We start from the raw sequence: 141,260 nt of genomic DNA on the forward strand, positions 1-141,260 counted from the left end.
AACAGCTACAGTATCTGTTGTGTAACCAAGGAAACATTTCGGATGATGAATGAATGCTGGTGATGGCAAAATGTAAGTTTAATCTATCTTTAATGTTTTCTTTCAATCTCAGTGACATATTGCCCCATGCTAAGCTAATGTAGAGCCATCTTTAAATTGTGTTGGACCTGTCACTTGACAACAAGAAAATAAATTATTAGAAAGAGGTTCATCGACTGGGAGAGAGGCAACCAGACAGGACAGAAAAGAAGGAGACACAACCTCGGACTGAAGTGAGTTTGTTTTCCTGGCTTGGTGATATGATTGCACTAAAGCCTTCTTTGGTCTCAGCTCCGTCTTTGTTCCTCTGGGTGATTAAGACAAATAAACCACAGGATCAAACTAAGACAGGCGCTGGAAGACAGAGCAGAGGAAGACAGGAGAGATTTGGGCATATTAAGCGCAGCCCAGCTCAGTAGGTGAAAACAAATTGAATACCAGTGCACTAGACTGTGGAAAATAATCAGCCACCCCACATCACATCATCACATAATTTCACACTTACCGAACACAATACGAACACCAAAATTTACAGTAAATTATTTTTCTATCCTTTCATTTATCTGTTGAAACAATCTGGACTGTAGAGAAACAGGATCTTCCAATGAAGAATTTAGCTGGATATGAACCAGAGTAAATATACATGTGACAGATGATTAAGTAAGAGGCACTAGATGGACACAGAGCAGTCCTTGTTTGACCTCACAGGAGATGCACATAACTCTCAACAGGTGTCTCTGTGGGGCTTCATCTATTTGTCTTCATGTCAAACAGTGGAAGGTTGGCGCAGCAGCAGAGCTGGTTACTGCTTCGAGTTTTGGCACAATATTCATAAAATAATAGATTCAGATCAAGGGAATTGAGGTTAAAATATGACAGAAGAAAATGAAATGTGAAAATTCCTCCAACCTGGCCCAAAAACAGCCAAGTGTCCCTCTCAACAAGAAAAGAGTCCTTTGTTTGAGGACATTTCAGAATAGGAACTGAAAGGGGAATATATAAGGTCGTTGAAATGATTTGGAAAAAAAAGGGGAGCACATGGGAGACTCAGATTTATTACAAGCTGTCGCTAATCTATGTAGTTTTCAACAAGTAATAATGACATTTTATTCATATTACATGAGTTAATTGTTGGGATCTGGTTGAGATCATAAATGACGTCAGACAGGGAAAGAAACATAAGGAGACTGATCATACAGGTTGGAAACAAGCCAACAGTTTAGCCAGATTATGTAAAAAACTTAATTTATTGTAATAACAAAAGTGAGAGCACCAAAAATTAAAAGTATTAATTCCTCATGTAACAGGAAAACAGCCACAGTAAGTCTGGCAGATAAAAATTGAACCAGGAACTGTGATAAATGTCTACAACAGACAAACTGGGTATTTTCTCTTCTACATAAGTTTGACTGACAGTCTGACTTGTTTGTGATGAAGCTGCCGAGCCCCCGATCTTAGAAATTAACTTTGTAAGTATCCATCAATCACTTTATTTGTCCCTGAGGGGTAATTGTGCAGCGGTGACCCAGGTCAAAACACAAAGCACATCAACACATCATATATAGAGAAAGTAAAACAGAGTAACAAACTATGAACACACATAATGTAAAAATAAAGTTTATGGGCTTTTCTTTAAATTAAATAATACCATATATAAGGTGCTCCACTGAAAACTTTTATATTGCCAAGTGCTTTGTGACAAATGTATAATTGAACAATTTAAACAGCCCAGAAAAAACTGTAAGTGGGTATCGTCCTCATAGAAATAGATCATAATGATGATCATAATGTGTTGTTCATTTCAAATTCAGCAACATCTGCATTCTTACTTGAGAAAAAAAACAGCCTACACACAACATCATATTCACAACAGATGCTGATTTACACATCCAACAGTTAGGGCTCAATATTATCATTTGTTATTATAAAAAATATTCATTGCAGCTGCTTTAGGAAATGAGGTCGGGAGTGGGTATGCGATATGAGCTCATGTTACCTTTCCCTCGCAGAGTCCAGTTGAGAATTTGCAGATGGTATGAGGGTATTTTATATCTGTTAGTTTTAGCTAATGGGACTCTAAAGAGGAAACCAGAAGACAAGATCTGACACTGTGGATGAAGGGGATGGATTATATTTTTCTTTAACGTCTGTTTAGAGAGTTTGTTGTTACCAGTGATTTACCAACTTATTTCAGTACATTTTGAGAGAAACAGATAGAAAGACAATGGATAGAAATCTAGCGATCATATAAACTGAACGGACGCCACAAACACCAGGCTACTGTTTGCTGGTTGCTGCATGTGCATATACCATTAAGTATTAGCTTAGCAGGTAGGAGGAAAAAAGTGGGATTTGTTTACAACCAGTTCTGGATGTGATGAAGCCAATCAGTGCAGACACTGCTGCACATCGTCTTAAGTTAAAACACTTAGTGTCCTCAGGACCTGCATGTGAAGTGGCTCTCAAGGACAGCCAATTATGAGCCAGTTAAGCAAAAACGTTGCTTGAAGCAGCATTCGTGGTGCAGAGGGACATCCCCCCTCTGCCAGGGACGTTCATGAGCCAGTGGTCTGTGGTTGTTTACTATGTTTTCAATCTCATTTAATGACAAAAGCACTCCGATCTCTTTCACACAGACTAACACAGGGAGTGGATTTTCTGCTCTGCAGGGGAGGATTACAAACAATAGAGGCTGGGGAAAGACTGGCTTTAATACAAAAGAACACGACTCTTTGCATTTGGAAAATATTTAACATGCAATCATTACTTCATGCACCCCGCTGCAGCTTCAAGAGCATCAACAAATCCTTACAGAGAATGTAATGGTCGTGTGAGATTACAGGCAATTTTGCACTCCAGGGTTAAGAGATGCTTTGCTAACTGCAAAGTGATTTCACCATCCTTCAGAGACTTTTAAAGGATTAAGGCTAAATATTCAAACTATCCAACATCATGCGGTGTAAAAACCAGAGCTGAGGGTGATGATACTTAAGTTATAATTAATTATTTGGTCAATAGAAATAAATTACACCCCAGTGATGTGGCATGTTTTAGCCCATTAACTGCAAATCACATGGAGTATGTTTTACTTTCCATTTTCCAAAGCACACCATAAGGTTATTTAAATTGATTTTCCTAACTTCAAGGAAGCAATTGGTCACAGTTTGCTATAAAAAAAAAAAAAAAACTCTTGCAGAGACTTTCAATTTGCTTGAGCTGTAATCCATCACAGAAAACATTTTCTCAGCTTTAAAGTATTTTGTTGTCCAAGCTACAGGTATGTTATCATTTAATGTGCTGTTAAATTGTCTGCAGAGTTTTTTTTATTTAAAAAATGTTTCTTGTTGGTGCTTCAGGACACTCTCAATATTCAAGTTTTGAGGGTCAGAAACTAAAAAAATCCAAGAAACAACCAAAGTTATCAAATCCCATTTACTATAAGAAAACAAGAGAGGAAACACTACTTGGATCTGGCAGCAATGTAACACAACCAAGGGCTGCTAATGCACAAGCAGACAACAACTCCTGCCACCGAAAAAAGGAAATGAATTCTCCAAAAATCCACAGCACACAAAGTCTTGGAACCAAACACATATCGACAGCACATCAAAAAAAAACACACACAGCAAGTGAATTACTTTAAATTCAAGTTTCTATTACACACATAATTCACATTCTTATTATTTAAGTTTATCATAAGCACAGGTTTCATCCACTGTCAAGAATAACTGTCAAGATGAAGAAAACAAGTGATAACCATCAGAGAGAGATTTCTGGAATAAACCCTGACCTCACCTAAACGTGTTTGACCACTCCCAGCAAAGAGCAGAAAACTGAATGAATAAACACCTGACATCATGTGCAGCATGTGGGAGATATTCTCCATGGCAGAAGTCGGTGCCAGCCCTGTAATGACCATGCTAATGCCTGATTGCGTTTAATTTGATACAAATAAGCACATTATCCAGCAATTTACCAGCAGCAATCATTACATAATAACTAACTTTATTACCAAATGGGGTATTATGAGTGGCGTGTCAGATGAAACACAAGTGTCAATGGTGAGCTGGGAATTCTTTTAATCCTCTTTCTGTGTCTCCCGGGACATCATATTCTCTTCACTGTGGAGGGGAGATGTGCTGCTGGTGTTATAAACTACGATTCCCCGAAAAACTGCTGAAAGATTCCCGACAGAAACAGACCAGCATCTAATTGGGCCTGGAAAAGAGGGACGTTCTAGCTCTTAACTCTTTTTTTTTTATTATCCATCCCTGTGTTTCCCATTAAAATAGTTTCCAGCCACTGAAAAGAGGATTTGAAACAGCCAGCCTCAGGTAGTACCTGCTGCAGTATTTGCCAGACAGTCGGACTGAACTCTAGACCTGTTTCTGGTGTTGGACTCTTTCCAGTAACTCAACCTTTAAGCTGAGACTTTTATTTATTCCTTTTTTAAAAAAAACACAGAACACACAAGTCACTCTGCATGTAATGTTTCAGAAAATGTGCGGTAATTGTCGTCAAAATCAGGAAGATAACATTGTGAATCATATGTGTATTTATATATATATCTGTTGCAGCATAATGTGGGTGTTGTTTGTTTGCTCCGTGCAAGGCTGAACCTTTGTTATCCTTGGAGCTGGATATGTGAGGACCAACTCTCAGGGTACAGTAGGTAATTTAAAGTCAAATGTGCAATAGACTTCAAACTTTGCCCGTGTTGTAGTAACCGGTCTAAGACAGATTAAGAAAGCCATATGGACAATGTGTTGTGCGTGAAATAAGACATTTGACAGAAGAAAAAATTTACACCAAAGCAGTTCCATCTGTGGGGCACATGGTTGTTATGCAGCTGGAAAAATTCTATCTGTTGAAGAATTATACGTAGAGAACCATGTTGTTTACAAAATAATGGTAAGTTAAACAAACAAAACTAACAAAACTACATTTGCAAAAAAATCACTAATAACCATCAAAAACATTTCAATAAATCAGACAATTTCAAAGGGTGATATAGTATTCCCTAATGCAATATACGTGAGGACTGCAACGTCTTTTGAGTCGATCCGACATCCACCATCCTGCAGCCATAAATAACCATTAGAACACCCAGTGTGTATTAATCTGCAACTCAAAATTGCTCCCAACAAATGTACTATTTACTGCTGTTTGAGTAACAAATTAATAAAACTATAGTTCCAAGCTGTTTCATAAAATTATTCATTATTATTTTTAATGTTGAGTCTTTTCATGGGATTTATTGACTGTAAGACAAATATAGAAAAATACCAGTCTCATCTTATACATCTCTGTCATGAAGCTAAAATATTTGCCACACTGTTTGATATGTCAAATATCTAACTGAAGCCAGCAACAAATCCCTAATCAGATTTAATCAGACTAGTCTAACTCAAGAATTTAAACTAGTGTGAGGTTAACTGGTCTGTGGTCAAAGATTTATCACCCCTTCAGACTTTCATGAAGGCTTTGTGAGGAGGATGAATGGCTTCAAACTGAATATGTAGGAGATAGGATAGAGTAATTGTTTTGCAAGTCACAAGTTTTAAGTCTGAGCTATAACCTCTAGAGTCAAGTCCAAGTCAAGACCAACAAGTACTAAGTAAAAGTCATCAGTCCTAAACAAGTTGTTATTTGGTGTGTACTGCCACATGAATCTCTCTCTCCTGTTCACACAGCATGATTGGCTGTTGATTGAGTAGATTAAAGTATATCCATTGTCAGGAAAATATTCATTTGCAACACACTTTGTCACATTTTTTTTTTTAAATATCTCGGGCTTGGGGGAAATGTAAGTCTCATCAATCACAAGTCATTGGTGTAAAAAGTCATCAAAATTGAGACACAACTCCAAGTCATTCCTCTGCTATGTAGATACCCTGATCTACAGTGGGGTCCAAAAGTCGGAGACCACAGACTTTACTGTATTTTACTCTTCTGTATCTGTATCTATCTTACCTACAGTAAAATCATGAGGCTAAATTCACTGATATGAATGTGTATTTCTGGGCTTCATTTTACTGCTTTGCTTCCAGTGCTTGATGTGTGTGAGAGAGGCCCCATCTGGACAGTGATTGCTGAGGCCATAGAAGGAGAAAAGAGCACAGACATCCAGGTCTAATTGTGAGCAGGTGACCAGGAGGCAAACGGTGGACAGATTGGAAAAACTGCCCCCACTTCCAAATGCCACAGTCACCCTGACTGGCCCTTCTCCCTCACAGGCCTTTTTAATTTTCCATAACATTCCTTAATCCACCTGGCCGACTCTGCACACAACGTACCCAGACGCATGCAGACATGCACACACGCAGATGCACATATTTCACATTTTGCTTCCACACTGCATTATATTCCCTGTAGATGGATGTGTGTGGGCAGCACTCACTGACGCGTGCTGCACGTAACCCAGAGTGTGTCAATAAACAATGGAGAAAGACCCCAAAAAAATCAGAGCATGAAGGACACAAAGAGGTCTACATTACATACACACACATAGATGCAATGTGTTACATTATGCATGACACAACATACAAGGCTGGATTGTTTATCTTCAGTCAACAGGTTGGTGTGTAAGCAACAATCTCTTGATTGCACATTAGTTAAAGCCTCGGAAGATTTGTTTGGCGAAGGACCATCTGGTTTCCATATGTCTGTCAGAAACAACTCTTACCATTGGCTAGACACCAAAAAATATCAGCATTGCTAAGCTCAGCAGTTGGCCGAGGGGCTTGTCGCTTCCTGTTGAGAACAGAGAGCTCTGATCTATTAAAAACCCAACACAAAGATGGAGTGTGGGTGATTTTTAAAAAATATGGCGACACCACACAGCTAAATCCTAGTCTAATCCTGGTCTAATAAATTGCAAACTGTAAAATGTATTAGTTTTAATATATATATTCTATTATTGAGTTTTGTTTTCTAAAAAATCAAAGGAATAGTCTGACATTTTGGGAAATATGCTTATTATCTTTCTTGTCCAGAGTTAGATGAGGAAATTGCTAGCACTCTACAAAAGCCACAGCACAAGACTGGCAACAGGGGGACACAGCTAGCCTGGTTCTGCAATAACTAAACACGTAGTGTAAGAAAACAAGGTAACAAAATCTGCCTGCCAGCCTGCTGTGATTCAATGCATTTTAATGGTAAATGGGGCCCTTTTATCCGGAGCGCCTCACAGTTTGTCTCTCATTCACCCAAACGCACACCAATGGCAGTGAGCTGTCAGGCAAAGTGTTGGCCTGAATTTGGGCACAAGGGCACTTCAATATGGAGACAGGAGGAGATAAGGATCAATCACCAACCCACCCTACCTTCTGAGCCACAGACATTTTTCATCATTTGCATAAATCTCTTAAAACATATTATAAATATAGTGTCACTTGTAAAAAAATATCCAACATTAAGATTAGTTGTGGCACAAACCTTTGATAATATGAGCATTGCTTCTGACCTTTTGAGGTCTGTCCTCCAAGTTATCGCAGAGCAATCGGGTCAGACATTTCAGCCAGCCAGTGGGAGTTGAACGTATTGAGGCATGGGCCACAGTTGATATCTACACAAGTGGAGAAAATAAGGAAGATGGAGAGGGTTAAAATGAGAATAGTAGGCAGAATAAGAAGGGAATCAGGTTATCAGGTCTGAAAAGAAAACGCTAAGTGTATCAAGAGATTCTTCACAAGGAGTATTGTAATCACAGATTATTTAAAACATCCTCTCCTGTTGAGCCCAGAATGTTATTTCTGCTTTAGATTGGTGGGTAAGCCACAGTTTCCTCCTCACAGCACCAAGTCTCTAAAACATTATCACTTTCGACCACAGATACGATGAGAGATACCTCAACAGTATGGCCAAGCAAAACAAACTGAAGTACTACTAGACAGCAGGGCTGTGTAGCCTGTAAAAAAAAGTATAGAAACAGTTGTACAAAATCTGTTGTCTGCTTGCTTCGGGATCCCTTCTTCACTCACTGAACTGCAACCCAAAATACATTAAATCATTTATCACTATGTTGGAAGGATGATTGGTATTGATCAGCTGGAAGTCTAAATGTCCTTCCTTTCTGTCTTGATGGATAACAGTTATCCTTTTGTTTTAAAGTGGAAAGACGTTGGCTCACATTAAAAGGACTCATGAAAAGAGTCTCTGGAAAATGAAAAGGATCATTTCAATGTTTTTTGTTTTTTTTTTCTGTTCTTTTTTTCCTTCTTCTTGCCGAGTAAGATGAGAAGACTGATACCACTCTCAAATCTGTGCGGTAAATATGAAGCTGGAGCCAGCAGTTGATTAGCTTAGCTTAGCATAAAGACTGGAAACAAGGGGAAACAGGTAGCCTGGCTCTGTTCAAAGGTAACAATATCTGTTTACCATCTGTCTACCATTATTACCAAAAAGTAATGGTTTTATTGGGGGTTACGTGTTGAACTATTCTTGGTTGAGTGCAGTGACTTCCAGTTGAACTAACTATTCTTTAACAATCAGAAGCTGTTTTAGGAGACAAAGATTTTGATTGTTATGATGGTAGGAATTTTGTAAGATGCACTTTTTTTGGTATTTGTATTGTCTGTCTTGTTATGCAAGGGTTTTCTGGATGTATACTGATATAGTAAAAATGCTTTATTGCTTTATGAAAAAAATCTGTCTTTTAAGAGATGGGATTCCCTTCCTTACAAGTCTAAAACAGCTCACTGTTTTATAATAGTATCAGATGTATTTAGCTTTGTGTTTGCCAGATTCACACACCATTCACTGGAATCTTTGTGAGCATTAATAAAGTAAGATAAACCACATTTGAAACAAAAAACAAAAAATAGGAGCAACAGGTGAAAACAGTCAGTCACCCAGCATTGCTGCAGTAACCAGTGCTTGTCATTTTCATATGATCTTTGACAGTGTTTTACAGACGGCCCCACAGATTTTATTGCTGTTTTGAGGCCCGGGAAAGCAGCCTGTCCCAAGAGGAAGCGAGAGGAGCATGATGTGACTGACAGAACTGAACTGCTCCTCATCTGTTACACAACATAGTCTTTCAACCTGCCACACAGCGGTTAGTCCATTTCCAATCTTTTTTTGTCCAGTAAAAAAAAAAAAATTGGTCAAAACCTAGTATGGCTGGATCACTTATGGTCAAATCCTGATTTTATAACTGCAACGTCATCTGACAAAAAACACATAAATTAAAGACAAAGACTGAGCTGTGTTCTCAGCTAGGCCTATATTTATTGATCACTCAAAAAGTAAGTTAGAAGAGACAGACTATCTTTCTTATTTTTTAGTTATTTATTCTTTTGCCGTTATCACAGTCATAGTGAGGGAGAAATGGGAAATTGGAGGGTGGCTTGGTAGAGTGCCTGTAACAAAAGCTGTAGCCCTAAGCCACCATTCGGCATCCATACACGGTCCAGTTATGTACCGTGACGCAGTTTGTTTGAAAAAAAGCCTCCAAACCTAGCGACAATGTGCTAAATTAGAAGCAATGCAGACTGTAAACACCCCACTAATAAAACCTGTTTGCTGTAGGAACTAAACTCAGTAACAAGGCACTCTGCTGACTGGTAGTGGAAATATCATCACTCAGTCAGTCAGTCAGGGACATTCAAGATTATAAGGCTGGCCCTACTGTTGCAGTCCAGCCAAAAAAAAGAAAAAATTATATCAATTTCTATCCAGAATCATACAAAACAGCCAATCAGAACATGACATGAAATGACTTGACATATGACATGAAAGTTTAGGAAAAAGACACTCACTCATACACACACAAACAAAACAAAATGATGGAGGCAAAATGAAAAAACATTGGTGTAGGTGGTAAAGAGGAAAACCTTGCAAGGCTGTATTTTGAAAATGTGGAGCAGCACAGATAGAAGACATAAGCTGATGATGTACCCCTGCTGTCTATTTTTCTCAATTTACATCATCGCACATTTCACCATATATTCATAGCACAATCTGACATTCAAACTCTTACCATAAGTCTGATACAGACTGAGACCAAAGTTTTATTAGACCCACCTTGCCCAGTTTGACAGCAAATAAATTCAAAAGATTACTGTTCTCACATAGTCTAAAGATGCTTTTAGATAGAAAATCTGTACTGTAATCCAGTAGTTCGTTGCATTAAGTGGTGAACTAAGCTGTATGGGTTGATGCAACATAGCTTTAACAGCCTGGAGCATGTAGTGCACAGCAGCTTTAATTAAACCAAAAAAGTCTAAAATTAATAATATTAATTGTGATGCTTTTTTCTGTTGTTTTAAGTCATCATACAAGTAGTTTTTCTTGATTTAGAACAGTTTGTATTTTACGCTACATCTGACTAGTGAACATCAACATCTAAGTTACATTGATGCACAGCAATGCAGTCACAAGCTGGGAAGGACTGGGAAAAATTTCTTTGAAAGTACATCCACAGAAGGTGTTAGCCCTAACACCGGCCTTTTCAAAGCAAACAAGCACCAAACTTACGTTATCCTTTCCCTGACTTCCATGTTGGTAATTGTTTGCTTTTACTGCACACAGCCAAGACTGAGTTTTCAAATAAATCCCTGTTGCCAGCTGCAGAGTTAAAGAAAACTTTAAAAAATTGACTCCATTTTCTCTGTGATGGATTATGTTGTCCAAGTGTCTGGTTTCCAACAAGTTAAATTTCATACCACCATTTTGGGTTTGGTTAAGCTCCTTGATGATGATCAGCAGTGTGATTATTCTGCTACTGTCTGCTATTCACAGACTTAAAGTAGACACTCCAGCTCCAATGTCCACATGAGCAGAAGTCCTCAGAGGGCTTTTGGTCTGCATGCTGTCTCAGACTGTTTTCTTTTTCCACACGGTGTCTTTCTCTTCCAAACGTTGCCCCTTGATGCTCCTGCCAGCGGGTCAATAGTCACACAAGACACGTGGGGTTAAAAACGTAAAAATAACTGCACCCAATCACAAACACATTTCTTTAAATAGAAAGCTGAAGTGAAATCAGAACTTGTGGGTTCTGTTCCAGATGTAAGAAAAATGTCATTTGTAAATACACTTTCTTTTGAACCAGCTTTTGAACAGAGCCTTTCTCATCAGTAACTGTTGTGGCTCACTTCATATTGTATGTCTAGTTAGGAACAGTAGCCTTTTGAGATCTAATAACACTTGTTAAATATTTTTCATTTAATAGAATTTAACAAACATAATTTCTCCAAAGCACTCTATCACTGCAGGTTAAACGTCACTGCTCGACAGAAGAGTACATGGGCAAATCAAAGGCCGAGGTTAGCTCCGACATGTCTGTGATAACAGAAGGACAGAGAGGACTGAACACTGTGGACATTTTTAGACCTCAGACATTTCAGCTTAAAAGTTGGTTACTTTTATGGATATGGATAAAATCATTACAGTGTAGTACTCATGGTGCAGTGCTGGAGATTTTTCATGGAAGCTGTAGGAATGGCATTATATTGAGTATCTCCTGGAGTGTTTGCACTTACAGGTTCACAGTGTGATGCCTTAGACTTTCTGTCTGTCATGCACATGTTGGAAAAGTTCAATAGTAAAGTTTTAAAAATAAAAAAGTAGAATATGGACAATAAAGCCCAGGAACATGTTTAATTTGGTCATAAAGACAAAACTGCTGAATGAGTATTGAGTTACTGAAGATAGTGAAATAGAGGCACGGGACATGTGACTTCAGCTCTCTATGGTTTTGGAAGACCTGTCAAGGTCAATAGTCCAACGTTTGGGTCAAAATGGTGAACAGCGGCTCATGCAGCTCTTTTCAGTCATTTTAACTTCTATTTCAGATAGTGTGACGTAAGAGCGAGTTCTCTTATTCCACACAGAAAGCCAAAGAAAATAAAGAGGGATGTTTATGACTTTGATCTCAATTTGTCCAGGATCCTGTCTTGTCCTCCCTAACACAACAGTCTTCCCTCATTAGCAGTCAGCATGGAGCAGACTGTTATGCAATCAGAATAGCAAAGCCCTCCAGATGACCACTGCTGATTATACAAAAGCAATATTGTAAAATTGTGATCCCATAAACACTGAGCACATTTATTTATAATAAGGGAGCAAGAACTCATTGCTTTTTTCCCTCTTTCCAACATTTAACACCGTATCCACTAAACGTCAGTGTGAATCACACTGAGCTCAGTGGATATTAAATTCAATTTCATTTGTGTAGTGTCAAATTCTAATATACATTATCTCAAGGCATTTTACAGTGTAAGGTTAAGACCTTATATTATTATAGAGAGAATATGTGAGCAACAATATGTGAGGTTTCCCTGCGACATCCATTCCCTGTGAGGAAATATTTGTTCCCAGCCACCCCTGCTGTTGACTCTGCTGACAGAAGGTCTGGAACCAGACAGCTGAGCTCATATTTTTCACACTCTTGATTTAGCAGTTACACATCAAGTCACGGCGTAAATGCTCCATTACACCCATAGCAAAGGATCATAACTGGAAGGAAGAAACTAATATTCATTTTGCATTTTTTATGTCAGTGGGGACAAATGCCTCATCACATCAAAGGGGAATTTTTTACACAGACTGTCCCAGCCTATTACTGCAGGCTGAGTGTTTGTACAGCACAACAACAATCACCAAAACAGAGGGAAAACCAGTGCCAAACATCTAACTGATACTTGCTGATAAATAGCCAGTGGATTGAGTTGCTGCCAAAGAACCTGGTCTGAATCTACCCCCGATTAACGAAGACAATAGGAGCTGTTTTTGACCTTAAATGTTATACTCTAAGATAAACGTGAGCTGCTATATATAGAGGCTCAGATTTTTATCTTAAAACACGTCTTCCTGCATGGAAATTTCTAATATCAATCAATATAATGAAGGAGAAATAACTTCCTAATCACATAATGCTGCTGCTTGAAGAGCAGAGTAGAAGGTCTGGTACAGCAGTGATTGCCAAACAGGTGTACAGCCTGGGATATGTGGAGATCGTGGAGTAGCTGAAATAAACTGGGGAAAAAAATACATTTTTTAAAATTTACATTACATTTACTTAATGGGCAGACACTTTTATCCAAAGCAATTTAACAAGTCGGGGACATCAAGAAAGCTTCAGTACAGAAGGAAACATTGGCATAAGTACTGAGTCAACATCTATGTGCAAGGAAATCAAGTAAAGACGTGCACCAAAGTCGCATAGTAAGTGCTAGTTGGGCATGTTAATGAGTTAAACATGTTAGGAAAAGAGTTTCTCTCAACAGAGACAAGTCTTCAAGAGATTCTTGAAGATAGAGAGGGTGCCCCTGTTCTGATAGCATTCAGTAGCTTGTTCCATCATCAGGTAACCACAGACAAGAACAGTCTGGACTTCTGTGCAGGTATGGTAGTGCCAGACAACATTCCTTGGAGGAACGTAGTGGCTGAGAAGGAGCACAAAGCTATATGATTGAGTTCAAGTTGATGCCCCTGGATCCAGAAGTTACACTAAAGGCAAGAGTTAGTGACTTGAATTTGATTCAGTTGGCCATGGGTAGCCAGTGCAGGACGATGAGTAGCGGAGTGACATGTGATGCATAAACTGTCTAAATGTAATAGATAGACAATTGAAATAAGAAGCTAAGAGTAATAGATAATTTGTTGAAACATTCAGTTTCTGCTGCTTTAAGTAGTGGTAGTAGTATTGTATGAAAAATATATGGTAATAAAATAAGCTTTTATTTTATTGTGTTAGACCCATTCCTGTTTGAAATCCATTCAGATAAACACTTTTGGAAGCTGATGGGGGGTGTCAGTGAAGGGGTAATTGAGTTTGTCTGACAGGCCTGTGAGAATATGATTTTAAAAAATTTAAGTTGGCTGTGATGCAGTATTACTCCACTAATCAGCCTTTTTTTGACCGATAGTCAAAGGATAGACCCAAAGTCTCCTAACGGGGAAAAAAAAGAACTGGGAAGCTCTTTTCATTACAATGCCATAGGACCTTAAGTGTTTCCCCTGTAGACTACTTTGGATGGTTGTGTATCAGAGCTAATGGCGTTACACTCATCACACAGACACGCACACTACTTCCCAACAGGAAAACTGCTCATCCCAGAACATCTGTGTAATATAAATCACCCCTAGAGAGGTTACCTCACAAACCACCAGGCCTCAGAGTGACAGAGAGACAAACCCTTGGCAGCGACCACCAAGCAAGAGACAGGAATTTAACTATCACAAACTGCGATACATCATCTTTAATTGCCAAAAACACTGAAATTATGCAAGTGGGATTTGGGGATGAGAAGTAAAAGTATGCTGAAAAATGGACTGCTGCAACGGCAAGTAGAAATCAACACCCCATTATGCTGAATGTATATCCAGAAGTCTGTATAACTGTGTAGATGTTAACATGTCTGGTTTGGGTGGTACTATACTAGTATGAATTAAATGGTGCACAATAGGAAGTCAAAATACTCCATTTTGTTGAGAACTGACATCCATACCCTGATTCTGGGCCAGTTATAATTACTATCTCATACAAAAAGTTTTTTTGTTTGTTTTTTTTTTCATGAAAATGCAGAATGAGACATTTATCAAGCAACTTCCTACTCACAACTTGCATGTTTTTGTCTAATAGAGTATACACGTGTATCTGCTCCGTAAATCACATGTCCTGTGTTCTCCTCTGAGAAAAAAAGGGAGAAATTAAGTTTTTATATTTTTTGGTCCATAATAGTATTCCCTCTTTGTGCAATTTTTCAGAATACCGTTATCCATGTACATAAATGAAGAACTTGTTTCCATATAGCCAGTCAAACCTTGACTAACAGCCAGACAGCAACCTGCTCCACAAGAGCCACAGGCTTTGGACAACAATCAACATTCCTTCTAAAGCCTCTTTATAATCTAACTTACAAACATGAATACAGAATTTTAATAAAAGTTAATTTTATGTGTGATATTATTACAACTGCATCAATTATTGACATGATGAGACAACACAGAAAGCTGTACACACAACATTAACTAATTATCACCTTAAAAAGACTTTACTGTGGAGAGAGTTTCCTATTTACATGTTTAGTAAATAATTTAATGGGAAATATCTGTGAAGCGGGCCTGTTCACAACAGCACTGAGAACAGCTCCATGCCATGTCTGAAAATGATGCTAATAAGAGCAGCAAGAGTGAACCAAAACACTAAAGTTGCAGGCTGGACAACCAAAACAGTGAGCTAATTAATGTGAATTCACTTATAGCAGTTTGATGAATGCTCACCCTGGTCTGGGTGTTTAATAATGGAAAGATATGGATCTGTAGCAATGACTATTGGGCCAGTAGGACTTGGACACTCCTATCAGCCAGTGAACTCCTGGTCACCCATTACATGCATTACACTGGTGGTGAGGCACGTGGGCCGAAAAGAGAGCAGTAATCCAGCCACGTGCCTTTTTCTGAGTCTTTCTCCCTCGATACGATTTGCTCTCCCCTTCCATGCTTCTTGTACTAACACACCCACAATAAACATACTGGAGACATTAATGGGTCCTCATCAGGCTCAGAAAGAAAATAGTCATAGGATCTAAAAGAAAAATGACAAGAAGAGGGACCGGTGAGAGACTGAAGGAGAAAGAGGGAGAAAGTGCTATCACGAATGATAAAGAAGATGATTGAATGATTAAATTCAGTATAAAATGATCATATCCATGTCACGTCCATGTTCTTGGACAGTTACAGGTAACTTCCTATGAAAAAAAAAACTACCATGTGGCTTTACTTGTTGCAGTAAAACATTTTATCATTTATTATAGCTGATTTACATCCAGACATAACAATTTAACATGATCTTTCATAACAAAAACCTTCCCAGGCAGCTGCTAAGAACAGTGAATAAAAGTCTTCCTTGTAAATAGGGTCACATTCAAAGATACCAGCTTGCCAGTAGCAAACCAGTGCAGTGAAACTTTTTCATGCTGCACAGGTACAGCAGATAACATAATTCCTGCACAGAATTTCACAGCCAGCTGGTGAGGGCTAGGGTTACACTTCCCGCTCACTCTGTCATTTATCTGCTCATAAATCAGCAGACTTTTATAAGACACTTAACAAGAGTCTGCACAGACACGAGGGGATGAGCTGCAGACTTATTGAGATATCAAATAACACCTCTGCAGCCTTATCATCATAATTACATGTTGTTGTTAAGACAGATGCAAGCTAAAGGGAAAGAGTTGTTCACTTACATAATCCTGTGATTTATTACCTTCATGATGAAGCAGAGTTTTTTTTTTTTTACAGTGTCTGTCCAAAAATTGGGAATCCCATGCTATCGCGCATTTAGACAATGTTTAAAACTTGGTGTGCCTCTGTCAGGCATAGCATCCATCACAACGTTATTTAATCTCCTGTCACTCATGGAGCTCCTGCAAACTGATTTCTAGACTTGAGACACGAGTGCTCGCACACATTTGACTTACAGAGTAAAGACACAACAAAGGCTAAAACTGGCTCTACAAAGTCTTTCTTCTAAATAATCCCTTCTATTCCATGATGTTTGATATATATTTTACAGCCCATTTCTAATGAAAACACAAAAGATGATTTTATTGAGCTATCATTTAAAAGCATACAAACAGATACATGGCCCTCTTGTGGTTAGACTGGATCAGACACATCCAGTACACAACAGACTTATCACATCTTCTAAACTGTGAATAGATTCGATAACAAGAGGATCTCTGAGTTTCCCTTTGTAACTTTGTGCACTTGAAAGACCTGTAGACCTGTTGGAAGACAGACCAGTTCCTCAGGGGGAAAATTCTGGTTCAGTTAAATCATCATATTCATGAAATTCATCATCAATTCCTAATGCGGATTTTAAATATAACTGATGAATGAGACGACCTGTCACCATCCTCCTTGTTCTGTTTCAACAGGCCGTAAATGTCACCTGAGTGCATGCATCTTTTATTGTTATTGAAGCGAGCAAAACACAAAGTGGATCACCTTTACTAGCTGAAAAACACACAACATTGTTTTATCACTTTACAATTAGTTCTCATAAATTTATGAGAATGGGTTCTAAATTGTTAAATTGGGTTTGAACTGATGAATTGTTTGAGACCAATTAATCATTTTAGCTCTAGAGTACAGGCTGATATAGGTGTTGGGGTCAACAGGGGCCTAACAACACATTTCTAACTATGAAGCCATGCCAACAGCACAAAATATGACTTATTATGACAGCCACAGAGTTACGTTTAACTCTCAAGAAAGAAGCAGACACAGAAGTCAGACACAACACACAAGACATGGAGCAAGAAGAAAAAGTGTATCTGACTCACTATTTGACATCATTTGACGTCCATTTTCCTCTCTTTCCTGGAGACGAAGTATCAATGTTCAGCTGCACTTGTTGCAAAAGCATAGAGCTAATGTCATCAGCACTTCTGGAAAACAAGCTAACTCCATGGTCCTTCAATTTAAATGAATTGTTGTTAAATTTCTAATATTTCTTACAAGACCACGAATGGTTTCGCAGGTTACTTCACCCTTTCTTCTCCAGCGGTGTTTTGCAGTGACACGACTGTTTGAGACTTCACTAATCTTTAATCAAAGAATGCTAACTTCTCACTTCTGTTTGTTTTGGTTAAGCTGCAATACCATGTTTGACCACACACACTGGCTAATGTTTACCAGATGTTACAAAGGGGGGCGCTGTTTCACTCATTGGAGAAAACATGTCTCAGGTGAAAACAACCTTGGTGGAAGGTAACTAAATTATACTATATTTCAGAGGGAGATATTGTATGTTATAGCCTGTATTTATCTGGTTATAGTTAGCCTATTTGTTGCTACTTTACACAAGATTTTACATACATTGTCATAAATTAAACTAAGAGAAATCAAAATTTTGATACAATTCAATAATAGTGAGGATTAAATGACAATAAAATGGTTGCTGTAATTATTATATTTATCATGTTACTGTGGTCTTTAGGTTATTTATTTATTTATTTTGTAGAGTTTGTAGGGCTGACTGTAGAAATTATTAATTAAAATTAATTTTGCTAACCTTGTTATTATGAAAAATATTAGCAATTATAATACAGAAAGAAGTCTGTGGGACCCCAAACCATATGCAGTAATGTCAGCGTTGACTAAAAACAAGGATTGAATTAGTTTTCCCTTTTTTCCAGAGTCATTTGTCAGGAATTGTGTTGTCATAAATTACACACCCAGCAGATTGGCAGCAACCTGAGCAGAGATCTGGAGCTCGAAGCAGATGCTTTTCTCACACAGGCAAACATCGACCCACCTGGTCAAGAACAACCTTTACTATTGGAACTTTTCATCTGTTCCTAACTCCTCTAATCAAATTATGCTCCAGCATGAAAACATTACATGTCAGTCTGTCAGCATGCATAATGATTTCCTCCCTCGCTTGGTGTTTTCCATTTTTCTACACTGAAGTGACACTGACTTCATACTGGTAAGTAGTCTAAACTGGGTCAGTGCAGAGCCACTTGTTGCTGCCTGCAACTCTTCATCCTACATTTACATTTAAGACAATGAGCCCTAAAGGAGACACACCCTGCTGCTCAATTACCACCATGATTTATTTTCTAATATTCAGTCAAATTAAATGACACCATTGTTGGCCACCACCACACCCACTGATCTCACCAAACCACACCAGATATAATCCAAACCTCTGGAACAATGCTTGCAGCTGGATGTAATTTTTTGCAGTACAGTAACATATTGTTCAGTATTGTTTCACCGGGCCAATGGTGTGTTTACACAATGTCATGAGCTAGCAGGCCTTAAATTACACAGGCAGATTCTTGCACATTTGTATGTGTGTGACACAGGATGATTACTGGTATATACTCTTTTAGAAACTGTCATGGCCTATAATCCATACCTTCTGAGGTTAATCTGCTCTTCAGATTATCCGGGAGCGACTACACACCTGGTTCAACAGCATAGCGGAAGGAGCCAGTGACTTGACTCTAAATGAAAGAGCAAGTCCCTCCACACTGGTTGTGTGAGCAGTGGTGAAAAAAATATTTCAACTCTTTACTTAAGTAAAAGTATCAATACCACAATATAAATTTATGCTGTTACAAATAAAACTTCTGCAGTCAGAATTTTTGTTAAGTTTTATCAGCAAATTATTCAAGTATGAAAAGTAAGAAAGAAAGGCCCCATTCAGTGTTAAAGTATTATAGGATTATTATAACAGATACAATACAATAACATGAAGGCAGTTATATGTATTACATGTATTAATGTATGTATACACGTACTGAACAGTGCAATCTATAACAAAATATATATATTACAGGCTGAAGTTTTCTGACGTAATGCAGCAGAAGTACAAAGTTGCATAAAGTGGAAATACTCAAAAAGTATCTCAGAATAGTTCTTAAGTAAATGTACATTTATATTTTACATTGAAACACTGGACAAAAGTCTGCATTTTATACAAAACATTTTATTTTTGTTCATGTTACACTTTTATTAGTGATTTACACAGCTGCACGGTATGATAACATGGTTAAAGTGGTGAAAGAGTTATCAGTATAAAAAGAATATGTTCATATATTGAAACATTTGAGACACATACGATTCACATCCTACAATGCAACCTAATAATAACTTAATAATATAGTATATTCAGTGTTATTTACATGACAGACACGACACTGGATGGGATGATTGGCTGCTTGTCCAGGTGGCAGATGGAGGGTGTGTGCAGACTCATAAAAAGCGTGAATATAAAAAGAAATTGTAGATGCAGATTGCGAAAGGCATGACACTGTCACAAGAGTCTGCTTCTCCAGTGTTTATCGCCTGTGTAGACGACATCTAAAGAACTGCAGAGGATGAGAAGCATGTAATGTAAACAAGAAGCTACAATGAGATCTACGTGTCTGTCTCTGACCTCCTGACAGAACTGATGGTCACACTGACCGACAACAAACGAAAACGTACAGATTGTAATCAGCTGCAGCTGTGAGGATCCACTCAAGGGACGAGAAGGGTGAAGCACAACAAGTCCAGGAAGGAACGTATGAAAATACCAAAGAAAACACCAGAATTAGTCTGTCAGAAGGTTTCAGATTGAGGAGCAGGATCATGGCCAAACAAGTAGTCACAGGGCAGATCATTTTTTATGAAGAATGGCTGGCAACCTTGAAGTTTTTTTTTCTCAACAGGAGACACAGCTTGAGGTTGTCTTTTCAAAGAGCACAGCTTGCTTTTCCTGGTTTTCCTATTCTTTCTCTTGCATTACATATGACATCTGAAAGCAGAGCATTTGATCAAATCCCTGGGCCGCTTGCCCCAGAGCATTTTTCCAGTGAAACGTGTTTTCACTTATTTCTGGAGCCCAGAGCTATAAAGGGTTCATGCTCTCTGTCTTTCTCACCTCACCACGTTTTTTTTTTTTTTTTCTCATGTCTGCCACGCCATAGATTTACAAACATACACTAAAGCATCAGACTGATGGAGCCCCTTGAAAGGGAAAAATAGAAAAATAGCTAGAATTCCACTTCCAGGTCAGAATGTGAAATGCTGCTTTTACATTGATCAATGATATAACACATAATCTACCATTTAGTTTGGCCACCTTAAAGGGATAGTGCAACATTTTGGGAAATACGCTTTGTGGTGAAGATTTAAATGGGAAGATCAATACCATTTTCATATCTGTACATGAAATACAAGGCTACGACCAGCAGACATTTAGCTTCGCTCTGCTCTGAGACTGGAAACAAGAGGAAGCAGTTAACCTTGCTTTGCCCACTTGTTACCACCTACTCTAATGAGCACATTACATCTTGTTTGTTTAATAGTTACCCAAAAAAAAAAGAGTTTTTGGGCCAATTGTATGAGCTTATTTTGTAATCTTTGGTCAGAGCCAAGTTAACTGTTTTGCTTTATTTCCACACTTTGTGCTATGCTAGGCTAACAGCTGCTGGCTCATATTTACAGACTGATATGAGAGTTTGATTGATCTTCTCATCTAACGCTGCCAGTAAGGAAATACTCATATTTCACGAAATGCTGTACTATTCCTTTAATGCACAATAGTACTCTAATGTACAGAGTTGATCCTTTGGTGTTGCTCTTAAATTGCAAATATAAGTCATTATAGATCACAACAGTTCAAAGAGTATTTTAACATAAGATAGCACCATTGACTAAAAAGCAGCAACTCTCTCAATGCCTCACTGAGAAAACCTAAAGTCCATTTGAGCCTTGGAGACACAAGAGAGTAGAGAAAACTGTTTAAATAATAATAGACTAACTAGCAAACATCCATATATACATATTCACAGTTTTATGTTCCTCCCTTTTAAGAATGGACAAATAGGGTATGATGAAACAAAACCATAATGCCACTAAGAAAATTACTTCACAGTATTGTTACGTGCCTGTCAACATTTCAAGTAATAGGATGCAGTCCAGTTTTCCCAAAGGGAGATGACCAGCAAAACATGTCCCCTGATGTCACAGCCAGCTCACCCAGTCAAGAGAAGGCACCGAGGAAGGAGGAAGAGCAGTCAACAGCTCTGCCCACACAGGCAGGGACAGACACAGACACAGCGAGGGCCTTTGGTTGAGAAATTAATGGTGTACTGAGTGACAGTCCTTTTAAACAGTTCAGTTCAGCCGCCGAGAACAATGGCCAAGAAGAAGAAAGTCTTGCAAGGGACCTTCACTTTTTTAACATAGAGGCATGTTTCTGTGAAATAGAAGATGTGTCAACACATGCTGAATATACACACTACACCACCTTCTACTATCATATTTATCATATTTATTTCCCTTATTATCTCTAACTTAAGTAAAAGGCCTTGATTCAGGAAACTAAATTTGTCCTTAAGACCCTGGTAATCCTTTATTTTGCCTTTATTTTAGGCACAATATGCTTTGAGCCCATGATGCAACCTTTACAGGAACAAATCAACACTTTAGGAAATGTGCTTATTCTCTTTCTTGTTGCGAGTTAGATGAGTAGACTGATAGCACACATTAATGGTTAACATGAAGCTGAAGCAGCTCTTAGCTTAGTTAGACTAAGTTAGACTTAGCTAAGTTAGACTGGAAAAAGAAGGGGAAATAGCTCGTCTGGCTCAGTCCATAATCAGCACTTCTAACACTCATTCATTAACATGTTATATTTCCTTTTTTTAAACTTTAAAAAAAGTTTCAAAAGTTAAGAAAATTATTACCATCCAGATACTAGACTAGTATTAATGCAACTTGAATAAGCATAATTTTGAGTCATGCGATACATTTTAAAACTTTCTTCCACATCTGTAGTAAACTAATAACGCATGGCTTACTGATATCTAAAACTGGTTATTCAGCGAAGGGATCATTAATCATGGTATGAACTGGTGTTTGCTTTTCTTTCCATCTAGCTTTATTGTCATATTTACACCAACCAATTAAAGGATTTTGTTGTGCCACCTCATATGTCCTTTGGTAGCTCCAGGGTTTGTATCTTACACTAGGTTTTTCTTCCTGTCCATTCCCAAAACTGTTGATATAACTTTTCCATATTATTGGTATTGGCTGAAAAGATGTTTTTGATATGCTGTTAATTAATGTCTGCTAATTTTGAACTTGACTGGGGGATTGTACTGTAACCGAAAATAAAAAACTACCAAACAGTCTACAAATAAAGAGGAAATACCTTGTTGTTCAAAGCAGAGTTTCATGTCTGTGCAGAGGAGCTCTCTCTGCGGGTGTCCAGGACACTGCAGCACATGCAGACACATATAAACACATTGGATTTCATCCTTCTAGGGAAATTATTTACTTTATTTACTGCACAAACAAGTATCCACAACTTAACTCTGGTTTTTTTGGCACAGAGTTTCTCCATCAGACAGAAAAGAGGCATTTACAGCCAGATAGGACTTAAAAACCATCACTGCCGTTTCACACAGACACACTGCTACTGCCAAACTGTTGGCAGACAAAGGAATGTCTGTGTCTCCTGATGGTTTCTGTCTCACTGTGTCAGCTTCAGGCCTGGCTGGTGAAGATTTAGTCATGATAAATCTGTCTCCCCACTGGTTTGGCATGGCTTGAACTCCTCATCTCCTCCAGTTCTGAATTAATGAACGCAACTAACGAACTGATCTTTTTTTTTTACTCTGATGTTGTCTGCCTCCTGTATCTCAAACTGGCTTCCCCTTTTTTTCCTCATATCCTGCCTGATGTGTTTATCACATCAAAGTCTAAAAGGGGGAAAATAAGACAGGCACTCACGCTTGATGCTGCCGCACAAAGTCTGCAAACTGTCTGTCCTTAGCGTAGAGCTCAATGATGCGTATCCTGTCTTGGATTTCCTGGAGAAACACATGATATCAGTCAGGAGGGAACATTACATCACAGAACAGGCTGTGGCTGAATCAAAACATGACATTACACCCAGAAAAAAAAAGATGACTTTGTATTTCAAGGATGCAAAAGCAAGTTGGTGAGAGAAACAAGTTCATAGCCACACAGTTCGCAGTTCAGATCCACTTCAGGTAAAATTTGGATGTGGGAAGGTAAAGAGTTTGTCTAGTGAGGGTCGGGGACTGTGGGCAGTAAGGTTATAAAGGTATCGTTTGGTCACCTCTAAATGTTAATTAAACTGTATTTATGGAGAGTATTTTCAGGCGACTTTTGGATTGTAAATTATTGTAATTATTTTATTACCACAGTATAAATCTATGACTGCTGGTTAACATTACAATAAAGATAATGGTGTAAAAAAACAGTAAAGCTAATATGGCTATGACATCTCCTCTACAGCAGCCCACACACCTCCTTGGTCAGTTCACTGTTCTCATAGATGTGTCGTATCTCCTCGCTGCTGAAGTCGGTGGAGGCCTCTGCGCTGGCACTGCTGTAGATTGGAGCCTCAGGATAGCGGCGGTAGTAGTGGCTATAGCCTGTGGTGGCCTCACTCTCATACATGGGATTGTACTTGGTCGCCCTCTCCAGAGATGGGAGACTCTCTGCTCGTCTGTAAAACAACACAAAGAGAAATCGGTCCCAGTGCAGAGGCAGGATGCCGAATTGACACGCTGTCCAGGGAGCCAGAAAGGAAAACTCGGCTGCAGAGAATAAGACTTTAGTGTTGAATTGTTGGGTAAAAAAATACTTTAAAGACCAGGCCTAGATCTCCCCTATTTGGAAAGTGCCTTGCGATAACCTCTGTTGTGATTTGGCGCTATATAAATAAATAAAATTTACTTGGAATTTATCTTTCTTAACCTCACATGTTTATATCTGAGTCAGACTCAAGACTGTCACAAAGCCTCTTGTGTTAGGTGTTTAAGGCTTTTTGGAGATATATCAGCACCATATCTGTTAAGTTAATTGGCTGAATTTAACACAGTGTTTCCCTGCAGGCTGCTGTGGTAACCAGGCCAGACACATACACACACACACAGAGGCATGGCTATCAGATACTCTGTGCATGTGTGTTTGCAAAAGAGAGAAAAAGTGAAGGAGGGAGCAAAAAAAAAAAAAAAAAGGACAGGAGAAAAGAAACACCCATAATTTTGGCTGTTTAACGGAGGACACAGTCCTGGGAGGTTTCAAGTTATTCTGTCCACTCAGGAAAATAACAAAACACCTTTGATGTTAAGCTGATTACGTGAATCAGCTTCAGGCACACTAAAATTAAGCATTTCTCTTCGCAGTGAAACAAAACTTAATTGCAGCTGAATTCAGACCCAAGGCAACATGTTTTTTAGATGCAACTTCAATGGATGATACTTAAAACAGAAAAAATTCTAGGTCTCTCTGTTCATAATTTTATACACATTATATTTAACATTCAGTCTGACATATTTGGTATCTCTTCGGACCTTCACCACAAGCAAAAATACCTTAGCTCTGTAGGTTTAAACAAAGCTTGGCCAATATCGCCTGTTAAAGACAGATGAAGTAGGTTCTCCAGAGTTTAAGAAGTTAAAATAAGGAACATTTTTCAAGGACACATTTTCTCTCCTTTTTGTTCACGACTGTGTCACTGACTGTAACAAGACCAAACCAACAAAGAGAATGAAAACGTATGACAAATAAACTCATTTAAATATGGCAGACATGAAAAGGCAAAAATGTACAGACTCTATCCCTTATGTTTAACTACACTCAAACTGTGCTTCTAAGATAAAACTTGTGTTCATTAAACATATCACAGTGTTAATGCTAATGCTAATATGCGTCTCTAATAATTGTTTGGGCACTGTGTTATGTTTGAGAGGTATTCCTCACCTTATGGGGTCCTCAGACTCATCCTTGTCATACTGATCCCGTAATGTCCTGGCCAGGAAAAAGATCACACCAGAAGCAACCAATAGGAAGCCAGCTACGGAGGCAATCGCTATGCCAACCACCAGTGGCTCGGACACATACTCCTCACAGTGTTCTCCTCTGTACCACCAGTTCTCTCCAACACGACACCTGGAAATTAGTCACAATTTCATGAAAGACTTCTGGCCTAGAGCCTTTTCAGTGTAACAACCAAAAACAGAACATTGAACAACACAAACAGATTTAGGCTTCTTTTAAAAACTGTTTAAACAATCAGGGAACAGCAGAGGAAGATGAATAAAATGTTACACTCATCGCTGCTCTTCTGCCTTTTAGTCTCTGAACGATTAAACAATGTAAAAATGGTTTGTGTTTTCTCTTGACATAATTAATAACATGTCTACAATTATAACATTCTGTATGTGTCATTAAATCATTCATGCCATGTTGAATAATAAAATAAAAATGTTTGTTTCCTGTCTCCATGGAGCAATGCAGTACTTTCAACCGCACAGTGAGAAGTAAACAACAATCCAGCAAAATGTGGAGCTGCCTGCATGTTTTATGATGTGGTAGTGGGTGTGAAACAAAGGCTACCACTCATCTTGGCGTACAGTCTCTTATGTGTGCGTTCATAATCACTAAGCTTATCATATGCAACAGCCTCAGTAGAGCAAGAAGACATGTTTCTGTCACTGATTTGGATTATATTGGCATATCATCTTACACGCATAAACCCATGAAAATGTCTGTTTGGACACAGAAACACATGGACACTAAAAAGTACACAATAAAATCTGTCTGTGAGTAATTCTTATAGATTTTTTTTATATATATAATTACAAGAGAGTGTGTGAAAAGAGCAAGGCTGTAACATTATACCATGCACAATGTTTCATTAAACAAAGCTCTGATGATGTTTGTGCTGGAGCTGAAAAATGGAACAATATAATCAGATCTTAGCAATTATGCCTTCATTCATGGTATTGATTTCATTTATGCACTGCACAGCAATTTAATGCCTCAGAGTGTAAATAAATTAACATAGTGAGCTGCCAAAGGTTTGAGTCAAAATGTTGACATGCTGTTTCATTTTAAATCTTGATCTAGGCCAAAAATATAAATATAAATATAAATGAGGATGGTTAATTGTTTTTTGTAGCCAACTAAAGGTGTAAAACAAAATCTTTATTCCATTTAGTTGTTTATGATTATAATCCCTTAAGATAGAACACATATTTACAGCACAAGTATGTGGGGCTAAATTTAAAACAGACATTTTGAAGAAGCAAAGCAACTTCAAAACTAGAAGCTAAGACTCTGGCCTCCTTTGTGCACTGCAGTAACGTTTGAAAATCTGTTTAGAGTTATGTGACGGAATGCTGGGCCTTGCAAACCTGCAAACACAGACACACTTTCCTGCACACACGCAGATCACTTCCCATAATCCCCACCCACCTGCAGATGGCTCCCTGGCCGGGGATGATGTCACACTTGCCGTCATTGAGGCAGAAGTCGGTCTGCAGCTCACAGATGCTCTGACAGGGCAGGCCGTCCACGCTGAAGTAGCCAGCGTTACAGACACACTCTGCCTCCCCCGACCACTTGTTCACCTTACACTCTGCATACTCATTGCATGCCTGGAACTTACAGGGGTCAGCCTGGTCACCTGGATGTTAAAGAAACAGTTGCATGTTTACTTAAAACTAATGATTACAGGTTTGCTTTATGCTCATCTGGTGATCAGCATTTGAAAGGGATGAGTAAATTCCTTCACCTCCTTCACCTCTAAATTCCTTCACCTCTCCTCTACCTCTCAAAAGATTCAGAATGATCCATATGCTCCAAATTTAAAAAGAAAAGGTAACACAGACTTAAAGAAATAGTTGAACATTTTGTGAAAGACACTTATTTACCTTCTTGCCCAGAGTTAAATGAGAGGCTATATACCACTTATGTCTGCAACGTTAATACAGAGGTAGTTTAGCTTAACGAAAAGAGATCCAGCATTGTGCATTGGCTGTGACGCAGACAGATTATGACAGCTCAGCCATGATTGTAAACACAAGCATTATTCACTGGTGTCATGAATGGCCGATTACACGCTGACTCGTGCTCTCACACACAGAAGCCTGGAGTTAGATACTATATGATGAATTGAGGAAAAATGCACATCCTGCGTCTATAACTGAGCCATCTCATAAAAATGAAAGGAGAATAATACAAACTGTAAAAAAAAAAAAAAAGGGCTGGACACAGTAATCAGTCATTAAAAGTATATTTAATGAAATGTGTCAACTTGGCTGTGTTCCAGGGAAGCACTGATTATCTGACCCAAGCTGATGTGACCGTGACATTCAAGTGTCACGACAGGGATTCAACATAGTTTCCCCAGACACTTTCACACTCAAACCTGTTTTCCAGAGTGAGTTACTGTAGTTAATCTACCAAGTAATGTTCTGAAATTACACCCATTAAAAGCAATAGTTTGACATAATGTAAAATATTGTCTTTGCTTTCTTGCAGACAATTAATTGAGAAGATTGATACCACTCTCATGCTAAATATGAAGCTACAAGCATCTACAGGCATAATTTGTGGGGGGGGGAGAAGGGGGGGGTAATGTGCAGGACGATTCTACTTGGCTGGTCAGTGACTTTCTGTCTGCAGCTTTATACTGAACATGCAAATATGAGAATGGTATCAATCTTTTCTACATCTTGAGAATAAAGTGTATAATAGCATTTCCCAAGACACTTCATTTGAAGAATCTAGAGCCTAAACCAGATGATGCTGTCACAACTGTCTTTATCCCAGCAGATATCAGTGAGCACCTACCTGACTCAACATCCAAAGAGTACTTATCAATGGCCAGGTTCATTGTCTGGTAGGCTGTGTTACAGAAATCTTCCAGGATCAGATAGACAGTGGTGGTGACACCTCGAGCCACAGGTCTCCCGAATTTCATCCGGCTGTTGACCACAATGCTCCCGTTCCTGAAGTTCAGGATCTCCAGGTTCTCAAAGTGACTCAGGTTGGACTGCAGGTAGGGTACAAGCTGGGAAGAGATTTCAAAAAGTATGAATTGATTTTACAAAGCAGTGATACAAGAGTGAGAACCATGACGGCCATGAGTAAATGTGAGAGGTTTACCAGCTCTAGAAAGCGTTGCTCCAAAGCCTTGTACTCTGGAGAGCTCTTGTTAAAGAGATCCTCTGAGAAGATCATGTTGGTCACCCTCAGGCTGAAGAAGACCATCAGTGCTCGCCCAGGGTTTGCAGGCATGGCGATACTGGCCTGGTCTGTGCCGTGTGCTACACCAAACGGGAATCCAGTGCTGCCCTCCTCTGTGTGGTTAATCAAACCAAAGCCATAGTGAACCACATCATAGTCCTGGTCTCCAATGGTGGCATCATCCAAGCCTTCGTTAGAGGTCTGGATCTGGGGGATAAAGAAGTAGACCCATTTTGATACCTCTAACTTTGTCCTATAGAGCTGCTTTAATTACTCAAATTCAAAGTGAAATTAAAATTCATTTTTGCTAATAAATCAGCATATATGTCCTTGGTGTTTGTTTTGTTTTTCTAAAAATTGAATAAGTATGATAATAACACTGAATAAGTCAATCTATTGAATACAGTATGTTTCCTAATTGTATCTTCATCAGGTCGTAAAGTTCAATACAAACCACCATAAAATTCAATAAAGAGCCCCTTTATTCAGTGAGCGGGTGTTCTTGGCCTTTGGCTGACACATCGGAAAACATGCTGGGATGTGCATACACTACCATGAGGCACTGATAAATGACCAGAAAGCAGAAATAGTTTCCCTACATTAGTACTTTCCACACTGCATACGTTTTTGGCAACACTATTGGTAAAAGTAATTTGTTTGGTGCAATATCTGGAATACCTAGCAAGCACTAAAAATAGTTAGTTACAACTCTTTAGTATGGACAGACAATTAGTTCACCAGCAGGGACATGATGTTGTCAGCCGTTACTAAGCTTCATCTGTGTTTTGCGCACTTTGTAAATTCATCTGTGACTATGATTCAAATCATGGGGTAACATACAGAGGTCAGAACAACTTTATAGCAAGGCCAGTTTGGTCCTTTGCTATCACCACATCTGGACCAATGAAAGAAAGATAAACCCCCTTCCTGTGTATAATGCAGGTACAACACTGGTGTACAGGAGCTGCCAATCATCTGTGCAATCATTAGCTAGCTAGGCTAATGAGCTTTCAATTTATGAGTGAAAAGCTTAAATCACAGTAACTAAGGAAACATCAACTTCTTGAAAAAGGTGGAAAAACATCTTGTGTTAAGGATTGGTTATGACGCATTACTGTCAGTTGCACAGCACGGGAGCAACACTGGCTCTCAAATGTGAGTCAGCCGATGCCAAGGCCTGAATCCAGAAGGCCTTGGCAACAGTTGACCTGAAGCTTAGATGCTGCTCTAACAGATTTGTCCAAAAAGGGTTTTTATCTGTTTGAAAAGTGGAAAACAACAGCTGCAGTGTCATTATAGTTTATATCCTTGCACAAAAAGTGAGGAGAACTTGTTACCCTAAATTCGCATATGTAAAGTGAACTAATTTAATTGGATCTATTTATATATTTACTCATAGTCTTACTCTATAGGTGATATACTTGTTTTGTTTTTTTTGTTTAGTTTTTTCTTGTTGACTTGGTTGTGTGTATATGTGATTTAAAACCTAGAGTTGTGTATTCAGAGGCATCTGCAACATTTAATCCTCCCTCCATTATTTTGCTTTACCTCCACCAGTGAAGGGATGATAATGTCAGGTTGCCCATTAGAGGCAGAGACAACATCAGAGATACGCGTGAAAGGCAACTCCCTCTCTGGAGACAGGGAGGTTGGTTGGGCAGGGCTCACAGAATCTGTCACTTGTGGCACTAGTTCATCCTTGTTCACCAGTAAGATCTCATCCTCAGTGAGATCTTCCGTTGAGATCTTAGGAGCTTCCATTTCCTCTGTCTCCACAACCGGAGCTCCAGGTGTTTCTGGGTCTTCCTTCACCTCTTGCCCCTCACTCTCTGTTAATTCCTTCACACCACCATCTTCAAATACGGATTCCTCACCATTGTCCGATGGTTCAGGACTGGCGAACACCACATTTCTGGCTGCATCTTCGGGGTTTACCTCCACATCTGCAGGTGGAACATCTGTGAGGTTTGAATCTTCAGCTGTCCCCTCGAATGAGTCCTCACCGACAGGAAGCAGACCTATTTCTGCCACCTCTGGCTCTGATGCTTCACTCACTACATCAGGAGGTGGAACTAGGGCAGGTAGGCCTTCTTCTTCTGTGGTCTCGGTTGCAATTGTGGAGATCTCCAGCTCCTCTTGAATCTCTGCCTCATTCACAACAACTTCAGCAGGACGCTCTTCCTCCAGAGTCACCTCATCTGCAGCAGTAGGCTCCTCTCCCACTTCCTTTGTGTCTGCTTCAGATGTAGCATCTGCATCTACAGCAACATCTTCCGTAATCAGTCCATCTTCTGAAGCAGTCTCCTCAAGAGGCATGTCCCTTTCTTCTTCTGTGGCTGTAGCTGGCTGCAGCAGGTCCTCCAGGTCACCTGTGCCTAAGCCAGAGGCCTCGATCTCCACTGGTGGTTCAGGCAGTAAGATATCCTCTGGCAGCTCAGGGAAGGGAAGTTCAGCTGGGAGCTCCTCTGGTGGGGGGTTCACTACAGCAGGAGTCTGCACAGTATCCTCCAGCAACAGACCCTCCTCCTCAATGCCTGAAAAAACAAAGTTGAGAACTCAGTGTGCCTGCTGGTCTGCCTTTTCAGACAGTGGCTACCCTTTTCCAGAGTCCACAGATCTATCTGGCAGACCGGACAAAACATTTAATCAAGATCAACAAAATAAGCATTGTTAGATAGAGAAAATTATCCATATCCTCTAACAAGATGTTTAAAGTTTTTATATTGTTTTGTTGTGCACGCTCTTATGTAGTCATCTCTGAAATCCTCGTGTAAAGCACAAGAGTGTTAGAAAAAAGAGAAAATAGATGGAAAAAGGCAGATGTGAAAAAGAAAAAGCAGAGGAGGATAATTTGCGTCAGTGATTGTATGCTTATGTTTAGGATTAACGCTCACTGTCAGCTTCAGGTGCGCTGGTGGTCAGGGCAGGAGCAGGAGACACAACAACACTCTCCTCCAGGACAATGATGTCATTTTCTGTTGTCGTCACTGCGTTGGTTTCGGAGGGCTCAGGCAGGACATCATCTTCAGTGTCCTCATCCAGGATCACGACCTCTGGTGGCTCCTCGAAAGTACTGACCTGTATCACAAACAGGCTTTATTATCTGAACTGTTCAGCACTGTCTCACTGGAGAGTGCCATGCTGTCAGGATCTATGGTTGGCCCACTGTTTTATATTCACAGGTCAGGCCAGTAAGAGCTTCTGCAGCTACTCAGTGGTCGAATTTTTCTATTTAGAGGCCACACTGCTGACATATATTTAAATTAAAACAATCACAAAATAGAGACTGAAAATTTCAAACCGAGAAACAAATTAACTGTGAGATGGAATATGATATGACAAACAAACGCAGTAACAAAATGTAAAATTTAAAGAAAGAATTAATCTTACATTTTTTACTATTTAAAATTTCATAATTTAAAGAATGACTTAATAACAGGCTAAAAGGTTGTTTCATTGCACACTCTTGTTGAAAGTTTTGCTCAGTTTAAAATGTTGTATCTTTGAGCTCTGCTTCTCTCTTGCACCTGTAATTGGTGATGTCATAGTGCAATGACCACAATCTACAGTACACTTCTACATCACTGGACCAAGGTGAAAGACTGAGCAGACACTCATGTACATATTTTAATCTTCCTTTCTGCTCAAACAGAACTGTAACATTCCTCAAACTAATACTTGAAACCATCATGTTTTCTAGGTTGTTTTTCACAGTTTGAGGTTTAACTGGCCCTTTGTTGATACCACTGGCTGTGCATTTTTCTTCTGCAAGAGTGGAATGACAGAAAGAAGAATTAGCACCTCCAGCATGATGAACTAATTCCTAATAGTAGGATAGGAAGCGTATTAGCGATTTCTTTTGATTTTCTCAAAACATTTGGATGGAAACCTAGCTAGAACTGACAAAAAGAGAGAAAAGCAGCATTACTTTGGAACTTCAATCACAAACAGAGGTTAAGAGAGTCAAGTAAGAAAAATATGGAGCCTCAGATGTCTGGAAGATGATCTGTCTGTTCTTCAGCTTTACTTCATTTTTATATCTGAAGACTACAGTTTTATTTACAACATGTAAACTACTCCAGTAATATTAAAACAAGATCACTACTGTTTATCACAGATCTTTTGACAACAGTCATGTGGAAAATCCAACGGTGGAACTACTCCAACTGCTAAACAGCCAAGCAAAATTACTGACATGCCAGAAATCTATCAGATCATTGATCGTTCGGGCTATTAATCAGGCATCATGACCTCCTGAAAGTGCACATCAAATGACAACTAACCTGACAGAAATTCCTGATTTTAAAAGTAGTCGGAGCTGACCAACTCATTTCTAAAGTCAGACCGAATCTGCACAGCATCTACCTGGCTCAAGGAAAAAGCATTTTTGTAAGTCCAGTTTACTTGTTGTTGAGCTGTTTAATTTTTACAATGCCTTTGGTTTAACTTTTGTTTATGGAATCATTTTATAATTTGTCATTGAATTTGTTGTTTAATATGGTTTTTCCAGTTTCACAGTTGCTTTAAGTACAACTCTTAAGGCAAGACGTGTGTTTAGCTCACCTCTCCTATAATCACTTTTTAAATGTATGAATGTATTGACTGAACTGCAAAGTCTATAAAAGTCTTGTTTTGGTGGCCTACTGCAGGCTCCATACTTCTTCTATCAACTCAAAGAAAAATGTAAAAAACAGCATCTGAATCTAAACTGTTCAGGATCCAAACCAGGGCAGCAAAGTGCTTTGGTGGCACAGTAGCTCTCTGCTCTGGCCTGTGACTCAATTACTGAAGAGGAGTTTGCCAAATTCTCCCAGTTTATATAATGAGTCAAATTAATCACTCTGTGAGCTGAGCAATAAAGTGAAGCAGTAGACACATATAGTGCAACACAAACTCTGACAATCATCGAAGAGCACACTCGACCACAAGACAACACAAATAAAGACAGACTTCAGATAGTATTACTTGTCTGAATGAACTCATATGTACAGTCTCTCTTCTTGGCTTGCTGTGGTGTGGTGCGCTGTAGCCTTTGCCCCAGAATAGCAGTGGATTATTATAGCAAGAGCCAAACTAATCCTCAAAGCTTCGCTTCATCCTAGCTAGTGAGCTCATCCTCTACCTGCACTGGTGTGGTCTGGATAACATCACAAGCCAGTTACAGGTTATCGCAACATCAGTCATACCACAACTGTCAGCTTCCTTAAACAAAAGTGATTTATCAACTTTGTGGAGCTCAAAGCAGCCGGATAGCCTGGAGAGAGATTGTTGTTGTGATAGTTGTGGAGGTAACTTGTCACTCACCGTGACTCCGTCTGTAGACTCGGGGATCTGAGACACTGCGAAACCAGAGGAACAAATATTAATACAAACTGACACACAAAAGGCAAATGTGCCAAATAGCCTTAATAATCCTGCCTGCCAGAGTCTATAAAATCCTTTTAAGTGTAACTGTTTCAGCAGTGACAGCCTTCTTCCTGACAGTGTTACCTTCAGGGGTAAACATCTACAAATCAGTGCTAAAACCTGGAGTGAATATCATCCACTGTGAGCCACGGCCATTACTGCAAGCAAGCAAAAACAAAGCCAGGCTGTGGCTTTATGTTCCCCCGGCCACACATGTCAGCCATATGAGAGTGTTTAGCCTTCATTTCACATGTCACAGCCTATAACAAATGTGAGCATTAGGTGGCATCAATCTCAGTGGGAGCTCACTAGCACAGTAAACTAATGACACACATTTTCTCAAAAACATGAGGAGGGAGCGATCTCACAGGAGGAGGAGATGGTATAGACATTATCACATCCTTCACTTTCTTCATACCTCTGGACAACAGCCCCAACCAAGAGTAGGAGGTAGCTAACCTACTTCTGACTGTCTAAATCTAACAGACGTAGCTGTTTGGATCTCCCTAAAGTGTGTGTGTGTGTGTGTGTGTGTATGTGTGTGTGTGTGTGCAGCTGAATGTGTGTGTGTTTGTATCTATACTATCAAAGTCTGTTTACAGGTATAGGGAGCACTAGTGCATATTTGAAAGAGGCATTTGGATTGTCTCTTTGGTTCCACCATTACCTCCATGACAAATGAATGTACACAGTACTTGTTGCTCGCCTAGGATAACACACCCAAATCTCCAACAGAGAGAGCAAAGTTGCATTGTGGGTAAAGCAGGTGACAAGTTTTGACAAGGAAGAAGAGCACATGGAATTAAACAAAGAGGATATCTCTGATTCTGCCACATCGATTTTAATTCTTCTTTAAATCTGTTGTGAGTACAACAAAGTTAAATTGGTGGAGTCCTCTTTAAAGAGTTGATTGTAAGATCCACTGGGTGTGAGCCAAAAAGGATTAAAGTGAAGCCTAGAAACCTGAGGGCTCAGATTACAAATGTCATTTTTGCTGAGTTGTACTTCACAGACCAATGGCAAGATTTAACTGTAGCACAGAGTAAACACACAGATCCTATAACTGATGACTCTGTGATTTTGTTCATTAAAAATGGCCCACTTTTGAGCTGAAACTTGTTATGAATATGTGTCTCTCCTCTTTAACAGAAAAAGCAGACAAATAAGAAACAGATGAGACTATTAAAACCTTGGAATGTTTTCTCAAGTGCTGTACCATACAGCGTAATATCAGTGCTGGGTCTACTGTGTCTCCATTTGATATGACATGTGGAAGTTTGCCCTGCAATGCATGCACTAACTCTGCCAGTGCATTCCCAGTAACTTTGCTGCTACGCCAATTACATAAATAGCTATAAATCATATAAAGGAGGCATGTGTGTGTTCTGTTACAGAGCAGGGACAGCTCAGCAGTCGTGAACTGGCCAGAATCTTACCACTCTCCAGCTCACTGCGATGCAGGGCTTCAGTGACAAAGTTTTTGATCTCGCTGATGGTGTACACCACTGTGGGGCGCTCCTTGATCTCACGGTATGAATTCTCCACCCGGTTCGACTGCAAGGTCAAGTAGTCCAGTTGTTCATTGCTCACCCCTTCTAAATCCACCACCACTGTGACAGCATAGTCCACTACCACACCATCCAGCCTGAAAACACAAATATGTAGTCGTTACTTCAAATCCCCAACTGAAAAAGGCAATATTTCAATATTATCATATACTGATTGTTGTTAGAATTGTAGTGGTGATAATAATAATTGTAGAAAATTCTGTTGTCCAATTCAAACAAACTGTAATTGTAGCTCTCAAGCAAAATTAGGAATAGTCACTCAAAAGAACAATGTTGTGGAATTTCCCAGTGGCAAAAAGGGAAGACTTCTAGTCTTGTTTTGGAAAAGAAAAATAAGCTTGAGAAATTTTCTGGCACTCCTATAATTTCCTGGAGAACAGTGGTTTCACTTAATCCATAAAGGGGGGTTGACATTTTAGAAGGAACTTGATCACTTATTAACCTGAGTGAACTTTCTCTGCTCTGTCTTATGTTCTTTTATTATCATAATAAGGAATGATTTCATTGGCAAATTGTTTTATTGTTGTGCTTGAGCCTTAATAACTATTCCCCCTTAAAAAATAGCAATATTAATATGTTTAAAAATGTAAGTGTAACATCAAATTTGATTATTTTATATGTTATTTTGCATACATTTGACATTAGAAAAAAAAACTTACTGTAGTGTCATGTGTGCAAACACATATACATATACATACATATAAGTAGACTGCTGAATATATTTACATCTTTCACACAGCTTCTAAATGGACCTTCCAGTGAGATTTTGTCCTGAAACTGTTTCCAAGGTCAAAAATGAACTTTTAATCTTAATTCTTATACTTAATGGTAGTTTTTATTTCAGCCATATTCCCCAGCCCTGATTTCTCTATTCAAAACCCTTATCCACCATGATTACACTTTTCCACTAGAGCACTAAAGGAGTTGAGTGATTTGTTCAAGAACACCTTCCCAGTAGTTGTTGAGTGAGAGAGGAGGGTTTCCTATTCATTTTTATAATCCAAAATCGGTGAGGAAATTTTCCAATCAATACACTAGTGGAAAGTTTAAACAGTACCTGAACATTATTTCATCCCCCTCCTCCTGTGTTTATACGTATTTTCACAATAAGAAAGTGGAAAACAAATGTCCCCTGGATGAGACTCTTCTAAGAGGATGAAAATCACTTAGGCATTAGTGTGATTTAACGTCAAACTTGTTAAAAGAGTTGTAGAGCGCTCACAGATGACTGATGACTGGAGTGATTTACTCCTGCTTGGAAAGCAGAAGTTCGACTATGTAGGTCAAAAACTGCAGAGTCAGCAGAATGATCAATATCATCATAATAAACACAGAAATCTCACAAGAGATTCCAGGCTGTGGAAAAAAATATCTATCAGGCTTTATTTGACTACTGGGAGCCCTCCACTCTGACCTAGTTTGTGGGGTTTCTGGCAAACAGCTGAGCACGTGCCGGCCCACAGTCAGCCCCATTAAGATTCTTTCCCCACTTTAGTTTCACACATACACAGAGGCAGATAAAACTCTACTCCAGTTGTGCCCTATAAATATATTTCTCAGTATATATATATATATATATATGTGGGCCGGCACGGGCCGGCGCGTGCTCAGCTGTTTATATACTTATATATATACATATATATATATATATACATATACATATATATATATATATACATATATATATATATATATATATATATATATGTTTGCACAATTATGGCTATGTGTAGTATACAAAGTATGTGTACCAACAAAATTTAAAAAGAACAGGACTTTTGTGTTTGAATTTCATTGAACTTCCCTTATTGTGTGCAACTAAATAAATTTACTATCATACTCAAGTAGATTATTAAGTTAATTGTACTTGACTATTTCCATTTTCTGTTATTTAATAGTTTAATTGCAGTGCATTTCAGAGGTAAATATTTACTGTACCTTTTATTCCTCTGTTTACACTTCTACCAATAACTTTAACACCATACTAATACTGGATGGAGCCTTGCTTTGCTCTCAAAACAACAATTCTTTTGTGGCATGGATTTAACAAGATGTTGAAAACATTTCTTTGAGATCCTCATCAATGTTTACATGATTGCATCAAATAATTTCTGCAGATTTGTCAGCTGCACATTCATGCTGTGAATCTCCTGTTCTGCGGCCTCCCACAGGTTCTATTGGATTCAAATCTGGCAACTGGGGAGGCCACTGAAGTTCACTGAACTCATTGTCATGAGATGCCTTTTGCTTTGTAACATGGTGCACTATCATGCTGGAAGTAGCAATTAGAAGATGGTAAACTGTGGCCATGCACATGGTCAACAATACTCAGATACTCACATAGGCTATGACAATCAAACCATGTTTGTCCAAAGTGGCACAAGAAAACACCAGTACACCACTGCAACCAGTCAGGGCTGTTGACACAAGGCAGGTTGGGTCAATGGATTCACTCTGTTGACACCAAATTCTGAGCCCCACCATCTGCTGCCTCAGCAGAAATCCACATTCATCAGACCGGGCTATGACATGTTTTTCCAGTCTGCAACTGTCCGGTTTTGGTGTCTGTACCCACTGCAGCCTCAGATGTCTGTGCTTGGGGGACAGGAATGAAACCTGATGTGGTCTTCTGCTGTTATAGCCCGTCCACCTCAAGGCTCAACATGTTGTCTGAGTCTGAGATCTTTTTCTGCTCACCACAGTTGAAAAGAGTGGTTATCTGAGTAACCACAGCCTTTCTGCCAGCTCCAACCAGTCTGGCCAGTCTCCTCTGACCTCTGTCATCAACAAGGTGCTTCCCTCAACAGAGCTGCCGCCCACTGGATGTTTTTTGATTTTCTTTTTTGTTTTCACACCACTCTCAGTAAATTTTAGAGCCTGTCTGAAATAAAGAATCAAACCACTGAGATCACATTTTTTCCTCATTCTGATGTTTAATGTGAACATTAACTGGAGCTCCTGACTTGAATCTGCAGGATTCAAGGCCTTGTGCTGCTGCCAAATCATTGGCTGATTGGAGAACCACAGCAATAAGCAGGTCCGTGGGTGTTCCTAATAAAGTACACCACCAGTGTAGATCACAGCTGCAGAAACAAGTTGCTTTGCAGATTAAGGTTGAGGTAAGCATATCCAAAATAACCAAAATGTTAAATTATTTCTTTAACTAAAAATTGAAATGCAAGACTTATACACATGACTTTGCCTCTTTTCACCTGGCACACACTATACCTTTCTCTCTAACACTTCTTCTCTCCATCCTTCCACCAGGGGCTGATTGGTGAGGTCATAAAGCCAGATAATCGTTTCTATAGAAGAGCACCTGCTCACTTGGTTGGACCTATCCTGATCCCACTTAACAGGTGAGTGACCGCATTAAGACCATTAACACAGGCAACTAGTGGCACACCTTGACACGTGCCCAGGCTCACAGGTAAACACAGTATGAGATGAAGGTGACGCCACACGCACTTACACTGCTCCAGCTAAAGAATGGTTGATAGGGATCTGTGGGCTTAAATATAAAACAGGATAGGGAGAACTACTCAAGGTCAAACTACCACAGTCTGTACTGATGACTCACCCTTGGGTGTCCTTCTGGGGCCTGCATAAAACAAGGAGAAGCTGTTAAACTCCAGCAGAAAGCTGGAATGGTGTTAATGCTACAAATTTTTTTTTTTTTTTTTTTCCATAATGCAAGGTCAGCTGTTTGGTCCAAAACCAAGATTTAAAAGACCACAGCAGAGAGACTGACCTGAAGTCCAGCACAGCCACACTCTTAAATCCAGGAAGCCCTTCCAGAGCATCCTCTATCTGCAAAGACAAACATGATCAGGCATCATAAACAAGCCTCAGCTAGAGGTTGTTTCTCATTTAGACAGAGTAACAATCAATGTGCTTGGCAAAATGAATCAGATTTACTGTTCCAAAAGGGCTGATTTTGTAAGAAATAGTTAAAGGTTTTTGCTGTGGTCTGAATCATTATCCTCAAGAGGCAGACTACTGCACCATGGTCAGCTCGCAAGAAACTCTTTTTATTGGCCTGCAAGGCCTTTCTCCTACGCTCTTAGATAAAACAATACATATGCTGTTCTGCAGACGCACTGACCCAGTTTATTTAATCAATCAGAGAAGGAGGAAGCAAAATGGTCTCCAGGGCCTTTTGTCTCCAATCCCTCCTTCTCTACACCCAATAACTAACTCTGAGTCTTCAGTCCCTGTCCTCTCCTCCACATAGCCTTTAATGCCTTAAAGGCTCACAAGCTTGTGTGCATGCAATGTGTGGGTGGGTATATGTGAAGGGATGGAGATCTTATGTGTATAGCAGATCTCTGCAAAAAACAAGTCAGCGATTAAGGAGAAATTACTTTGTTATTTAGAAGATGTAAAAAAAAGTACCAAAGGAAATGTGCTGAACTTTCCTAATACCTGTAAAACTACTGAAGTTGCGTCCAAAGGTGAGTACCTGTGCAAATGTATCCGTGTGCAAAAATGTATCTATTCCCAATACACATCATATAGCTGTATTTTCAGCACATAGTTATTTCACCAAAACCAAATGTGTACCATAAAATCTGTGTTTTTTGAACCCCTGCCCAAGAGTTTGGGTTTAACTACTGCTGCAGTTAAAGTGTGTGTTATTAAAACTAACAAGGCATCCATCATAGACTATAAACCAGGAGATATAGCAGGTCCAGGCCAGATCCAAGATACAGTAGCACTAAAGGGAGTCATAAAGAGCAACAGACTGAAGGAGACTGAGCCAGAGACGAACCTTTTCAGCAAGCTGTCGACTGAGTATTTGGAAGTGGGGGCTGGCTGGATCCTCCAGGTCATCGCTGTACATTTCTCCTGTCAGGAGGATGCTGAGCTCCACCACCTGCTCCAGTACAGCGGGTGTGGGAGGCTGCACGGCAATGTCATTGTCCAGCTGTGTCATAAGATACATTTATGTTGTAATTTGGGTGCATATGGATACAGTAAAAAATAGCCAATTTGCAAACATTCAAAGTGTATGGGTACGTTTGTGTGCACTCACTGTACTCTCCTCCACCTCCGGGTTGATGGTGGCTGCTTCCTCCCCCTCCTCTCCTTGAGCTATGTCTTCTGGTTGAGTTCATGTGCAAAAGTTATTTCAAGTGGATGTGAGCCACCAAACACATAAAGATACAACACAGAAAGCTTGCAACCAGGACTACTACAGAACATTAAACCATACATTAGATAACGGTCTGACACAAAAAATAATTCTTGATTCTTGTGCACAGGTAGAGACATCATGTGATTTTGCTACAGCAGACAGTGTCCCTCAGCAGTGTTGTCAGGAGTCTCACTGACCTGGCTGAGGAGCTTCAGCAGCTTCCGATGTGCTTGGTGTTGGAGTGCTGTGAAACAGTAAAAAACTGAGGTCACATTACTTCATTATAAAAAAGGATACGCAGCACACAGGCTTTAGAGGGTGAAACACTGTTGGTAGAGATATGAGTATTTAGATTTAAAGGATAAGACTAGGGTTATATTTTAACAAATATTGTCTGAGCCAAATAGGCTATGCCCCTCTATCACGTTTAATGTGTTGACCTAAAATTATTACAACACATTAAATAGCCTTACGACAGTACTGCTTGACATATTACATCATTACAATTTCCATTGCCAAAAAACATCTCTAAAACTATTTATAATACATTATAATGTAGTTGTATGCAAGCAGAAAGGAATTGTAAGTGTTAATTAATGTGCAGTATTTGTCAACAACTGTGATAATATAAAATATGTTTTCATGGGAGAAATTTTAATTGTTGACAAAAACTGTGTTTTACGATACTTGCATTTCTTTTACAACTACATTATAAAATGTTATAAACCATTTTAAAAATGTTTATATAGTGTTCATATATGCTACATGGCGGCGTCAAAGTAACATGTGCCTGGAATGGGTAACCACAGTGCAATAGCATGGCTCATTTGTTTGTTTTTAATAGTTTTTGTAGGGCAACAACATTAAGTAATGAGCTCTCTCAGGGTGTGCCTTCACAGACAAAATTCATTTATTAGTTTTGGTCTTTTAATGGGATGTGTTGAAAATAATAAAAAAAAAAATACAAATAATGACTGTGTTATCCTTTAAACATAAGGAGAGAAAGTAAATACATGACACTAGAGCTTGAATATTAGTAACCAAGTCTGAAACACACAAATAAAACGGGGGGGGGGGGGGGGGGGGGGGGTTCCAACACAAGCATATGAACATGAGATGTGTGGTAGCTGATGAGTGGGAATATGAACAGGTAAGGTTGAAGAGCACTGACAACCTTACCTGCACATATGCTGCCAGGGCCTGGTGGGCTCACTACAGATAGTGGGAAGAATGACACATTTACAAAACACTGACTTTTACAATCAGACCAGAAATGTATGATTGAATGAGTTTGTTAGTACTTGGGAGGGTTTATTTTACCTTTTCAAACCTGGCAGTGACATTCTCTGAAAATAAAAAAAACAATGTTAGTAACAGAATCAGCCACCTAAAGAGAAGTTTATCATGTTTTTGTGTTGCTTACATAACCACTTTTATTAAATCATTAGTCATCCACTTACCTTTTTAACCAGAGCCTGGTGCTCCTCTGACTGGCTGAAGTAGCTGCCAATATCTTGTGCTGTGACTGTGCCCTCCTGGCACTGGCTCATCCAGCTTTGGTACTCTTCTTGCTCTGGGAGGCGGTCCCAGAAGATCTTGAAAGCCTCCCATATGGTCTCCTGGCACACTGGTCAGACCAGGGAAAGACAACATCCATTTAAAACAGAACAGAGTTACAGAACACATTAAGATAAATTTTTTCCAAATCATTTTTCTTGAGGTGACACCCTAAAAGAGCCCTTTTTAGCCTAGAAGGGCTATTCTAGGCTGAAAAGACCACTCATTAGAAGGGCGAGAGTATCATCTTTTAAATCATTCAAACAATAGTAGACCTCTTGCAAAACTATATGTTACCAATTGTTACTCCAATCTCCTCCTCCAGTCAACACTGTCTGTGAGCCCTGAGACACTGGTGGTCACCTCCAAATCCAAATCCATCTTACATAACAAACTTCAACTTTCCACTATCACAGTCTAATTTATTTAGACGGATTCTTGGCACCAACAAATTTATCTAGCTGCCCATGAGTTCATTGACAATAATCTCATCGATCCAAGCCCACAGTGTTTGTTAAGCAATTAGGGGTCAAAATATGTCCTCTCTGACCACCTGTGCTGCACTGCAGCCCTCTGTTTATCTGTTTCTTTAGGTGTCAATTCACCCAAATCACAAAAAAAGTATTTTCTCACTTGCCCACTCGCAGTGGTGGAGCAACAAGACAATGTTTTACTTACGTTAAAGTAACGTAAATGCATTCTGCATTTATAATTGTATGTAAGTTGTTGTTTTTTTTCTATTTTTGACACATTTTACTGCTCTATTTGGTCAAGTTGGAAAACATTTGAACTAGTTTAGTTACAGTTTAGGGATTTATTCTCTAACAACTTACCTTATGATTAAGTTGATATGAAACTGGTAAATGTGGAATATATAGTAAAAAGTGCAAAATTTCTCTTTTAGTGAAATTTAGTGAAGTACAATTATAAACTAATATTTGATGGTAATACCCAAGTGCACATACCTTAACTTTGTATTTCAGTATAATATTTGAGTAAAGGCACAATACACAAGTATCTAGCCATGCAGACAGTCTTGGAGTTTAAAATATCCACCTCTGAGGTTTCTGTATATTAGACCTGAAGGAAATTTAGCCTGTGAAGTTAGAAATATTTAAGCTAAATATTTAAAACTCAACAGTAGTGTGTCTTCAACTGGAAATAGTGTTACTCTGGATTTTCCAGAGTCAACTGTTTCCATCAGAGCTAATTCTACCAAAGAAATAGTCCCAGTGAAATAATGTTGCCGTTGAACAAAAAGTCTGATAATTGTCTCAAGTGATGTCACTTGAGGCAGTGTCAGTTGGGTCTGAGGACTACAAGTCTGAAAAATATCTGAGGGTGCAACATTAGAAAGAAGTGAGCTTCAGGCCTTTGTAACTCACTCCTCATCTCTGCTTGAGACTAGACCCTCAAAGCTATATTAGCTGCTACTAGCATAGCATCTCCAACCAGATGGCAAATGGTTGAGTAGCAATGTGGGTAATGTAGACACCAGGCTTTTACACAATAGCTCTAGCTCTGCTTAAGTGATTTTGATTTTTTTTTTTTTTAACCTATCCATCACGAGCACCTCTACCCTAAATTGATGAAGTCCTCTTTCTCAAAACCTGTACACATAAAAACCCCAACTATCTGCAGGACAAGATACGTCGTGGGTAAGTGAGAAAATGTCTCAGTTTGTACTTCCTTGAACTGACCCTGTAATGAGATACATCCACCTGATGTAGACCACAGTCTGTTTTGACTGCAAATCTCATAAGGCCTAATTGCTACCGATGTCCACACAGATGTCGACTGACATCCCCCTGCTTGACTCTGGTGGATCTCTTGCTGAAAATGCAGCAAAGGTTAACAACCATTGGGGACAATTCATTCTTTGCACACTGAAGACATGCAGTGGAAGGGGGGATGAGGACGGTGTCACACAATCAAGCATTTTGCTGTTGACATCACCTCCTGTTAGTGTCTTCAAACCTTCAAATCCATCCTGGCAATAACAGTGTGAGTATTTGTCTACAGTGTAAAGTGATTTACTCCCAATAATGTTCAGTCTCACCTCTGAGATGAAAGTAGCTTAGATGGTTTGCAACAACCTGCTGAGCAGTCTCTTGTGCACACAGTTTGACACCACTTGGGAAAAGGATGTTCCTTTTCTTTCGAGAGAGAGCATCGTGAGATGCCTTCACATTAGATACCCGAACGATGTGTGGAAACACCACAGGCTCCTGACTATAAGGTAGACTTAAGTGTCCCATAGAGGAACCTTCCAGTGTTGCACCTAGGATACCACAAAAAGACAACACATTTAGGACTTAAATTTGACTCTGTTTTGGGTAAGCAGTGGACAAGAGGCTTACAAGTTCATTATTAAAACATACCTGTCCTTATGTCCAAAAATATAGCAAGAAAACTAAATGCAACAGGATAAAAAACACAATTCCAAGATACGATGCTCATGTTAAATCCGTGGTTGAGTTTAAATCCGTGGACTCGGAAAAGGATCAAGTAGATGTGTACTTCCTCTCAAGTCATGAAACAGCAGTGTGAACAGCTTCTTACAAGTTTGCATAGTTCAGAATTCCACAGACGCAGAAAAATAACAGAACCCCGTCCAGAAATTATTTGTCGATACAGTCACATGCCGGTTTCCTGCTTTCCCCCTGCAGCTGAAGAGAGGTGTGTCACATGGTGCTGAGAGGACAGCTCCTGGCTCAGGTAGATAGGCAGATGGCTCTTGGAGAGAGGGGGGATTTCTTTTTTTTTAATGCTTTCTAATCCTGTTTACTCTAAGCCTTTTAGATGGGCTCGCCAAGAAGTTACTGGAGCAACACTGAGAAGGGAGGGCGCTTAGTGTGGAAGAAACGTGGACAGAGAGGAGGGAACAAAGGCTACACAATCAACAGCAAGTAAAGAGACGCAGTGACACATGCAGAGATTATGACAGTTTCGTTCAGTTTTGATTCTTGTGGGGGATTAAACTGGGAAGTAATGCAAGAAATCTGAACTTTTAATGCCAGTGCAAAGGCTTGATCCCTGGCCATTCAGTTTAAGGACAGTCTGCCGCTCAATCAGACAAATGGCATAACTCACAACCAGCCTGCAGAGATCATAATGACTCATGCGCGTGGTACTCCAAATACAAAAAATTATTTCATCAATCTGAATACCATAGAATCATACAAATGAAAAAAAAAATTATCTTGCAAATACGTTCAAGAACTGCTTCACCTCACAGAACTTTGTCTGACCTGGTAAGTTTTAAAGAAATCCCACACACAGACTCTTACCACCCGAAAATATAGTGATTAAATATAGTTGGTTTCGTAGCTGAGGTGCTGAGCTAAGGTGTGGCAAAGGAAATACTCTCAGTATGCATATATTGACAGCAGTGAGAGTCAACAGGGCTTAGTCTTGGGTCGACCTTTAACCCCAAACTCTTCCGATGGGGTTTATCCTGTTTTTAAAAGGGAAATCTGTCTCTTCTTCTTATCCTTAAATAGCTGTATTACGTATGTGAAAAGACAGAGAAGAATGGAGCAAGTAATGAGGGCTAATAAACTTATAGGGAAATTTTGTTACTCAAAATATGACTTAAATCTGTCTAAATCTCATGTGTCTCCAAATATCTGCAAATTAGCACAAAGTACACAGCACAGTTGAGGCTGCAGGGAATGGCAAGTGAAATTTCATCTGATATGCTCAGCTTGAAAGTCAAGGAATCACCAAAGTCATTAAGATTCAGCCTCTCAGGAACATAAACAACTAAAAAACAACTAAATGTCATCCCCCCAACAGTTGTTGAGATATTTTGCTCTAACTGCAAGTTTCAACCTCCTGGTGGCACTAGAAGAAAAATCAAGGGATGGCCAAAGTCAATAGGACACGTCGTCCGAGAGGCCTGGATGTCTGCATGCAATTTTACGCAGAAGTCTCTGGTGGTATTGTACGCAATTTGAAGTCAACTGAAACGTGACAAGAGGAATCAACTAATCTTCACAAGCTAAGAAGTTTCAGAACCACTGCTTTAATTGTAATCAATGTGTTGTATTTTATAAGTTTATCATGTTCTTTATTTCAGATTTTTTTCTAAATCTGAAAACTAAGTAACTTCAAGTGTTAGATGAAGTAGAAAGCATAACTTTAAATGTAGACATATAAGGCAAAATGGAAATACTTCAGCAAAGTAAAATACCTTAAAAATTCACTTAAGTAAGTCAAGTACTGTACTTGTGTAAATGTACTTTCCATCACTCCTTACGCTGCTATGGATATAAAATATTGCAAGCATTTTGTGGTGCAGATGAAGTTTTTTTTATCTTAGTCTCTCTGCCCCATTATCTGAAATACTTGTTTTAAATGTGTCTTGATTAAACTTTGCACCTCTGCAAAGGTAGCAGTGGTAAGTTTAACAGTCATGTCTACTGTGCAGCAGCTCGCTGAACAATGGTTTAATTCTTATTTAACTCCAATGAGAACTTGATCCTGTAACCTGAGATCAGGTCACACCTTGCAGGGGAGCCAAGTATGGGTAAATGGCAGTGGCCTTACTCAGTCAAATCACTTACTGCATGTGTGCATTCCAAGAAGAGAGAAGTCAGTGAATATCATGCCAAGATCGTGTGCAGACAGTGGACAGGACTGACCATCCATAAAGTTTTGCTGATGTATATGCTGCATACACCAAATGGCTGCAGCTCACTGCCATACAGAATGGGAGGGGGATTACCCAGAGTCAGACTGTGAAGGGATCTTACAGTCTGAGACAATAAATACACCTAAGCTGACCATGTAACCCTCTGGACAGATTATATTGGCAAGCATAGTAATGTACGGGCAATTCCAAATAAAGCCTTATGGCCAAAGAACAAAATTGGCTCCTCTGGTCAAAAAGAGAACTATGACAAATTATGAAAGGTAACCAAAGAAATGGGTTTGCAGAGCAGGAGCCAAAGAAAACTTCTAATACCTAAAAAGGAATCAATCAACTGATTTACAATGCAGACATCCATGCTCTGGCTTTATTACCAATCACTAATTGTCATCCTGTTGTGAAAACCAAGAGAGAGAACAGGTCAAGAGTCACGGCTACAGCCAAACATCGCCCAGTGGGCATTTATCATACCACACTTCATCCAGAACATACTGGTCTTGTTCAATGCAACTATCTATCTTAGTGGTTTCAGATGGAAACCCAGGAACAAACAACACCAACATAACAAGAAGTTTGGTCTAAGTTTTAATACACCTTTGAAACCAAAGACAGTTTGGAATCAGCTCCTGTACATTCATCCATCATGTCTTAAAGAAAAAAACAAAAAAACATGGCATCGAGGACGTCATAAAGGAAAAAAAGACTGTCGGCCATTGGGACTATTATCTCAGTAGTGATGGACTGCAACATTTCTTAGGGTCATTACAGGCCTTAATTAAGTAGGTTTTACATTTAACAGCATACTATTACATGCCAATGTATGTGCACCCCTCAACTTTTTTCCAAATTGCAATCGTATTAAAAGATTCAAAATACTTATAAGCTGTATGTAAGAAATCAGTGTTGATGGAGCTAAATTAAAGTATTTTGCATGAAACACAACAAACAGCCTTCTATGATTTTGACAGCTTGATGGGCATCCACTTCTCCCACATTTTGTACCAAAATGTTTCTTCTTAGTCTACAGTATATACTGTAGCTGTTAAATTATTAGTTTACATGATAGCAGCAAATAACCTTCAAAGGATTCACTTGTCAATTTAAGTCAAATAGAGGAGATACAAAGACAAAGGACTCTAGTCACGTCAGTTTCGAAAACATTTCCAAACACTTTAGTAGAGCACTCTATATTTGTTGATTCACCAATTAGTCCATCAACAGAAAAATACCCAGCAACTATTTTAATGTTTGACTCATGGTTTAAGTCATTTTTCTGGCAAAAGATCCATCTTGTCATTTGTGAGGATTATCTTCTTTTCTTTGATTAGTGTGATGGCACTTCAGTATATTTGGGCCGGCTGACAAACAAAATGGGCGATATAGCAACATCACCTTGGGCTTCGGGAAAGTGTGACTGGTGCCACCTGTATCTCCAAGTGATTTTACAGTACAGAGCAGGACAGACAGTGCCACAGATGCACAGAAGGATCTTTAATATTGTCATGTCTCATGTCTGGCACATGGAGGCTAACAGGCCTGTAAATGAGGCATTGAGTGACTGAAGGAGTTACTCTCTTGCTCCATGTATCCACAGGGGGAAGTTGATGCCATAGCTTTTTCATCTTGGGATGGATTCAGGTTCCTGAGGCTTCAGTGGGATAACATTTTAAAATGAAATTCTGCAAGGAAACTAAAATGTACTTGTACAAACTGAATGTTAAACATTCACACAATATATTGTTTGACTTGTAATTCTACATAGAAAATTAAATACAAATAATTCATTTTATAAAATATGTTGCAGCATAAAAACAATCAGTAAAATGTCTTGGGGTGTTCAAACATTAACATGTCTAGAAATAATGGACTCAATACCAAAAGTATTTCTGGTTGAATAGACAGCTACTAGTTTAGTTTGAATTAAGTGATGCCTTCGTTTTCACTCCCAAAGACAGTCAAAGTTTTCCATGTTTTGTTCAAGTCAATGCATAAAACAACAAAATCTAGAAGAAATATTTTCAGATCACACTGAAATGTCCTTCGCTCAGTATGAGCAGTGATTTATTACAGCTACAGGAATGTGACACACTGAGCAGTAGAGCTGCTCCTTTGTCTATCTGTTATTGTCCCGATCCTGCTGCCGGTAAAGGTTAAGTATCAGGTCTCTGATTTCGTCACGTTTCCTCCGCACCTTCTGCCGTGGGAACCATCGTTGCAGGTTTAGAGGGAGGTCAAAGTGTACCACAGGGTCCTGAGAGCAGAGGGACAAGCAGAAGAAGTTTCTCGCTGTGAGCATGCCTTAAAGTACCTTTGAATGTTGAGCTAAGTTGAAATATAAAGCTGTTGCTGGTCCAATATTGCAGTGCCCAATTTTAAAACATGTCAGAAGTTCTTTACCTTCAAAAAACTCTCTACATACTGCAGTAGATACAGGCCACAGTCACTGCTGTTGTCCTGAAGGGGAACTTGGCAATGTGAGCTTTTCATCTGATCAGGACCAAATTCCCTTGTTGAGCCACGGCGGACCTCCCATTCTGACTGCAAGTACCTGAGAGACAAATATGTCATCTTAAAAACATTAATAAACACACAAATACAGCTCAGGCAGAGGCACTACAGTTTTATACTTACTCCCGCAAAAGTTTGAAGACTCGCTCATGAAGAGAAAGTTTGAGGGAATCCATTATGAGAATACACGGCCTGCAGAGAGAAGCAGCACATCTGTCATTCAATGCTTAAGCCCAGCTTATGATATTATTGTGAATGAATTTTCCACATGTACAGGTAAGTGTGGATACAACTGCAAACCAAATACATCAAAAGATGCTGCTGTAACATGTGTATAATACTTCAGACCTCCAAAAAAACAGCCATATAATCTTTCTCTCAGCAGCTGCAGATTACCTCAGTCTGATCCAATCCATTATATAAACTGATAATTCACTGCATCTGTGCACAACAGTAGGTCTGAACAGGCCTTTGGACCGTGCTGACTGTTTTTGTAGTCTCTGCCCACATTGCACTGACAATAACTATGGAAACATAATCTGAGGGGCATCATGGGAAAACAGAAACGGTTCTATCAGATCATCACTGTTGCAACAGAGTAACACACACAATCCCAACACGCTCACCTCTTGCAAACAGCCTTTTTCTTGAAGGTCTTCTCTGTGCAGTTCTGCAAACAAAGAAATAATTAGACTGAGCAGGTTTGGAGGAACAAATAAAGACAAAATGGTTAAAAATGCATCAGTAAGATATAAGAAGAAAATACTGTATTTCATAGTGAGCACAAAACAGTTTTATTTCTTACCACTCGACCAGGTGGTGGGTCTTTAGTGGATTCTTCTTGAGCCTTTTCTAAAACATAAAAACAACCACAACCTTCAGTTTTCCCATCTCTGCTACAATCACAATGTAAATCAAAGAAGTGCTTAAAATATGCACAAAATGTGGAAGAAAGTGATCTGTTTACACAAAAGACTGCTTCTGACAAAGAAGGCATACATCATTTAGCCAAACCAACCTGTCTCTGTGTCCACGTTGTCACTGTGGCTTAATGTAGATGGTGTGTTTATGTTATTATCAGGGCTTTTAGATACTTGAGCCTCATCTTGATCCTGTGACTCATCTGTCCCACCATGGCTTTTTGCTGTCTTTGAGTCTGGGCCAGTCCAGGCCTCAAATTTTGGCTCCTCCATCCCAGGAAAGCATATAACAACTAAATACCAATGAGCCCTAAACAGACAAGGGAGCAATGTGATTTGTAATGTGACAGCCAAAAAATGTCCATACAATACGCTTATTCATATATTTAACTCACTCCTGATTGACAGGCACAAACAGGAAGTCCTTTTTGAAGATGTCCACATGCCGTGTCCATGTCTTCACTCGCTGGTGCCGCCTCTGCCTCTGACAGCTGGGAACACACAAAAATAAAGACAGGGACACATGTTTATAGAGTTTCACATGTTCTTACACACATGCACACAAATACATGTAGACACTTGAGAGCAGAACCAGGAAGAATGTTATGTTGCTCCTTTGTATACAGGATGTGGACCTCTAAATGTGTTAAACTTGCCCTTCGAGTGTTGTGCATCTGTTACGCTACAAGAGCACAGGGCATGCTAACAGGATGCACTAAACAATAGTAAAGCAATTTATGCATCATTATCCTTCCAAAATATTAAGTTAAAGGCAAAATGAAGGTGATACCATGAAACCACAGAACTGTATTTCTTAATTTATTGTGATAAATATGTTGATTATACTCTATATTATTTTTACAGTAAATTAAGAAATATATATATATAATTTACCTCTTTTAATTTACCTCCCTACTCATATCTATGTAGTATTATGACACCAGAGGAAATAAGCAGTGTTGAGTCAGGTCAAGGTGAGTACACGGGTTTGTTATGCTGCACGGTCTCAGCTACAGTAAGCCCCAAGGGGAAAACATCTGTCAGTGTGTCTCTACCTGCACTGCTTAAAGCTAAACTTACTGTCATACAGTACTCTAGTGAGTTTATAATCTCTTTAAGGATGTAATGCTTCCATTTAGGTCTTTGGCCATTAGTTAAGGTGATATATAAAAGCCAAGTGATATATAAAAGTGCAAGGCTGTTAACTAGAGGCAGTACAGACCAGTGCAAACTCGGTGCATACCAAACTTTTCCAGTACTACTTACAAGTCACTGGTGCTGCCTTCACTAGCATTGTCCCTCCGCGTCAGCTGCTTGTAGAAGAAGCTGCTGAAGATGTGGGAGCACTCGGCCACAGCAGTAGACACATTCTGGAGAAGGTATCTGTTTCAACAAATCATGTCAAAAGTGGATTTCTTCTCGACAAACTCATGAGGGACCAACATAAATTTGAAGACTTTTGTTTAAAAATTTGTGACTTACTTGAGGTAAAAATCGATGATAACATCATTGAGGAACTGCCCACTGTCAAGGCACTGCAGGTCCTCCATTGTAACAGTTATTCCTCCTTTCAGTGGAGGTGGAGGAAACTGGATCAACCTGAATAGAGGAAAGAATGGGGAATGAGCCATATTACAATGAACGTTGATGACAGATCATACTGGTACCAAAAGCATGACAAATTAAGCAGTGGCTGTTGTGCACAGATAAGGCATTGATCTGATCATCTATAGTGGTAGGTAGACTATAATACCCACAATATTTTTACAGATCTGATCAGTTAGATCAGTATTGGGGCATACAGACTACAGATGTATGAATTTCAGCATTTCCCTGTAATCCCTGATCTCCTCTCATTTTATATAAAAATAATCCCAATGAGTTCCACACAGTGACATTTAAAGTTTTAAAATTGGGAAGGAGCACTGGTAACAGATCAGCATTCTGTCTCAGCAAATACCTTAAGCTGAGGTATCAGAATCCAGAGAGAAAGCCTTGGATCATTGAATCCCTTATTTCTATTATGTTCTTATTCTTAAAAGTGAAATCTAGTGGCAGCAAAGATCCTCATTTGGGAGCCAGATGCCAATCACAACTGGACCAGGCTGCATGAGAAGCTGCATATGAAATCATGTAGGTTACTTGCCTGTGGGCCAGACCCTGATGTTTATATTTAGTCCAGCCTGAGTCTGGTTTACACAGGGACACAGAGTAGGATCCTCTGGTTCTACGATGGCACAGTGTGTATACAGGGGTGGGTTCCTCCTTTTTCTTCTGTGGAAGGAAATTTATATTACAACAGCAAAATACACATTGTAATTAGCACATTTTTACTTTTTTTGGAACCTGAATTACTCAGACTAAACTAGTCATAACCAGGAAACTGCATCCTCTGATGCATGATATATATTGCTTCATTTTCAGGGGTCAAAAGCCAGAAAGATTGGTAACCAATTACCTCAGAGGGCTGTTCGACCTCTTGCTCTTTTTGATCCTCCTCTGGTTTATTTTGCGTCCCTGTGTCTTGCTCTGGTGCTGTCTCCAGCTCCAGGACTGTCTCTCTATGTGGCTCAACCTCCAGCTGGTTGGGTGGTGTGTTGTTTTCGTCTATGTCAGAATCTGAACCATTCTGCTCTGGGCTGAGTTCAGGTTCAGTGCTCTCCTGGCCCAGCAGAGACAGCAGGTCTGAGTCCAGTCCAGTTCTTCTAATCAGCTCCAAGCTATCATCCAGAGAAAGAACAGGAGTGTGGATGTCTTCCCAAAAACTGAATCTGTCCTCACTATGGGTTACAACAGATTGTTCATTTGTCAGACTGTTGAGACAGTCAATGTCCAGGAGGGAGCGCAATAAAGCACCCTCCATTCCCTCTAGAGGATCTTTGAGAGTCAGCAGGATGAAGGGGCTGGCCTTGCCTATTGAAATAAAAACATCACAACACCGATATCATGCATCATGCAGATTTAAACTGAGAATAATGTGACATATCAAGCAATAATGAATCAGAAATATGAAGCAAAAGGTGCATCTGTCAATTATTAACATACTGTGTTTCATGAAAACACAGGAAATGATATTTAGAGTAAAGGGGACATAAATAACACATCTCCAAAAAACATTTAGAGATGAGTTTGAGTCACTGCCTCCAAGTACTGAACACTGTTACACTGAGAGCATTACAGGAATCTCACCAGGCTTCGTGGTTCCATCTTTTTTGACACACAGTTTGCAGAGGTCCCGCTGCACAGCGGCTGCAGCAGTTTCTGACATACACAACAGAAGTACAGCAACAGGGAAAGGATCCTCATCACACTTAAAGTGAAGTTCACGCATCTCCATTTCCTGCTGCTCCCAAACACTGTACCTCCTCAGCTCTTTGCGCTCCAAGGCTAACATCACCTCCACCTGTCTGCTGGTGTCTGGGGACGAGGAGGAGGTCAGGTTAGCTTAGCATCCTGCAGTGTTGGCATCAAGTGATGATAGTGTTGGTATCAACACTGTTGCTTCTTTATCTTTAGCACACAATAAAACAATACCTCACACACACATACACATACACATACACATACACATACACACACACACACACACACACACACACACACACACACACACACACACACACACACACACACACACACACACACACACACACAAACAAACAAACAAACACACACAAACTCAAGATCAAATCTCTCAGTTTCCTGAAGGGGAGATTTCACAGGGTCAGAGGTGAAAGAGCACTAGGGCCTTGAGGGTCTAATCCAAGAACACACACAGACACTTTACTATCTGAAATAGATCACTAAGCTGGGGGAAGATGGTGTGCAGACAGCATGGCCAAAATAAGATGAGATGGGTCTTTGGTCAGTGTTTATACAATCCAGACCAAAGGTCACAGGCAGGCCACAGCCTCTCTACAAACATTGTGATTCTACTTCAGTGTTTTGAAACTATTCACAGTTTTACCTTCCAGTGGGATGATGATTTCACGGTCTGCCATCTGTGAAAGGAGGGGAGAAAATTAGTTGCACATGTCCTGGAGTGATCATATGAATACTAATGTGATCAGCAAAATGCATTTTTGTGGCTCAGTTAGGTTACCATGATGTCTCCACTCGCTTTCCCCCAGTAACCTCCACAGTACATGGTGGAGAAGGCTAAGGCCATGCAGTAGTCTACACTGGGGGTGGGAGAAAGTGTCACTGAACCAGGATGCACTTCTTCAACTATATGCAGCAGCTGCAACACACAAGCATACAGTTTGTGGAAAATGGTGCAAACATGATATGATAATAGTTAGACAGACACAGTAACAGTACAATAACACCCATACCACAATGAGACCTAGCAGTAAGGTCGAGAAATATGGTGAAAACAAATATTGATAACAACAGTAACTGGGTTATTTTTCCAATTTCAGTATAGAGCCAATATAGGATTTGCAAATTCCTTACTTTGGCACCATCAAGTGGCAGTACCAGGAATGACACCATGGTTGACACCACTGAACGCTGCTACTTCAGTGCACAAATATCTTGTTTTCAAATCACCTCAGAATAATGCCTCAACCTGCTGAGTAACATCTCGTTACAATGTCAAAACTTCATTTTAGCAAGAACACTTTTTCCTTGTTAAGCAGTAAGCAGTAAAACATGGGTTCATCATTAGTAAGAGGACTCTTGTGTAGCACTTCAACAATTCAGAGAATCCTCTCAACAAAAGAGAAAACTTAAGTGACATTCATGATTATTTTTCCAAGTGGCAGTTTGTTGTCTCATCTTCTCTCCATCTGCCAAACCTTTAGACATCAGTGTAGTTTCTGAGACCCTGTTGTGTTCATGACTACAGATTATGTCTCACAATCGAAGCACCTTGTTTTAATGAGCAACTGCTACATTTTGACAACAAAGCTTGCAGTTATAAGTCATGAGTAGATAACTGCAGTGAGTCTTGATGGTTTTTATCATCATCTTAACTTGTACATGTGCACAAATATGACCAAATAAGAAAACTTGTGGGATTCATTCACAAATCCCATTTCAGAAAAGTCTTGATTTATAACCATTTTTACACAGGTGAAAATTTCACTATGGTATCAGTATGGGCCTCCTCAGGTTTTACAAATTATATGGAGGCTTTTTTATTTGTCCAGTAAAAATGTTGCCCCACACACGTGTTATCCTCTTTGTCTGGTCATGTTTGGTCTATGGAAGCCCTGAAAGACAAATGAAAAACCTTTTTTCCCAGTCATTTTTCTAAGTGATTCTTCTTCTTCTCTTTTTTTTTTTTTTTATTAGTGGGTAGAAAAAAAAGAGGCAAAAGAAAAAAAAAGTTTTTTTTTTCATTTGCCTGATATTTGCTCTGTCAGTTAAACTATAATGAAACTTAAAGCTCCTGTTAACTCAAGGTCCTGCATTCAGAGGCCTCTGAGCTCTTCCCTCTACAAAACACTTGTATTTTCATATACAGCTGTGTTTTAAAACTTAGAGTGTGAGCTGGGACTGAAATTTGAGGGCTCTACAATAGAATTACCAGAGAATACATCTTCTGGAGTTTGTTCCTTCTCTTGTCTCGTGTCTGTTCTAATCTCAGTGGGTCAGGCACAAACAGTTACACGAGCAAAGTATTCTCTCAATTGTTTCAGTCAATTAGCGGGTGGTAAGCAGGACCCCCTGGAGTGAAGTAAAACCTTAGGCCCCTGCATGATGTCTCTAAAACACCCCTTGTGATGTCATGCTAATCTGGGCATTAACTCAGCTCGGTTTAGAAACCTGTACAAGGTTGTTTCATATGTGTAATGTAAAAAGACACAGAGTCTGTGACCCTTTGAACTAGATTCTTTAGCATTACAACCTCAACATAAAAATCAAAACCTGCATTCTTGAGATTATTTCTTGAAATGCGTTTATGTAACACGGGGACACATTCTGCCAACCTGCAGTTTTTGTATGTCAGAAGTTTCTTGCTGCTTGACCACAGCCTTCGGTGTTGCGCCCTGTATTACTGTGTCTTCTTTTCTATGGACTGCTGGGCTGGGGCACTGAGAAATGTCACCACTCTCATCATCACTGGACAGCACAACTGAAACACAAGCAAGAAGATGAACACGAGTGTGAAGTTTACTTGGAAATAAGGCTTAGAGACGAGCACAGTCCCAAGCACGTTCGTGGCCTTATTTGACACTGCGTGAAGGAGGTGTAATGGGCTTTGTAACAGAGCAAGGGTAGTAGTAATCCTACACATGCGGATGGTTTAGAAAGGAATCACAGCAGCTAATAAGATACAAAAGAGAAAAAAAGATTACAAAAGATGTTAGTTCCTGTCAAAAAGATGCTCACTCAAATGACAAAGGAAAATATTTACACATGGCTTAATTTGTTCACTTTTGTAATTGTCATATAACACAGAAAAGAGAGTATTGTTTTGACAAAAGATGCGTTCACCATTAGCTTAAGGAACATTTGATTCTTGATGACATCAAAGTCATTTACTTTGGTAACCAAGCAACATTCATCCACTGTGAGGATCACGAGAAGCAGATGACCTCATAAATAGCCATTAAGTTAAGATTTTTTTGTCAAACTGCAGTTTCGAAGGTCAAGAATTACTAGTTCACCCCTTTCTGAGCACAGTGTTACAGAAAACCCCCCCCCTCACCATTGCTCAGGCTGTAACTACCCCAAAAGTGGTAACTGCCAAATGTCACCCACAGCAATCACTCACATACAGAAAATTTCAAAGTTGTGCATTTGCTGCCACGTTTGCTTACACAGCCAGTATTGCTTAATAATTAGAGCCCAACCAATGCAATGTCCAATATTAATTAATCGTACACTTATCGGCACTACAACTGTATGTAAGCACTAAGCAAATAAGATATGTTTTATGCATAGGTACAGTGTCACCATTACATATTTTGTCCCCCTGAGAAGTTTAGTTTTGATGTTTAATGTTCAGATCTTGGTCACAATTTTAACCAAATGAATTTATCAGAAATGATTGATGCACATTTATGTACAAAAATGACAAATATACTGTTGTCAGATTTCTTTTACTCTCAACCACTGAAATGAGTATCAACCTAAAACCTCCATTACCATTCAGGCTCTACTGCCAACAGAGTATAGAGTCTCAAAACTTTGTGTTTGAATAGACTGGCTGTGAGTCCTGATATTCTTAGCTGGAGGAATATGTGATAATGTAGTAGATAATTTTATTACACCTGTTCTTCTTAAGTGTTCTCTAAAGCCACATTCACAAACAGTGGCCAGAAGCTGAGTACTTAGCATTTAAATCAGATGCTTTCTTGGGTTTTGTTTATATACCGATACCCGAATCAAACAAAGAGAACACAAAATGATATTAAGCTACCTAAGCCACTGTTTCCTCACAGACGGATTCAAATTCAGAAGCTGATCTAGCATCACTATTCCTGTGTTGGTGTACTCACTTGGCTCAGAGGGGCCGCTAGTTTTAGTTGTATTGTCCTGGCTTGACAGAATTCCTCTGGAGTTGCTGATTAAGTCTCCACCCTCCATATTAGGATTGATGATTGGGACCAGAACTGCTCTTCTATCATCTCCTCCCACAGTGAACTTTACAATGCTACGGTCCAGGCTCTCCAAATCTCCGTCCTCTCCAGTTTCTTTCTGACAAACAGGTGCAGGGACCGGTCCTCCATCTCTTCCATCTTCGCCCGTGAGGCGAAGCACACTCTCACGGTGCCGTTTTGGACTGTGCGGTCCATTGCACTGGGTCCCTGAATCCTTTCTTTTCCTTCTCTGTTGAGACACCACAGAATACAGTGTGCCATTTTTGTTGTGTATTCACCAGACAAGTCATTAGGAGACAGCACAGAATACAATGCCATGATCTCTGTTCTAGTACAAGAGAGATGGGATGAGATTTTAAAGAAATATTTAAAAGGATCCCTTTTTAATGAATGCACATACATGATATTTACTGGCTTCTCATGTTGGCAAAAAACAGTGGCATTTTGGCTTGAAAGTATTGTTTTGACAAATAGGACGAAATAAAAATATTTAAGCAAAGTTGCATTGTTGTCAACTGCAGTTTTGATGGAAATATTTTTGTTGGTTTTTTTTCTGTTCTTTATCCCAAACTTTTATCCCTAAATTTTAATTTCAGATTAATATTACTGTCATGACTACTGTGTAAAAATTAATCAAGGACTTTTTCAGAACATGAGGCTGACATGAAAGTTTACCAGCACGTTCACATAACAAGGTGCAAGCCTGGGGTTTTGTCTCCTGCCTTCTGTGGGAATGGATCAGGTTTGGTTAAAGTTGGTTATCCTTAGTAAGTTTAGTCGTTCAGTAAGGTTAGTAAGTAAGTTTAGTAAGTAAGTAAGTGACTCTGACCCTGTAAAGTACCCACCAAAGTGTGTTGCTGGTCTTTTTCTGGATCAGTCCACCTGTCCTTGATGCTCACTGGGGAGAACTCATCACAACTTCCTGTATCTTCAGCAGGTTTCCAACTCACTGACAACCCACAATCTATATAAGACAGAAACAATGATCAACCTATCATGCTGAAATAAACATAAATGTGTCCTTCTAGGACAGATGGCACTCATTTCAGACTTGTACAGTGTTGTGAGTTTTATGGAAATGTTACTTGGCAGTAACATTTCGATAAATGACAGTGACAGTAATCTGCCTACTAAAACAGAAAATACCCTTAGTCGTAGTCACAAGTATCCTCACGTGTCCTAGAAGGACAGAAAATGAAAAACTATACATGTTTGGGAATAGCAGGGTAAATTCTGTTGTGTTTTGTGCAGTATTTCTTCATCAGTCTGAAAGGAAGGCCAGGATTGTCAATAAACCTCTCATACTGGGAGAACCCCATATCAAAGAACATCTGAGAGGAAACCCTTCAGCAAGGTCAGGGGAGAGTGGACAAGAGGGAGGGGTGATGCTTCCCAGGGAGTAAGACAAATGATTGATTCAAGGTCAAGGTCCTGTACAGACCTGTTTTTCACATCCATCTCAGGTGATCTGATCACAAGTGGACAGTTCTAAGTACAGGTGTTAACACACCCAAGACAAGACACACTGAGGATGCATTTCAGATCCGATCACTCAAACCGCATTCCGAGGTGGTCTGGACCACACACGGCCACATTCCTTTAGCAGTGTGAACGCAAATGTGTCTTGGGTCACATTGAAGGGCCGCCTACTCAGCTGACATCCTTTAGTTAGTCCCATCACCGTTTCATAATAAACTGAAAAGATTGCACTATTTCAAATGGATAAAGCCTTTTTTCATTGTAAGAGCTGTGAATAGAGCACTGATTTCACTCCACTCACTCACTCACTCTCTCTGGCATACCTGTTTATTTGCATATAAAGTGGGGAAATGAGATCCAATCACAATCGCAGCCAGGTGTGACCTGACGTGCTTAAAGCTGACCACTTGTGATTGGATCGCTGAAGATGCATGTTAATGCCAGGTCTGAACAGGCCCTAAAACCAACACCATCAGAATAACTCAGTGAAGCACAACAGAGGTGGCGATTAGTATTACGTCAGCAACCATGTATCTGAATTCTTCATGTGTTTACCCACCTACAACTTCAGCAAATTTGCAGTCCGTTCCATTGTCCTTGCCTATTATCACCTCCTCGATATCTCTGCTTTCGTCTTTGTCCTCTTCATCATCAACATTTTGTAACCTTCTTCTAGGTCTTGACCTGAGGACATGAGAGAAATAACACCAAGTTCTGATTATGTTTCACAAATTATTCTCATTTTTTGCAAACCCACCAATTGGCAACCCACCGTGACGTCACCCATTGGTTTGCGAATTGCCGTTTTGAAGCCTCAAGTTTGCAATTTGGCTGCCACCATCTTGATTTTTTGAAACCAGAAGAAACCATATTTGGAGAAGAAGGTGGAGCTGAGGAGGAGCGAGGGGTGGAGCTGACCTAAGAGCCGGGGTCACTGTGCCCGCCCACCTAAACTGTCGACCTGACAACGGCATCAATCTTTCGGCTACGCAGTGCTGCTGAATCTGAAGTCATTTTCCATAAGTCGAGGTAAACTTTATTATGAAGTTTTAAAGTACTTTTAATAGTTAATAGCTAAAAGGGACTGCTCTTGATTGACAAGCCAAAATGTGTCAATCATACGTTAGCCACGCCCCAATGCACACCGTACTTTATCGTCTATTTTAAATTAAATGGGACTATATTTAAAAAAATGAAAATCATGTTGTATTGAAGAAGACTTGAAACTAGCTATTAATACCATAAGCTCATTTACTGGGGACATAAACCAAGTGAGAAGTAGGGTCATTTTCTCATAGACTTCTTTTTGCAACCAGTGGAGTCACCCCCTGATGGTCATTCGATAGAATGCAGGTTTAAGGCACTTCCGCATTGGCTTCATTTTCCGGAGCCAGCGTCGACGTCCATTTTTATATGCAGTCTATGAAACCCACATGAAGTGGTGCAAAAATTCAGTCCAAGGACCTTTATAGACAAAAGCTGTACTTAATCACTAAATATCCAAGACAAAACACATATGCAGCAAAAAAAAATAAAAATGCAGAAGCACATATCTGAAACAGAGCTGTGAAATCCCTCTATTATTCCAAATAAAATCAAGTCTTCAGCCTGGAAAAAACACAGAGCCAAGGATGCAGCCGGCCGAGCCAAATACCATTAAAAGGTAATTTCTGTTTAAACTAACCAAAAACAAATAGAAGAAATTACCCTAATAAAGACTACCTCCTCCTGCTTTTGTGGGTACTTCTGTTCATTATTCAAAAACCACCTACCACACTATCCTGACCTAGGAAGTTTAGGCTGTATCTTGAGCAAATACCAGTATAGAATAACATGTCAGACAAAGCGACAGTCTACAATGAAAATCATTTTTTAAAACAAAATGAGCCAACAAGCTTTTCACGCAAGTAGGGTCAATTTTCTGACTCATTATTCATAGCCAGATGCTTAAGGCTGTTCGTCTCCGTTTGTCTGCTGATGCCGTCTATCTGTGAGATTATTATTATTGCAGAGATGCTCCAAGCCCCCAGGATTAAAGCTGTGCTGTGCAGACGCCACAGATGGAACTGGCAGCCACTTGACACCTTGGGACCCAGAAAAAAGTTATGCCATTCACCTCATTTTAAAATTCCTGAGCTCCATACACATTCAAAAATTTCATTTAAAAAGAATTTGGAGCAAAAATAATGGAAGTAGAGGGAGAAACAGACACAGCAGTTACCTGTCCATTTGTGTCAGACTTATTTCTTGGACAGGCACTGTCATCTTCTTAAAGATGCTATAATTAATATTATACAAATAACAAAATCAAACGATAACGTGGCAACAATGTGACAATGTCAAATGTTGCTCATAGTAATGAACCTACAGAGAACAATCACCTGACTCTGTAGCTCCCTCGGCTTTAAAGACATTTAAAGTCAGTTTCAGCTCAAGTTTTAACTGTCCGGTCGTGACTTTACTGTTTGATTCACTCTCACTGCTCTCTGTGACTTCTTCAGCTAAAAAGCTCCTAAAATCCACCTGAAATATGCTGGTAACACTGGGTAGTATTTAGCTGCTTATCAAGGAACCAGTCCAGCGTGGCAGAAATGCAACTTCTTGTTTTTACATGGATTGAACACACAAGAGATAACATGTTAGTGAGCTTTGGTGCTGCTGGTTGGTGGATTTTGTTTCCTCAGGACAGAGCAAAGCTAGCCATCTCCTTTTGTGTCCTGTTTTATGGTAAGCTAAGTGGCTGCTGGCTGTAGCCTCATATCTATCAGAAAGATACAAGTAGTGGTGATGTTGTCACTTTGCTCTTGGCAAAATAGGCAAAAACACTTATTTTGAAAAAATCCTTAAACGGTGTCTTCATACCTTTGAGAGTGTGAGGAGGCAGGCTTCTGGTTGTTATTAGGGGTTAAACTCTTGCTCTTGTCATTGTTGACCTCTCTCTGACTGGACCTCGTTTCTCTACAGGACAGAGGTTCCTCTCTGCTCCGACAACTCTCCCCCCGCATACTTGACATTTGTTCAATGTTTCCCATGGGATGTCTCTGTTTTATCCTTTCTATATAAGTCTTGCCCTGCTCTGTCTTCAGGACATCTGTCAGGACCAGACATGGCTTCCTCCTACGGGATGAAACAGAAAAATATTTATTCACACTTATCCTAGATCAGCGTCTTCTCTGCAGCATGGTGCCCCAACAAGGTATAGCTGATCAACAGGGAGGGGTCTGCTGTGTGTAGATAAGCTGTGTGTGTGTAGTCATGATAAGCTTGGCCTTGAGTCATGCTGCTTATAAGCAATGTTTCCTTTAAACAGCGCGGCTTGGGGCACTGTGCAAAATTGATACTGTACGCACAAGGACAGGACACACCTTAAAATCTTGAAAGATAAGGCAATGAGGGTTTTATGTTTGCTGTTTGAAAAAAGAGAACATCCTGAGGTGCCACATGTCAGAGAAAGAACAAACGTGGGAGGACGATAACCTTTCTCTCTTATCAAAAGGCCATGTTAACTTAAAACATACAACTTTCTGTTCTAGTTATGCTTCATTTCAAACATACAGCTGTGTCATGAGTAAAATAATGTTCAATTTTTTGATGAAAAGGAGCTTTAATTCAATATTATTTCTATTATGTGTAATTGCTATTATACAGTTAGTTAATTTAATAATACTACAGATTGTGAAAACAAATGCAGGAAGACTAGTATTGCAAGTAAAAATGCAGTATCAGTTTGTCTGTGGTCAGTATCATAAAAAGGAAAAATCCTGTATAATTCTAGCAATTGTATTAATGAAGTGGTATATGCAGTATATGTTGGACAAAAAAAGACAATGTTATTTATGCTCTGTAGCATAATAACAACATGAGAACCCTTCAGTACATTATAGTAACTTCAACTTCAAAAATTGGGACAGAAGATGTTTTTTTCAATCAAAGTTACCTCTCACCATTTAACCTTATACCAATCAAAACAAAATAAAAGAGCACCTGTACTTTTAACATGCACACAGGCACCACTGTATTGAAAGGACATAGTCATGGCATGGTGTTTTTATTTCATAGAAAAATCACCTTTAAACTGTTTTTCGTTTTACATCTTTAACAGATTTATATAGAGACATGTTGAGAATTATTTACAGGAATTTATTACACTGAACTCTAAATATTCAACCCATATTTCTGCTTTAGACGTTAAGCTGCTTCAGAAATGTTTAATATCTCTTATGGCACCGAAAAAAAGAGAACACTGGTGTAAATCAGCTTTACAGGCCTCTTGATTTGCAGGGTGAGTACCCCATCTTGTGTTAGTTTAGGACATTGCAATGAACTACACAGGAAATACAACTGGCTGAACTCATAGCCAAGTGTGAACCACAGAACATATCTGTCAGTTTCAGCTGATGGGCAGAACAATAACCAGGTATTTTAGTCTGCAATCAATATCCTAAAAGAGTCCATTGGTAAAAACTCTCTTGTCAGCACCCACTTACCTGGCCATTTCCAACGTAACCAAGGCTGTATGTTTGTGATCAAACAGCATGGATCCATTTTTATGCTGTGAATCAAGATGTCTGAGTTTGCAACCTGCAAATGCAGTCCAGGAAACCTGTTAAAGGGCAGGAAACTGTGAGTCTCACTAATAATCCATGGATAGCAATGCTATCACCATAATATTTATTCATATGGTCAGACCGCTGTACCTGTCTGTCTAACTTCCCACATTCTGATGAAAGACATGTCATGGGGATTTTGAGTGGGTTTTCCATCTAAAATTCACAGTATGGTTAGTTACCATGTGTGAAATTAATAACATGTAGCAGCCAAAAGCTCGTCACAGACATACAACTACAGCCAGTGCAAATGTGCAAGTCTGCAAAGCTTGAAATTTTGATCTGTGATACATTACATTGAGATTATTTATTTTGTTTAGTAGTAGTAGCAGCTGCTTAGCCAAACTGGTATTAAAGCAGTGTTTGCAATGGGTTATGGGCTTACAGGTAGCAGCTAGAAATGAAACAATTATCAGTTAATTGGTAAGCCGTTAAACAAATGATTGATCAGCAAACATTTTATTTACTGATATATATTTAGTTTGAATACATACACACACACACACACACACACATATATATATATATATATATATATATTGTTAGATATATATTTGGTTCAAAGTCATTTTTCAAGCAAAAACATCGAAACATTTTCCAGTTTCAGCTTCTTGGTAGTGAGGTTGGTTTGTCTTATGATCAATTTTAGGTTTTAGATGGTTCAAGACATAAAGATGAGCTTTAAGAAATTCTAACAAGCATGTTTCACATTTTTTTAGACCTTGTTGTTTGGTCCATTTAAGTAGAAGATAAACTGATAATGAAAATGCCCTAGTAGCCGCACCACAAAGGTGCTATCTCGCCTTTACTATGCTGCAGTTTCCACTGATTATGCAAAAATATGCTGATTGCAGCTGCATAAGCTTAAGCTGTTAACTGTCTTGCCCTTTATGTTATCCCCAAGCATGTGCTCACTGATTGCTATATTGCTAAATTCTGTCAATCACAAGAACAAGCTTATGTATGAGCAAGCAACCACAGGGTCGAATATCAAGCAATCAGATCACAATGAGCTTGCGATTAGTATGCGATTAGCACAATTTATGATGGCAGCCATAAAGTAAGCATCACAGCACTATCTTGCCAGGATGAGAAGAGATTCACGCTGCACACAAAAAGCTCACAAGTTAACATGTATGCCATGAAAACTGAACTTTTAAAAAACACGTTTTACACGTACCAAGTTATCCTTGTTTACACTAAATGGAATAGTTAAGGCTCTTCTTTGCTCCATCATGGTCCACGATTTGGTAAGGCACAGCAAGAACACTGCAAAAAATGTATGCGGAATTAAAAACAGATTGTATCTGTCACAACATGTCCAATCCTGTATGACAAGTTGGTCAAGAGCATACACAACTGTAAGGCATAAAATATATAAAAAAAGATCCAGTCTTAATGCAACAACCAAGGTTTAACATTTTGAAAAGTATAAAGATCCTCAATCACAAATTCCTTGTATGTGGGAACATACTTGGTAATAAAACTGATTCTGATTCTGAATCAAGTAATATTCATCAATACAGATTCACATGTTAACAAATTGTTACTATTTGGCTCTGTACCAAGACATTTAACAAAATATTAGGGCTGCAACTACTGATTATTTTTATTATTAATTAATCTGCCATTTATTTTTTCAATTTACTTGTCAATTTCTAGTCTATGAGATGTCAGTAGTAAAAAAGATGACTGCTGACACTTTCAAATGATTTGTTTTGTTCAGTGTGTGGTGATATAAATCAGAGAAACGCAGAAAATTCTTACATTTGAGAGGCAGACTCAAGAAAATATTTCGCATTCTTTCACAGTTTTTGCTTCAATAATTACTGTGACGATTTACAAATGATCAAAAATCAACTATATTTCAGTCAATCGATTAATCGTTTCAGCTGAACACATTATTAGTAGGATACTGACAATCATGACAAATCACTAACAAATTCTTAAAATACAACAAATCTGCTATTGAAGCGATGGAGACCTCAGAGTAAAACAGGGAAACGTGTATTTACACATTAAAAATAAACAGTTCCGGGCACTTCTGAGTTCAGACTCTTACCCATCATGCACTACAAATTGACAAATAAAACCTGTTCATGTTATTATTTTTAAAAGCATCCTCCTCTTACTTCTATTGCCTCAAACTTGTGTGTGTAATAGTTATCAGTTTGCTGGTTACTTGCTGATACAACTGATAAGTATTTCCAGTTTTGCACCAGCCACCATGGTGCAATCAGATCAGGTGAAATGACTTTATATATTGCTTTTCACACAAACACGTCTGAAAACAAATAATAAAAAAATAAATCTGTGTTCAAATTAGCAGCCAACTACAAATGACCCACTTTGCCAAATTAGCAACCACAACTAAGGATGTTTCTTTTGTCAATGAAGCCGGTGTTGCACAAATAACATGCTATATATTCCAAACTGGCCACCCGTATTATAATCATCTCCGTGCACTCTACTACTACCACCACGTTTGATTTTAAATGTAATTTTTCCAAGCGCCTGGACACAACAGAAAGTGGAGACCAGCTTAGCTAGCGTTAGCCGACACAGTTAGCCACATTAATGCTACCTTATTCGAGATGCTAGATGAACGTAGGAGAGCTAATGCTTACCCACGACCGGGGTTTCGCTTGGTATTAACTGCGAATATCAGGAAAGTGCAGGCAACTACTTTCCCACGGACGTCTCCACCAACATCCAGGAACACATTTCTCTGGGTCTGATGTTGTACTTTACAGGCGCTTCTATATTCCGGAGCAACATCCGGTGAACTCCGGAAGCGCATCGGGAAAAAAAACACAAAATAAAAGCACGTAGAGGTGACAGTTCCCGGGCAGGAGGGAGACTCAATAAGAGCTCCCCTTCATTAAAGAGCTGGCCTTTATTATCATCACCGCGTCCAGGAACATGGGGGGCAATGTTGTTTTAAACGAGATTATCATCTTATTGAAGCCTCTAGGTCTCCAAAATGAGCTTAAACAGTTAGCAGTGTAAATGTACCACTGGTCAATATACTTAAGCATTGTACTTTACTTGAGTATTTCAGTCTTATTCTACCATACTTCTACTTAACTATTTCACAGATATGTACATTGAACGTCTCTACACTCCTCTATCTTATGTTTGTCTGACAGCTTTAGTTCTTTGCAAAAATACAATTTTACATACAATATATACAATTAGTGAATATGGCCCATAAGATGACTCTTGTCTGATGATTGGTTAACTACCTGTTGGATCAATCAGCCCTATGAACCAAATTATAAACTGTAACTGTCTTTTATTGTATTAGCCTATTTGGCTAATTATTTCATGATTCCTAAGATTTTGACCCGACCTAAAAGTATATAAAAGAGTTTAAACTAGCTCCACCTCAACCAGCTTCAACAGTAATGTAGTATGGTGTTTACATGTTTATGCATTAAATAGTACATTTTATCAACAATGCTACTGTACTTTTACTCCTGATGACTTTGGTGACGCACCGACTTTTCATCTGATTGTGTCAGCAGGTGGACAGTTTGTTTCAGTGTGCCATGACTTGACAGTTATTGTATGGCTTGCCATTAAACATGATACAGATGACCATGTTCCCCTCATAATTAATTGTAATAACTTTGGTAATCCCTGGACTTTTCCTCTAATTCCACCATCAAGTCAAAATTTCAGTTTGTCCAGCATTTTGTTTTATGACTAAATACCCGATGGCTTCACAAGGTGTCCAGGCAGGATTACCAACCACGCAGGGCCCCAGACCTCCAGGGGGCCAAGAGTGTTATTTAGAAATTTGTACCACCAAAGCACAATACCAACTGGCCATTGGATAACCTTATATCCTGCCTTGTAGAGTGGGCTTGAGTCAAAATTTAACACCTTTATTTTATTTCATATTGTGCTCCTAAATGACATTGCCCCACACAGTTTAATCCAGCAATGCTTTGTGTTTAGTAATAATTAGCAAGTGTCATAGCTAACATGTCGAATATTTCCTGATAAACAATAGCATATAACATGCTGATAACAGCGTGTATCAGGGGTTCAAAGCGAGGTCAGAGACCTGTATGGCACAGGCTATATTCAATAAAATAACAGGCTAATTTTGTACATTTTGCAAGATATTGTGGGGAAAAATATAGGATTGCTAAAAATAAAAATTCTCATAGTCAAAATTTCTTACATCCATGTTTTTCCTTATTAGATATATTTATGTAAAGTTCAAATAAAACTCGATATTTGGTATAACTGCTTAATTACATGCTTGTATGCATGCATCTGTTTTCGACCCAAAGTTTTAGCTAATCTTTTACAATATTCTGTTAATTTATAAAAAGCTCTTGTGTAATCAATAACATTAATGATGACTCATAAATTCCATTTAGGTGTTCCCACTATTATACATCCATTCTCAATGGCATGGTTTAGCGGGACATTTGAATGGCACTGAATCATCATTAACGCTCACTTACACCTGTGCTTTTTCCTGTTGTGATAAGTTGAAATGTATCATAAAAAGATACACAGTGTTTTGTTTCTTGGTCATTACTGTTACCAGTGTAACCATTACCTTAGGCAAGTATATACATCAACCTGGTGGCAACTTTTTTTTCCACGTTTATTGATATAACAGCAGAAACATCAGGCCTGCTCAGCCCCTGAAGAGAGGTTGGTGAGTTGGCCTTCAAACACTGCAGTATACAGTATAAACAGACCTTTGTCACAGGTAATATTTTAACTAACCAAATAAATTCTTTGCATCACATTCAGGTGTTGTTGCAGGACTCTACAGTGTTGTGCCTGCTGGCTCACCACCAAAGCACCAAAAGGAGTAGTGTCATTGTTAATGTTATAAGTTGCATCTGTGTATTTGCTGTGGTTAGTCAAAATGTATGCAATGAAAAAGGCCTAAATGCACATCACCAGGAGCTGGACACTGACTGCAGCACTGACACTTGATTGAGGTAATCACTGGGATAACTGTAATCGAAATAAGAGTTTGGACAAAACAAAAATAAAATAAAACAAAAATACAAAAATAAATGTTTAACATTGTGTGTGAGTGTGTGGTTATGTATCCACAAGAGATCATCCATAAGTTAACTATTGCCTTACACTGCAAATTTACAAAGACGAGAAATTATTATTGTCCAGTGTTTTGACCGGAGTCCCAGTGTCCAGCGCGATCTTTAACGTCAGGAGCCACATTTCTCCACCGCTGTCTCTGAGGATGCCCCCGTGCCTGCTGCTCCAACGACACCTTCATCAGGTCCTGACATAAGAGCAGCTACCGGGGTGTTTCCTCTAGACTCATGTCCCGCCTTCCTTTCAGCTAGGTAGAAAAGAGAGACCAAAGTGAGTCGCTGACATGAACAGCATAATGCTCTTTCATAAACCTACATACACACTCTCTTCACCTCTAATACCCCTAATCTTCATGACATAACGGCAAACTAAGTTAAGAACAATGATGCTTCAGCGGGTTACAGAACAAAAAGTCTTAACTGTCTTAATTCTTAATTCAAGTGTCAATCAAGTGTATAATGGATTTGAGAAATCATTTAAATTTTTGGAAAACAAAAAAATGTCACATGCAGTAACCTGAACACAACTGACACTGAACAGAGGGACTTAAATGTTAACTAACCATACTGCAAAAGACAACACAGCTCCAAGGATCATACAAGTATAAAGTCGAGTTCACCGGGTTATTTATTTTCTATTAGTCTTTCTTTTGTTTCCTTTGCAGAAGCTGTAGTAGCTGTTAGTAGTCTCTGTCTTACCAATAGCACTACATGGTGTGATGATGGGCTTCTCTAGTTGCTGCCCCTCAGCAATGGAGGCCCGGATCCTCCTCACCACGTAGACGCTAGCTAGGAAGTGAAACAAAAACATAACATGATAAGAATCGTTATGAAGATGTTCATCATTTATAAAGGTTGTCTTCACATATTTGCCTCAGTCCACACAAAACGTAACGTGAAAACGAAACTCTTATTACAAAGCTGTCACAGACAGACACAAGTAAAAGGAAACAGCAGTCTGAATTTTTTTACTTGAGTAACAGAGCTAGTAAAGGTGAGCATAATTACTACTATACTACCGTATAAACTGCTAAGTAGCTTAATCAATAATTTATTGTTATCCATTATCTATTTGTATTCATAATCTGAAGCTGTAAAGTAAATAGCATCTTAAGCGTTTAAATAAATGTAGTGGCGTAAAAATGACAGTATTTGCATCTCAAATGAAGTGGGGCAGACGTATAAAGTAGCAGATAATGGAAATAACCAAGTAGAGTAAAAGCACTTTAAAAAATACGATTACGTACTTGAGTAATCTATAGATAGACACATAGACCGGTTAATAAGAGTGTCGACTACGGTTTTAATTCACAAAAATATGATAAATCAAACCTACCTTTTATTATCAGTCAGACCATGTTTATTTCCTGGTTCAGTCTGTGATCAATACAACCTCGTCCGTTTCAGGAAGTCCGCAGTTTTCTGAACCTTCCAGTGTCAGCTGCTTTATATTCAGTTTATGGCTGTTATGAAAACACATAACCAATGACATACAGCGGATAACACCAGGGCGGGACTTAAACCAGCGATCTGCATTCTGATTGGCTGAGCTGTTACACAACACAACATGAACATGTGACAGTGATGGACAGAAAATTTACACGGAAAAGAGGATTGAAGTGAGCCACAGTGACATCCACAGTCATCGCCTTTGCCATCGTTTCACATGTCGGTGTGAAAGCTTTAGACCACGTTTAAAAAATAGATGCAAAAATACATACATTCACATTATATTATCAATAATTTCTACCCAAAAAAAAAAAAAATAATAATAATAATCATTGAAAGAACCATGTAATTTGGTACCAGTTAGGGTAAATAGAAACATGGGTCTAAGTTGTGCAGTTTGTAAGCAGCTGATGATTTCCAAAATAATTTCCCAGACATAATTACATTACATGACACCAGTACCAAATTGTGTATTTATTTCCTGGAACCTTCCTAAGAACATCAGCTCTTTCAAGGAAATTATGGGCATTAGCCTTGAATTATCTTCCCTCTCGCCCACTGTCCAAGAGAAGCAGTTTTATTTTAAAAATAAATTCAAACAGAATTGTAGTAAACATAATAACATAAGTGTAAACAAAAAACAGCTTGTTGGTGTGTACAGGAAAGCTGCTAGTGGGTGTGCTGTCTGTGCTAGAGACTTCTTAAATGGACAACCGGTTTCATCCATGTAATAATTTATTGTCAGGCATTTTATTGCGATTTACAAAGCTTCATTTATCCATGTCCAATCCTAACAATCGACATTACAATCAATTACTTCTGTAATCCAATATGTAGATATCATTTGAAATAGAAGCAGGGTACCAGGACCTACCTGGAATAAACACTGCACAAATCTTTTCACAATAAGAGTACAGCAGTTTCTCATACAGTTGCATTTGTATATTCAATATATACACATAGATTTAATTTAACTTAAAACAGTTTCACACATCAGGACAAGCACAACAACTTCACACAGAAACCAGACAAATCTCATTCTTTCATGACATTACATTAGTTCTTTTTTTTTTTACAATAAAAAATACAATTGCAATCACCGAGGGGGAAAATTAAACATAGTGAGGAGTTTAAGTCACAAGGAATGATGTGAGCTGTGAGGTTGAAAGGAGGAAGTCTGAATTTGTTCAGTGTACACTCCAGTGGAGGATGATGTCTAACTGCTTTATGTAGGTAAATTTAACAGCTAACTAATGCAATGTTGTTTATTTTTTGTCCGTTATCGTGCCAGTGCTGTAAACAAAGAGGTGATTCTGTGTTGCTCTCTTTCCCCTCAAGCTGTCACAGTTCTTTCACTACACAAGACCTCACACAAAACACTAACATTCACTACAGGGATCTAAGGGGACAGCTGGAGTGTTGATGGTCAGGACTTAATCCATCCTGATCTTCTGATTGGTCATCCTGTAGATGATGCTGTCATATCCTGGGTCCATGTTCCACAGGTTGTAAGCGATGGCAATGACAGCAAGAGCCAGAGCGATCATTAGCCACAGCACAATGTTGAAGACCACAGCATAGTGGAAGTTGTACTTGTAGGCCAGGTTGTATGGGCTGCCTGGGTTACTCTGCAAACAATTAACAACAGTCAAAACCACAGCGATAGATGCATTACTTGCCATTGAAATAATTTGGGACTTAAAACAAAATAAGTTATTTTCATTCCTCAAATTTAACATAGCTGAAAACAGCCAATTCTAATGCAGTCTGCAGTTTGTTGTCATTTGTGGTGCTGTTGAATTGTACTGCACTATACGGACAGATGTTTCTAGTATTTACACCACTCTGAAACATCATAAGCTGGTTTTTACAACAGCAGCTGGGTATATTAGTGTTGTTGTGTAGGCCTGCTTTTCCCTGCTATCCATTCCAGACCTCTTACTCTCTGTGCATACAGTGGATATCCAACAGGATGTGAGCATGAGAGGAGGGCAACATCTCATAAGATGCATTATGACATGACTGTCAGGTCCATCTCTGCAGGACCCCATCACCCTCTCACCCCCATTCCCCTTACCCATTTTATTAGGGTGGATGATCAAAGCATTCCCTAGTTCCAGACCTAAGTCATAAAAACCAAAACCCAAGGACTGAAACTGGGTTTATACCTGACATAAGGGGTGAACAACAGTAACACTGTAAATACTAAGGGTGCATGTTTTGATTTTTGGTTCAGCATAAGATTGAGAGTACTATCACTAGACACATCTGTCGTATATGATTAGGTTGTAAAATGCTTTAATTATATTCTCCACAGTATCTCTGTTTACACTATGTCAGTTACTTTGCTAGATCCAGGTAACTTATATTTTGCCTTATATCATCCCTGAGTAGGAGGCCGCTGTGTAATTGCCATTTTTATGTTACTTCACTGTGATAAAAAGCAGCAGTTGGGTGAGCAGAAAGTTTGCAGAACAGATGGCTTTCTGTTACTGAAGAATTTTCTTCAGCTTGCTTAATGTTTTTTGATAACTCCCCCCCATTGCATGGAAATTTGCTGGAGAAAACACAAGCAGCCCAAGCTGACCAATCACAGGTACATGTAGCATTTCTGTGGCCCCAACGTGTAGTTATATCTTTGAGGCAGCAGACATTAGCTATGATTTAGGAACAGTGACTACCAGCAGCAGAGTTTTTCTCTTCTCATGTCTATACAGTGAGCCCAACCTGCCTTCAACTCACCCCTCCACATGCTGCCATTACTCTGCAAGTTGACTGCTGATGGATTGCAGACACTACTTTAAAGTCATTTGGTGTGGCTCACCATATACTGGTAAGAAATGCCACATCCAAATTAATCCATGTGACTGAGAACCACTGCCTGAACAGCACAGATTTAGCTGCCTGCAGCCTATTGAGAACTTGGCAAGGACACTAAGCTGACCTGACGTTTCTCAGATGTGGTAGACTGCCTACAGATCACACAACCGTCATGTCGTACACTGCCATAGACATCGTCTCTGCATGATATTATGCTAATCGAGCCAAACGCAAAAGGGATGCCCCACCCACACGAGCTTACAAGACACTACATACATTACATACCAGGGCAAAAGAAGAAAAATAGGAAAGCAAGCACACATATGTCAATATAATATCCACATCTAAAACATATAGTCAGTTGTGAAAACTGACTAAAACTACTACAATCAAAAGTTTAGTTTTTGTTGAAACAGTTTTAGATAAGTAACAATTCATCTTTTTCTTCATTTTTAGAAGATGTAGTTTGTGGTGCTTTTGAATTATATTGCATGATACAGAGGTGTTTCTGATTAGTCTGCCCTCTTTAATATAAATAATGTTGACAATAATCCTAAATTTATAACTACTATATATTATTATATAACAAGTGGAAAAAACAGGCAAGTCTTTTCTCACACTTACGATCTGTTGGGATTGCAAGATTGAACGGGACTTCCTGGTCAAAGGAGCCTCAAAAGTCTTCACCGTCACAACTTCCACCACAGCACTGTTGCCATAGAGACCATACACATCCTCTCCAAACTACAAGGCAAAAGACATACACATTATCAAATTAATGACTGAGGTGGTTATGTTGATGAGCCCAGTCACTTCCTCAGATTTCCTTCTTACCTTCTGCAAGACAGAGGCAAGAATGGCAGTTGCATCACGGTACTGAGGAGAGTCTTGGCCATAGAGCCGGCTCAGCTCCTCAAGGCCAGACAGCTCCAAGGAATACAGATCAGGGGAGTGGTCCTTAGCCAAATGTCTGTGTCTCTGCAGCTACAAGAAGGGCAAAAGACAAAGACATCCAAGTCAAACCTGACCGACTATCCTCATGATCAGGAAAAAAACAAACTTTCAGTTAACCGCCGTGACTTACAAGAGCTGTGATATCATGAAGTACTTGAACCTCAGACAGGAAGAGCAAATCAGCCTGAAAAACAAGAACAACATACATAAGAAAGTCAAAATAGACTCCCCATAACAGTGTAGTGAAATTCAAGGAGATAAATTGTCAAAAACAAGGTCTTAGTGTGTGACAGGTAAATATGATCTCTTTCTCAGCAGAAGCCACAAACATTTTGGGTATGATGGCGCCATCATTTTTTCAAAGAAGTATACTAACTGTAACGATTTTGTCTTACGAAACTCCTGTACATGCTACACAGAAAGCCAGTAAGGCTTGTGTGGGTATGGTTTTGTACATAGAAACATACCTCAGCATTTCTGCTGAGGGAGTTGAGGGGCAGGGAAGCCAGCACAGAGCCATCCTGGGACAGACGGGCACGGATCTGCTGCAAGGTGACTGGAAGGTCCTCGAACACAGCATTGGCCTTGCCCAGCATATACAGCCTCTGAGAGACACAACACACAGATTAAAAAATAGCTCACAAGCATGCTAAGAGTGATTTCAGAGATGTTACGCATGCCTTGTTCAGTCTCAGTATATGTCTATTACCTCCTCACTAGGGGCCAGTTGCAGCACTACAGGAGTGTCCTCAGCAAACAGAGAGTGCACCGTCTCTGCAACGCTATCCAGGGTGAAAGGTACTGGCTGTAAGAAAGAAGAAGACCCACTGAAAAACTGAGCCAGCTCATTCAAATTACATTCCAGCCTCCAGTTATTTTTACACCAAGTCAGATATTTGATGTGCAAAACATCCAAATGAGGCCCCACTCCAGTCTGACTCACATTCTCCAGTGGGTAGGAAGCCACACTCTGAGGCAGGGCTAAACTATCGACTCCTCTCACCACCACCAGCACATTAGCCCGGGGACGCTGGAATAATGGGCCAGCCTGGAGGCCTGGCCAGGACAGATCCTGCACAAATGAACACACATTGTAAACAAAGACTAGGCTAGCACAATCATGAGTTTAAGTTACTTCTTTTAAAATAAAGCACCTCCTGAACAGAGAAGCCCATGGTTAAAGCCACGAGGTCAGGGATCTTCTCTCCAGAGACAGGCCAGTCTCCTTTCTGGAAGGACACAAACTCTGGAGCTTGCAGCACTGTTAAGCTGTCTCCATGTACACCTGTGGGGAAAATGAGAAGGCTGTCAATCCAAGAAAGATCTATGTAAAAGAACAAACTCACAGTACTAAGTTCATGTGTTTAGATGTTGACCAATATTAAAAAAAACTTCTTTACTGATAACTTATGTTAAAATCCCTACCTAGTAACACAATTTCAATCTCTTACTTTCTACATATTTTTCTTTCATTATAAGAGTTTTCTATGAATCATTTATGCATGATATGGTGTTCTCATACACCCCCGCAAATGGAACAAAAAGAAGTGTCCTCAGCATACATACTATGTTTTACTGCAAATCTTATGTGCAATGTGTTGTCCTTGAAAAATGAAAATTAGTTACATGATATGTCAGTGATGACAATGCCCTTTAAAGACCTATAAAGTCTTCAATGTGTAGAAAATAGTGAATGGGTTAACAATGGAGTGAATTTGAACACATCATTTCTTATTGCTCAATTAGACTATATTGCAGGAATGTTGGGGAAGACATCTGAATTGAGCCAATTCAGCTTCATTTATTGAGTGTGCTGTTTTGCAATAATGGAAAGTAGGACCTCTCAAATGAGAAGCCATGTCACTCCTGTCACTGTAACGCTATAATTAATTCTCACTGATGTGTTAATTGTAGGTCACAGAGAACACCAGCACCAGCTTTCTCAGCTACAGCCTGACTGGCCCTCACGGGGTAGAGTAAGGATAAAGCCTCAACTTTACAGCGCTGTGGATGGAGGCACAAACCCGTGACAGGGAGCTGGTGATGAATGGTAAAGAGGAACTACCAGTTTAGAGCCGGTCACATGACAAGACACTCTTCTGTGATTTAGCAACTGGCTACGAGGAAGCAAATAACTGCACATTTTCCTTCAATTTCATACGATCTCAACGAATTTGTTAACTAAACACAACCTCGTCCCCGCTGCTAGCTTTTACCATCTGCTAGTACGCTAAGAGTGTTAGCAACAAGCTAACGTTATGATATTCAACTGTTAAGCTAGCCATAAGTATATTATATCATAAATATCCAAAGTACGACTAATATATCACGATTATTCCACATGTACCCATCCTCATCGAAGCGACGGTATCAAACCAAACATGAGAAATGATCACCAAGCAAAAGGACGATGCTAGCGATGACCCGGAGTGGATACATGGCACTGTCTTGTTGGATTTAAATGGAGGAGCGAAGGTGGCGACGGCTCCCTCACCCAAACAGCGACTTATGACCTGAACTGTCGTTGAACATTTCTTACCGGTTGAAGCAAGCAAGCCGAGGACAAGCGCCACGGAGAAAACAGCCTCCATCATTAGCCAGTTTGTCAGCGACATCTCTCTCGGTCTTCGCTCTGCCAGAGATCAGCTGACCCGACGTCACGACGCAGCAAACAATGACGTCACGAAAACTGACGCAAAATTTAAAAAATAAATTAGAGTATCTTTTTTGATTAATTAATTGGGAAGTGGGATTGCTGGAAACGAGATAAGATATTTTTTTTAAAAAATGGGGGGGCTTTCTAAAATAAATAACCATATGCACCACTGTAAATAATGTAATTACCAAGTACTTTGTTACAGATAAAATGACAATAATGATTTATTAAAAAATAGAAATCACTATGTGGTTGTCAATATTGATAAATGAATGCATGGGAAATGCTGCAGCAGACTGTGTTGCAGTCCGGCCATATATTTGCAGTTTGCCCTTATGGTGCTCTAACAGAAAGGTCATGGGATTGCCAACATCTATATCTTTCTTTTTCTGGGGGTCATAAATGCAGACTGTCTATTTTGTGACTATGACAGAAAATCTCCAGATGTCAAAAGCTTGTCACCAGATTTCATGTGTTTCAATCATGATGTTCCAACGTCTTATACACGGTAAACTTTTAAAGTTTGAGTTGGTGCATTTCAAACAAATGTTTATTACATGTCACACAGGTGCCTTGAGTGTTCTTTATTCTGTCTCCTGAGCTCATTGTCCACTTTGCCTACAGTTGAGCTGCTTCCCTCCACCATTTCACCTTTGTCTTTGAGTGTGTTGAGTGAGTAGTTTATTTCATTATATTTCCTCAATTCGTGTTATTTTGATGTCCAGTAGCACGTCTAATCTCTTTGGTTTGTTCTCACATGATTATATATTTGAAGTGAGACTGTACGGTTGTACTGATTTTGATGTAGAACTGTTTGTTGCTTTATATGAAAGATAATGATAAAATTTGATCTGTTTGTACACTTTCTTTCATTTGTAGAAATATAGCTCATATTCATTAGGTCAACTCCAGTGTAATCCTAGAACACAAACATCTGTGAAAAATCACATTTTCATTTTCAAGTTTGCATGATCATTCTGATTAGGGCCCCTATAAGCTTCTATAATGAATTTGATATGTATAGTTTTAGGCACCAGATGTTTTCAGGATGGAACATGGAATCATGGATTCTGCATTTAAAGGAGAACCCAACCCTTCTTAAGAATTCATATTCCCTATTCCTGTGCCGCAGAACAGCTTGGTGAATATTTGAGAACATGCAACTCTCTCCCCTTTAGTTAGACGCTAAAGGGAGAACCCCAGTTTGCTCAATGGGGCTTTGATGCTGTGAAGTCTTAAATGTTTCATCTGTCAATTATGACAATAAATCAGTATTTTAATGGAATATGCATCTACTGGTACTAAAACAAAGTCAGTGCCCCTTGTGTTGTCTATGGAGTAACCTGATTTGAGGATTCTTAGTGACGATTCTAACTTTAGGACAGATAATACAGACTTAAGTGTCCTTAGCCACAGGAATAATGTATGTGATATTTAAGCCTCTTATTTGGTCAAAATTGCTTTCAAATGAATAAACTGTCTGTTTAGTCACATGCTGCTGCAGTTTATGGATTTCTGCTGCACCTCATGAACTTTGAACTTTCCTTGACTTGAGGCTGAAGTTTATGGATTTAGTTTCACTTGCAGCTGATGTTTTTCTGGACTCTTGCTTCATATTTCCTGGTTTACTCTCGGTGTGTTCATCTAATAAAAGAGCAGTCATGTAATCTGATTCTATCCTGCATCTTAGGGAAACATTGACACGGAGAAAATAGCAGGAAATTAACAAATGCCATTGTGGCCCACTGCCAGAACTGGTAACAGGTCGAGTCTGACATGTGTGGCGTACTTCAGGCTTCGTTGTGGGTTGTTGGACTGGGGCCACCAGTTGGAGTATACATCCACTGGTGATTCATCTTGATCTCTCAGTGGCATCTTTGCCAAACTAATATGAATAAAAACAGCACAAGAAAAGTAAACTGGGGAAGACACAAACACACAAACTTGTCATACCTGTGACAATTTCAGGAGTCAGGTGAGCAGGAAACAGGGCGTGCAGGGAAGAACCAGAGCAGGTACCTGAACTTATGGACTGCCTACATACAGGTATTGGCAGAAAACACACCATCATCCTGCTTTATATATGACGACAAAAAGCATGATGGTTGCAGTGATCCAAGGCCTACTTCTGTGTACAGTTCACAGTCGGTAAGTAAATATTTTGAGCTCCTCATCACACCAGTTTGGGGACTGGTGTGATGAGGATCTACTGGCCAGAATGTAAAACAGGCAAATACAAATGTTTATGTATCTCAAAATGAAATATCAGCAGGCTTGAAGGAAAACCATGATTATACTTTATATTCTAAGCAGACTTATAGTAATTACTGTGAAAGCAATCAAAATAGGTTTTCTATACATCAACTGACAAGTTAGGCTCAATGTCTTTGTTTTGTTTTGTGTATAATGGAAAATGATTTGGGGAAAAACACAATTCGTTTTTATCAAGAAATAAAAACTTCTCAACTGTGTTGGGACTAAGAGGGTATCATTTTTTTAAGCTGAGAATTTTGGTATTAGGCAGGCATCTTAAAAAACTCAAACTTCTTAACTTTGCTTTTAGATGTCACCTTTGGAGCAAATTTAAGTAAAAATAAGTGTTTCTCAATATTGTATTGTAAAGCGCTGTTTAAAATGTAATTGTTTTATTTAGTATAATTACATGTTTTTGGCTAAGACAGAGTCCACTTCAGGCCAGTAGTCCCCTCACAAGCAGCAAGAAATGGTAAGTCATGTGTATGACTCTGTGGGCTCAAACTTATGGCGTTATTTTTGCGCCTCATTCCTCAGCATGAAGTGGGACTTTCTAAGCACAGACAAATGATTTTTGCAAACCCAAAAATTATATGGTGAAAGCAAAATGTATGGCTCTTCCAGGTTTTAATTGTGCTTGTGTAATAAGTACAATAAGTGTGAAGTATAAGTATAATAACAAACCCACGCTGTCATCCATCTTGAAAATCTTCTACGCCTTTCAGGATCTGAGTAGAAATGAAGGCAAGAGAAATACCTGCCCTCTGACTGGAGTCTCCTTTGTGACTGGACTGTCATTGTCCAATCAGATTCGGGTGTATTCTACTTGTAACCTCAGTGTCACACACTGTGTAGGAAATTTGAGTGCCAAGTTTTACAGTTTTCTGCTCTTTATCTGTTCACAGATTTTGACAAAAGCACTCTGTCCCTGACAGTGTCTTAATGTAACCTTAACTTAATATGATCAGTTTTATTTATAAAGTCTTTTTCTTCTTACAGTTTATGCTAAATGAGGTTTAAATGGATGATCGATAAATCTTTTATGTTTTTAACTCCATCATATATTCCATTTCATAGTTAAAAGAAGAGCTGGTTAAAATGTACTTGTATGACTTGCAATGGAAAGTAATTTCATTTAATTCAATTAACATTGTGTTTTTTCACAGGAAAGCCAGAATCCAACTCAGGCCAGTACCACACCTTATGGTCCTCCACAGCCAGCAAGGAATGCTAAATCATGCACATGACTACACCCCATACTTGTATGGGCTCAAGTAAGGGTGCAAATGATTTTGAACTTGTAAAGTGATGTTCACAAATAATTCCAATGTTTGCAGTTTTAAATCCACCTTTGTAAACCTGTCAGCTAAATCTGCATGTGAAACTTAGTGAAAAATTTGTGCTTGTGTCAAGGAGATTTGTAATTGTTAAAAGACTGTGTGAATCAAAACTATGAACAAATGAACAAAGCAAAGACACTGTAAAATAAGAAATGGTTTTGACATCTGTACTGATTCAGGGCAGAATACTGTGTAAAACTCTGCACTCAAAGGTTCCCACACAGTGTGTGACACTGAAGTTACAAGGATCAAAATTTGTACCTGTCAGTGTCACACACTGCAAATACTTTGTATCTGTGCACAGACATTCACAAAAGACTTTCTTCATCTACTGTGTTCATCATTTGTTCAGTTTTGATTAACATATTCTTTTTTTATCTTTAACAACTACATATCTCTGCCACAAGCACAATTTTTGGCTGGACTGCAACAGTGGGGCCACCTGTATAACGGTGAATGTCACTGACTGACTTACTGACTGACTGAGTGATAGTATTTCCACCACTGCTCAGCAGAGTGCCGAGCCACAGTCTACGTTCTGGATGTTATGGTTTCCCGGCTGCTCAAGAACTGCAGGGAAGCGGAGGAGCGCTTATACACAATACACTGAGCCTGGCCTCCATTACAGCAAATAAACTACTTTCATTACATGTATCATTTTTGCTAAAGGAGGCAGAGGAATAACTAAACATAAGACAAACTGAGCAAACTGAGCAAGAGAGAGAGAGGGAGGGAGAGAGAGAAGTCATCTGTAATGAGTCTTTGTACTAACCGCTATGACCAAGTCTACATATCAAACAGAGGGAGTTGGACATAAAGACCTGCCTCTAATAACTTATGATCTGCAGTTGGAAGAAAATAAAAGCTAAACTATTGTTGATCCCAGGCAGAGGCTGTGCTCTGTGTGAGAGAAAAAAATAATAAATATAGTCTTTCTTGAAGTGTGTGCCCTGGTAGCTCACCTGGTAGAGGTAGTGCCATTTGGGGTTAGCCTTTTCCCTGGTGGCCTGTGTTTGAATCTGGCCTGTGGCCCTTTGCTGTGTGTCATCCAATCTTTCCAATTTTCCCGTTTCTCTCACTATGACTGTAATAAAGGCAAAAGCCTTGAAAAAAGATACTCTGTCTCTCCTAACAGCTTAAAGCCACAGCTCCATCTTTGTCTTTAATTTATGTGTTTGGTGATTTTGTCAGACGACGTAAAATCAGGATTTGACCATCGTGGTCCAGCCAAATACTAGGTTTTGACCTCGTCTTGTTTTCACAGGCACAAACTTGAATTTCTCATGCAGATTTATTTTACAGGTTTTCAAAGGTTGATTTACGACTACAAACTTTTTTACAAAGTGAAATTATTTGTAAGCATTACTTTCCTAGCTCAAAATCATTTTGACCCTGATGTGAGTCGCCTCCCACAGTAGCTGGCTAGCTTGCTGGCTGGGCACATGGCCCTCTGTGGGCAAGCTAGCCACCTCCCCCCCAGTATGCTAGGGGTTAGCTAGAATAGCACTACTAGCTGCTTAACTGCAGTTTCTTAATGAAATTACAAACAGTGGAAATTTCTGCTGGAAGCTCTTTGATTTCTTTGCATGACCTCCACTATTCCTGATGACAATTCGTGATCTGCTGTTCAAGTTCTAATGAGTTAATTAAGGCTTAATGAGGGTGCTTAAGCATTTGCATGCAACTGTATGTCATACAACAATTAATTCACCAAACTTCTTTCTGAAACACTTTAATAACGCAGAAAAACTCCATGCACTACATAGTAACAACTAAATAGAGTTGCACACAAACAACAGTTTTTAGGGCTACCTGCTAACACTATAGTACATCTTATTGACAATCAGGAGAAAAAAACCTTTCACATTAGAGTGGGTGATGACATACAGTGTAATCTTGCATAAAATGTACGCCTCACAGAAACTTAGTCTTTTTTTTCACTTAGATGACATCCATTTATAAACGATAATAGCGGGTTATTAGAGGCTTATATTCAGAGCCAAGCCTTTATCTCTAAAATTACATCCTGCTGCTCAGTAAAGAGGGATGTTAGTCAGAGAGCAGCTCTTGACGCTGAGTGTGACCCTCCTGCACCCTCTGCCTCAGGATATGACTTTGACTTCAGTGTTTGGGCTGAGAAACTAAGGTCTGAAAGGTTGAACTCATGTTTTTTTCCAGCATCTCAATTAGTTCTCTGACAAGCGCTTGTCACTCCATGACCTTTACCTGGATATGTGAAAAGGACCAACTCCTCTCTGCCTGGAGACAGCAGCTATAAACCTCGAACTTCACTTCATAACTCTCTCTTAACCTTGCAGCTAAATATAATGAGCGTTCATGTTGCACATTCTTAGCAATGTTTTCGACATAAAAATAAGTCTCAAGATTATCCCGGGGCCTGATAGTGATTTTAGTCTGCTTCCTCTCTTTCTTCAGAGGATTTCTCCAGGGGTATGTTTATGCCCTGAGGGACTGGATTTCCCATGTCCTTCTCTAAAGCTCCATTGTCAGCTTGTGGATCAACTAAACCCCCCTAAATTTTGGCCCAGCTCTTGGCAGCCTGCCATTGATCCCTTTGCACCCACTCTGCAGTTGGGAATTTAATTTGGAGACTATCTGCTTTGCGTGACTCGCCTTTAGTTCAGTCATCATTTTTGTTGAAGCCTGACCAGATTGTAATGCTGACACACAGCTAAAGAGATGTTCTGTTTTTTCTCTACAGCGGTCCTTTACAGCCTCTGTAGTCCAGATCTTTAGTGCTTGACTGGACACGTTCATGTGAGAAAAGATCAAGGGCTGATCTATACACTCAAACCACCCAGTACTCTATAGAGCTAAATGAGTTTTGCCCTGAACCCTTCATTCTTGCTACTCCATGCATTGTTTATATATCCAGTCGCTCTCTTCATATCGGGGGCCCAAGATATCCACCAGTATCTGGTCCAATGTTCCATGTAAACACAGTATCAGCAGAAAAACTATATATCTTACAGGATATGGCTGTCAGTATTCTGTATTTTACTTGCAACAAATCCCATGAAAGACCAAAACAAAAAATGCATTCTTTCAATACTTTACAACTTCCCTATCCGTTGTCCATTTCTTCTTGCTAAGACATAAATATATAACATTGAGTCACAAATGTATATTTTATTTTGTAAAAGGCTGCACAATAGTAAATAGTGTATTTGCTTTGTATAGTGTATAGTTTGAGCCACGGGTTTTGCCTGGTACTGAGTCTTTATGGCAGCAGGACAATGTATATGGGATCAACTCAGGCTAAACTACAATTATAAAGGATCATGTAAATGTATACCTCATAACTGTGTTTGATTTCAGCTGCTTTTGTGATGAAGTGTCGAATTTTCCAAACCACATCACCAAATATTGACACCCAGGGAGCATGGGGCCACAGAATCTGCTTCGATGCAGGCAACAAAACAAATCATATTAAATAGTAATCAAGATATGTTGGGTTTTTCAATTTTAGTTATTATAGCAATTTTAACTTTAAAATATTTAAAAATATCAATACCTTAAAAAAAAAAAATTGATTTAGCGCTGAAAGCTCATCATCTAGTAACAGTTTTGAACACTGGAGGGCGCTGCAAGCCAGGAGCTGTTCAGCACACAGCTGCAGCAAATGGGAGATGATGAGTTATTTGGTCATGGCTGCAGTAATAAACTGCATGATGCCTACAATACAAAAATATTCCAAAAGATGGCAATATAGGATTTAGTTGGTGATGGCACCTTGGTGACATACATGAGGAGCATACAATAATTAGGCAAGAATAATTATTTTGACAGAGCAGCCAGCAAAACGTCTTAGAATTCAGTTTAATTCACCAACACTTACACAATGAGGAGCAGAATACATGTTTCATCTTGCAGTTTGTATATTTATTTTAAAGCAACTTCTTTTGTAAAATATAAATACAAATTATGAGATATTTTAATTACAAAGTTAAAACAAAAATGAACACACCAAAAATTACTTTACTGCAGTAGCCTCCCTGTTATATACAAGCTCTGTGCTGAAGGGTGAATATCAACATTATCTTAAAACTTTATTATACAAACAATTTTGTAGTTTTGCATGTTAAATTACAGACTAAACAGGAAGCAAAATTTGAGCATTGAGAAAAAAAAATACAACATAACAGCCCCTGAGGCTCAAGCTAGTGCTAAAGTCTGAGGAGGGAAAAAACAAAAAAACAAAAAACAGGACATCATGTGCTTCCTATAAACACAAATACCACATTCAATAGCACAGTCTCAGTACTATCCTGTACAGCTACACACATGGACAATGTGCGCGCTCACACACTTCATCCAATCGCTGACAACACGACTACACTCTGTTGCCATACAAAATCTTTCAGAGTCGTCGTGAGCAACATCCAAACGGAAAAAAAAAAATCTCTTGATATTATTTATTTATTTACTTATACATATATTAATTTATAAAAATAAGACCATTATTAAGCCTACTGAGCTACAAATGAATTGATCCTCAGTTAACGGAGGGAAATATCTGAGCAGCCCGGTCAGCCAGCAGGTCAGTCTATCTGTACAGTGCACCAGTGCTGGTCCAGAGCAGGGCTGAAGCGCAGGAGCAAAGGGTCAGGCTAAGGCATATCATCATAACCCCTGGTTGGTTCTAAAGCAAACTGCAGTCGGTAAGGATCAAGGTCCAGGTTTAGTGGCTCCAGGGGTCAGGATGAGCCCAGCTTGCCAACAGCCTTAATTTTGTCTTTCAGTTTGTCCCCTGGGTGGTCCCAGCGGTCATCCAGACACTCCAGTGTGGAGCCCAGCAGGGCAGCCAGCTCGGCGCTGTCTTCCACCAGGTCTAACAGCTCCTTGCTGTCAGGATGGAAGCCCTCCAGCTCCTCTGGGCAGGAGAACAGCTGCGACAGAGAGGCCTGCTGGTAAAACTCTGCCTCTGCCACCGTCACCACCTCCATGTGGGGGAAGGCTTGTCGGAAACCACGAGCTGACATCCGCAGCCGGCGAAGCACGTCAGACAGCAGCAGCCAGTTTCTCGGCCTGAAAGACAAAATCACCCAGGGCTTGTTTAGGAATGAGGGTCAACAGTGAGGCAAACAAAATTAAAACAGGTGTGTCTGCTCTTAAGATCAAAGCTCACCCTTGGGAGAGGGACACCTGGATGTTGTAGCAAGGCAGCAGAGGTCGATCAGAGAACTCAAACTCAAACACCTCCCTCTTATCATCCTCCTCCTCATCTTCTGGGCCTGGCGGGTCTGCCAGGATGTCATAAATCCCGCCCTCTTCGCTAGACTCTGACAATAAAATTACACGTGGAAAATTTTTAGTGAGCATCCACATTATCATGGAAGATACAAGGATGCATAGACATGTATTGCTCAAAGCTAGATGGAACAGGAGATATTTAAAAAATGGACTTTGTAAGCAGAAAAAAAAAAAAAAAAAAAAAAAAAAATCACATACACAGCACTGATCAGTACTCACCACACACAGCGCTGCCATAGAATTCCCAATAAAGCCCTGGGTCGTCATCTGAGCGGCCCTGTAGGTCAGCAAAATAATCTATGGAGAGAGGAGAGGAGCGAAGCTGGTTATTCAAGAGCTGGAGCCCTGGGGACAGGCAACAGGGCAAATACAATTGCCCTTGGAGACTACAGCAGAAAAATGGATAAAGAGTGCGGTAAAATAGAGGAGGAGGAGGAGGAGGGGCAGTGTCAAGAGAGAAAAGAGAAACAAACAGAGCAAATGTTTTGGGGGAGGAGGAGGGGGGCTGATGGTCAGGGGCCAGCGGCTGTACCACGGGGGAGGAGAGCGACTGTCTCCGCTGGGTTAGAGCTGGCTCAGTTCAGAGCGGGGCTACAGACGGCTGCCAGGAATCAAACAAGAACCACACACAGTCACTGAGTGGTGTGCACGTACACACACACACACACACACACACACACACACACACACACACACACACACACACACACACAGAGCGAGCGAGCGAGCGAGCTGGAAACAAACAAGCAGAGGGAGCTGGGTAAGCACACACAGCAAGAGCAAAGTGTGTATTCAGCATGCGCGTGAACACACTTGCGCACACACACGCACACACAGACACACATTCGCAGAGTGAGAGCTGGGCTTTGTGCCAGTGCTGAGGCGTGGGGCGTCTGGCGTGTGTTTGGAGGGATTAACGGCCTCCAGATGAGTGGGACCAGGTGGAGGGAGGGCAGCAATTGCTCGCTCTCACTCATTTTCTCCGGTGCTCGATCTCCCTCTCTCCCCCGCTCTGTCAATCTAGCAGCCATCGATCTATCCATCCACGCTCTTTTCAAAATTCGACACCATCTTTCAAGCCAACTACGTATGAATCTCCCTTTTGCACTAAACCTGTTCACTCTTCTGCCGACCATGAACTTACACCTGTTCATTCCCCTCGTTCTACGTTCTTTTCTCCTGTGCCTGTCTTTTTTTTTTTTTTTTTTTTTTTTTTTTACTAAAGCCTTAGATAATTGCTTTTACCTAGTCAGATGTTCATGTAATATTAAGCAGCCAGCAGCGAACGTGTGTCTCTGTATGCTTTCATTTCCTCCTGGTGTAGACTTGTCGTGTTGTCTCAGTTTAACTACAAACATTCAGACGAGCCCTCTAAACAGACCCCGTCAGGCTCTAGCGTGGCAGCCTTGTGAAAAGACACACGCACGCATTCAAAAGCAGAGTCTCCAGCCAGAGCGAAGCCCATTTCCGCACGTACGCTGAGCAAACACAGTTGGCGTTGCTAAGTAACCAGATAGAGGAGCTCAGAGGCAGCAGCACGCACCCCAGCGTGCTGAGACTCCCTGTCTAACAGGTGGTCAAGGGAGGGGTGGGGTAGGGTGGGGTGGGGTGTGGGGTGTGTGTGTGTGGTGGGGGGGCGTTGGGAGGGGGGGTCTGAGGGGAAACAGGATGACAGATCTGGACATGTCTAGTGGCGTTTGGGAGGTGGAGGATGAGGATTTAAAGAGTGGGACTCGTACCAACAGGTTGCGCAGAGGTCAGAGCAGAGAAAGAACAGCAAACAGTGAATGAGCCAAGACTGGGGCATTTGGGAACTGGGTTGCTGACCGGTCTATTCAACAATTTACCCTTGCTCCACCTCGATGTACACTCCTGCTGTCTAAAAAAAAACCTTTCGTCTACTAGCCCTTTACCTCCTTTTCAAGCGTTTGTAATTTCAGGATTTGTTGTCAAGGCATATCAATACTCAAACTTCCTGGCTTTTGGATTCCATTTTGTCTTCATGAGGAAAGAAATTGTCTAAAATGCACTTATTGTAAAACAGAAAAGAGTCTATTGTAAATTTAAAGCAATAATAAAAACTATAATGCCTTTTTTCAGACTCTAACAATATCAGCTTCATCCTTAACAGATGCACATGCGTGATATGCAGTTGCTGCTTCAGATTACTTGGATGGATGTGAGATTTCATTTTCATTTTTTCTGATTGACATCATTTGCAAGGGAATCCCTGCTTTAAAAAGAAGTGCTCAAATCCCTGGGTTCTCACTTTTTTTTTTTTTTTTGTAGCCAGGAAATCACGCAACCAGTCTAATCCTGTGACTCATGACCTCGGTATTTCTAAATTTGTCTCTAAACCGTGTCTATGACTAGACTGGAAAGCCAGCTGGGATCTTACCAGTGAGGAAGCGCTCCATGCTGTCGCTGTGGGTCATCTTGAGGAGGCCACGGCCAGAATATGTGGCCAGGGTAGGGTCAGCGCCATAGGACAGCAGGACTCGCACCACGTCCAGGTGGTCATTCTCCACAGCATCATGAATCGGTCTAGACCAACACAAATGTACATGTTCATTTTTGGGAAAAACCAAATAGGAACAGATATGACAACATTTTCATGGGTAACTGTTTTTTGTCTAGACTAAAAGGTTGAATATGCTTGTGTGCAGCATCACTGTCATAGTGACTGCAATACTGAGGTGATACTTTTATTGGCAGCATCTGTGATTCAGCGAAACCGAAAACAACACACTCTTCTGCCATAAAAAATTCCTTTTTACCTGTTTAGATTTCCCCTAAGCTCTAAACCTAGTGGGACATAAACTGAAATACAATTTATAGATTTATAAGACTGCCATTCTTCTTAGCAATGGTCTCACCTGGCTCCTGAAATAGAACCAATGTCGCAAATCTGCTAATAAATAAAAGCTTAACTGCTACACAATACACCTTTAAGACCTGTGCACAGCCTCCTGGAACAGATCCCCTTCTGTAGATTTTAATATACTGCACTGGAATGGAAACAGTTGGCTTTTCCAGTGTAAAAGTGCAGCTAATCTGTCAAACCACCACTTGTGCCAAGCACATATTAAAAAAAAATAAATAAATAAATAAATTCTAGAATTTTTCTCATGAGGTAACTTCATTGAGGACAAAGCCCTGGCTTGCCCTATTAGGACTTGACGAAAAGCCATGATGTTTGCGTAATACATAGGAGACATGGTTATGCAAGCACAAGTTCCTTTGACTGGGTGTGCATATGAATGAGTGTGTTTGTTTACCTGGTACCATCCTGTGCACTACAGTTGATGTCGGCCCCGTAATCCAGCAGGTGTTGGACTATGCTGAGCCAGCCACGGGCGCACGCCTCATGGAGGGCACAGTAACCGGCGTAGTCCCTGTGATTCACCTCACATACTCTATTCTCCAGACAGTACAGCACCACCTCCTAAAAAGGGAGCCAGCACAAAGGGAGAGTAGGGTTCAGTGTGTGAGCTTGTGTGTGTGTGTGTGTGTGTGTGCGTGTGCGTGCATGGACATATGTGCGGCAAGAACCCAAGCAATACAAGACCAAACATACAAGTCAGACGGAGCGGACACATACGCAAACAGTCCTTCCCTTTACAGTTCCTGTGGGAGAGAAATTAGGGAAAGGAGGAACTGATTGTGTTCCGGCGCCGGACAAACGCACATACTTGCACACAAATGCTCCATAATACTAGAGCTGGCACCAAAACACATCGAGGAGACTAAGTGTGACTCAACTGTATTTAGCCTGCCAGATTCTGCTTGTGCATGTATGAGCGTGTGAATATGTGTGTGTGAATATGTGTGAGAGTGTGTGTGTGCCATGGTTGGGCCCGGATGATGCTGTGGCAGCCAGTTACGATGGTTGGGCTCTGAACACAGCATAATGGAAGCGGAACAAAGAGATTTGATAGAGGCGCTCAAGAGCTGGAAGCATTTTCTCTGGTCTAGGGCTGTGACAGTTGGGCATCCAGCACTAAGTAGTCAGACTGGTTTTCAGTGGACTGAAGCAGTGTCTGGTGCTACTAAACAGTGAGGAGTCAGGGACATGGAGAGCAGCCCAGCAGTGTGTTGATATGGGGCCTGTCCGAGTCAGACTGTGTGTCTCAGCACTGCGGGTACGTGTTTGTTTGGATATGCAACTTCCTGTGGGACAGTTTTCTCTATTTTTTTTTTTCGAAGAAAAAAAAAACAAAAAAAACACACCAAATTTTTTATATATTTTAACATATATATGTATGCAAGACTCATACATTCAGACACACTCTCTCTGTCCTGCTAACAGTTCTGTGCCGAGGGGAGGAGAGCTGCTCATCTGAACCTGGGGAATGACTCCAAACTTCCATTTCTATGCTAATTCTAGCTCGCCGTCTAGTCCAAGTGTTTATCTCCCTCTCACCCTCTCTCTTTCAGCACAGGGCGGATGGAGGGATGAAGAGGGAAGGAAAGGCATGCAATTGAGAGAAAACAGACTGACAGAAGGACAGGCAGAGGGTTAGAGAGCGCGGAAGAACGGGAGAAGCGAGAGGCAACACCCCGACAGATGACAGATAAATGAATCTGTGGATGAAATCTGCCGGGGCCGTCCTCTGGGCTGAAGCTGATAATAACGAAAGATGAAAGTGTGTGTGTGTGGGGGGGGGGTGTAGTGGATGGTAGTGGCAGTGTGAAGTGGGGGGGGGGGTAGTGATAGGAGTGATGCAGAGGACAGAGACAATGAGGAAAGGGGGAGAAGTTGAGCGCAGAGATTGAGAGAAAGAGCAAGTGTGAGCAAGATCAAGTGCAGCAGGAAAAAGAGAAAGGGGGGAGTTGGGAGCAGGGGGGGGTGGGGTGTGGTGGGATGACGCTCCAACTGGTTTGCTCTGCCGCCAACACTCTGTTTGCCTGCTGGAGAGAGATTCAGGAGCGTTGTGCTGAAGCTCCCCTCTGGGGGATTCCACTCGCTATGCGTGTGTGCATGCGTGTGTCTGCCTGTGTGAGTGAATGAGAGCAAGTGTTAGAGAGACTGACGGGTAGAGAGCGTTGATATGCAGCTTGCCTTAGCGTGTGCGTGTGTATTTTTGTGTCGCTGACAAGTGTGTGTGTGTGTGTGTGTGTGGCTGTGGAGGAGGTGTAGCGCTAAAACCTCCGGAGCCCTGTTTAATATCGCTGGGAGAGAGCGAGGAGCTTAGCACGAGAGCCCCGGCTTCCCGCCAGACTGACTGACACACACACACACACACACACACACACACACACACACACTCCTCCGCAGTAAAATGAGACACCGCTCCCTCCCCTCCTCTTGCTCTTTCCCTCCGTCTTCTAATCTCCCTCTCTAGAATGCTTCCCTGCGCTCGCCTGCAATCAATGTATCACTCAGACATTTAACCCCTTGCAGCGCTGCCTTGTGTGCTCCTCACATACAACAGATGTGTGTGTGTGTGTGTGTGTGTGTGTGTGTCATGTACAAGTCATGTATGAGTGACTTTCCCTGTGTGATGTAGAACTAGCAGTCCACGCAGTAAAGTTAGTGCGTGCCCAGACAAGTGTAGATGTTTGTGTGTGTGTGTGTGTGTGTGTGTGTGTGTGTGTGTGTGTGTGTGTGTCAGCCTCTTATAAGATGACTGGGGTAACAGAGGAAGCTCAGATAGTGTTTCTTCATCTCATCACGCATCTTATTAGCTAAGTGAGGACTAAGGACGAATAAGGAATAATGACCAGTTTTGGTATATAATAAATGCCTCCAGTTTCAAACCAGCTCTGCATATTAATGCTCATCAGCGACATACAAATCAAATTATAAAAACAGGCCTTATTTAATTTGGGGAGTAGAACAGCTGCTAACTGTTCTGGTGTCTGGTCACATCTGAAAATGGCAGATCGAAATTCAATTCAAAATAATGAAAAGCTTCATAATGAAAGCCCGGTGACATTGTGGCTACTCAAGGGGCTAGTTAGCTATGTTGCTGGCGAGCTACTTGCTAACGCAGTACAAACAAAAGGTTGCCAGGCAACGACATAATGGTGGCTGCTAATCAAAAGCTCACCAAGCTAGCTCGCCTGCCACCTGTTAGCTAACTACCGCTTACAAAGCTAGCTAGCTCAGTAGCAAACTGGACAATAGGTCAACGCGGTTAATTTAAGGAAACGTACAGCAGCTTGTGTGTGTAATAAGAGTCTCAAATGACTGCATACAATGCCACATTTCTATTGTGGAGTAGTTAGAGTACTTTGTGTATGAAAATTGATGGGTTACGCAGCTAATTTGATAGCCCCCTCTATTTTGGTCCCGGTGGTTCCCTCAAAGGTTAGCACTGTCAAGACTCTTTGCTCTTGGTCAAAGGTGCAAACTTGCGAGTCATTGTTCTGAAGTTGAACTTTAAAAAGGTCAGTGTGGATTTACTTCACCTCCACAGGCAAATCCACTGGTCGCAGCGATTTAAGCTCAAAGTTTTCTATCGTAGATACTGGTCTGACTGGGCACTCAAAACGCAATCAATTTCTCTCTCTGCTTAGATCGTGCGGGGATTTGAGACGGAAAATCAGACGTGATCTGTGGGAGGAGAATAAATGACAGACTGCACCTTTATCTGAGCTTTCAATGGGAAGACCTGAGGGGCCCCAAGCCCCGGCACAAGAGGGAGAGGGATGAAGACATCCGCAGAATCGCTTCTCATTACCATTTCAAATGCTCGGAGAGGGAGGCAGAAGAGGGAGAGCGAGAGAATAAAAGGGGAGCGAGGGAGGGAGGAAGGGAGAGAGAGAGAGAGAGAGAGAGAGAGAGAGAGAGAGAGAGAGAGAGAGAGAGAGAGAGAGAGAGAGAGAGAGAGAGAGAGAGAGAGAGAGAGAGAGAGAGAGAGAGAGAGAGGGCTTTCATGTGCAGAGGCACGGATCACAAAACTAAACGAACATGAAATATGCAGAGTGTCGGCCGGGCATCGGGAACAGCACAGAAGAGTGCATGTGTGTTACGTTACATGATGTGCGCATGAGGTGATGCTGCATCCTGCATGTGCACGGAGAAGGCCTCTGCATGTGCTCACAGGGAACCAACTGGTGTTTCCCTCTGTGTGTGTGTGTGTGTTTGCGGTCAGCATGTCGGCTGTGTGAATGTACGTGCGTGTGCATGAGGTGATTCTGAATTTGCATGTGCAGGTCGGTGTGGGTGTGCGACAGTGGGTCGGGGCTCTGTACAGCATATGGAGAAGAACACGTCAGGATGCCTGTGCACGTGCTTACTGGGTCATAACGGGTGTTTCTCTGTGCATATTTCTGTGTGTGTGTGTGTGTGTGCGCTTGTAATCAGCCTGTGAGCGCTGTGTGCGTGGCTCTGTCTCTCAGGCCCTCATATCTCTCTGCCTGTGTGTGATAAGCCTAGAGCTTGCGGCGCTGAAACACCAGCGTGAGACAAGCGCTCTGTGCGTCTACAGGCTTGTATGCAAGTGTGTGTGTGTGTGTGTCTGTGTGAGAGGCGGTATGCATAAATTGGTGTGTCTCTCTGCGCACGTCCTTGTGTGCGTGTGTGGGAGCCCCACGGGTCTGCCCCAGGCTTATCACACACAGGCAGCGAGAGACGAGCTTCCTGAGAGAGAGAGAGAGAGAGAGAGAGAGAGAGAGAGAGAGAGAGAGAGAGAGAGAGAGAGAGAGAGAGAGAGAGGGGGAAGAGGGGGAAGGCGGGGGTGTTGTTTGCGCAGCGGTCAGCGCCTTGTTTGTGTAGTCTCAGGTTTTCTCCTCCCTCCTCCCTCTTTCCCTCTCCACATGCGGAGCGCAGGAAGGGAAAATGCGAAGGGGGAATGAAAAAAAAAGGAGAGGGAGGGAAAAAAACGTTCGAGAGGGACGCATAAATCAGAGAGACGAGCCAGCTTCTCTCCAGCACGGCTGACTGAACCCTGCTGCTGCTGCGCTGCACCCTGTGTGTGTGTGTGTGCGTGTGCATGTGTGTGTGAGTGAGGGGGAAAAACAGCCGCCGCCACTGCTAACCACAGTCACCACGGCACATTAGAGGGCCATTAGAATGCGATTATACTCCCAGTGCTTACCTCTCATTCACACTCTTGCTTTCTCCCACTCTGACTCACACACATAATCACGGACACACACACACACACACACACACACACACACACACACACACACACACACACACACCTCATCATCATAAATGTGTACAACAAACACACACAACCATAAAGCAACCGGTTAATGAGCAACAAAAGATACCCACACCTATTTACAGTTCTGTGAAGATGCCTCTGCTGGTGATAAAAATGATCATGTGTGCATACTCATGCGCGCGCACACACAAACACACACACACACACACACACAAAGAGCGTGAAAAGCGAGTAAGACAGAGTGGACGCACTGCACAATCTGCAACTCAAGTGGCATTAAAATACTCCGATCAATAAATCAATTTGTAAAATCTGTCAGCAAGGGAGGAGGAACGTTTAGGCTCACAACAGAAACAGGAGGGATGAGGGAGAAAGAGACAGCGGGCCGTCCAACTTTAATTAAAAGCTTTCAGCGCCATGGGAATTGAGAGATTCAGTAAAATATACACAAGCCTCGTTTTTTTTCTTGTATGTGCAGAGAATGAGAGGATCTGGTTTAGGAGCGAATGATCGGCAGCTACACACAAAGAAAGAAAGAAAAAAAAAAAAAACTCCCGATGCTAGAGAGAGGCAGCGAGCATCAGTCTCCGTATAATGATCCCACCGATCCCTCATGCTGTCTGCGCACGCGTGTGCACGTCTGTGTGTGCGCCTGCGTGTGTGTGTGTGTGTGTCACACTTCGCCTCACGGAAAATTAATGAGATGTGAGAGTGGAGCGAGGCAAGAGGACGGGAGGCGAGAGGGAGAGAGGGAGTGTGTGTGTGTGTGTGTGTGTGTGTGTGTGTGTGTGTGTGTGTGTGTGTAAGAGAGCTTGCAGGGAGGAGGAGGAGGGGTGCCAACGACAATCTGAGTCACAAAGAGAGGAAGAGAAAGAGTGCTGAGAGGAAAGAGGGGGGAGGGAGAGAGCGGAAACCTGAGAGAGAAGAGAGCATTGCGAGCAAGAGGAGCAAAAAAGATGGAGTATGTGCGAGTGAGGGTGAAATAGAAGAAAATGCTACAAAAAAAAAAAAAAAAAAAAGCAAAAAGGAAGCTAGAAAGAGGAAAAATAGGACAGATGCAAAAGAATAATCGCAGGAAAAAAAAAAAGTCAAGCTATGTCTGCCAGAGTCACAGACAGGAACAAAGTAGGGGGAGAAAATGAGCTCAATTTAAGAAGAAAGAGGGAGTGAGTGAAGATTTGGAAGAGAGGAAGTGTTAAGAGTGTAAAATGTGAGGAGAGAAGGCGATAAGGAGGGAGGGTGACTTTGAGCGAAGCTTATTACCTCGTAGCCAAGCCGTGCAGCTCTCTGGAGCAGAGTCTCCCCGGCGTTCTTGTTCACGATCAGCCGACGAGCCTCTGGCGGAATCGGACGCACCACGGGGGGCTCGGCAGGGGGGGTCCTGTGCACCCCCGCCGCCTCCAGTGGGACGCCGCCCACCCTGTCATTCACCTGGGGCTGCAGGGACGGTGGGCAGAGGGCGATGGGGGAGCAGGGCTTGACTGGAGAGCAGGGATAATGATTAGGAGAGGCGGCTCTCTTCCTCGGAGCGCCGCGCTGCTCACTCAGCTGGGGAGAGAGAGAGGGAGAGAGTGTTACAGCCCCTGCCACATAGCAGACGGGACACCATTTCTCTCACACACACACACACACACAGTCAAGGGCACATGATGTGACCATACAGATATATGTAGACGCAGATGCAGTTGAGAGCGCGCACACACACACACACACACACACACACACACACACACACACACACACAGTGAGGTGGAAAATACAAAACTGGCTTAAGTTTATGACAGAAATCCATCCAGAAAGATTAATTATATTCTCATTAACACTTGATGTTCAGTCACCTCAAAATATTTTTTCCTCACTTGACTTTTAGAAGCTACCACCTTTGTATACTACCGATATTTAGCTTTAAATAGAGATGGATTTTCCATTTACAACATCTGTGTTTATAGCGTGCTCATTGTGTATGGAACACACCATGCATCGCTGAAACACACACGCACTGGGTTTTCACACCAACTGTTCACGCCCCAAACACTGCAGGTTGGCACGCCACTTTTCTTTAACCACTAAACCAACAGAGCCCTCAGAGCGCAACATTTGAGAGAGGGAGTTGCCTGCCTGCCTCTGTGTGTGTGTGTGTGTGTGTGTGTGTGTGTGTGTGTCCTCTCAGTGGAATTCCATGTCGAAGCAGCTGTCAGGCTGAGGAGGAGCAGGGGAGGAGAGCAGCGCGGGCGAAAAACAACTAGCCTTTTTTTTCCCTCAATTTTTCCCCATGCTCATTTTTTTCCCCTCTTTTGAACTCATGCGCTTCATACGCTGGACCATTGCTGCTACATTCCTCACTGTGTGTGTGTGTGTGCGTGTAGCCTTGTGTTCAGCAAAGTGCGATGCATAATTGCTCCAGGGTTTTGTTGTTATGTCAGGAATTCACACAAACACGCAGACACTCATGGCCCTGGCACGCACCTACACACAAAACAGCACAGATGACACACGTTCGACAATTAAGGCCGGAGACAAACACACATGCATGCAGGCGCTCCGCAGGGAGTCGCTAAGGGCAGGAGGAGGTCAAAGCTCCAGCAGCCCTCTAAACATTGTAAACATACTTCCTTCCTCTCTCCCTCCCTCTCTCTCCCAGCTGCATAATCAGAGGCGCCGACAGGCATACTGAAACACAGCGCTGCAAACATCCAGACGCCCATATCACGGCCAGACACCCTATCAGCACTCACCTTGTCATCTTCAGCTGCTCCCACATCAGCCACACAACGCTGGCCTGGGCTGTTCGGAGTAGCCTCTTTCCGTCTCTCCCGCTCTCGCTCCCTCTGACTCGTGTGTTTGGTCTTGCAGGGCCGCTTGCCCTTGGGTTTGTCTGTGTCACTATGGCGACGAGGCTTGAGGGGAGGGGTGCCTCCCATGGACGGCTCTGGGGCTGGAGAGGGGGGGCCCCTCCTGGGCTCCTTTAGGCCACGGTCACCTGAGAAGGGGTCCGGCGGGTACGCTCTGTCCTTCAGCTGGCTGGGGGGAAGGGGAGAAGTAGCCACTCCTGGAGCAGGAGGAGAGGAAAGAGAGAGGCAGAGTGAGCGGCTGATAGTGTGAGCGGCTCAGTGGAAGGGGAGGATGGGAAGGTATTGCAAGGCCATCTCTCACCCTCTGTTGGTTTATTAATGAGTGCACAGAGCTGTCTGGGAGCGCAGCATGCCTGCTCGCTCAGGAAAAAATAAAAAATAAAAACACACACACACTTGCATACACAACACAGTCTCACATAAACACCCCTGTAGTGACTTGTGTGCGCTCATTCATTGCAGCAAGGACACTGCTATGAGTAATCTCCTTAAACAAATGTGGCACTGTCTGGTTTCAGCCTCTTACACTACATATTCATATGAAAAATAAAAACCTGCCCTTGAAACCACAATGTCAAAATGCTATTTAATAGCTTAATGGAAATACATTCTCTCCTAAGGATCACGGCATTTTATAACTACACTGGAATCTGGTCTACGTCCGATTTGTGTTGCAAGTTTTAGAATAAGCATTCCATTAAATCAGTCAAAGGCTGGGAACAAATGAGGAGGAAAGTGAAATTGTATATCTTGCTGATGCTTCAGTACACAAGCACTTTTCAGTGTACCTCCTGTTGCAGAAAAAGCCTTTTACAATGCAAGATTCTCCACAGACATGAATGTGTTTGACTATCTGATTAGTGGAATCCTGAAAAAAAAAATGTGGAAAAAAGAAAGACCACAGCCCTGACAGACACACAATGGAATAACCACATTCATTGTAACATTATGGCTGTTGCCAGGGTGATGTTATCTAAAAAGGTAAAAGTAAAAAAAAAAAAAAAAAAAAAAAGCTGTGGCCAATCAAGGCCTGCAAGGCCTGTGGTTTCTGCAGGAAACATAAAACCAAAATCTCCCTTCTTTATTCACTTCCTTTAATCTCACTCCTGCTCTTTTATTCCCTCCTCCTTGTCTCGTCTGTGCCTCCCTTTGCCTCAGTTTGGGCACATGAATAAGGGAAAGCCCTGGTTTTAATAAGTTGGCCCAACCCACCCCCAACACACGCACACACATATTCCTTGTCCTCCCTTTCCCTGTGACTGGTCTTGAGGGGGAAAAAATAAAGAAAAATCATTGATCACACATTAGTCACACTACACCTGCCCACGCATATCTCCACCAGCCACTTCCCTCATTCGCTCTTTTATTGTTCTCACAGAGCCCCACTTAAGACCGGCTGAGCAAAAATCCCAAAACCACAAAAGAGGCAGGGTTAGCTTTTAGTCCCCTGGCCCCGTTTCTGATTGCCCAGTCTTTCCCCTGGCAGGAGGAAGTATCCCCTACCTCATTTCCTCTGCCCCCCCTCCACCATAGGCTCCCGGGAAATCCCCTAAAGGCATAACACTCAACAAGAAAGCGAAACGTGAGCCAAAGATAGATTTCCGTTACCCTAGCTGAACTCAGAGATACAGAAGTGGTTTGCATGGCTGGCGGTTCATTCTCACCATTAAGTAGCTTCTCGCAGCCCCATTTCCTGTTGATCTCGGCTCTCTGTGCTGCGGCTCTCTCCTCTGGCTCGCTGGCTCTGATTTTGCGCTCCCGTAGGCTCTGCACCGGGGCTACTAATCGGGGCTGGGGCCACAGCCTCTCCTGTTTGATCTGGGATCCGTCAGGTGAAGCTGTGCCGGTGGCGGGCTTGCTGAGTCGTAGTCCCTTCAGCTCGATGCAGACCTTGAGCTTGCGCACCTCCTCGTCGTCATCGTCATCAGCACTGGCCTGTTCACGCTCATCTGCAAACCACATAGGGAAAGTTTGCATTGTCTGCCATTTCTCATGTATTAGAGGAGTTTTGTCCTGTTAGGGGTTTTATCATTGTCATTTTAACCTCATCCCTCAATTGGTCTATTAAATGAAACCTATTGGACAAACTAAGGAATGAATTATGGACAAGCTTATACCATATAAAGGGTTTTCACCCTTTGAAAAATACTACTCTCACTATCTGCAACACACAAAACTACTGTATGTACATACGTACCAATCTGCAGACAACTGAGCACAAAGAACAAAGTCCATTAATCACTACATTCGTATAGCTTGTAAAACCTCCTCTGAGCCTTACGTTTAACACACACACACACACACACACACACACACACACACTCAGGCAGGAGAGGCCGGGAGCAGACAGATTGAGGAGTAAAAGGGGAGAAGTCAAGAATTGGGCAGAGAAACAAAGCAATAAAGACTGGAGAAGCGGAGGGAGAGTTCTCCCCCCCTGAAATTCACGGGGGACGGGTATTTGACTCGTCTGCCAGTGCCAGGGAGAGCGAGCGCAATACCGCATGCCAGAAAAAAAAGGAAACCCAAACAGATGAGGGAAAAAAGAAAGGAGATGAAAAGAGAAGAAAAGAGCAGCTTTGAAGAGGGTGGGTAAGCGCAGCGGAGGAACGGCAGAGCTGAAAGAAGAGAGAGAGAATGGTTGTCCCTCTTTCTCGCTTCTCTCTAGCACACTGCTCAAAGGCAGGATTAAACACTTCTCTGAGCTGGCTGCCACACAGAGCGAAAGATGGGACAGAGAGTGGGAAGGGGGGTGGGGGGTTACAGAACGGGTTTAAGGTGGAATTGATTGGGAAGGAGGAAGCATCAAAAGGAATAGAAAGATTGTTAAAAAAAATAAAGAAACAAGGGATGAGACAAGGCTCTACATCACAGAAGATGAGGCGAACAGAAGTGGGCAGAATTAGAGTGCATGGAACACAGATTAGGTGGGGGGGGGGGGGGGGGTGATTGAGGAATATGGGAGCGGTATGTAGGGGACAAAGCAGAAATTCTCACCTGTAGAGATTTTGGGCCTTTTCTCTGGGAGCAACACCCTCTCTCCTTCCACTCTCTCCACGTCCTCTTGTTCACCCTTGATGCAGAGTGGACGTTTCCTGGTAGGTGCAAAGCCAGGGCTGGCTTTCTCCTCAAGATACCCTTTCGCTGGTGTCAAAGTGGGGGGCAAACAATGACTTCCTTCAGACTCCCTCATCACCTTCTTGGTTCCATCCTTTAGCCCTCCTTGGCTGGCACTTCTGACCCCGTCTCGGGCCCCCTGCCTAGGGGACAAAGGCTCCCTCTGGGCCCCACACCTCTGGAGGACTGGAACTCTGTTGTTAGTGTATGCCGGCCGGACGCCTGAGGAGAGCAGAGAGACAGACGGATGGAAACGGGGGAGGGGGGGCAGAGGCAAAATAAGCAACAGAAGATGAAAGGAAGACAGACACATGGGGAGAGAATGCAGACGGACAGACAGAAAGACAGAGAGCAGGGAAAAAAGGGGTGGGGGTGAGACAGGGTGAGGGATTGACAGAGGGAGAATGCCAGTTAAACACCAGCCAGCTTTTATTCAGCTTTAAAGACAGGCAGTAAAACTTTGATGGGGTAAAGACTTTTTAATCTGATGTGAGCCGAGCCAGCGGCCTGACGGTTCAGTGCAGCCGCTCGCACTTCCAGGAGGGAGAGGCAAGAAAACATCCTGCGCACTCACTGCGCACGGTAACTCCCATCCCTCTCCCCCCTTTCTCTGTCCTCCCCCACGGCATGACCGCACCACGCCCTTCTCACACAGAGCGTGACTCTAACCCCCACCCTCCCCCCTCTCCACGACTCCCTCTCCGTCTCCCTCCATGCCATAATTAGGCTCACACGTCAGCCACGGCCTCGCTCCAACACACAGCTGGGCTCTCAGCCAACGTAACTAACCCCCCCTTCTCCCCTTCCTCCCTCTCTCTCTCTCTCTCTCTTTCCGTTGCGCTCTCCCATCCGCTTTCACCCACTAACTCTCCCCCCGCTTTCACTCTCCCTCTCACGCAATCTCTGCCCCTCCTTCTCCTCTTGCCCTCCCTCTCGATCGTCTCTCCGCGCAGATAAGCACAAAAGGCTTCTTGAAAATAAAACTCCCCCTCTCTGTCTCTCTCGCTCTCTCGTTCGCTTGTGCTGCCTAGCTTGTATAAGTGTGTGTGCGTGTGTGCGTGCGTGGAGTCTGTGTGTGGAAAAAGTGTGTCTTTTTTTAGAGTGACCCGGTCTCGCCTAAGCATTTGCTGCAAATGCATGTGAGTGTGTGCGCGCACCTATTGTTTGTGTGTGTCCCTTTCTGAGTGTTCATTTGCAGAGTGGTTGCATATGTGTGTGCGTGCGTGCATTACGAGTGTGTGTGTGTGTGTGTGTGTGTGGTGCTGGGTTACTCACCCTCCCTCTCTCCCTGCCTGGTGGTGTGTTGGCAGTGTTCCAGCGCTCGCTCTCTGCGCTGGCCGTCTGCCAGCTCCCGCCCTGCTGCCGAGGCAGACACACACACACTGCCGCCCTCCTTCTCCTTCAGCTCCAGCTCCGAGAACCGCATCATTGCCCGCTGTGCGCACACAGACACACACACAAACGCAGAGAAAACCCATGAAAACCACTCATCATCTGCCCACGCCACACACACACCTCTCTAAGCCTCAATCTGGCCTCAACAGCTACAGAAGCAAAAATTGCATCAGAAATCACATTGTCTCAAAATCAAAGAAAATGCCAAAGAAATTAAACCCACACACACGAAACGCACACAGGACAAAAAAGGTAGACAGATAAATCACAAGCATGGCATCAAGACACAGGTTAGACTACTGCAGCCACTGTGAGTCCATGCGCTCTGGGGCTTAAGTCCTGGCATCTCCCTTCCTGAAACATAAACATGGCTAGGAAACATATACATCTAAGCCCTGAGGCAGAGAGGAGAAAAAGAGGAAAGAGGAGAGTGGGGAAAAAAGGAGTGAGCAGTGATACAGAGTACAAAGGAGACAGAGCCCATCAGAGGCAGATGTGATAAGAAATGTAAAGAACTGACCTCCCAGTTAGCTGCAGGTTGACTTATATTACTCCCCTCTCGTGATATGACTTCCATCTAAGCAATTAGAATGGGGGGCTCAATATATCTGTCCATCATTTCATCTTTGTTTTTTAAATGAATTTTGTTATGTTTCTCCACATGTTTCTTTACACACAATAGGCAGCCACAATCCCACAAAATAACACAATCAAATTAAAGTGACTCAACAGGTCAATTAACACTGCATCAAAACTATCAAATAATTTCTGAACTGCATGAATGAGAAATTTGAAAAAGAATCAAAACAATATGTTTGTTCTAAGCATGATTGATAATGCTAATTCAGTTTTAACTGTCTCATTCATTTTTTTTCCAAACAGACTTCCACGTCTAATTTTCTTTTAATGTCCAGAAATAGAGCGTTTGATAGCTTTGTATTGCAGCTGTGCATTGACAAGCATGACACAGACAAAACCACAGTTTTCTAGGGTGCGTTCACAACATAAGACAGACATGTGCAACCTATTAACATATCTGCCTCTGAGCCAGTGGATAATGTAACATAGAGTTTGCTTGCGTTTCTATGCTGAACGTTGAGCATAAGGAACCAGATAACAGTCTAAAATGAAAAGCTCTGTATGTGTATATGAATGACAGGGGATGATGGCCAAGTGTAGGGGGAACATTGTTGTAATTGTGTGTTTATAGATGCAGTATGATGTGTGTTAGCAGAGAGGGTCTTTTAGCCAATGGGGTGAGGAGAATTATAACCTTGGACAGCAACCAGGCAGGGCAGCAAAGGCCATCGGGGGGGAGGAGGGTTGGGGGAGGATAGCAAATGGCGGATGGGGGCATGCAGAAAGCCTAAGAGGAACCCCAAAGAGGGCAGCTGCTGGTTTTTAAGCACACTGCAAGCCCTCCACTGCCCCTAACCTTGAGGTTAAGCATAGCCAAAGGCAGTGTGAACTGTGAGGCTGCCACAGTCATGCTCTGAAACTACAGTATATGGCTCTATAGCACAGTCAGCACTAACGCATGCTTTAGCCCCAAGGCAGTCACACAAGGACAAGCACGTACGGACACACAAACACGCACGCACAGAAATAACCTTTACAATGACTGCTCACTAATCACCATACAGAGATGGCAGCCCTGGTTAACCTTTGAACTGCCCTCCCAGATAGAAGGGAGGGCAATATAACTAGCCTTACACAAAACCTCACTAAGACAATGATAAATTAAGGGGAAAGTCAAGCCAATGGCCAGGACAGTAGCATGACAGCACTTGTATTATTCTGTACTGTGTTGTAAACGCAGAGTATGCCAATTTCATGCAGGGTTTGTTCCACAGGCAGCTCTGAATATTGCAGCAAGGGAATAAAGACAGTGGCCCTTGGGGGTTTATTCCTGCGTGGATGTTAGAACTGAAAGTATGTTTGAAATGTCTGCACGTAAGAAACGTTGGTCATATTGACCTCTCTGCAGCCCACCACCAGCTTGAGCCCAACACATCCTGTACTCTATATACACCCACAAGTGTTAATAGCCTTACCTGCAGAGCTCTCTGTTCACGGCTCAGCTTGCTGGAGTCAGCATACAGCTCAGTGGTGACACATTTAAAGCGGTCGCCAACGTAGCCTGAGGAGTTAGCAATCCTCTTGGCCAGACTGGATCTACGAGAGCTTCTAGATGAGGTCTGGTTACCCTCTTCTTCCTCGTCATCTCCTTCTCCTTGAGACTCTCCTAGGTCGACAATACTGTCTTCCTTTTCAGTCTCCCTCTCACACGCTTTTTCCTGGTCTGACCCCTTCACCACATCTGTGCAGTGCTGAGTGAAGTGGAGAGCTCGGCTATCCCTGTCCACTTTGTCCTTACCAGAGCCACGCTCCCCAGATGTCCGGGCACAGCGCAAGGTGCTCTGGTCTTGGTCTCCTGGGTCTGGGCTGGGACTCTGTTCCTCCAGGCTCTCCTCTGGCTGGACAATCTGCCCTGGAGAAGGTGGGGATGTGCTAGGTGTCACACCAGGACAGTCTGTGTCCTGAGGAACCTTTGGTTTCCCAAAGGGAGTTTCTGGCTGTCTATCAGTGTGGTTGGGCTTCAGGGTGGGACTCTGTCCAGAGTGGATTGGATAAGGATGGGAAAGGTGGTGTTGGTGTTTTGGCTCATAATCAGTCTTTGTCAGATTTTGGTTACCATGACAACATTCATTTTGGTTAACCTTGGTGCTGGTCTCACAAGAGGGCTGTTTGTGGACTGTTGGGGTAGACTCAATATCTGTGTCTGAGTGTACAAGGTCAATGCAGTCTATCTTTTCTCTGGATGTTACAGAGGAAGAGGGAGCTTTGCTTTGACTGCCACCCTGTCCTTGTGCTCCTGTTTCCCTATCAGGCTTTATTTGGTTTCCTTCACTCATCTCTTTCCCAGTATTGTGATCTCTGTGGCTCCCACCTTCTTCAACAGCTCCCCGTGATTTCTCCTGTCCCCGGGGCTTCAAGGTTACGTCTCCCCTTTCTGGCAGCTTGTTGTCTGAGTGAGTATTCATCAAGGGATGGGCCATCTCCTGAGAGTTATAAGTGAGGTACTCCCCTCCTGGACCAGCTGGGAGGTTGTGATAGGGTAAAGGGTGTTTTGCTGCCAGTTGTGATGGGTAAAGGTTGTTGCTGCCGAGCAATATTGGGTGAGGGTAGACTGGGCCTTTCCCTGTAATTGGCAGGGAGTGTAGCGCCATGCCATCAGGGATTGGATAGTGCAGGTATCTATTGGCATAGGCCAAACTGTGGTTCAGGTAAGCGTCACTTTGGGGGAGGTAAAGGTGTCCAGGAGGGTGCCCATTCTCTAAACAGGGCCTCTTGTATGATGACACCTCTGGAGTTGTTTCGCCTCTCTTAGTGGTGAGGGAGGACTTTTCTGTTCCCTCTCTGTGGTGGGCCGCAACTGATGGATGTTCTGATTGGCTGGGGCTGTGTTTGACCCACTCACCATTAGGCTTTGGAGAAAGGGCCCTGGAGTTCATCAGAGAGGAACCAGAGTGTTGTGTAGAGGGAACATTATGGTTGGACTCCCCGATCCTTGGACAGGATGAGCTACGTTGCTGGGGGAGTACTCTCTCCAGACCCTTGTGTTTAATGACAGAGGGTGAGGAGCCTTTGGCTTGTGAAAGGCCCAGGTCTGTGTTAGGCCTTGGAGAGGGGGGCAAGCCTGGTGTGTGCTGTGTATGGGAAGGAGATGGGCTAGGTACAACCCAGGAGGAGTGTAAAGTGCTGATAATCTCTGGCCTCTCTGAGACCTTTGAAGAAGTGCTGCTGACCACAGAGTGAGGGTGGGAGGAAGGAGAGAGAGACAGGTTTTCCTTTAGGAGTTCTCTGCCAGGGGGCAGTCCATAACGTGCGCTTGGTGGTATAGTGTCCATCTTAACTGGGAAACCATTCGGAGGCAGTCCAAACTCAAGCATTCTTCCTGACAAATCTAAGGGCTTCTCTGCTGAGTCTTTGGTTGCTTGGGGTTGGTGAGCTGGCCTCTCAAAATTAGGCTTGGAGGGTGACCTGCTGGGTCTCCTCTCAACCCCTACATTTCTGTGCTCAGGTGCCCCATCTCTTAGCCTGGGTTTGTGGGGGCTGGGCCGGGCAGGAGAGGGCTGCTCTGATGCCATGCTGCTCAAAGAGAATGGATGAGGAATGGACTGTGTGGATGAGGACGAGGCAGATACTGAAGAAGTGGAGGTGGGTGGTTGTCCCATCCTAGCAACTGGCCTTTGTAAGTCCAGTGAACTGTCAATAAGAGCAGCAGGGGGAGGAGGCTGGGAAAGGCGAGAAGATGCATGAGAAGAAGAATCAGTGGGCAGACCATTATTATTCCCACCATTGATGCCACTACTGCTAATGCCACTGGTGTTGTTGTTGTTGTTGCTAGAGCTCTTCCTAGAGGGAGGTCTGCTTGGTCTACTGCTCCTGCTTGGGGACCGGTCCCTGTCTATAGCAGCCTGATGGTGCTGAGGATGAGGGGAGGGTTGGTGAAGTTGCTGTGCAAATGGGGGCGGAACACCAAGCCCCTTGTCCTGGCAGTGTACCAGTGATGTGGGGGCCACTGTGACTGCAGGAATCCTCATAGGGGGTGCCACCAGTGGAGAGGAGATTGGAGAAGGAGGATAGGGTGGCATATAATAGAGCCTCTCTGCAGCAGAGGCGGCTGCAGCAGGGTTAACATTACCCCCCTGAGCTGCACACAGAGAGGGGTAGGCCAGGTGCTGGGGAAGGTAGGGATTGGGTTGGCTGAGCAAGGACGCTTTGTACATGTTTAATGTCGCGTACTTGGATGTGTCCATGAAGGGATACATGCTTGCTTCAGGGTAGGGGGTGAGCCATGGCAGGCGGAGGTAGCCGCCACCAGCACTCGCCAAGCCCAACTCAGATGCTTTTTCTCCAGGCCCTACTCTGCGTTCCAAGCCTAGACCTTCAGCTCCGGCTCCAGGAACCAGCAAAGGCTTGTGGAGGCTTGGAGGAGTGCCCTTGTAGAGCCCCAGGTATCCATTAGTGGCCTTACGGCTGTCCAGAGGGCCATCAGGCTTGTAAATGAGCTCTGGGAGACCATCCCTGTTATAAGTAAGAGGGAGGCCCGGCGTCTCTCTGCTCTTTTCCGTAGGTAGTGCTCTGATCCCCGGGTATACAATCCCACCATGGAGACGAAGACCATCATGCATCAGAGTGCCTCGGTCCAGCCCCATCGCTGCCAGGGGCGTCAACCTTGCATCCACCTGCAGCAAAAAGTGGATGAAAGAGATGTAAAAAAGTAAAATGGCTCATGACCACAACCAAATGTGACATTGAAAACATGAACTATACTGTTTAATTATATTTCTTAGCCTTCTAGGTTAGATGCATGCACTTAGTGAAAGAGATCACGAGTTTGATTTCCAGATAACAGTGACTCATGTGACAAAATGAGTAAACAGAACTGAGTACGAGCACAGGGACTTGCCATGATTTGTGTGATGTGGTTCCCTTGTCTTAGTTCCAGGTTGGTTTGTGTCTCAGCATCGACATCACGAACAGATGTTGTCCTGTGGAGATGAGCAAACAGTTAACAGTCAGTGTCTTGGCTCTGCCACACACACACACACACATACACACACACACACACACACACACCACATCTTTGTTGTTTTGCCAAAAAAAAAAAAAAAAAGTGTCATGGCAAAAGTCAATTTATGAAATTTCCTAAAAAGAAATTACACAGAAATTAAATATTAAACTGACTTTCTGGGGCATACAAATCTAAATAATGTATCAACCTATGCATTATTGCTATATGACATTCAAATATGGCAAAGAGATGTGTAACTGAGATGAGACACAGCAGAGTGAAGGTACAAAGAAAAAAAAGATTTGAGCACTGCTAGCTATAGTCATCACCACCTTCCTCTCACTCTCGCTCACATGCAAACACAACTCCACTGAAGTAGTCGCTGGAGATGAAAGCAGTGTGTGGGCTCTCCCCTCCCCTCCCATCCGTCAGCACCCCTCAGCAACCCACCCCCCATCCTGCCTACCCTGTAGGCTAGACGTGCATTGTGGGGCCGTGTCTATTCAGTCACGTTCCCTGCACACTGGTTGGTGTGCCCTCTTTGACCTGCTCTCTCAGCTGCTTCAGCCAGAGGAACGAGGGAAGATTATACACCAGAGACCACTTAGGTGGCAAACCATTTACCCGCCCGCTAGCACAGAAGCCACAGATCAACAAACACACCAAAAAAAACACATGCAAAAGTACATTATGCAAGACAAAGAGACAACTACGCTAAATTTCCAATAAAACACAGAGCATGTAAAGATGAATGTAATGAAATAGAAAAAAAAAACATGTTTGAGGTTTTTCAAAAGAGTAATGACAAGAAGTAGTAATAAAAAATCCCACTCAGATCCCTTTGTTTGTGAAATGCCCTTTAATCTGTAGATATTTTGTATACGACTGGATTTCTTTTAAAGCACTGGAGCATAATGGAGCGGTCATGTGAGATTTGAATTAAATTACACAAAGATTATTATCAGCATTATTTTAGGAAATGATTAATTTAATAATTGGTCTGTAACCATAAATCTGTACTTTCATCAGCTGAGTGCTGATTGTAACAACTTCATTCAAATAAAGATACAAAGAGATAGCCCTTTCCAGGGTTAGCCAACACCCCCCAAAAAGTATATTTGTGCAATAGCTACAATGTTAGTAACACAACATATGTAAAATGTGGGCCATGTTGACTTTTACAGATATATAGCCTACCTAAGTGAGAGCAGAATCAGAAACCCCAGATTTGAGGAAGCTGTTGTGACATCTACAGCATTTTTTTTCTCCAGTTGGTATTTATGTCATGGTGCCATTTTTGTGAACACAAAAAAATTCTTTCTAAGAACTATGACAACACCTTGCTGCCGCATTACTGAGTGAAAGAGACCACAACCTTGTCTTGAAAAAAGGTGACAAACCACACAAATTTAGCCTTCATAAAATATTTTAAAACACATGGCCAAACTAAGAAATCACTGAATGCTTGGAAGCTTTGGTGAGTCAAGTGGCATCCTAATAGTCTACTAACCCAGTGGCCGGCCTGATTTTAAGAGGCCATTTCAAAATCCCAAATCCTTGTTTTACCTCAAAAAGAGGTGATACAACTATGGGAAAAGGTGAAATTACTGCTCCCATTCGTCAGATTTTATTTGAAAGTTAATATCTGAATTTGAATATTGGGCTTAATGACTCGTTGGGGTGGACATTTTTGTAAGACAGCCCCGTTAGTGGAGCCAGCGCAGAGGAGAGGTGGGAGACAGAGAGAGTGAGAAGCGCCTTAAAATAGTAAAAGTGAAGCCTCGCCGTGCTCGGCAGTGCTGGGAGCAGCAGAGAAACCCGGCTCCTCGATCATAGCAGAGAAACGCCTCCGAGACTCGCTGCCGCGCCGCTGGCACGCCACTTTTATTGCCGTGACCCGGGGCCCATTAATCAGCCTGCTGCGGGCCTCTTGGCATGGCTCCTCCCTGCCCCCAGCGCTCCCACCTCCCCACCCCTCCCCTCCCCAAACTCTCTTTCTGCCCCAGCTCCCCGGAGCCAGTCCTGCTTCGTTGTCTGCATCCGACGGAACTGAAACGGAGTGTGTGTGTGTGTGTGTGTGTGTGTGTGTGTGTGTGTGTGTGTGTGTGTGCGGTTAGAGGCGCTACAGCGTGCGTGCAGCCACGTGTATGCTGCTGCAAATTACACAGACAGAAGAGAGAACACATATCACTCCCGTTTCCTGTATTTCCTGGAGCGGCGACACATGCACCTCTCTGTCTCTCTCTGTCTGTCTCTCTCTCTCTCACACACACTCACACACACACAGGACTGAGAGGTCACTGACGCCGAACAGCCTCCCACACAAACGCGGATTCTCAGTGACATGCTGCCTTCGTGCACATTCCTGCTCAACCTAATCACAACATGTTGGCCCAGAGAAATCCCTCTCTCCTCGGGAGGAATCTCTGTACCGGCTCTAGAAAGAAAGAACAAGAACAAGACAGCTAAGAGAGGAAATGATCTCTTCTTCTTCGGGTCAGCACGACTAAAAGATAGTCTTACGGCCTATTATTACTCCACGACGTGCCCACACTCATGACCGATTTCATTTCCACGAAATGAATAGTAGTCAAGCTAAGATGAGAGGCTGCAGCGGGCCTCAAGGTCGGGATCAAGCACATGGCCGCACACTGCGCGCACGGCCGATAACAACACCCAGCCTCCGGATGGAAGCGCAGACTCCGCACACTCAAAACCTCTTCAAATTGCGCCAAAACGCAAAGCGCTCCGTCGGTCACTGTTTTACCAGCAGCCTGACGCGATTGCTGTTAGGGAAACTGGTGCACAATAATGCCTTATATCAACATTATTATTATTAAATAGGATTGTACACACTAACATTGGGTGCTCCTGAAATGCTGCGCACGTACCATTCACATCAGCAACGCACCCTGACGTGTATATGGAAAGGCGATGCGTTTCAAGTTAACATTTCAGGGACAGTCTGGACAGGGAGAAGCTTTTTCCTGGGCGGTGGGCAGTCTTGCATTAGTAGTTTATAAAGCTGATGCCTTGATTATATTACAGGAAGAAATCCTGCCAGTGTGTCACATTATGAGTGGAAGGACTGGGCAGGAGAGAAGGGGAGAGATAGGAAAGGAGGAAAAGGCAATGTGTTGACGCCCATCCCCGCTGCTAAGAATAGTTTGCGCAACAAACAACTCCCGACGGCCGCCCAATCCATCACAGTGGTCGGCAGCAGCAGGCAGGGGGGGCAGGGGGGGAGAGGGGGAGGGGGGGGGGGGGGGGCGCAGCGGTCGGAGCCGCGTTTATAAACCAGACCGCTGGAGCGGAGCCCCGACTCGCACCATTAAACAGAAAACCACCGGGTGTTTTTAGCGGAACCTCGCATAGCTCTGTAGGGCCTATTTCGGTGTTGTGCGCTTTTAAAGGAGGAGTAGCAAACAAGGAGAGAAACATCGACTGATAAAGGGAGAAGAACGAGTGAGAGAAAACAAAAACTGGCTTCTCCCTCTTTTCCCTCGTTTCCTGCCTCTGACGGCAACGACTTGAACTCTCCGTGACCCGCGGTATACGCACCGGAACAAACACTGGCACCGCTCATCATTTCCTCCAGAGCCGAGGCCTCTGCTCCCAGCTCAGCGCCGTGTGTGTGTGTGTGAGACAGAGAGAGAGAGAGACTTGTGAAGGTGGTTGTTTCACCATTAGCGCCTTCCTCCCTCACAAAGTTGACAGATGACCAAACTAGAAACGCAGATCCAGGGTAAATGAGTCCAGGACACATCGATCATTCACAGACACCCTTCTGTGTTTGCGGTCCGACTGCTGCGCGGTCACGTTTGCGACTCAGTGCGCTACGGTAACGGAAAACCGGGAATGTGGGTCCCGCTGTATAACGGGAGTGACGGCGCCCTTTCGCTCTATGTCCCTGGAGCTTTGCCAAGCTCTCTGAAGCGCAGAGCTCCGATCAGCTCTAAAAAAATGCAGTGTGACGCAGGATAATCTCCGCAGCGACGGGGGTGGGGATAAACACGGATTAAATGCGCGCATACACACACTCGCAGAAACCACACACACACACACACACACACACACACACACACAACACACAGCGAGGCGGTGTGTGTGCGAGTCCATAACGAGAGGAATTCTGCGCACACTGGCGGTGAACAAAACAGAAATCAGCGGGAACAAATCCGAGAAAACATCAAAAAAAAAAAAAAAAAAAAAAAAAAAAGGCACGGACCAAACCTAGAACCTGACTACTAACTACACCGCCTGAGGGCCACACTCTCACAGCTCACACACTCAGCATCATAAAGAGAAAAGGCGCGGGAGAGGACGCGGGCCCAATTTTAATAGTTATTGATTGTCAGGCAGACGTGCGCCAAATGGTCCAACTGATCATCTCAGTGTAGGCTCAGGGCGCAGTCTATGGAAAGATGACACGCTGTTAGTCAGTGCCGTTTCTGATATAACAGATCTACACTGATTGAGTAGAGACGGTGGGGTGGGGGGAGTGGGGGGGGGGGGGGGGGGTGCTGAGGGAGAGATGGAGGTGAAAATGCTGAACAGAGACACGGAGCGCGCCGCTGGTGGAGCACGGAGCTGGAAGGAGCCAACGGCGTCTCTTCAGCTGTCACATTATTAGCGACCGAGCTGTAAACAAGGGGCCCCTGCGTCCTCCCGGGCCGCTGCACAGCCGCATGCAAGTCGGTGCACGGTTCAACTCCCCCCGGAGGCAGCACGGCCGTCAACAACGGTAACATTGTGCGGGCCCACCCCTCCACCCCCCACCCCCTCCTCCCGTGCTGTCACTAGAGCCCGGGCGGCGGCTGTTGAACTGGCTCTATTCATCCCGGGCCAAATGAGGACTAAATGGCCTTTTATGCCACCAAAGGACCTGATTGTAATCGGGATGCGCATGCACGAGTCGCCCCGCGTTTACCGGAGGTTTCTTGACTTTTCTTTGAAACGCTGGCGGTGCTTTCATGTGCTGGATGTTCCCAGTGAAAGCACATGACATTAAAGGTCCGATCGCCCTCATATGTCGCCGTCCACCCATATAGGTTGAATGGTCTATTTCAAAAAAAAAAAAAAAAAAAAAAGGAGGGGGCTGAATCATGGGCGGCGTGTAGAGACATACAGCAGGCAACATGAGTGTTAGTTTAAACAGGTGTCGAATCAGTGTGAGGTAAACCACAGCTTTCACACCCTCTGACATAGCCTAGATTTCTGACTTTTAAAGGTCACAGGCAACACATGAGAAAATGATGCTGGTGTTGCCAAATACCTCACCTAAAAAGATCACAACGGTTAGAAACACAAATTAATTCTTCACTAAAACGCAGTTGGAGTGTTGACTTGGTTGTAGAGACTTCAGTAATGAGCTCTAACTGCAGGTCAGAAACTTTGCAGCCGACACGAACTCGGTGATGTGCCATCCAGACAGCAGATAACACATTCCTGCTTTGAAAGCGGGTTGCTGTAATAAACTCCTATGGCCACCACCCTGCTGTGCTGCCAAGCGTCTGTGGGATTTCGTCAGATAGATGCCCGAGGCACCGACATCTAAAAACAAACGAGGAGACCTGATCGAGACTGAGCCTGCAGAGACTCAGAGGAGGGAGGTGAGGTGCGTCATCATTACTCTGCTGCTATAGGCCCGGCCAGAGCCAGGTTGGTAAACTAAATAGCCACAATGATGGTGAGATTTATGTTTTCATTTCAGCCCATGAATTCATACAACACCGGCTCTAAAACCTATCAGCAAAAACATCCAAATGTTGCTTTTGGAGACATGATTAACTAACAATGCGTATAAGGGAGGAAATAATGTCTAAAACTGGACCCACAGCAAACTAACATCCGTGCGTAATTGGCTGCAGACGCTTCAGTTTTAATGCTAGAACAGAGAATAATGTGATGTGTGAGATGTGACTCTCCTGGGCCGTCTGTGTCTGTGAAACGGCACCGAGGGGCCGACGCGTCTCTGCGGGGAAGTGATCCGTGCGCTCCAGACCTCGTCGAAAACAAAAAGGTTTGTGGAGCGCAGAGAGAAAGAGTCGGAGGGAGAGGGAAGGGGAGGGAGGAGGAGGGGGAGCGCGAGCGGAGGGGGGGCTCTCCCGTTTCATCGCGAGGTCCCGGGAGGCCAGCACGGAGCATAGCTTCAATCAAACCGTGACGTCTCCTCCGGGAGCCGCGCAGCGCCTGGAAAACCGATCTCTCCTCGGCTCGCTGCCGTGCCTCCGCTTTTGTTCACACGCACTTCGCCTCAGCAGCGAGCGCAGCGCCGGCAGCGACGAGGCTGTTGTTTTATATCCAGGCGTGAGTGAGGAGGAGAAAAAAAAAAAAAAAAAAAACAATAACAAGCGCGACAACAATAAGACAGACCTCATGTCTCCGACAGGAAAAAAAAAAAAAAAAAAAAAAAAAAAAAGAACACAACACGGGCATTTCCTTTGACGAATTTGACCAGTTTCCCTGCCTATTTCCCCCACTCATTAGGATAGGTTTGATCTGCAAAAGTGGCCCCGTGATTTCTCTGTGCGCGTATTCCCCACGTGGCCCTTATTGATTCCAGATTAGAAAAGCGGACAAACAGCAGGTTAATGGGTTTAAAACCGAGGCGGTGTGACGGTCCCTATACACGCAGCAGACCCCCCCCCCCCCCTCCCAGAGCAACACGCTGACACATCCACTGTCACGAATCACTCAGCATCACAATATGACCCAGCAGGCCCGGGGCCAGCACTGCCTTCAAGTGCGTTTCCCCCGACAACATGCACATACATCCTGAAACTCTCTACAACTGTGAATTTCTTTAGAATTTCTCTTCTCAGTTGTTTTCAATATTAAACACACATTCACACGTCGATTCCCCACCTGAGCCGACGGGCTGATCTGAGTTGTCCGTGCGTGGCGATATGAGGGTGACAGAGGTGAAAGTGAAACCCCTGATAATTAAGCCTTCCTTAACACGCTTCCTGTGAGAAATCATTTCCAACAGAAAAATTAACACCAGACTGAAAACCCTGTTTCGTTTAAGGATCACCCTTGAACCCCACTTCTAACAACTAATGCGCATGAGGTAAAAACAAAACTGTTTGAAAGATGTTGAGAGAGAGAGAGAGAGAGAGAGAGAGAGAGAGAGAGAGAGAGAGAGAGAGAGAGAGAGAGAGAGAGAGAGAGAGAGAGAGAGAGAGATATCAGTGTGTCAATCTATGGTAAGCAGCCCTCCCCCTCTGTGTTCCAACACCTGGAGAACAGATCAGCCCCACACTGACTTCACAGCGCACAGTGGAAAAATGATGCGCAAAACAGTCCGACGGGGTACACTATAAATAAACTCGGCCCACACAAAATGTGAAGTATTTGTTTTACGCTTCCACGCCATGCGCCGCTTGCTCTATTAGCCTGCCTAAAGATCACACTTAGAAAAAAGCTACTTTTGCTTCGAAATGTGTAGGTTATGGTGTGAACAGACGGGCTGGATATTTGAAGGCAGGACGACCTGATTATTCTGATGGTTTAGCTGCATAATGGATGACCTCCATTTTTTTTTTGTTGTTGTGAGAAATCCGTAGGGCGCAAATGCCAACCAAGATGAAAACCCAATATCGTGGCACAAAAAGGCCCATCTCAACCTTAAAGTCAGACTAAACCCGATGTCACGTCTCAGCATGTGTCCCTCTATAGCATTATTTCCACCAAAACAACTAAATTCAAGGGAACAAGTGGAACAATGGCCCATGACAGCATAACAGCATGTTATTTGGCCACACATTCTCATAAATCACCGTCCCTATAATCATCAAGTGTGATCTTTATCAGGTAAGGCTTCCAGTTCCCCGGATCCCCGCTGGTCTTGTTTGGTTGTCACTCTTTAAGGCTCAAAATTTAACGTTAGGTGCAGATGACCAGTGTCCTTTATTCTCCACACCAGCTGAGACCGCGGTTTCATTTAAATACAATTAAGCTTTTATTCTGCATCAAAGCCCCCTGAAGTAGCCTCCTCCACCCCTCACCCACCCAACCACCAGTTAATCCCCCCCCCCGCTCTGCTCCCCCGAAAGGTCCCAACACGAGGTCCTGCTCTCCCAGCCTCAGCCGAGCAGACGTGTGCGTTATGAGCGAACCTCCACACTGTATATATCCTGCGCGGATTGGCTGCCGGGACTTAAGTGGTCTTTTAGTAGCTGCTTCCCTCACTAAGCTCGTCAATGAGCTGGAGCCAGCCAATATGAGGCACATCGATCGTCCTAAGAGAGCGTTCCCTAATTAGTGCCTGTGTGGCTCCCGGACAGGCAGCAGGCAGGCACGGCGGCACGGGAAGGAAAAGTCCCCCGATGTCAGCCCTCATCTTGCGATGGTGAGGGTGGTCCTAGCGAAGTCCTTTTATACAGCGAGGAAAAAAAAAAAAACAAAAACAGTCCACGTTAAACGCTGCCCCGCTTGTCGTGAAACGCAAAGCTACGTATCCCGCAGAGAAGCCTCCGAGAAGGAAGGATGATTCAGTTTGGAACACATCCACGCCTTGCAGCACTTAGCCTATTTCAATTAAACAGCAACTTTATATGAAGTGGTTCACACCGAGCGCTGCCACCCACAGTGCTGCAGAGGGAGGATGACTGTATGAGGGGGAAAACAGATCTTTTAATACTGATAATGGCTGAGTAGAAACAGTGGATCGGATTAAAGGCGAATTGGAAAAAGTGGTTTAAAAATCGTAAAAGCTCACCGAGCTCTTAAAAGCAATATAGCAATGGGTGGCAGTAATAAGTGGCAGTATTTTTTTATTTTTTTTTAAACTGTTAAACTTTAGTATTATGAACGGGTCTGGGGTGACACTTTCCACCTACAAGAGAGCAGCGCGTATCGGAGCTGCTGGGGGAGAGGGTCCTTACTGGCGCTACATGGATCCTCCGTGCGCAAAGGATAGCCTGTTCCTCTGCAACGCAAAGACCAGTCACACAACAAGACTGCGAGACAGCACACTGTAGCGCTAAGTCACATCGGAGGACACCTGCAAGACACGCAGTGAGAGAGAGAGAGAGGGAGGGAGAGAGGGAGGGGGGGGGGGGGGGGTGATTGAGTGACAGAGAGAGAGGTGGCACGATGCCAGAGTGGTTTCCGTCACCTAGACAGGAAGCTGAGCGGAGCTCCCGTCCCCCCCCTCCTCACAAACACCTTCCCTCAGCACTACCTTTGGGACTGACGAGACGACTGATCAGCGTCCACTCTGTCCAAACAAAGCCCCCACACCTCCCCCACGAACACACACACACACACTCAGCTGTCACACTAACACACACACTGACACACACACACACACCGCGGGGATGCCCTCCAACTGAACTGAAGCGTGTATAAACGGAGCAGCGCCGCTCGCTTCCCTCTGGCAGGGCGAGGCTGGATTCCGTAACCTTGTTTAGCGCAGGAGCTCCGTGTGCGCGCACGGGCACGCGTACATACACACTCCCACCATCGCCCCACAGGCGCTCACACACTCCGTCACACACCGGAGTGCGAAAAGCCTGAATATTCACCATCGAGGACGGCGCCACTTTCAAGTCCGTTAATCTCCGGGACGTCCTTCTCACCTCCGTCCGGTTGGCAGGACAGCTGTAACGAGGCCAAGCTCACGGTCGGATCATTGTGCGTGTGTGCGTGTTATTTATCAACCACATGCCACTGCCCCGCCGAAACGCACAAAGACCACCCTATGCGCTATTCTTAGAAGTGGCCGATCCTCTCCCAGTCCCTGCGCACAACACCGGGCTATCGCGATCAGATTCATCCCCACAAGACTGATTTTGATTAAAAAGAAAAAAAAACAAAAAACACAACACAACATAAGAGAGCGCCCGATGCTTTCAAATCATCTGAGCTGTTGTGGCACTGTTTAAAAAACAGAGCACTGTGCGTTTTCTGCTCTCACGCAGGGGGATTTCACACAGTCAAGGGGACATGCGAAAGAAAATGTGCTCTGATTTGTCATTGATTGCCTCACCTGGGTAATTGGTGCTGGTTCCAACCGTCGTCCGTGCGCTCCAACTCACGCCTTTTTCCTGTTTTGCCAAGTTAACTAGGAGGGCAGCGATCCGTGCGTACGTAGACTAGCCCGGTTACGGTCCTGTCTGCTGGAGGCAGACAATCCCGACCAAAGAAAAAAAAAAAAAAAAAACAACTAAAAGTGTCTAACAGGTTATCCACTTGTCACGAAACAAAACAAGTCTTACATATAAAGCTCTCGGTCTTTAATCTATTGTCTACAGGCAACTCTCATCCATTACCCTATATTTCAAGCGGACTTTTTGCTGCTGCAAATGTCACTTGGGTTTCCATGAAGCAACAAAAAGATCCTGCGCGGAGGAAACGCAAACGTCAGGGTGTAGAGAAATCCACAAAAGAAGATCCTGTTAGGTCTTTAAAGTCGGAGAGCCAATGCGCCGTACGGCCCGGGCCCCTGAAGGATACAGGTGGCGAGGTCGGAGGACTCGCTGAGAAATTAATTCAGCTCGGCCGTACCTCGCAGCAGCGCCATGTTGGGTTTCAGCGGAGCACGCCGTCCTCGGAAAAAGCCCCTTTCTCCCGCTCTCCGTCACTCCATGTCCTCTCCGACTCTGGGATCCGCGTCTCGGAAGGTTCGCTGAAGGTTATTCCGTGTAGCTTTTCGTCCCGCGTTTTCTTCGAGAAGCGTAGAGAAGAGCCCGGTCGGAGCCCCCGGTTCGCACCGAGGACGCACGGAGCTGTACGGGGAGTGCCGCACGGAATGGATGAACGCTGCCGAGACCGAGCGACTCGCTCCACTCCCACTCGCGCAGACTCTACCCAGAAGGCCAGTCGGGAGACCGCAATTACCATAAGCCTCCAGCGCACGGCAGTGGCTGCGCGCGCACGCACACACAGACAGACACACACACACACACACACACACACTGAAAAACACAGACACACACACACACACACACTGAAAAACACAGACACACACACACACAAGCTCCGCTGAAACTCCAAAACAGGAATAGGCGAGGTTTAAGCGGCAGAAATAAGGCAAATAATAATAATAATAATAATAATAATAAAGAAATAATAATCATAACAGTAACAGTGGAAACAAACCTGCCTGGTTGGCTTTTGTGAGATAAGCTAAATGCAATGAAATTAGAGTAAAATGAGAATGAAAACAGAGATAACTGACTAAAAGGAAAGGTGCACCAATAAAGGCGATTTTGAAGTTTGGATTTAAGAAGGAGCCAAAGAAAAGGGCCAGCATACGGTGATTAGGGACAACAGTGTTCAGAATCCGTTTTTTAGTGGTCAGTTTAGGCAGACAAGTAATCTGCGGATTTTAGTTCTCATTGTGCACATAGAAGCAGGTGAAAAAATAGATGCATATATAATGAAACAACAATGGGAAACACCATACAATACAATATAAATTAAGTGAATTGGTCTTCAAACTGGTGTGTTTTTTGTTGTTGTTGTTTTTTTGTTTTTTTTTGGGTTCCCTAATATCATCAAGATTGTTTACATGTTGCCCTTACAATTTATACTACTGGATTACACAGATTCAGATTAAATGTCAGTTTAGCTTTCTTCCAAGCCAACAGATAAGGTAAATCTGTGGAGCACAAGGCTGTAGAGAGAGACAGAGAGGGAGAGAGAGAGTGGGAGAGGCAGCTCAAGGCTGGGGCACATCTGTTAAGGCTCCCATGTCAAGTGAAGGAGGAGGAGGCTATGAATATCAAGCCTGAGGTGTGTGCATCATGTGCCTGTGTGTGTGTGTGTGTGTGTGTGTGTGTGTAGGAGAGACAGAGGCCAGCAGACAGAAAGACAGACAGACAGAGGCAGAGTAGGAGTAGAAAAAGAGAGGGGGACTTGAAAATGGAAGGTCTGGCTGCGTTTGCCACAGCTGTTGAAAGTAGGAGTTAAACCAGACGGTCATACACAAACAAACACAAAGCTCTCAAAGCACTCACATATGGACACATTAAAAAGCAAAGCTCATCTTGAAGGCCAAACTGTCCAAAAGTTAGGAGACAGAGGCACAAAGGAAGTGAGCGGAGAGGAGAGGGAGAGAGTCTGCGAGATGAAAAGAAAGGGAAGGAGGGTGGGCGTATTCATGCATGGCACAGAACAAAAACTCCAATTTTTCTCTCCAGACAAAACTCCGAGGAAACTACACCATGCATCTGAATTTCTGTGGCGAGGAATATAGAAAGCTCTTTCTTCAAACTTACATAAATCCAGAGTGAACTGCTCGGCATGTTCGCTCCTATCAGCCCCATGGTCTACCTCCCACAACCGGGAGCTGCCCACCACAACCACAGCCTGTGAACCACGAGACAGCTGAGGCTGCATCAGCATTCAACCAGGTCAATCTGAAGACTCGTTACGTTTCAATACAATGCCATCAACGGTCGCGCTTTCAGATCGTTTTCCATTCACACTGAAATGCTTCATCAGTAGAAAAATGGTTTAATGTCTTCTTCTTTCTCCTTTTGCGGTTGGCAAATTATGAAATTGTTCTTCTGAGCCAACATCTGGTAAGAAGTGGGACAGACACAGCCTGGTTACTCTGCTGCGTCTCAGTGGGTTAAACCTCCCTTCTGTCTCCTCCTGTAATCATTTGTATTGTGTTCTAATACAGCCAAATTTACGAGGTAATTCACCATACTGTGCACCACGGCACTGGCCTGTCAAATATGATGCCAATCAAATCACTATTTTGTGATTGTAAAACAATTTTAAATGAGTGATTACTGAGAAGGTTAGAGGTGGCAAAAGTTGGCTTCTTAACTTTACTGACACAGAGTCCTGACCAGGCTCATAGGTCATTGCTCTCCAAAAGCTCAGTTTTCCCTGTTCACACAAAAACACAATGGTTTGCCTACTCTGCGTTTTCAAAAAGCTAATTCTTCATAAAAAAAAAAAAAAAAAGAGCCATCTCAGTGGGAATGAGGGGCAAAAATCCAAAGTGGAGAGAAACATGCATTTTCAAGTGTAGTCAGCCAGAGTGAACGTAGTGAGAGATAGGGGCTTCAAAGCACTTTTTATCTAGGTTTCAGGATCACGGCAGCACCGTGGACACATATGAACATTTTTGAAATGAAAGTGCTCCACCCCACAACATATAGCCACAATATCCTATAGTTTAATATCAAAATGCTACGATTTCAGATCCACTTACTGTGGTGTGGTATTGTTTATTCCCACCCCATGCATGTGGATATTTAACAGTATCCCAGCACCAGTGATGACATTTAGAGCAACACTAGGAGGCTCAGGACATTGATAGAAAGGAGTTAGGAGGTTTTGGTCCAACAAACTCGACAAGCTGTGACTCCAAACTGCATTTGTAGTTTAGACTCGAACCACATGCTGAGAAGTAAGCAACAGGCATGAACAGAGAGAAAGCAACACAATCATTTCTCATTTTTTATGGAGCCACACGGTGGCTACTTGGCGTGCAAACACATTTGACCAGCATACCTGTTCTCTCTGCAGCCAAAACAGTACTTTGTTTGGATCTGCTTTTTTTTTTTTTTTTTTGGTCCAGAGATATGCCAACATGTAGGCTTCTTCCCCAGGACGTATACCACCATCTTTAGCCTTGGCAATGTGACTGTCATGCTCTACACATTACGCTGCACAGCACCATATGTTCCACTTACTTCCCCTGCCCAGATTTTAGCAGGTAGGATCCAAACTGGCAACCCTGCTACCCACTACCAAAGCGCTGTTTGCATTGTCAGTGTAAAACCTGGACAATAAAGAGATTTGATGTCTCTTTTCAGAACTGTCAGCAGGGAGGTTTTTTGGATGTGCCCTGATCCAAAGCTGCTCTGTTGTTCGACACAATTTAATATGAACTACTAAGACAGCAATAACGTGGATTTTGTTCTGACTCAAGTGTCAGGAGTTAGCGTTCAGGTTTGTAGACATTATCTGTGATGGTGCTCCTCCCAGAGCTTTCAACGAATCAGGAACAACTGGTCACACTGTGGGTTGAATATTTGGGTAAAATACATAAATCAAACCCCACTTTTTGGGCACATAATGCCAACAGAGATCTACATTTTTATGTATCTTCCTGAGAAGGAGGACAATTTGCAAATGCTGAAAATGCCAAACTCCTTAACACACTTTAGCAGTTAAAAACAGCCTCGCACTGACGTCAAGCACGACTAATAATCACGTTGAAAGGTCAGAAGGAGGTTGGAAAAGACACGCGAGATCACAGCACACGACACTGGGTCTTTCCTCACTCTCTCCCTTCTGCTCTGACTCAGAGGGCGTAGAAAAGCAAACGGCTCTCTCCATCAGTCACTGGAAAACTGGATTAGGATGAATATTGCTCTGAGGTACCGCTGGGCAAACTAGGTTTCTGACACTCAACACAAAAAACACACTGTTGTAGCTACAGAAAAAAAACACCTTTGCCGAGAGTCTGAGGGAGACACAAAAACAGGTCTGGAGATCAAGAGCAGGCCTTTTTACGGCTGCACTTTTATGACTCTGTGTGAACTTTGTGGTTTGAAAAGCCTCAGCCTCAGAACAACAGCATGTGCCTTTGAAAACGCTCATGCTGATCGATGGCAATGAAAAATGTGTGATCCCATTCTCCAACTGTCATTTTATGTCTTGTCAGGGATTCATGCAGAAGTGTGTGTCTTGTAAAAACTAAAATAGCGTGAACACACACACACACACACACACACACACACACACAGTGTACCCCAGTGTCGAAAGAGCCACACTCTGGGAGGTCACAGTGATCCAGCCATCTGCTGTTGCAATCAGACACTGAAGCGGTGGCCTGACAAACACACACACATATTCATGGCAAGTTCACATGTGCACACGAGCAAACACACCTTCAACACACACTGCTGGAGCTCACGTCCAGCCCAACATACACGTCGTCTTCCAAACAGACACACACAGTCCTGACACACATTTCGAAAGGGCTCACTGCCAACACACAAGTGAGCACGACTCACACACACACACACACACACACACACTCTCAGTCGGCAGGCTCAGATTGCAGGAAGCTCTTTGCACGCAGCTCAGTCCACAGCAGCCGGTACTAATCAGCACAATCCACCTGCAGATCGTTATGGATCGCTTACTGCAACTCACACAGTCACACACACACACACACACACACACACACACACACAGAAACTTGCCTGAACACTCACTAGCACGTACAGGCTCGGACATGAGCACATGTACAGTCAATAGATCTGTGCTTGAACACTTAAAAAACTCAACACACAGTCTACACCCATAATGTTCACCTTAGTTTGAAATATATGTTTCTAGGGACTCATTGTGCGTTTATGATATGATCAATTGGGACTTTACTGTGAGCTCATCAATAGTGTCAAATCAATTCTCTGATCTAGAATTCATCTCCAAAGCTCTACAGGTTCATGCGAGCACTTGAAAGTGCTCTGATACAAGCAAGTGAAATATCCACACAAGAGCACTTTTCCCCTCTGTGTCACACAAACAACAACAACAAAACATCACACACACACACACATAACTACAGTATACAGGGGGGAACACACATTCATGCACCCCCACCGGTGTTGTAGGGCTAACCGGTTCCCCACAGGCGCGCCACGCTGCGTTAGCGCGGCCTCACCGGGGATAATTACAGCCTGGCGCGGCAGGGCGAGAGTGGCTCCGAGCCAAACACTGCTGCTGCTGCTGCTGCTGGGAGAGAGAGGGAGAGGGAGAGAGGGAGAGAGAGGGAGAGAGAGAGAGGGAGAGAGAGAGAGGGAGAGAGAGAGAGAGAGGGAGAGAGAGAGAGGGAGAGAGAGAGAGGGAGAGGGGGGAGCGGGAGCAATTATTGGAGCACTGAGAGACACGGACCTATAGATTAAGCCCTAATCAATAGGCTGCTAAATTCATCGATGCAATCAGTGCGCCCGTAAAATAAAATAACCAATGAGATCAATCACACTTGTCTTATTCCGACCTTGCGGATCATAAACGGCTTTTCCCTCTTTCCAAAACGCGCGGACAGAAACATTCAGTCGCTCTTTTTTTTTTTTTTTTTTTTTTTTTTTTTTTTTTTTAGAGAATAAAGACTAAAACCTTCAAACGAACCTTATCTGAAAGGAAGGAGAAGCGGTGGCGGCTCTCAGCGCAGCACAAGAAAGATCCCCCTCCCCCTCCTCCTCCTCCTCTCCCCCCCTCCCTCCCCTCCTTCTCTCTCGTCTGTCGGCCTCTGTCGAGTTCCGCTCATAACCTCGCCACCCACCCTCCCAGTTCCCCGCCTCTCCCTGCTTTCCGCTGCTGGCGGGGAGAGCGCGCACACACACACACACACACACACACACACACACACACACACACACCTCTTTATAGCTCTCTCGCTCTGACACGCACATACAAGCATGCACTGTCTTGCGCGCACACACACACACACACACACACCCAGGCAGGCAGCGTCAATAAAAGGCCCAGCGCTGTGAGAGGCCGCCGGCACTCCACTCCCCCCTCCTGCCACTGCGATTAGCGGAGGCTGGCTGGCTGGGGAGAGGCGCCCCTCTGTTATCTGGGGCGGTGGCAGCCTGTGTGTGTGTTGAGAGAGAGAGAGAGAGAGGGAGAGAGAGAGGGTATCGTAGAGAGATTAGTTTAACTCTTTCGGGGCCGGATCGCAGCGCTTGAAGCTGCGCTGGCTCCTGCACTCCGATCAGCTCAGGCAGCAGCTCAGCCGAGCTGATATTAGACATGATGCGGGGAAACATGGACGTTCAACCTGCGATTTTCAAGAAATACAAGCTGGGGCACATAGTCATCGAGGTCATGCTCGTCGGTAATATTTCTGGGAAGTTTGGGAGGTTACTGGGCTATGACACACATATTAAACATGCCGTTTTTTAAGGCTGGTCGTGATATTTTTAGCCTAAATATTAAAAGAAAAATTGGCTGAAAACTGAAAATAAAAGGAATTTGGCAACCCACTCTTAGTCAGAATGGCGCAGACAAGGCTTTCACACAATATTTAGCCTGGAACTGGAACCATTAGACCTGATTGATTAGTTGATCGACAGAAAATTAAACAGCCTACTGGTTGCAGATTCTCAAATGTGAAGATTTGCTGCTTTTCCTTTCTCTTTCATGATAATAAACAAAGTGTTTTTTTTGAGTTTGGATTATGGGTCAGACAAAACAATTTGACATTTGAATGTCAAAGTGTGATTGGCATTTTTGACTATTTTCTGACATTAGGCCCATATCAAATGGGGAATTATTTATCAGATTAATTAAAAATGAAAATAATTCTTAATTATAGCTATCGTTTCGACCATTGTGTAGGGAGATAAAATATAACTGAACAGACTAGTTTACATAGTGGAGTAAGTTCTGGGTAGAGCCCTGAATGGAGGGTTATGGTTGCATCTGTCAAATAAAAGGATGCACTTTGTACAGTAGCCTATTTACAATATCTAGAAAAGTAGGGTGAGTGACTAATATGTCCCAAGATGAGACATGTTAGAAATATTAGAAACTCAAAAATACATGACTGATTTTTTTCTCATTTGCATATACTGCATATCATGTTGGTCTCCCCTAATATGGTCTTGAAAGCAATTAGATCATTTCAACTGACAAGTCTGAAAAGATCTTTGGACACATGAACACCAGTATAATATACTGACTTGCATGTTGAGCTTCAAAACCTTGATTTTTGTTGGTGTTTACAATTATTCACAGTGCTGACCCTGCAACACTGAGGGGTTGTGTAGATGAGTGAGGAATCCCTACGAGCAATGTTTTTGCATAATCTGCCTTTGCATCATGGAACGGAAGAAACCACCTGATAATTTGTGAATCTGATGTTAAAACATGGATTTTAAGTGATGACATCATTATGACTATGTTCAAGACGGTGAAAGTTGTTATGCTTGTTTTTACATTGGCAGGATTGACCCGGGGGCAAAAAAAATGGCACTGAGCCCTTGTTGTTGTCCTAATACCTGATTGTTACACAGGACCCCTTTACAATTACAAAAACCTATGTGACAAACACTGAACCTGGGGCTTTTGGAGGCCCCCAGGGGTCCAGCACAAATCACAATTGTCTGCTTTGAATGGTTTGTTATCCAGCCTTGGCCGGAGACATGCAAACCACTTTTTGGCAATGCCACCACTTTGAATCATCCCTTGATCTTATCTCATGTTTTCTGTCAATCTCTACTGTCATCTGTCAAAGCAAAATGCCAAAAATAGCCTTGGAATAGACGGGGAAATGCAAACAAATATGTAAACATAAAGCATTAGTCTGGTGATATTCTATATTTTCTTTATTGTCAGCAAATCCCATGGAAAGACCAACCAGCTACTGTTGCACTTGGTGACATGTTCCTTCACTGTGATGAACACTACATGGTTTATTTGGAGTAAACCCGACATTCTTCCTGCTGCCATAAATACTCAGGAAGGCACCAAATATGTGTTAATACACTGCTGAAAATAGTCCCCAACAAATGCAAAAGCCTATTTACTCCTGTTTGAGTAATGTTGGCTAAAAAAGTACCAGACTGTTTTTTGTTGTTTTTTTTTAAAAAAAAAAGGAAAAATTCTGCACTTTTTGCAAACATGAAAATGTATTTGAGAACTGGTTTTAATAATAGTCTGAACAAAAGGACTTAGGGCTGAGTGCACCAGACACAGTATAGAAAAATTGGCAGATACTGAAAGGCTGGCTTTGGTCTTTCATGGGAAAAACACAAAACAACAAGACTGCAGATTATGGGGTGAATCTTAAATCTGTGCAAAAATATTAAGGTTTACCCTCTGAATGCAAAAAAAAAAAAACCTCTTGTACTTCAAGGTCTGCGTTTGCTCTTGTGCTAGTGTATGCCTGCATCTCCAAGCTGTCTCATAGCCTGCTGATCGTTGGCACAAAGCGTGGAGGCAATTCCACACATTCTTTATCATAACTTGCAAGTTTATAAAGCTTCCAGTTCAATACAAACAGCCTAGAGCAAAACTAGATAATTAAAACTCATGTGCAGGGCTACGCCACAACTTTGACGCAGTTGTTTATACTTTCAAGGCGTCATTCACGAGGGCTGTAATCGCCCATGAACCTTCTCCTGCCTTATATTTACTGTGAGATGGGCTCAGGAGGGGTTCTCAACCTCCACCACATCCCCGCCTGTAAATGCTGCCGGGGCTTCAATAAACAGCAGACGAAAGGTGGAGGCAGCGCAGAGGCGCGACAAACAGCCATCGGGCCCGCCTCGCTTTCGCTGCGAGGTGACAGAGCTCCGGCTTGTTTTTCAGCGTCTGCGCTGCTGCTGCTGCCGCTGCCGCTGCTGTCGCCTCTCCCCGTCTCCCTTCCTCTCCTCTCCTCTCCTCTGTTTCTGTGCGTCACAGCTAGGTCATGGCCGGACTCCAACAATGGCTCCGGTTTCTCGAGCCACATGCGCGCGCGCGCACACACACACACACACACACACACACACACACAGAGGCACCAGGAGCACACAAACAGAGATCTGACAAATGATAGGGTGGCGGAGCGAGGCGAGGTGAGCTAATAGTAGGCAGTGCGCCTGCCGACATGCCCGTGGGCCGCGGGTGTTAAATTGTATCCAATTACGGCGCATGCGACGATATGAGGGGGGAATAATAATTCTTCTTGCGTGACAGGGAGATTCGCTTATTTTCCGGGCTCTCTATGAGGAAGGGGTGCGGGGCTCAAAACGTTCAAACGTCTGTGGGAGAGCCGTGTGTGTGTGTGTGTGTGGAGGAAAAGTCTGGTTTCTGGAGGACATGGCGCGCATATTTCATTAATCAAAATCCTGTTAACCAGATTTGGAGACACGGCAGGGGCCAGCAGGGTCCGACCAATAATTAATATCCATTATTTGGGCAGCCCAGGTCTAAAAGACATCTTAACGGACACTCACACACACACGCACACACACACACATATATATATATATATAAACGGACACACACTTTACAGGAGGCAGGGCAGTGGCATGAAGGAATGAGGGATTGCATCAACGTGAAAATGAAATAAACACGCCCAGCCTGAGCTTTGTTATGAAATGTCTCTCCTGCTCATTTATTTGATGGAGTGCACAGTCAAGTAAAAAGAGCAACAGTGCCAAAAGAGGGGTAGGGGCACAGTGCAAGTGTGTCTGTGAGTGTGTGTGTGTGTAATTCAGTGGTGGGCCACTGTGAACTGCAAACTAAAGTTGCACTCTGGTGTCATTGACGCCCAGCAGAAAAGTTCAACAACTCAAGGGTAAAAAGGGTCAAGTGTCAGTTCATTAGTTCAACTTGTCAGAGAGGCAGCTGACAGCTGGCAGTGTGCACGGACGGTGATGAAACCACCTACATATGGGAAAAACCAAATGGGCCTAGGTTGAATATAAAGTGACTCTATTATCCTGCCAATCACACTTCAGCTATGTCCCCTCAGCATCACTGACACAAGCCATGAGATGATGAACCGTCAAAAGCTGTTGCTATCCCGTAGGTGCCTTGTGTGTCATCTTTCCAAACCTGTTTTGACAGGCACCTTAGAAAGAAACATGTGTGATGTGTGTCCATGTGTGTGTTTGTTTGACTAAGAACATGTTTTTTGTTTTTCTTTAGCTATTCATAAGGCTATATATCAACTGTCACGTGAGAGCAGCAGGTTTGGACCAAAAGGAGCATCTTCTTCACATTCCAGTCCAAGGCACGTACAAAAATAGAGTGTACAATTAAATATATACAGAATATTGATCTGTTATAAATACAGTACAAGAAACAAGTTTAGTATTTCATAAAAAAATGCAAAACAATTATTCAAAATATTCAAAGGAATACTTGTGCGAAAGTTGCATTAACAGTAATACAAAGAGGAAAACAGGAACCAAATACTGTCTGAGGAAGGAGAGGCTTCTTGTAAGCAACACTGGTGCTTTGGGACTTAGTTGTCCTACCAAGTCATCTTCACTGTTTTTAAAACGCCACCTTTCTATATTTCTTTTGTAACCCACCTCCCACCTATTGGCAGGAAAATTGTTCAGTACCTGGACTGGGATCAATCTCAATGTCTGACACACAGGGTGCTATTTGAAAGGCGTGCTTTTCACCTCATCTCCTGCAGAGATGTGAAAAGGTAATTGCTGCGAATGCTAAACTAACACTTTGTTATGATTGCCTTTCAGCAGTCCTTTATGTTTTTTTTTTTCTCCTTTCTTTCATTTTTTTTGGTATGCCAAAATGCTGCAGAATGCAGGAGTCACGATGATGGTGTAGAGGGAGAAACAGTTTTAAGACCTTTGGGATGCAGCAGATGTCTTTAACATTAGGAGGATCTTTAAAGCCACTCCTTTCTTGCTCCTCTCTGATGATAGTATTGCAGGGAGCTGCGGCTCTGTACAGTGAGTGAGTGTGTGTGTGTGTGTGTGTGTGTGTGTGTGTGTGTGTGTGTCTTTAGGATATTAAATAGTAAAGGATGGGGATTAATAATGGAACCTGACAGCTCATCTCCGGCTTCTATCTGCCTGACTGTCCCCCCAATCTTCTCTTCCATTCCCTCCCTACCTCTTTTTCTCCCTCTCAGTTTCTAATCCGCTGCGTTTCTCTCTGGCTGTGACCCTCCTTCATGTTCCTTCCCTCCAGCTCTTTTGTCTCCCTCTCTCTCCCCCTCTGTCTAGTTCTCTCTCTCTCAGGGCCCTCGGTCTTTCAGGGTCATGTCAGGAGAGTAGAAGAGCACGTTGGTGTCATCGTCGTCGTCGTCATCATCGCTGAGGTTGACCAGGTCAGCTTGTGTGTAGCGCACAGCCCCGGGGTGGTACTCTCCGATCCGAGTCCTGTCACACAGCCGCGACTGCAGAGCCAGCTAGAAAACACACACGCACATAGTTTGGAATTTAACACACACTATTTGTGCTGGTGTAAAGAAGATGTTCACACTAGGCCGGCCAAATTGGAAAATGCTTCTTTTTCTCTCTCCATTCAGACCATCCATCCACACTAAGCTGGTGTTTTACATCGTCCCTTGAGTTGATGAATCTGAAAACGCCGGTTGAGTTTCAACTCTTGTTCACACATAAAGCCTCAAACACAGGAGGCATGACAGGCCGCCATTCATTGTGAAATAGACCTCAAAATAACATTCTGTGCTCATGCAGAGGGCTCAAGCCAAATGCAAGGTTGACTGACAAAAGAATTTGTAACTGGCTCCATTTTAATCAGATTACTTGAGGACTTTGATGCATGAATGCTGTATTTCTACTGTTTCCCTCACAATCATTGTGATGTAAGATATGAGATTTGCTTGATTTTCTCGAGGTGTAAAATCTTGAAAGCGTTGTTCAGTTCTTTGTCATCTGATAAGCCTTCAAACTGATGGATTTATTACCCAAACTGGCCTTTCCTGAACCGTATATCACCTTCACACCGGTGTCTGAGACAGCATAGTTTAACACAGGGCTGTCGAAGCGCCTGTTAGGTGAGGACAGGAGAAAATCTTTAGTGTGGAGCTTTTTGAAAACTAAAACCTGGTCTGCAGCTGTGCAGCATTGAAGATAAGAAGGCGACTTTCTGTTGCCTCAAAACTTTTCTGATCATGTCATGAAGTTGTATTAATGTGTCTTTAGTCAGAGACGTTTGTGATTGTAAAAAGGTGATTTGAGTGACGTCCCCGAGTAACATTTGTGGCCCACATTAAAATAATTTTTTCATGCTTGTTCGGTTGTCTGACAACAGAAACAGAAATGTGCAAATGAAAACGACTAAACGGTGAATCTGACTGTTTTAAAACATAGTATAGGTTATGACAGAGAGCAATCTCACCAGCTGAAACTCAGCAACGTGACCGTGTTGACGTAGTCTAAGATTGCAGTGAAACTGAGAGATACGAGATTGGGAGCAGCTTTTCCCTGCATGCACACTCGCATACACACAGTAGAAGTGAGAGGTGAGCTCATTGCAGAGCCACAGGCAGTTCAGCTGTATGGCTAGAATGCAGATCAATATCATTGAAGGAGAGAGAGAAAGGGGGAAAAGGGGGGGGGTGCACAGGTGGAAGGGAAATGCTACACAAAGGAGAGCAGCAGAAATAATGTAAGAGAGATAAATGCCAGAGATGCTGTAGCAGGTTACAAGGAACAGAGGCAGGGGAACAGACACGCATACAGTGCAGAAATAGAGATAAAGAAAAAACAACAACGGAGGACTAGATACAGCAGGCAATACAAGGCAGAGAGACAGCAGTATGTTTACATGCACGCAGAGACCAGGATCCTGGCAGAAATCATGTTAGGCAGGTAATTAGACGACACGTTTAGTAACTTACATGCAGCAGGTTTGTAACTGGAACACGCTACTTAGTTTTAGTTTTGTTTGCACTAACTCTAACTTCTGCTGAACTTTTGAAAGCGTTATTGCACAGAAAACAGGAAGCGGTGTGACCTTTGGGAATCTCATGATTTGGTTCAATCCTCATTCTTGGTGTCACAATTCAGATTTCAATAAATACAAAAGGGGGCACTATTTTTAGGCGCTTATTTCAGAGCACTGTGTGACAGACCATTGTATCAAACCTTTCACTCGTGTCTGTTCGCTTAATTGTAGGAAACATAACTGGCAGTTAAATGACTGATCTTAAAGAATGTCATTGTCACACTGAGGAGAAGATGCACAGATGCTTTTTGGTTTTGGAAAAGTTCACAGTTAAGATTTGGAGACATGCTACAGTCCTCATTCATTGAGCCTGACGACGAGCCAGTTTCTTGTTGGGAGTCAGGGATGTTTTGTTTTGCAGTAACCGGTAATCGGTAGCAAGTGGTGTACCCATCCCACCGGTGCCATTTTCAGTTGACATGGAAGTTGCATTAGCACTTGCTAAGAGCAACAAAAGAGCAACAAAATGGTGATGCAAGTTATTTCTGCGGGTTGACTTAAAACAACCTGTATGGCTGCATCAACGTCATCCACACTTTCCATGACTGTAGTTACTGTAGCTATTTAGAAGAATGATATCCTGATTTCTTAGTCCTGTCTAGGAAGCTCTGATTGGTTGGTTGTGGGAAGCAGCCATTAAGGAGCACAACACCGGACCTATTTGAATCACTGAACATATCAGAGCTGAGGGCCATGATTCAGAGGCCTGAGAGAGGGGTAGAGGTCTTTTGAAATGAAACTGACTATATCAAGTTAATCTCCATAAATTAGACCAAGGGTTTTCAAGGTCTGACACTCTGGGCCCAGCCTCAGACAAAATTGAGAAAACTGTGATGGCCCACCCCCACCCCACCCCACCCACCCTCAGTGAGTTATGCTGTGGGCTAAAACTTGACCCCCTTTTTGAAAGGCCTCAATTATACCCCCCTGAGGACGCACACACGGACAGCTGCGGACACCACGGACACATAGTTGTTCTTATTATAATTCTTTCTAGTCCACTTGGAGGAGCACATGTGCAGTTGGTGCCCTTGTAGTAAGTCCACATGTCCATGCCAATTTCTTGGTATGTCCGCACAGAGCCGCACGTACACCCTTTGATGATGACATTTACATCACGTTGACCCTTGTGGACCCAAGCAAACCCTTGCATATATGCGGATGTAAAAAGTACAACACTAGCTTAACCCTGTATTATTTTACGTTTTGGCAAACTGGTGCCATTGGTAATATATTGAATTAGCTCGGAGTTTGCATTGTGCCCATGGATGTACAACCAACTACCACTGGGCAACTGTGATACTGAAGAAAACTTAGAAATCTGACGATTCTCAGGCAGGTTCGGTATGTATGAAGCATCTTTTTTCTCGAATTTATAAGTGGGTTTATGGATATTTATACAACAGGGACACTAGTTAGCACCACCCTGTACGTGACACTGAACCAAAAAAAAATGAAAATGCATGTATCACGTTTGTGTGTCCAGTCTTGACTCTGTTATGTCTCAAAGAAGAAGTCGTTTGGGTATTGGTACCTTAATTGCCTCCATGAGTGGTGTGTCACATCCACTGCTGCTGTGACACAAAGTGAATACTGACCATGTTGCTGAGCTGCCCAATCAGTGGCACGCACCTGTCCTTTTCACCACAGGCAGGATCTTTGTCTCATGTCTCTCCCTACACACCTCTCTTTCATCTCTTCCTCACCTCCATGGGGGGCTCGCTTCACAGTTTGAAAACCTGTGGACTAGACTGTACCAAGTTTAAGTGGTGCAGTGTGTGTTGGTTGGCTGACTTGTAGTTTGGTGGTTTGATTGTGTTATACTGCGAATGATAACACTGTATAATGGTGATGTATTGTGTCCTGTTTCTTCCATTGCAGTCAAGTTAGGAGTGGATCTCCAAGCCCAGTATGGGGAGGAGGAATGATTAAAGTCACCAACAGCTCTTTCAGCATATATATGGCATGTGAGTAGTGTATTAAAAGAGACAGACAGAAAAAATCTGAGCCTGTCCTTTAAATGCCTCTGAAAGCACCACAGGTAAAGAGCATGGACACTAAGCAAGAGACAGACGGTGAGTGAGCCAGAGGCGGCAGGTCTGGAAGGAGGGGTTGTCTCGTAGGAAAGCACAGATCCGTTGCGATGAGAGATGAATGTTTTGATGCTGTTAAAACCCCCCCCACCACCACCACTACCATCACCACCCTTTTCTCTCCCTTTACCCCTCCTCTCCTCTGCCAATCTCACACCTGATGTGTGGGGGCTGCTGGGAGTCGCATGCCAAGATGAATAACAACCGGCTGTTAGTCACGATAGAGCACGACCACACATGCCGCCTGTATCTGCCTCCCCTCTCCCTCCTCTCTTTCTGCCTCCCTGTCGTCTTCTTTCTCACCTTCTGTCTCGTTCTCTCTGACACACACAAACAGCATTTTCTGTGTGATTTACGAACACACTGAGATTCCATTTCACCCCTCTGTCTCTCTCTCTCTCTCTCTCTCTCCCGACTCACCACAGTGCAACGTTGACATTTGGGTTGAAGGTCATACCACACATTCCAGTCTTTCACATTGTGCTCATGACCCGTTATCAGTGTGGTTGGTGATACTGAGTAGGTGACAATATGTGTGGTGTGTGTGTGTTTGTTTGTGTACATGTGAACTAAGACCACAGAGTTTTTTTTTGCTTGTGGTTCAATATCATGTCCGGCTCATATCCGCAGATACTGTCAATGTTTGTAGATTGAGACAAATCTGTGGAGAACTGTATTGATTGTGGTGTTTATTGAAATGCAACCAATGTGGTTTGTGGTTCAAATCAGAAAAAATATCATTCTTCTTGTCATCTTGTCTTCATTACATTTCCCTAAAAGCCCCATTTGAAAAAGAGATTAAAAAAAAAAATGAACCCAGCAATTTGCAATTTTACTCTTTAAATAAGGGGATTTTGGTACTAGACCCAACAATTATTTCCTGCATAGGTGATGTGTGAAGACCTGAGACAGATGGTACAAGTCAATCTGGAGAGCAGTGTAATTACACATTCTGAAGCAATTATTTCTTACTAGGAAGACGGCTCAACACAGGGAAGTAGAAAAAGATTGAGGATTAGCACATTGGTTAACTAAAACGTTACATTAGTGTTGCTGTTCAGCATTCCTACATAGTGACTATGAAATACAGATGCATCAGAAAAATCTACAAGTAACAACCACTTTAATTATTGATCAAGCTGCTGATTATTTTCCTCAATTGACCACTTGATCTATAAACTGTCAGAAAACAGTGAAAGATGCCCATCACAATTTCCCAGAGGCCAAATTATCATAATTTTAATTGATCAACCAACTGTCCCAAACGGCAAGATATTAAGTTAAGAAGTTAAGAAAAGCAGCACCATTCCCTGGGGATTTTTTGCATTTTTGCTTGAAAAATTACTTATAATGAGTGATGAATTATTAAGCTTGAAACCAATAAATTTTGTGTCAATCGACTATTTGTTTCAGCCAAAGCAGCTTTAATTTTGATGGCTGAAGCTGTCTACACTGGCTGTGCAATGATCTTGATAACATTTTCTTGCTCTTAACTGCAATCTGTGTTTTCAGGCTCTAACTCTATTTTCATCTCTTTTATGTGTTTACTATATGGTTTGTGTGTTGGGCTTGGAGCACTGTCAAAATGTGTCAGAAGGCACGGCAGTGCAGACACTGACTGAGGACTCCTGCTGCTGCGCTGCTAACATGTTGCTTATGCTACAAAGGCAGGAGGTGCATTTCCACCCTCCTGTTTTTATGCGCATTTTCAATTTGTACATAAACCCCTGAAAGGAAATGTCAAACTTTCAAAACAATGGAAAGATAGCAAAAAAAAAAAAAAAAAGTTGGTGTATCCATACAAGAAAAATGCAACAAAGTGCAATTGCAACTGGTTTAGCAAATTAATGATGACATACATGGAGCACGTGACTTTAAAGTTCACTGAACAAAAATGGCATATTTCCAACACGATTTCCACATTGTTTTCGTTTGTTTAAAGTTTGACTGGCGCCCTTATAGTTACATCATCTAGATGTGCCCTCTTCTGCATTCTTTTAATGGGACCTGATTGGAGAATTAGCGCCCTGCTCAGACCTGGCATTAACATTTGTTTCCATATGCATCTCGAGTGACCACTTATGATTGGATCTCACCTCTTCGCTCACTATGCAAATAAACAGGTTTGTGTCACTGTTTTTTAGCTAATCAGACTGACAGACGGGTCCAGTGTCAATGTGTTTATGAGAGAGGCTAGCTTTATTTTACTTCTTAATCTGACTTCATCTTGTTACTAATCCTGTCAAGGGCTGGCAATCATACCTCAAAACCTTTTGAAAACTGACTGAAATATGTTCAGTATATTAAGTTTGATGTGTTTGAAAAGTTAGGATTATTTTACTAAATAAAGAGGTTTAAACATAACACTGTCAGTTTTTGAAGAGGAGAGAAGAAGTCTTTTGTATTTATCTGGCGCCCATTTGTTGAGATTTTATGACCTGTGTTGTGATTCTCTGAACTAGTAAAGCAAGTACACATAAATCAGCAGAGAGCATCACGAGTTTATTAATCAACCTCAATGACTCAACAATTACCTCACCAGGCACTGAGTTTGGTGACTTTCAAAATCCAGTTTCTGCAGTATGACTGTGGTGTCTATGTGGCCTTATTAGTCAGCTCTCTCATTTTTACTGAGAAAACCTGGCTCTACCATTTCTATTGCCATGGTCCACAAGTTTGGTTCAAGACATGATGGTGAAATTGCAATTCCTTGGTAAAGATGGTTAATTCAGATTAAGTGGAGTGCACACAAAAGAGTTGGCAATAAGCCCAATGAGAAATGATCCACAAAGGACACTTGGATGATTCTTTGATTTTGTCTGGCTCTGAACACGGGGTGGTTAGGTCTCCCAAGGCGCCAATCTCCCCCAATACTTGCATTACTTTTTAAGCACTCAATAGACAACCTGTTTTGACAGACCTAATTTAGAGAGCTTTATAGAGCATAAAACAGGGATTGTCCAATATTAGTAGTGTTAGTATGTCCACGTTATTTCCCAAAAAAGCTTTGCATAAGTCCTTGTAACACATTTGTCTCTAAATATGCTTCTACTTTAGCTGACAACTGACATCCTCCCTCTCACACGTACAGCCAGAATTAAAAATATTCTACTACATTTCAAGCATGCAGGGACTTAAATCACACACACACAAATAAAAATCATTCAGTCATAAGCCTTTCACCCGCAGAATTCTGGGATAGGCTTCAGCCACCTGTGACCCTGAAAGGAGTAAACAACAGTACATGGCAGCGGACAGATGGAGAGATGGAATTCAGAGGTTTACAAAAGCTTTTTCAGATGAGGAAACTGTAACAGTGCTGCCTGCATCTGTTTGTTAAAGTGATGTTTTTTTTTCAGCAATGCTACAAAGCTCTAGGGATTGCAGTGTTGGTTGGTTGGTTCACCACTTGGATCCATGCTGAAATACAGTGTATCTCAAAAACACTGTGTGATTGCTGTGAAATGTTATGACATTCATGTCCCCAGAATCTGTATCCCCCTGAGGTTTGGGACAGATATACCTGTCCACCTCAGGATGAAGTGCAGCAACTTTGGTTATCCCCTGACTTTTCATCTATCACTAACCTCACATCAAAATTTGAATTGGTTCAGTATTTTGGTTTATGACGAAATACTTGCAAAACTATTGACATTCCCATCAGCCTCTGCTGTACTGCGAATGTTAACAAGCTATCGTCTAGGTTATACTAGAAAAGAAGTGATTTGACTATAGTGACCCCTTTCCACAGTAAGGTGCTACCTTGTAAGACCTGCTGTTTTAATTTGCTGCTCTGTGTGAAGCATGTGGGTTAGAAAAGTGCTTTACAAATAAAGATTATTATTATTATTAAACTAAGATGTCTGAATGGGGTCATAGACATACATGTCTGCAGTTGCTGTACCTGCATGCCAGTAGGGCTCAGTAGGCTCCACCAATCCCTATCCAGGCCAAAGACAAAGGCATTGGCCAAGCCATGGAGTGGTGCCGACAGGACGTGCAACAAGGTGAGGGAGAAGGATGGATCCTGTGGGTAGAAGGCATTATGGAGCCTGTTGGGAGATGGAGAAAGAGAGACACAGAGAGAGAGTGTTGAGTTCATCCATTAAAAAAAAGTTGTAAATAAAGAGACAACTTGCAAGAGAGCGTCAGAGGGGAGGATGGAGTAACTGAAGGTGAAGTCAGAGGGAGAAGAGCGATGGCAACAGGAAAAAGGGGGGAAAGAGAGAGAGAGAGAGGTTGATCGACAGAGTGACAGAAAGAGAGAGAGGACAAGTGAGTGACAGAGTGAGGGACAGGGTGAGAACGAGAGGTAATGAGAGCGAGCGGCAGAGGCTGGAAAAGAGAGGGAGAGAGAGAGAGAAAAAGGGGAGGGTGAAAGAGCGAGAGAGCTTTATATCAGCGTTTAAGAGCCCATTAGGCAGCGTGAGACGGCTGGGCTGACACATTCTTGGCTGCCGCTTTGACAGCACGCAGCACTTTACAAGGACAGGGAGAAGTGTAGCGCTCAACTCCCTTCCTCTCCTTCTCTCCCCTTTCTCTCATCTCAGTTTCCTGCTTCTCCTGACCACAATTTCACCGACCCATCTCCTCCTCCTTTTTCATTCCATGCACGTTCACTACACACTCCCCTTCCCTGATATCTCTCCCATTTCTTCGCATTGGGTTTCATCTGTCTGGATATCTCATTTTCATCTTGACTCATGAGGGTGATCCTCTTTTCTTTTCAATTTCCCTCCATGTGCCTATCTCTCTGGGAGCCTGGGGCATGACTAGGAGGGGAACCTGATATTGTGTGGTGTGGCTGCGAACTAATGGCTGCCTCGGAGAATGATGCTGCTCAGCCATTAACCCTGGATTAACCCTGTATTAGTGCTGCTCGCCGGGTTAGCCCGCCGCTAATGTCTTTTATTGATCTATTAGCGAGAGAATCAAACCGCGCACCGCTCACAGCATTGTCCACATGTGCGGTGGTCCAGGGTTGGGTGTTCAGAGTAAACTAAGTGGCCGCAATGGTTGACCTCAGGGTCGGGAAAGTCATCCTCAACCTACTTATGACCTGCAGGGAAGGAAAATACAAAACCAGCCATCTGAAGAAAAAAAAACACTATTTTATTGTGGTTACAAGAAGTTACGTGAGACATTACAGTCACTCATCTCTATGTGACTGTCACAGGCTGAAACTTGCCCCAGTTATTTAAAAGGATCATGATTTTGGTGAAATCTTCAGTAATAGCACTGCTCAGTCTCCTCATTAATCACTTCACAACAGTGTTGCCAATGTTGTGATCACGGGACGAGCACCACGCACATCCCTGGAAAACCCAAGCCATGGTGGCGATAGTGATGCCAGCCAAGTTACGACACAACAGGCAGACACACCACAATTTCCATACAGATACAATATCTATATCGTACAGATACTGTACATCAAATGTGTTTTACAAAACAATGTAATGTGTTACACCATGACTACATCCTTACTGCCTATTCCAACAGACCTACAAAAGAAAAAATATGAAACAATATCACTATATTAAAAAAAGAATTTCAAGAACTTTCAAGAACTTCCAATGACATAATTTGTACAATGCCATGTCTAATCCTGTAGGATGTCCAGCCCCAACATATACACAAGTGTAAATCTTTAAAAAGGTATTGTAAAGATAAAGTTTAATTTCTTTACTTAAGTCTAAGTAATTTCCAAAACAATGGGGAACTGCAGTTTGGAGTAAATTGTGTATTTGTTGGGAAGTATTTTCAGCTGCAGATTAGTATCATCTTAGTATCAAGCATTAGTTATACTGAAGGAACTTTTCCCCCCAACTGTGTGGATCATATAGCCTACATGTTTTACAAAGCTTTTGGACAAATGATGCTTTCACTACGCACACATTCCTAGTACATTTTGTACTTGTCCTGTTATTTGCTGGCAAAAGAAAAAACATTTTCCCAGCTTTATCCTTTAAAGGCACAATATGTCACTTCTGCCACCAGGGGTTTCTCCATCAAAACAATAACAAAAGATGGCGTTTGGGGGACATCACATGGGATCATGGGTGTTGTGGTGTCTTAACCACCATTGCCGTAAGCTTTAGATTCCTTCAGTTTCAGTCGTTCAGGAGGTTTTTAGCAGGAGCGGAATTATCTGCAGTGTCTCCTCTTCTCCAAAACAAACAGACCCAGTGAGTAGAACCAGTAAAAACACTGATTAAAGCAGTTTCACATTAAAAGTCAGGGTTTCGCCAGCACTGTATGGCGGACACAGGACGTCAGGGAAGTACTGGGAGCTGAGACTGCTGAACTTTGTTTTGATTGTTTCTCTGCTAATTTATGAACCAGATGTTCAGGAGGTTTTTACTAGCAGCCGAATTATCCACAGACGTGTCTTCCTCTCCATAACAAATGGACCAGGGAATAAAAATATGGTAGAAATGCTGAATAAAGCAATTTCACATTAAAATTCATTGATTCACTGACACTGTTTGGCGGACACAGGACATTCGAGATGGACTGAATCTGGGTTGCTAAACATTTTCAAATCCTTCAGCCGATTAAAATACATTGTTGAAAACGATGAAGGTGTAAAAAGTGTATCTTAAAAAAGTGGCTTAAAACTGGATAAAAAGTTAATTTTGACCACCTCAATACCACAATACCAACGCACCCACAAAGGGAATATGAAGCCATTGACAGGACCATTCCCCAGCTCTTGCAACTATCAAACTAAGAAATATAAAAAAGATTTGGGGGCACCTCGGTGGCTCACCTGGTAACCACAACAGCCCAGGGTTCAGATCCAACCCGCGGCCCTTTGCTGCATGTCATTCCCCCTCTCTCTCTCTCTCCCCAACTTTCCTGTTACTCTCTCACTGTCATGTCTAATAAAGGCTTTAAAAAGCTCAGAAAATGATTAAAAAAAAGAAAAAAAGAAAGATTTAAATGACACACTGCAGCACATTTTTATTTATGTAGCGTCTTTAGCAAACACTTGTGTGATAGCCCTATGTCCAGTGTGGGTTTTCTGTTGTTAGTCCTTTCTTGGCTATGCTCTCATTATATTGTAAGAAATGGGAGTGATTCAGGTGATGGAAAAAATGCTAGTTTGCAGTTTAGCTTTGTTTTAGCCTGTTTTATCTGTTTTAAATCTAAGCCATTTTCTCCAACAGAATTAGACTACTTGGTGCTCATATTTAGTTAAGTAATTCAAACTGTGAGCTGGAATGATGTTGACTCAACTTCCTCTAATATGAATGAATCCGCATGAAGGTAACAAGAACCTGCTGACTCTTTGTATGTAGGGTTAGAGGTGATTCGTTATTGTGCTTTCAGGTGGATTATGGAAGCAGACCACACATGATAGCATTACAGAGGGAATTAATTGATCAAACATACTGACATGGCTTTGGATGGAATTTTTTTTTCTTTCTTTGAATGTCAAAGATTCAGCACCTTTAAATTACACATTAGAGGCAGTTTTCCTTTATTTAACTAAGAAGCACAGAAATTAGCTAGTTTTTTTTCTGCCCTTAAAAACCCATTGAGAACTACAGCTGAACAGCACAGAAGATGATTATGGAGATTCGTCCACAAATCTGGTTATAATCCTCTTTTATCCTCTTTTGCAATGTGAGGTTGGGAGGTTTATTTGCCATTAATCTCTTTCCATTTACCTTCCAACAACCCTTTGAAAAGTTGTGACAGGAAGAAAACCACAAGTTGGGTTGGCCAAGGGTTGGAGACAAACCTGTAATGACAACCTACCTGCTGTAAGTCATTCTGAGTCAGGGTGTCAAAGAAATGCCTAAACGCTGCTTAAAATAAAGCCAACAGTGCAGCTAGTGGAGTGTCCTGGCGCTTGTCGGAGTAAGGACCATTTCAGAGTGCCGCTGCCTGTTTTCTGGGTTAGCCTGCCGCTGTATCTCCAAGGACCAGACCAGCTGCTGCTCACATTCATTTCACTTCCCATTAAAGGTGAAATAAATCAGGACTCCCCACACAACCTCCTTAGAGATGCAGGAAACACACACACACACACACGGACCCAGAGAAAGTCGGACACATGCAGACGTACATAAACACACAGCTCACCTGTACATGTGCATAGAGGTGTGTACATAAAGTATAACCTAGGTCATATGCATTGAGGATGTCAGGTGGAGAAGAAATGCAGTGGATATGTGTGTTTGTGTGTGCGTCTGCCTACGTGTGTGTGTTTCTCTGACAGCGCAGCGGTGAGAGTGAGTGGGTCTGTGTGAAGGGGGGCTATTTCTGGCGTCTCATTTTTTTTTTTTCCTGCTGCTGCAAAGAAACGCGATCGGCGTCCGGGAAACGAGAGCTGGCAGCAAGCAATCATCTGCCTGCCACACATACACACACACATGCACACACACACACACACACGCACGCACGCACGCAAGCAGCACCTCACAGCGCTGAGCAACACGCGCCATGGCAACGGAACAGCCGCAATTAGAGGCGAAGAGCCTTTCCCCTCCATCGAGGGAGAGACGGAGAGCGAAATGAAAGGAAGAAAGAAAGAGCAGGCAAGAGAGAGAGAAAGAGAGACAGGAAGGTGGGGGGCCGGGCAGAGACGAGTGTCAGCACTGCACAGGAAGGAGAGAGGGAGAGTGGAAGAGGAAAGGAGTACACGATAAAGAGGTGAGAATGTGCAAGAGTGAGGCTGTGAAGGGGAACGAGGGCCAAGAGCAGTGGAGGAGAAGGAGGAGGAGGAGAGAGGAGAGGAAAGGGCTGAAGGAGTGAGGCTGAATGGAAAAGACTAAAAAGCAGAGGAGGCAGAGAAGCAGAGGGAGGAGAGATATCCAAAAAGACAGACAGCAAGACATGAGCGAGACAAACAAAAGAGATTACGTGCGAGAGAAAC

At 42.3% G+C, this 141,260-nt stretch overlaps 5 protein-coding genes and 1 long non-coding RNA gene across 13 annotated transcripts in view; all 6 read right to left on the minus strand.

The window, feature by feature from the left end:
- Window positions 1-20,417: 20,417 nt before the first annotated feature.
- On the minus strand, window positions 20,418-44,032 carry impg2a (interphotoreceptor matrix proteoglycan 2a). The gene is made up of 20 exons (XM_071473768.1): window positions 44,005-44,032; window positions 42,132-42,298; window positions 42,002-42,017; window positions 41,851-41,883; window positions 40,570-40,637; window positions 40,306-40,461; window positions 39,286-39,344; window positions 39,115-39,135; window positions 35,403-35,611; window positions 33,865-33,899; window positions 31,455-31,638; window positions 30,109-31,094; window positions 28,480-28,761; window positions 28,165-28,384; window positions 26,785-26,995; window positions 25,288-25,476; window positions 23,827-24,028; window positions 23,284-23,363; window positions 22,703-22,766; window positions 20,418-21,745 (listed from the first exon to the last, which is right to left on the minus strand). Exons 1-19 carry the CDS (start codon window positions 44,030-44,032, stop codon window positions 22,724-22,726), a joined length of 3,189 nt encoding a protein of 1,062 aa, XP_071329869.1. The 3' UTR covers window positions 20,418-21,745; window positions 22,703-22,723.
- A 3,422-nt stretch (window positions 44,033-47,454) lies between these two features.
- LOC139621754 (sentrin-specific protease 7) lies at window positions 47,455-66,739 on the minus strand. 3 transcript variants are annotated; one of them, XM_071478585.1, is made up of 23 exons: window positions 66,577-66,717; window positions 65,130-65,218; window positions 64,040-64,105; window positions 63,830-63,945; window positions 62,205-62,459; window positions 59,902-60,026; window positions 58,709-58,827; window positions 57,762-58,092; window positions 56,247-56,392; window positions 54,413-54,550; window positions 54,278-54,311; window positions 53,500-53,727; window positions 52,769-53,223; window positions 52,457-52,581; window positions 51,793-51,909; window positions 51,577-51,693; window positions 50,706-50,801; window positions 50,409-50,620; window positions 50,196-50,242; window positions 50,017-50,060; window positions 49,514-49,582; window positions 49,280-49,430; window positions 47,455-49,133 (listed from the first exon to the last, which is right to left on the minus strand). In XM_071478585.1, exons 2-23 carry the CDS (start codon window positions 65,184-65,186, stop codon window positions 48,996-48,998), a joined length of 3,186 nt encoding a protein of 1,061 aa, XP_071334686.1. In that variant the 5' UTR covers window positions 65,187-65,218; window positions 66,577-66,717; the 3' UTR covers window positions 47,455-48,995. The 3 variants fall into 3 exon arrangements, with proteins under 3 accessions (XP_071334686.1, XP_071334677.1, XP_071334695.1); XM_071478576.1 differs by having other exon boundaries at window positions 52,457-52,584; XM_071478594.1 differs by lacking the exon at window positions 64,040-64,105 and having other exon boundaries at window positions 52,457-52,584; window positions 66,577-66,739.
- A 1,820-nt stretch (window positions 66,740-68,559) lies between these two features.
- LOC139621771 (uncharacterized) lies at window positions 68,560-70,518 on the minus strand. The gene is made up of 3 exons (XR_011691080.1): window positions 70,379-70,518; window positions 69,742-69,831; window positions 68,560-69,290 (listed from the first exon to the last, which is right to left on the minus strand). It is a non-coding gene; the product is annotated as an uncharacterized lncRNA (long non-coding RNA).
- A 690-nt stretch (window positions 70,519-71,208) lies between these two features.
- Window positions 71,209-76,950, minus strand: atp6ap2 (ATPase H+ transporting accessory protein 2). The gene is made up of 9 exons (XM_071478616.1): window positions 76,805-76,950; window positions 75,420-75,550; window positions 75,209-75,337; window positions 74,975-75,070; window positions 74,733-74,870; window positions 74,396-74,449; window positions 74,146-74,295; window positions 73,936-74,055; window positions 71,209-72,119 (listed from the first exon to the last, which is right to left on the minus strand). The coding sequence occupies exons 1-9, from the start codon at window positions 76,878-76,880 to the stop codon at window positions 71,925-71,927; spliced, it is 1,089 nt and encodes a 362-aa protein (XP_071334717.1). The 5' UTR covers window positions 76,881-76,950; the 3' UTR covers window positions 71,209-71,924.
- Window positions 76,951-84,335: 7,385 nt separating this feature from the next.
- On the minus strand, window positions 84,336-117,678 carry bcor (BCL6 corepressor). Of its 2 annotated transcripts, XM_071478629.1 has the most exons (14): window positions 116,848-117,678; window positions 106,749-106,830; window positions 103,327-106,524; window positions 101,793-101,849; window positions 101,153-101,312; window positions 99,758-100,099; window positions 98,425-98,709; window positions 96,644-96,957; window positions 95,172-95,456; window positions 89,067-89,233; window positions 88,187-88,332; window positions 86,008-86,085; window positions 85,664-85,817; window positions 84,336-85,563 (listed from the first exon to the last, which is right to left on the minus strand). In XM_071478629.1, the coding sequence occupies exons 2-14, from the start codon at window positions 106,749-106,751 to the stop codon at window positions 85,233-85,235; spliced, it is 5,520 nt and encodes a 1,839-aa protein (XP_071334730.1). In that variant the 5' UTR covers window positions 106,752-106,830; window positions 116,848-117,678; the 3' UTR covers window positions 84,336-85,232. The 2 variants fall into 2 exon arrangements, with proteins under 2 accessions (XP_071334730.1, XP_071334739.1); XM_071478638.1 differs by lacking the exon at window positions 101,793-101,849.
- Window positions 117,679-126,917: 9,239 nt separating this feature from the next.
- Window positions 126,918-141,260, minus strand: part of LOC139621792 (cyclic AMP receptor-like protein A) — a 49,413-nt gene continuing 35,070 nt past the window's right edge. For 4 of the 5 annotated variants that reach the window (XM_071478681.1, XM_071478651.1, XM_071478673.1 and 1 more), the window contains 2 exons: window positions 136,281-136,428; window positions 126,918-128,718 (listed from right to left, as the gene is read on the minus strand). In XM_071478681.1, coding sequence (XP_071334782.1) covers window positions 128,545-128,718; window positions 136,281-136,428 — 322 coding nt within the window. In that variant the 3' untranslated portion in view covers window positions 126,918-128,544. Of the gene's footprint in view, window positions 128,719-128,748; window positions 135,598-136,280; window positions 136,429-141,260 lie in introns of those variants that run through there. The other variant, XM_071478667.1, reaches the window with a different exon arrangement.

The sequence above is a fragment of the Trachinotus anak genome, unplaced genomic scaffold (assembly GCF_046630095.1).
Source record: "Trachinotus anak isolate AG129_WGS33_773 ecotype Australia unplaced genomic scaffold, CSIRO_AGI_Tana_v1 ptg000001l, whole genome shotgun sequence".
Taxonomy (NCBI): Eukaryota; Metazoa; Chordata; class Actinopteri; order Carangiformes; family Carangidae; genus Trachinotus; species Trachinotus anak.

Bases quoted from the DNA above. Each gene is read 5' to 3' on its own strand.
- LOC139621754 (XM_071478576.1), bottom strand. From the start codon at position 65,186: ATGATGGAGCAAAGAAGAGCCTTAACTATTCCATTTAGTGTAAACAAG. The intron at 58,828-59,901 runs GTGGGTAAACAC...TGTCTTATATAG, and splicing joins CAAATTTGCTGAAGTTGTAG to ATTGTGGGTTGTCAGTGAGT. The intron at 53,728-54,277 runs GTAAAACTGTGA...CCTCGTCCCCAG, and splicing joins AATCATCATCCCACTGGAAG to ACACCAGCAGACAGGTGGAG.
- atp6ap2 (XM_071478616.1), bottom strand. From the start codon at position 76,880: ATGTCGCTGACAAACTGGCTAATGATGGAGGCTGTTTTCTCCGTGGCG. The intron at 75,551-76,804 runs GTAAGAAATGTT...TTTTCCCCACAG, and splicing joins CGGCTTGCTTGCTTCAACCG to GTGTACATGGAGACAGCTTA. The intron at 74,296-74,395 runs GTAAGTCACGGC...CCCTTCTTGTAG, and splicing joins TTCATGATATCACAGCTCTT to CTGCAGAGACACAGACATTT.
- bcor (XM_071478629.1), bottom strand. The intron at 101,850-103,326 runs GTAAGGCTATTA...CTAATTGCTTAG, and splicing joins GTGAACAGAGAGCTCTGCAG to ATGGAAGTCATATCACGAGA. The intron at 95,457-96,643 runs GTGAGTGCTGAT...CTCTCTCCCCAG, and splicing joins GAGCAGCTGAAGATGACAAG to CTGAGTGAGCAGCGCGGCGC.
- impg2a (XM_071473768.1), bottom strand. From the start codon at position 44,032: ATGTCAGTCGACATCTGTGTGGACATCG. The intron at 35,612-39,114 runs GTGAGTCATCAG...TTGTGTTTTCAG, and splicing joins CCCCAGAAGGACACCCAAGG to GCTGGATGGTGTGGTAGTGG. The intron at 31,639-33,864 runs GTGAGTGACAAG...TTTGTGATACAG, and splicing joins AGTCTACAGACGGAGTCACG to GTCAGTACTTTCGAGGAGCC.